This window comes from Hippichthys cyanospilos, chromosome 14 (assembly GCF_059441005.1).
Source record: "Hippichthys cyanospilos isolate Australia breed blue-spotted pipefish chromosome 14, RoL_Hcya_1.0, whole genome shotgun sequence".
Taxonomy (NCBI): Eukaryota; Metazoa; Chordata; class Actinopteri; order Syngnathiformes; family Syngnathidae; genus Hippichthys; species Hippichthys cyanospilos.
Window position 1 is genome coordinate 17897374 of NC_142382.1, and position 118915 is coordinate 18016288.

Here is a 118915-nt window from a genome sequence, read left to right on the forward strand (position 1 = left end):
ATAATACAGAAAATAAATGAGTAATATTGCATATTAAAGTAACTAGTTGACAATGGAAAAACGGCGTCGACTAATTTATATTAATTAGGTTGATGACGTCAACTATTCATGACAGCCATACTGTAAACCTATGTGTGTACGCTGCAGGGCGATCACCAACCTTTTTGAAACCGAGAGCTACTTTGGGACAGAGTACTACAAAGGACTACCAGTTTTTTCTGCTAAATAAATTAATGCTGGTTGAACAATATCAACAACAGTTTCACAAGTTTCATTATGAAACCATGAGCCAAAATTACATTTTTTAAAGTTTAAATAGTTGTGCCCTCTGTTGACCATTTCTGGAATTACATCAATAGTTGTCTGACTGAAAAAATGACTCATAAATATTTTAATATTTCCTTCAGCAAAACAAAAACACTTCACACAGTCAAATACGTTCATTTAATTTAAAGACTGATATTTAATTGAAGGTACATGAGAGCCACGTTGACACTTATCTCCAGGAGCAGTATTCTCTGACACGTATGAGCATGAACATAAACCCCAGACACACTGGATGTCGCTTAGTCCAGTCCTCTGTGCGTGTGTACTCCAGTCCGGCCTACATTTGGCTCAGAAAATGAGCCCGACCGTTATCTTCAACGCGACGGGTAAGGATCTCGCAGCCCGTGTCTGTGACCAGAAGGGTGTGCTCAAACTGAGCAGAGCGCTTCCCGTCCCTGGTAACCGCTGTCCAGCCGTCGGGCCAGGTCTCGTCTTGCCAGCCGCCTAACAAAAGGTTAAACAAATCACGAGTCTGGTATGGAATACACGTGTCCGCATGTCGACATTCGAAAAAGGTAAATGTAATGCTGGATGATCTGGCATTTGGCTTTTTAATCATATCGCATCGTTCCTAAAGTGGAAGAGTATAAAAGGCTAGGAAAATCTCATAGAAATTACATCACAAAAAGCACCCAGGGAGTAATTACAATGAGGTTGAATGAGGACTCGTTTTGGATATATTCAATGGAACAGTTCAAAGTCACAAGTATTTCTCTGAGTACAAGTTGACCTTGCTGACCCCCCCACCATTTTTTTTTTTACTTTAATTTGGGCAATTTTACAAAAATGGAAGAATAAGTCTATCCGAGACTTTAGCGGTTACATAGAGAAGGGTTGTGTCCACCCATTCAATCTCCAGGCATCCTTCGTTCTCGTCATTTGTTCCAACAGCCTTGTTACTCTTCCAGGGGTACTCTTCCAGGGGTAGTCGTCTTCTGACCCGTTCAACTTGTTTGAAATGGGAGGTCTTCAGAGATAATTTGCTGATCATCTTATTTGTGATGTTCTTTACCCAAGCGACTGCTGTTGTGAGATCAGAGCGTGGAACGTAGCCCTTTGCTGTTTCTCGCGCGCCAGGCAGTCTTTTCCTTTCCATAATGTGTCAAAGTCTGCCGAAAAAATGATCCACGCAGCCTCTTTGTTGTTAACAGAGGCAATTAGGTGGCGCTTGACCAAAATGGTCTGGTTTAATTTATGCAGTCAAAAGTCCACACCAACAAAATGGGGGTTGACATTGAGGGAAAAAAACTCTTTGACTTGTACTCTGAGGAATATGGTAGATTATTTAGAAAAACTGCCAACAGTTAATATGCAGTTGAGAATGGTTGGCATATATGTGTCATTCACATGATTAGCAGCCTGTTCAAGTTGCACCCTGCCTCTTGCCCCAACTGTCAGCTGAAAAAGCCTCCAGCCCTATGAGGATCAACGGTACAGAAAAAAGATAGATGAATGGTTCAAAATTATAGCGTACTGAAAACAGGACAGATGTGGACCAAATCTGATATTCAACACATTATGTATTCATTTTTTGTATGATCGCAAGAAATTACAGTTATGTTATTCTCACCTTCACATATCATGGGTTCAATGGTAAACACATGACCCGGCTTCATAACACCAACTGCTTTGTTTTCTGGGGAGGAAAATAAAAAAGAAGAAAAAAGAATGCAGAAATCAGATACACAAATGAAGGTGAATATGAAAACTGTATTGCCATTTTCTTAGTTGTCAAAACCACTTACTGGCATAATGTGGCACATTTGGAGCAGTGTGGAAAAGCCTGTGGATGCCGTGGCCGCAGTAGCTCCGCACCACAGAGAAGCCATTGGCCTGAGCGTGCTTCTGAATTATGTTACCGAGTTCTCTGTAGCGGACCCCGGGCTTCACTGCAAGAACAATGTTAGCAACAACAATAGTGACATCAGATTGGCTGTGTTATAACCCATCACATACGAGACATTTTTAAGTGCAGTCATATGAAAAAAAACACAATCAGCGGGAAGTTCCTTGCCCTGGATCAGTGCTTCTCTTTCGTGGTTAGGCTCATAAGGCGAATTCACCGTATGGCGGGCAATCCAAACCTATGTTAAATAGCTAATACGTTTACAACCCCAAGTAAAATCAAAATTGTACATACGTATTAAAAATGGGTACCAAAATAGTATAGTATATATAATATACATGTATACAATCAGAAAACATCATAAATAAAAAATATGGAAAGAATTTTATAACATTTACATTTACCTTTGAGTGGCGCCTGTTATACCCATATTCCCTAGTAAGGGTGGCTTCGTATTTCTTGTATATCTCTAGCTTCGTTTCCATATAAATCATCTTTTTCCTTTCTCTTTAACATTACTAGCAATCTTGGGACCCACGGCTAACCCTTTCAACTTTGAATTAAGCAGTAAAATGCACTATAAATACGGTTTTGTAACCACTCATATTGAAACAAAGCGTTACCATTCTGCCATTTTGAAACGAGTGAGGCCAACCAATAGCAGACCAGCATCTCCGTCATGTGACGGCAAATAAGTGCAATTACCTAAAAAAGCCTGCAGATGGAGGAAAAAACGAAAAAACTCTATACTATATTATATATATATATATATATATATATATATATATATATATATATATATATATATATATATATATATATATATATATACACACTATACTATATATATATATATATACACACACACATATATACATATATATATATGTTGATGATAGAGATATATATACATATATATGTAGAATATATATATATATATATATATATATATATATATATATATATATATATATATATATACGCACATTATATATGTATATATATATATACATATATACACATATATATATATACATATATATATTATATATACATATACATATACATATATATATATACATTTACAAATATATATATATATACACATATACATATACATATATATATATATACATATAAACATATATACATATATATATATATATATATATATATATATAAACATATACATATATACACAAACATACATATATACACAAACATATATGCACACACATATACACACACACACACACATATATATATATATATATATATATATATATATATATACACATATATACACACACATATATATATACACACATATATATATATACACACACACACACGTATATGTATATATATATATATATATATATATATATATATATATATATATATATATATATGCCATTGCAAAGGCGTACCGGCTGTTGGGGCAGATAAGGAACTTTCTTGAAAAGAGATGTGACGATTTTGATCCGCATGCTTTGAATCGTGTAGAAAATATGATTGGTTCCGTTGTCGAGAGACATACCGTGCAACCTCGTATTGACAGTTACTTTCTCCGCGCTGATGACATGCACTGATCATGTTTTATTATGATCATATATTCATTAACTATTGTTGAATAATAAGATACAGTATTTGTTCAATGTAAAATGTTTTTACATTAGTTTTACCGCATTAGATTTTAGTGTTTAAACAACTTAAGTTGTTTAATGTACATTTATTTACATATTTATTTTTAAAAAAACGTATATAAAATTATTTACATATTTATTAAAAAATTATTCACATATTTCATCAATGAATTCTGAACATTTTAGGAAAACCTCTATAAAGTGAATCTCTCTTCATAGTGAACTTCTCTCCTCGGACCCTTGAAGTTCACTATGTAGAGGTTCGACTTTATATATATATATATATATATACACACATACACATACACACACACACACACACACACACACACATTCTCCCAGGGCTGTTTTGTTTAAAAAAAAAAATATTTTGTTTTGTTGTTTTGACGGGAATATGCATTGCATGAAATAAAGCACTTCCCTGCAGCAAAATTAAAGCTTTCTTGAAAGTTCTTGAATCGAAGCCTTTTGTCAACAGTCCTACAATGTTGTTTTTAAAATGATTGTGCTGCACACCGATTCAAAAGCAATGTCTGATTCAAACGTTTGTCAGTACATTTATTATTACATTTGTTGATGTCCACGGTGTGGCTGCAGCAGATGGGTACCAAAAATTTGTCCAGGTTGTTTTTTGACACCCTGCAAGCACACATGCACACACACCTGCATTCAGTCACGTACATTCATGCAAGCATACAAATCGCTAGGGCAACAGCAAGATCCATCTTTCGCTCCATTCATCCATTTTCTTAGACTTAACCATATATTCTCACTCGGAAAGAAAAACATTCTATCCGTTGGCTAATAGTCATCAGAAAAAAAGAAAGCGAAAGATCCCATCTCTTACCAGAGTCAATAGCTTGCATAAGGCATTCATATGTAGTCTGAACAAGTTTCTTTGCTCCCTCATCCACCTCTCCAACATAAAAGGTCTCATTGAGGTCACCATGGAAACCATTGTGGTAGACTGTGATGTCCACTGTGAGAGAAGAGAGACCGTTAACAGTGATTGAACTGACACAAAATCTATTTTGTCATGTAGCAAAGAAGCAGAAGGACCAAGTGGTCGTTAGTGGGTACAACAGACACCTGTTTTCCACTCCGGTGAAGTTGGAATCAGGAGTGGGAGAAATTTTCGAGAACTAGAGGGCGTGCAAGAAGCACCACCGTGAGAAGTTAATGACATCATTTGTCTTGTGGGATCATGCTGATCACTTGAAGGTAAGTCCATCAGACAACGAGGGGAAGTGGGATACAAGACATTGGTTGAGTAAGAGAATTCAGAGAGAGGCTCAAATTGGACCCTTGCTGACATTTCAACATTCAATTAATGTCATTTGTCATATAGAGTGAACACAAATCAAAGTTAAGAAGAAATCATTTCGACAAAAAGGAGAGAAGGAAAATGTTCCCCCCAAAATGGATTGTGATCGTTTCTAGACACATAGAGCTGGATTTGGCACAGATGGCCTGTATAAGGCAAAGGAAAATAATTATATATTATTGCGAAATTGATCGCAGGAGATATGAAACTGAGAAATGTATAAAGGTGAGTACGAACTGATGCTGTGAATGTGCAAACGTCAATCTAGCATACCATTAAGAATATCGCCATCTTGTAGTGGTCTTCGGTCTGGGATTCCATGGCAGATGACTTCATTGACAGACGTGCAGCAGGATTTGGGGAAGTTGTAATAGTTTAGAGGAGAAGGGTAGCAGTTCCTTGCAGTGCAAGCCTGAGCAGAAACGTACGGTTAAAATTGGGAGGATGAAACCAACCATCTTTGCAGGTCAGGAATATCAACCTAGTTTTTAAAGGGCTACATTTTAGTGGTTTTCCTCACAGGTCATGATAGCCTCATTCCATCTATCCACTATACAGGGTTGGAATAGCAACAAAATATAATATACGTACTACATTAATAGTGGCTTGTTTGGACACTGTACATTCACTGACAATGGCCTTTATGGATTTTATCTAATAAATAGGATAAAAACCATACATTTTTGCCTTTTTAGTCTTTTGCACCTGGTATTTGGAGTTTGAACGTGAACGAGTTCAAGTCAGGTTCATTTTGTAAAACTAAATTATAATGAAAATAAAAATGCACTTTAAAGATACAAAGGATCAAATACTGTATTTCCCGCACTGGATTATAAGGCGCGCCCCGAATTCATGACATCTTAAAACTTTTTCTATATATAAGGCGCACTGGATAATAAACTTTTTCAATCACAATATTGTAATACTCAAAGTAATAACTCAAATAATAACACTAAACTCTCAATAGCATAATAATGTCAATATGACCAACCTTGTTCAACTGTAAACACAAAAGAAACAGGTAAAGCTTACTTTATCAGTTCATTCCCCATCTACAAATCCCAATCTCAATATTGATCCATATATAAGGCGCACCTGATAAGGCGCACCATCATCTAAAAAAAAAAAAAAAAAAGGCTTTTAGGTGCGCCTTATAGTGTGGAAAACACGGTAATTAAAACTAAGCCGTATTTTATCATGAATATACAAGGGTTCGCAGCAGTTCTAGCAGGGCCACTATAACATGACACATGGTGTGTCCCTGTTGAAAGAGCTTAATGTAGAATTCTGCTTTTGCTAACTTTATGTTGAAACATTTTTTTTCATTTCAGCAAGAGACTTGCAGCTACAGCACATGATCGGCTTTCCTGAGCCACAAAAAAAATGATGAGGGAGGCTGGACCTGGCTTGAGTTTGACATCTATCCTTGGGTAACCACAGTCATTGAATCACAGAAATCCCCAGCAATAATGTGACTGTAGCCTTTAAGCATTAAGCGGTGGTTGACATCAGAGAAATTGAATTGGCACACTGCCCGTCCCATTCTCAGGCACTCCAATACTAAATTCCAACATTTCAGAAGTCAAACTAAAAGTTCGAATGGAGTATGTATACTATACCAATGGAATCCAACCTTTTTTTCTTTCTTTCTAATTTTAGTCATGGACTGGTTGATACATTCTTACTCTTATTACCTACTTAACAGTACTGCTTTTGAATTGCCATTTCTTTAGCATTGGTAATTAAAAAAATAACTACAGTGAACAAAACAAGTTACTAAAATAGTGAATTTACAAAATAAAACAGGTGTTTTTGTTCATTTTAAACACCATCACTCAGCAACACAACAAATATACGGGAAAAAACACACAGTGACTTACAGTAACTGAAAATATAACCCCCTAGAATAATGAATACGCCTTAAGATTTAGGTTTACATAAGTGTTAACATAATTGTTACTTTCAGAGGTGCGTTATCGAATGATAAGTTTGATTTCTGCTTTGGTCAGATGATTGAAAGACTATTTGGTCACAGCTAAATTGCGTGTGTGTGGGTGTGTGTATACCAGATGCACTGCATGGTCAATTTCTTCTGTTGTAACACCAGGTTTCACCATTAAAGCTGCGATATCCAGGACTTCACGTGCCAGCTGCAATTGACAGTGCCAATGCATTATAAATGAAAAGGGATTCATGACCAAGGGCTGTCAGTATACAGGATGTAACACAAAGAAAGAGTTCATGTTACCTTGCATACCACTCTCATGCCTTCGATGTCCTCAGGAGGGAGGATCTTGATCTGTGATGTTCCCTTCAGAAACTGCTCAGATTCAGACATACCTGTGGAAAGACAAGAAATATCATTCGCATATTGATGAAGTTTTTTTGTCATATAAAAGATAAACAAACCTAACCCTAACCCCATGTCAAAAAACTAACCTAAAAAAAATTCAGTCAGAAAATCTGAATAATACTTAAGATTAAACAAAACAAAAAAAAAAAGGAGTTTCAGAAATATTGGCCAACTGAAAAGTATAAACATTAAAATATGTATATGTACAGCACACTAGACTTAGCTGAGGCTACTTTTGGCTGAATTACTGTAGCAACCAGTTTTCAAACGCCTTATTTTCGTAATACAGTAATCCCTCACTGTATCGTGGTTCATCTTTCACGGGTTCGCTGCTTCACGGATTTTTTACAGTGTGGATATTTTTTACAGCGCATTGTGCTCTGAAGCCTGATTGGTTCAGGGGCTTTACTGTTGTCTCGAAATAAAATATTGACGCTGTACTGTATTGGTTTTTCGCTTGTCAATTTATTACAAAAGGCAGGGGATCCAAAAGCTTGCTTTGGTCTCTCCTGTGTCTCTCCTCTAACTGCCGTGTGTGAACGTGCTCGTAAGCACATTGATTGACAGCTTGGGCTCTGGGAGCCGATCACGTGACTCGTAGGCGTGCCGAAAGCAAATGCGCACACTATGTTGACACAGACAGCAATGGAGAAACGCACAGCTTAGGAAATCTTGACTTTTACCTAGATTTCTTTTGCAATTGATTGAAATTTCAAGTGTATTGTTATGATATAAGAGGCTTCACTTTAATTCGATGTCCGGGCATGTTCGTTTATAAAAATCTTGCTCAGAAAAAGAAAGAGCTCACTTGCTACTCATAACAATGTGCGGGTTCAGGACGAAGAGGCATAGCTGGGACTGTCAAATACGTTAGTGACAATGTTTCCAACTTTGTATTACTATATTAAAATGATTGTTTTAAACAAATTTGGGGCTTTAAAACAGGGTTTGATTTTTGGTTTTATTCTATAGTTTAGCATTGCATTGTGAAATAAAATAAAAAAATAAAGCTGGCCACTTCACCAATTTCACTTTACGCGTGTTATTTTTGGAACGTAACCCCCACGATAAACGAGGGAATACTGTATTTCGTTTTTTTTCTATCAATCCGCTTCAGAGTGGCTTTTGTATCATGATTTTTGTCATATAATGTTTTACATATAAATAATTCCAAGCGCTTCAAAAAACATCACATTAAATGAGGGTCCAGAGGGTCCTCAACTTATGACATGAAGCCGTTCTTTAGAGGCAGTGTAACCCGAATTTCAGTGTAAGTCGGAACACCACACAAATAATAACTAAAAAATAATTAAATAAAATAATAGCTTAATCTATACATACTGTACTGTTAAGGATTGTCCTATTGTTCTGCCCATTTTTGTCGGATTAACTTTAACACAGTATTGGCCACTTGATTGCGACGTTGAAACTCTTTCTTTCCACCAGACAAGGATTGCCGTAAAGTGAGGGGCATGCAATGCAAAAAACTTAAAAGGTGCTGGAGGAGAAAACATTGGCTCTGCTATATCCCAGAAAAGAAGTGAAAATTTCAGCCGTGCTCTCCTTTCCGGTTGTAACCCTCCACCCCTCGCGCGTATCTATGAACAAGCTAAATGTTAACACCCGGCGACCAAAAGCTCACGGAATGAGCGTAGTTAAATGTTAATTTGTGTTTGGTGTGAACATAAGTCTAGCATAGTTTAAGTAGCGTTGCATAAATCTGTGCGTGGTGGATCCTGAAGCTTTGCCTCCAGCTGCAGTCCACTTTTTGTTCATCAATCGAGCATACCATTAGGAATATCGCCATCTTGTAGTGGTCTTCTGTCCATGCGTTGTTCCCTGAACAAGCATCACTGCATTTTTGAATTGGTTTTGTATCACAATCTTCCCCGGGGTGCAGTTGTCCTTATTGATTGTACCTTTTTTTCCCGACCATATCTATACCTTCCTTTCAACCTGTCGATTAATGTGCATGGACACAGAGCTCTGTGAACAGCCAGTCTCTTTTGCAATGACCTTTTGTGTCTTGCCCTCCTTGTGCAACTTGTCAATGATGGTCTTTTGGACAGCTGTTGGGTCAGCAGTCTTCCCCATGATTGTGTCACCTACAGAACTAGACTGAGAGCTCATTTAAAGGCCTTTGCAGGTGTTTTAAAATGTTTGACTGAAAGCGTGGCACCATGTGTCACCACCCTTTTCATAATTCAAATTTTCTGAGACAGTGAGTTTGTTTTCAGATATGATCATCTAAATTACATGAATTATATCACTTGAAATGTATGCGTTTATGTGGCATGATTGTATGCATTACACAGTTTCCCTTTTTGAATAGTTTACTAAAAGCAACCTTTTTATGATATGTTGATGCACACTTGTTGACCATGATTCTTTGTGCCACCGAGCCAATGGGAAAGCATTTGTAAGATAAACTGGCTGATTTAATAGTGCAACAGCTTTGCTTTATGTATTCTAATTGCTACTTTTCCGGCTGATTCATTAGTGCAACAGCTTTGCTTCATGTACTCTTAATTGTTACCTTTTCAGACACCACAGCGCCTCCTTATCTCATATGTGTGTGTGTGTGTGTTAACAACAATGTCAAGGTCAAGGCCTGAATCACAAGTTATCTGCAAGTTCTGCCACGGTGCACAATACCCATGTTGTGTGACGGTTGGAATGTGTGACCCCCCACACCTCAGTAACAGTTTTTAATAAAAAGACTGCAGTCCGAAAGCTCAGAGAGAAAGAGAGACTTTGCAACGAGGCTGACATGGTCACGCTCTCTTTCGAGCTCTCCCCACAGCAGTGGTAAAACTTAATCTCTGACTCCTGTGTTGTTATTTACACCTCTCCTTGGGTCATTTGTGGGGTATCGAGCCCACTTCAAACCCAACGCATTACAATAAAATGACTGATCAAGCCCATTCCAATCACTGATGTTACTATGTACAAAAATACAACATTTTGTGATACAACTTGCTTTAATTGAGTGTTTATAAGTTTTTCCTCCCACAACTTAATACTTATAGCAGTCTCTTATCGTGATATCTTATCATTCGGATGTTACAGCCCTACATAGTAGTGCCTCAGAGAATTCCTTCATAACAGTCACAGATTTTAAGTAAATTCAAGACACCCCCCCCCCCCCCCGCCCTTTCACCTGAGAAAAAAAAAAAAAAGACAATTTCCATTTGCCCCAGAGAGGTTTACACCTAACATGACTTGAGAGTTTTTGGATGTTTTCAAGATGCATATACAAAAGTTCCTGAGAGTGCACCCATGGGTCTGCTGCTATCTTCCGGTAAAATATGTCTCATTTGTACATGTGTATTTTTATTTTTTTTTTTAACTGTGGCTGACAGTGCTTAAGGGGCCACACATTATTAATTTTATGAAAGAGGCTAAAGGCTGGTAGATATTTTAAACTGGGCTTGATTTGGCCCCTGGACCTGATTCATGACATGCCTGCACTAGAGGATTGTAATTACGTTTCTAAAATATATTATGTAACAGTGGGCAAAAACAGAGCCCTCAAAAACAAGAAACGGCAACATGGATGGATGATGGAAATGCATTTACAGTCATATATTTAAAAAAAAAAAAACTATATATATATATATATATATTATATATATACACACACACTCACACACACATACGAGAGTAATCTGTTCCGCAGTTGGGCTCGTAAGGCAAATTCGCCACATGAAGGGAAATCCAAACCTATGTTAAATAGCTAATGCGTTTAGAACCTCAGGTAAAAACATCAAAATTATACATACATATAAAAAATTGGTATCAAAATAGTAAAGTGCTACGTATATATAATACACATGTATGCAATCAGAAAACATCATTTATAAAAAATATAGAAAGGATTTATTCACCTTTAAGTGGCGCTTGTTATGGTCATTTTCCCGAGCAAGGGTCGGCTCGATTCGTATTTCTTGATTATCTCCAGCTTCGTTTTCATATAACATTGCAGGGATTCAAGTTTGACGGCAACAAAAAATAAGAGCAATTACCTAAAAACGCCTGCAGACAGAGATAAAAACAACACAAAAAAAGCCAACCTCCTAGGGTCATGACTGTTGTTTTTGTCGCAAAGCAGGGAAAATACCGTAAAGAGGGCCGAAAAACTCGCAACATGAAAAAAAATGCAAGCCAGGGAAGCTGTAACCCGGGGGTCCACTCTGTATGTATGTATATATATTTATTTTTATTTTATTTTTTTAAATATATGACTGTAAATGCATATCCCTCATCTAACCCTTTTCAAGGATCATTTGATTGTTCCCTGTTACTTGCGTTGACATGGGGCTGCTCTAATTTTGGTGAGCTAAGTATAAAATGTTTGTTTTTTTACTTAATTTTCTATAAACAGGAAGTCAAAACAAAATACAAGTGTGTTAGTCAGCTCCTACTATTGCAAAACTGGAATCGTACTGCCAGAAATGCTGTACCAAGATTTCCAATGAGTCTTAAAAATTAAAGCAGGACGCAGTTCTAGTCCCGGTAGGATGCAAAAATAACTGTATACAGTAATCCCTCGCTGTATCGCGGTTCATCTTTCACGGGTTCGCTGCCTCACAGATTTCTTTTACAGTGTTTTATAGTGCATTGTGGTCTGAATCCTGATTGGCTCAGGGGCTTTACTGTTGTCTCAAAATGAAATGCTGACGCTGTACTGTATTGGTTTTTCACTTGTCAATTTATTACAAAAGGCAAGAGGATCCAAAAGCTTGTTTTCGTCTCTTCTGAGCCCGTGTGCCTCAGCTCAGCTCACACGTTACAAACGTGCTAGTAAGCCCATTGATTGACAGCTTGGTCTCTGTGGGCCAATTACGTGACTCCTAGGTGTGCCGAGAGAAAACGCACACGTCTGTGTGCCTACTGAGAGCAACAGAGAAATGCACTGCTTTGGAAATCTGACTTTTACCTAGATTTCTTTTGTAATAAATTGAAATTTCAAGCATATTGTTATGATATAAGAGGCTTCACTTTAAGTCGATGTCCGGGCATATCCGTTGATAAAGATCTTGCTCAGAAAAAGAAAGTGCTCAACAACTACTCCTAATAATGTGCGGGTTCAGGACGAAGAGGCATAGCTGGGACTGTGAAATACCTGAGTGACAGTTTCCAACTTTATATTACTATATTAAAATGATTGTTTTAAACAAATTTGGGGCTTTAAAACAAGTTTCAATTTTTGGTTTTATTCTAAAGTTTAGTATTGCATTGTAAAATAAAAATAAGAAATAAAGCTGGCTACTTAACGGATTTCACTTTGCGCGTTATTTTTAGAATGTAACCCCCGCGATAAACGAGGGATTACTGTAATTAAATTCCTTTTTAATTGGTTTATCATATAAATCATTTTGACAAGTGTGTGACTGTCATTCAACATGGTCCAAACAATAACTTGCTGACTGGATTAAAACAGGAGGGGCTGGCAGACAAAAGATGAAGAGTTAAGAGGGATATGTGGCTACCTTAACATATATAAAAACCCATTTTTAGAGTCATAAGCCTTTTTTGTCAAAACACACTAATTTTGTACATATATCCTTAACATATTGGCACACTTGGCAGAAGGTTTGCTTGAGCCCATACCAAACTTATGGAAAATCTGAGTGCCTTAAGTGGGAAAAACATTCACACAATTTTTTTTTTTTCATCAAATCATGTATTCCACTCTTTTTAGCACCCTTGATGTACGAGGAGTGTATGAAAAGTTTTAAGCACTACGTAAAACGTGTTGCAGGCCCAAAACAAAAGTTCTTCTATACCAGAATAAATATGCTTAAGCGCCATCGGAGCAAGTGTTAGGCCCTTGATGAAAATAAATGTTTATCCTTTTTAGTTTTTCTGAATCTTACAACTTTTCTTTCATCCCTTCATAAATATGATTTCAATCTTTAGCTCAAAATTCTACAGTACCAGTATTATAATAATGCAAATGTTTTTGTTGTGGGCTTGTCCTAGAGTTAAATTTGTATTTAGCACTCATGATTTATTTATGTCATTATGTTAATACAGTATTGTATTACTTGTATGTATTACTTTCCTTCTATTATTAGTAGGTCTCTTATGCATGAAACAAATAAAAAGGTAAAGCACTTCAAAGCCCTAAAGGGGCACTACATCTCAGACAACAGGACAAACAAAGTAAAGAGTATATAGAATCAGACTGAAAAGTATTACACGGCACTAAGTCAACATTGTGTTGACTTCATTCTTATATATTACAATGTTTAATGATTGAACAAGGTTTCATTAGCGCAAATGATCCTGAGGTCACTAATGTGTCTTATTTGGTCAAAGAAATGGGAGTCATCAAGCACTTATTGATCAATAATTTATCAAGTCAACAAGATGATTTCTGCATGAACATCAACAGTTGCTTGGCAACTGTGATTTTCGACTTCTCCGTTTTCCAGCCCTCCTTTCAACCCCAAGTGCCCACAGTATAAGGGCAATAATCAATTGAACCTTGCCAACACTTTAATGGAGCAGCTCAGGGAAAGATAAATATCCCTAAGATCATTTTAGTGGATGGATAAAATAAACATACATTTAATAACAGTGTAAAAATGACATTGCACCGGTTCAATATCATCACTATCGTCAAAACCGCTGCGATGCGTTGTGCCCTGAACAAGCATCACAGGAGAAGGAAAAGACATTGTAACCATGGCTACCTGACTAAGGATCTATGCAGGGAGATGACAGGAAAGTAAGAGTTGCCATGGTAACATGGAATGAATTGCCAAGAGAATTCTAACACAGGTTACAAATATTGGAGAAAGCTTATTATTACAGAAGAATCAAAATGGAAGCTGACGTAAAAGCTGTGGAAAATTGTTACTGTTGTACAATTACTTACTTACTAAATTACTGATTTGCAAATGAGTTCAAATAAGAAGTTCCCAAGCTTCAAGCGATTACAATGACACTTACGGATATCACATGAACAACTGGTGTCATCATGAACAGTTTGAAATTTTTATATAGTATGAAGTACAATGGTGCGATACAATGTAGATATACATTTGTGTTATATTAATGATGGTTGCGATGGCATGATTATTGTATATAAGGAAGAAAGCGAGAGATGTATGCAGTAGAAGCATTCTTCTGTAGCATCACATGTATGACATTTCTGAGATGGCTTTGTCCTTGCTGTTCAGTATATAAAGTCTAGAGAAGACTGGACAAAGGACAGGTGAAAATATTAAAATGTATTTTGTCACAAATGCGACAAAAATGATAACTTAACAATAAGAATACTGCTTAACGAAACCTTTCCACTCATTTTCTGCATGTGCATTTACATCATGTTTGAGACACATACAGTACAGTTCTTTTGTCATTTTACATTTTTGTATTATCTTTTTGCATTTGTTTGGTATGCAGTGCTATCGGAAAGAAGCAGGCGGAAGATGTCACTGCCTCAGTAGCACTAAATATTAACGATTTGTGAAAAGGCTATAGGCTACGAAATGCCCGCAACTCGAGTGAGGATATGTGGCTCAGGTGATGGATGGCTATATGAAAAAGGTATTTGAAATTGTTGGGTTATCACTAACTACATCACTATCAAGCCGTGTGCTGTGTCATTTTTTTGTGAATATATTTACCTCCAAAGCACAAGCTCTGCACAAAACTGCATTTCTAATTTTTGATGGTGAGTTTGATGATGGGAAAGACTTACTTTCTTTTGATTTCGAAACAGGTTTTCAAATGTAAAATAGTAATATTAAAAAAAAATGTCTACCAGTGTCCAAGAACAAATTGTGTTCAAATTCAGAGATAACACAATATGCTATTCATTAACGCTTTCACTCTCAATTCAGCTTTGAAAAACTTACATTCACTCCCATTCACATATATACACGGGGTACACCTTTTTTCCCCCTTTTTTTCTTTTCTTTTTTTTTGCACAAGTCATATCTGGGTACTGATGCATCTACCCTCCAAAGTGCAAGGCTTTTTTAAAGGTAAATAAACAGCCAGCAGGTGGCTGAAGTGCATTCGGTAAGACATCAGCAGAACTCTTGACAGCTACAGGAGTGGCAAGCAAGCTGTGATGAATTATGACAACAAAAAAACATAAAAGGAATGTTTCATAAAACAAATGTCCAAGAAGGAATAAAAGAAAAATGAAAATTACGATGAGAGATGAGTGGTGGAAAAAAAAGCGTAAAGCAAAAGTCACCCGAATCGCTCAGAGTTTGGTGGCTCTCACGTCATCTCTCTCAAGAGAAAGACATCGAGGATGATGAAAATGATGACAAAGATGAAACGTATCCTGATCCGGCCTTGTCCAATTATTGGTACAATCTAACAGCGCCACCGACAGCAGCCAAAGCCATCCCCAGACCCCCCACAACAAGGAAGTTAAGTGCTAGCTTGAACAAATGAAATGACCAATCATATACACCAAGGTTCAAAAGGTGATGTGTGCGGGACAGGGAATATTCCCACTGAAGCAACTCTAACAATATTTTGAGGTAATTCCTCATATTTCTATAAATTACAAGCTTATTCGATGGAGGAGGAAGACTCAGATGTGGATGGAAGTGGTGGCTGTAATTCAGTTCAACAGTTGTGTGTTATGTACGAATTATTTTGCAATCAAAAGCCCTTTTTCTAGTGTTGTTTGTAATTTTGTAAAAGGAAAGCAATCTTCAGATGTTTGATATGTCACAGACGCAAAAAATACTGTATTAGTGCTAGAGTCAAAACTGTTAAATGTATGTTTTTAGTAACACCCATTCTTCAACAGAAATGTGAATTCTGACAAAACGGCTATATTCTAATGCCGATTTCTTGAGAATGGAATAAGATAGAAACTTTTAACAAATCTTTTAACATTTAACAAATCTCCTGCCCAAACTTCTGACACAACCATCATGTTAAAACGGAGTTTGTGCGATGACTAAAAAGACGTGACTGGGTAAAATCTGATGTGGCCCTAATTTCTGGATAGTGAAGTATTATTAAATTTTGAATGTGAACTTTAATTGTGAAGTCGATCCAGCAGATATGCTAATCTCCTCAGTAGGTGTGGTTTGCATAGTTGATACATAATTTATACTGATTGTATCAGTAGATGTGGGTCAAGTACCGATTTGAAGGTACAGTGGACCCCCGTGTTACAACGTCCCTGACTTACATTATTTTTCATCTTGCGACTTGGAATACTGAGTTTTTTCATCCCCTCTTTTGTCATTTTCCTGGATTTGCGCCCAAAACAACTCATGACCCAAGGGGCTTGGCTGTATTTGTGTTGTTTATTTTCCATGTGCAGGCGGTTTTAGGTAATTACACTTAATTTCAATTGCCGTCCCTGCAACGCGTCACTACAATTCTGTTATTGGTCGGCATCTCCTCACACAGATAGATGGTGGTCTGCTATTGGTCGGCCTTACTCGTTTCAAAATGGCGTGACGGTAAAGCTTTGCTCGATTGTGAGTGGTTACAAAACCATATTTAGAGTGCATTTTACGGCACATTACCCTCTGACTAACTTTAGAGGGTTAATTTTTCACAGGACACAAAGACTGTCCATATAACCAAACCTGACAGTCACCTTTGGCCTTGGCCTAACATACACGATCTGGTGCTTTGCTTCCCCCTGTGGACCCGGGATTGGGGTCTTATTTTCTTTTCATACAGATCATTGCGTTGAGTTGACGCCCCAGATGAAAATTGACACTTAGGTATTCAAAGTGTCATGCTCTCATCCATGCCTGGGCATATGCTATCAAATCTTTTTCCTTTATCACAAGCTCATTTTTTAGAATGATGGACTGGCTCAGCAACAGTATTTCTGCTCAAGCTTGTGTTTAAAGAGAGTTGACTTTTGTCTGGACAAACTGTGTCACAAATTTTAAGCCTAGATTTTGATCAAATCCCCCTCTAAACGGCCAGGCTGATGTAGCGGTCTCTTGTGCCATAATAAAACTCACTAGGACAGCAGCCTCTCTTTGAGATTTGGCAAAGCCTGTTCAGATTTAAGACCTTGTTTTAATTCTTCCACCTTTCAGCCTTTGTCCATATTCTTGTCTTTGCCCACGTGTTTCGTTTTATGATGCCTTCTCTGAATAAAGTTTTTTTTTTTTGTACCGCCACACATTCTCCACATAGAGACACAAGTTTTCCAGCTACCTACGTAAACATGTACTCTGACTTTCACTTTGTTTGGAACCTTACGTGTGTCCATCTTTTATTTTGCCATTCTTGATGGGTATCTGAAAGTTGACTTTTAGCGAATTACCTATGATGGATATTGAAATGAAGTAGCCTCTTGCTCGGGTGCACCACAGTTGCATTGTGGGAAATGTATTGGTATATGTAAAACACCTGCGGCCGGCAAGCCACAGTAAGCCTGGGGGCAGTTTCTAATAATAAATCATTATCATCCCTGGGGCTATAGAAAACTGCCGCACAAATGTATTTCGATTGAAAAACACCAGGAATTAACGAAAAGTTGATTCACTCATTACAAAGCTTTGACCTAATTGGATACAGTGGAAGTTCAATTTAATGGACCCATAAGCAACAGGCCTAGGATTAAACAAACAAACAAAATGGCACAATCTACATATAGCCGGGGTTTTTGCATGGGCAATAAATGTTTCCGGTTTGCCATATTTCCTATATATATATTTTTTTTAATTAAAACCGAAGGTCTCAAAAACTCCAATCAAAGTGAAGCATTGCCACATTCTCAGAATTTATTTGTGTGTAGCAATCATCAACTAGAGATCTGTGTCATCACGCTACTGTGTTTCCTGCCAAAGATGCCAGTGACGTTAAGAGACGAAAATTCTTTCTGATTGGACAGAATTTGGTGAATCTACCACTGCCCAGCGGCTTGGCATGCTTGTGAATGACAAACATCACAATCCCGATTAGTGTAGCAGCATCCTTTTTTAAATAAACAGCTGTGTTGATGGATATTTTTCACATTTGAAGAGGGGAGAATTATCTGGCATTAAATATCCCTGGTTATGTATAGACAAGGCTTTATTATCCAGCCCACTCAAAACATCCACGCAATTTGCCAGAATGAGCTCAAACGGCGCGGTGGTGTCATCCAAAGACAAAAATTGGTCAATGTTTTGGATTTCACTGCTCTTCTTTCATACAGTAGATAAGGAAACTTTACAGTAGATAAGGGGCGTGTTTAGATTTTCACTCTGAAGCTAGCGCACTTCTCTGAGTGGTCTGTTTGCTGAGGTAGAGACTCCCTTGTTAATTTTATCAAAGCTTGTGTTTTCTTAACCAAATCAGTAGCCATGCTTGAACTGTTTGCAGATGTATTGCTGGATGCACTGACACACCATCTCTACAGTCCGTGCCAAATGGACATTCCGACACTGTTTTTGGTGGACACCGAATTTATGAACAATCTGAGTGAGGCCAAGCACTCTCAGGTCATATTTCTGAAAGTGCCTTTGAGCAATTTAAAGAGTGTGTCAATGGTGGCCATGTTGACAAAACAATGCATGACCAGACATGGAGGGCAATAGAGGCAGTGAGCTTTTCAAATGTAAAAGAGCACAGAATTAGGCACACCGTGTAAGAGTAGCATCTCCTATTGAACTACCGTAATCCCTAATTTTTCATGGTTAATTTTTCAAACCGCAAAGTGGTATCACACCACGGACATTGGTCACACTCCAAAAACATGCATGGCAGGAGACTTTGACACTCCAAATTGCCCTGAGGTGTGACTGAGTGTGTGAATGGTTGTTTGACTCTGTGTGCCCTGCAATTGACTGGCAACCAGTTCAGGGTGTCCCCTGCCTACTGCCCAAAGCCTGCTGGGGTAGGCACAAGCAAGCTTGTGAGCATAAACGGCTATAGAAAATGGATGGATGGATGGATGAACACAATCTATTTAAATTTCAAACAAAATGTTGAAGATTTGGTATTTTAAGAAATGTGCACCATGTTTAGTCCAAATAAATATATTAACATTTTTTTCCTTTGTTAATTTTTCTTAGTGCCCATCACTGGTAATCAATCTATTTTCAAAACACATTTTTGCGCTTCAAGGAATGTTCTAGGACAGTGGTCCCCAACCCCCGGTCCGCGGACCGGTGCCGTTCCGTGGATCAACTGGCACCGGGCCGCGTGGGCTGCACCTGAAATAATGTTTTGGAGATGATTTAATGGTACGCGCACACCGAACGCAAACGAGGTGAAAAAGCGGAGAGTTTTATATTGGAGTCAATGGAGTTCGCGTGACTGGGCGCGAATGCACGTTGTGCGACGCGATGGACGTGAATGGAGCGACGCGAATGGCCACGTGCGGTCACGAGAAGCGAAATTTCGCCTTTCGCATGATTTTTTTTTTTTTTTTTTTTTTTTACTTTTTCTGCGTTTTGACAGCCAATCAACTTCGGGAACATTCAACGGCTCACGCAGAGGGCAGGAATGAATCATGGCGGCCGCTTTGCGGTCACCGGGAGCAATCCAACACGGCCAGCTGAGCTTTCAATACAAAACAGAGCCAAGCAAGAGCACTCACCTGGCTTGTAGAAAAATGGAAGCGTTCCCTTCACTTAACAGCTGTTGAACCATAGTTACTGTGCTAAGCTAACGATAGCGCAGCATTGTTAGCACAATATTTAGCACGATCTCGGCCACTGCGAGATTGCGACATTGAAAACTTTTGGCGGCGCCTCTGGCCGCTATTGATATTACATACAATGCATACATAGTGAGAAGGATGATGTGGCTTTTAGAGCAGCCAGTAGCCCCCCCCCCCCCCCCCCCCCCACAATATAAATTATAAATGTAAGACGTTGACCGGTCCGTGGTGATCAAAAGCTTGGGGACCACTGTTCGAGGGGGCACACCATGATTTGAAATAATTTCAAAATACCTTTGAATGCTATCATCTGTATCTGTTAATATTATACACAAAGCAAGTTTGTTCAGCTACCTTGAGCATAAACTTGCGTTTTTGATCAAACATGGGCACTAACTGTCATCTCCCAGGAGTGGTCGACATTGGTTTATACACATAAATGTGTAATGTCCTCCTACATGCTTGCTTTGGTCTGTAGGGGTTAAGAAAAAAAGATATCTCCGTATCTTCTGTGCATGCCAAGAAAGATCGCCAACTATTATCAAAAAGCTTGTTGAGTCAACTCTGCAAGCAGCCAACAAGCCAATCATATTCTGCTCAATTTAAACACCCCCTTTGTTAGATGGAGCAAAAAATAAAGGCACTCAGTAAGAGAGAGCATGGCATTTACTCATAAAGGAAGTTAAAAAAAAAAAAAGGAAGCGCAAACAATGTGGCTTAACAAGACACACCCCACTAGTTTTAACATAAAAATATATATATTTGTTCACAGTAGTTAGTTCTCTACCCAGCATTTTTTAAGATACAGAATAGTAAAAAAAAATTAAATCATACTAGGTTATTTTAGGCAATGAAAACATGGACAACTGTTCCCCAAATGAGTCCAATAAATCAAGGTTTGACAATTTTAAATCAGGTTCCAATACTAAATTCAACCAGTGAAGTCAAACCCATAAAGCAGGATTTAGAAGAAACAATTCCCTCATTTTAAAGTGAAGGCTATATTGCATTCACAAGTGTGTTTAGTGACAATTACTAACAGTATTTATTTTATCATTATACAATATGTTTTCTACATTGAATATTAATATTTTCTAAATAGAAGCTTTTTACCTCTAGGATGGTCAGCATAGTCAGGTCTTTGGATTTCACAGGGTACAGGCCGCAAAGGTGTCTGAAGGGAAAATAGATTAGGCAAAAAACATGTTGGGCCAAATAAGTTCATTTCAATTATCCTCTGTTTTCTATATTTATGCTCCTACAAAGCAAAGAACAATCTTTTTCCCACTGAAGTTGGTCATATTTCTTTGGGCTCTCCTATTTTTTACACACAGGGCAACACAGCGAACTGACTTGACCAATAAAACCAATAAAAAGAATGAAGCACATGATTTACTTTTCAGAAAGTTGTAATCAATTAGCAGTCAAAATGTCAGTCATTTCAAACCAAATGTATTCCAATATTTTGCCAATCGGACCCAAAATGGGTCTCAATTGACAGCTACCACTGTACTATAAATATTAGGAATCAGGTGAGAAACTCAACGCACAATGATAACAATAGATTAGGGTGATTTAAAAGCAGAGGCTTTTGTCATTCAAACGTGGGAAACATTGTCATCTAAAGGCTTTTTAAGGTGGAATTGAAAGCTGAAATCTCGAGAGGGCGTCGTGAAGCCAACTTCAGCGTTGTCCAAGCGTTTTTTTTTTTTTTTTAACATACTCTTCATCTCCCCCCAGTGTGCATGCGCACCAGGAGTTGTTTACGGTATTTAGGTCAGGGTAGTCTTTTTCAGTTGAATCAGATGTTTGTACAGTCGAACTTTCATGAACAAAAGTTCGTCCGCCATGTTTTCCATGCAATAAAGTAATTTTGGAAGGTATAAGTTGCGTAAGATCTGTCAGTGCGGATGCCGCACGGTTGATAAAATGACGTCATTTGATGTGTGGAGCTGTGCGGGTCTCGCGGGGCGCGTCAAACATAAACCAACCCTTGCTGCCTCCTTTCTCGCCGCTGCTGCCGGATTTGCTCGCTTGCTATTTCTTAGGCTTGATGAAGTCTTATGCTTTGTTCACACCGAACACGAAGCGTAAAACCGGACAGTTTTGTATTATAGTCAAAGGAGTTCGCGCGTTGAGCAACTCGATGGATGCACATGGAGCGAAGCCAGACACCGCGCAACGCCAAGCGGCGCGTAATTTCGCCCGTCATGTGTAGTTAAAAAATTTAAACTTCTGTTGTGTCGAGTCGCGACAGTCAATCAACTTCGGCAACGTTCAAGTCTCACATGGGGCAGGATGAATTATGGCGGCTGGTTTGCGGTCACCGGGAGCTATCCAACACAGCCAGCTGAGCTTCCAATACAAAAACGGAGCCAAGCAAGCAACGGAGCCTGGCTTGAAGGTTGGCGGAAGGGAGAGCTTGGGACAACTGGTATGTGCAGTGTTAGCTTCCCTTTTTAACAGCCGTTTAACCGTAGTTACTGTGACAAGATAACGATAGTGCAGCATTGACAGCTCAGTATTTAGCACGGTATGGGCCACTTGATTGCGATGTTGAAACTTTTTTTTTTTTTTTGGCAGACCAGTATTGCCGCAAAGGAGAAAATATTGGCTTTGCTACATCCCAGAACATTTAAAGCTCACTCCGCTCTTCTCGCGCAACAAAAAGTTCCCATCTGCGACAAAACGCCTTGCATAGAGTATAGATGACACGCTTTGTCGCGTTCGGTGTGCATGTAGCATTAACCTTGCGTTTACCTCCTGGTGGTAGGATGATAAAGTGCTTGATTTGACATGTATAAGTAGCCGGCTTTTTAAATGTTAATATCTATCACATCTGTATTAACCATGGCAGCCAAAATCGTGATTGTGATTAAAATTCGCTTAATAGTGCAGCTCTCGGCAATTTAAATTTATTTTGTAGTGTCTTTCCCTTTTCATACTTTCAATGTGTCAAAGTCAGCCCCCCACCCCAAAAAAAGAACCGAGCTGCCTCGTTTCCGAACATAAAACGGGCAAGATGCGATTGAGTTATGCGATTTTAAGTCTTTCCCCTTATATGGGGGTTAAAACTTGGGGGGGCCGACTCAGTTGTACTTGTAAAAATACAGTAATTCACAAGTTTCCCTCTATTATATATGACCTAGCCCCTTCTAACAAAAGCAATACCTTTCCTTTCATAAACATGAATGAAACGTAATGAAAATGAACATATAAAAATTGGGGATGATAAAAATCCCACGAGAGTTTCCGAGATTAAGTCCTCAAGAAAGAGATGAGATTTTGGCCTTTTTTTTTTTTTATGTTTCAGTTTTTGTTTTTTGGAGCAGACTGCAAGAAAACACGGCAGCCTTTTTTTTTTTTGCTTCGTTTACAAACTGGATATTATGCCAATGTTTTACCATTCGTTTCTCCAACTGGAAAACAAAAATATCACAAGAGGTGATTAGAAATGAATAACTATTCTGTTTTACTCTTGTGGAGGTGCATCTATTGAGTATTTTGGATTTTTAAAAAAAAAATCTACTTTTTTTGTTTTGTGAAAAACATTTAAACAGAATTTCAAATACTGCACGACACATTCTGAGGCACAGCTTCAATGAATGGCCTATTTCCAAACTGTTTTCATATTTAGGGCACATCACAGCATAAGGCGCATAAAATAGAAGCTACAGTAGTGGCTGGGGTTGCGCTATGCATCCACTGGATGAATCTGCACTAGAGGGAGTGTCTACAAAACAACCAGATAAGTCAATCAAACTTAAGTAATCGAATATATACCAGCATTCTTACAAAGCCATTCACTCCCAAAATGAATAAACAGCTGTTTAATTTTTTTTGGAAAGTACCATCTGAAGAATGGGGAAAAAAAATACCCCGATTAAATTTATTAATCAAATTGAAAACAACAACCTTAAAATATATTGTTTTGTTCATTTGAAAACAGGTTCTAGATTTAATTTATAATATTGTGCTTTCTTTTACAAAACACAGAATTTTTGTGCTTTGTCACCCGATAAATTCTTTAAAAATTAGAGCATATTTAGCATATAACATTTCCAAACAGGCTGTTATAAAATTTTGATTTCAAAAAATACATTTATAACTGAAATACAGAAGTAAATATTGAGAAGTTTAGAAGACAATTTATCTTTTGTTCCTCAATAATAAAACCTTGTCCTTTCTTTTCAGAAAATTGAAGGCTTTTAGGTGTGCCCTATAGTGCAGAAAATACGGTAAATCGTTACCACTTAATTAAAAATGACCACATTTGACCATTTTCTGATTAACATTTTTTTAAATCAAACTGAGATTTTAGCTCTCTCTCTGTCCATATATAAAAGTCACACCCATAGAAGACATTGACTCAGACATTTGACTCAGCCTGCTATGTTCAAAAGTCATCAGTACCAACTGAAATCATGTCGGAATGTCTCCATCAAATTGTGCAGTTTTGACTGCATGTACTCGAGCGCTGCTAGCTAGCAGCTGCTTTATGATCATCACCATCCAACAAAATGTCAGCGTAATTTAGTGCCCTGATTTGGCAATTGAAAGTGATTTCAGAACAACTTTGTATTGCTTACATGGTGTTACTACACAGGCTCATTTCGGCGGGGAGGAACAGTTTTGAGCAGTAAAAAGTCAAGGCACTGTGGTTGAGACATGCTTTTCTGGGAAGAACTTCAAAATCGAAGCATTCCATTGAGTTTGCGTCCAAACATTATTTGGAATGGTTACGTTTATCTTGAAGTTTGGCATCATGTTTTACTGACATGCAGCACACTCTACTGTGTATTCCATTACACTTGAAATAGGGGAAGAAAAAAAAAAAAAATTGAAAAATACATCTCATACTGTGCAGGGAGGAGAAAACTCAAGATCTCGTCATACAAGATCTCACCCCAGCCCTATAAATCAAACACTGCATTTAAATTGTGGCTCAATGGATTTAGAAAAATAAAATCACTTAACAGGCCAGGAGAAAAATGATGGTACCCCGAGAAAACACTGAAAATAATCTTAGCAGAGCAGGGCTCTGGATCTCAGCACATTATTCTTGAGGTTATGTTTCCATTTGTACTGACAGTTGTGAAGCGTCTTTTTCCTTTTTGGTGACACCCTGAAGAAAAGCACTTTTGAAAAACACTCTTGAGTTTCCAAGCTGTCATTGTGAGGTGTACACAAAGTATATTCTGGAACGCATTCTTAGATAAGGAGACAGTGCTCTTTTGATGCAATTGTTTTACGCAGAAAGAATCTGGCCAAAATTTGCCAAAAACGTGCAGCCTTGTCCACACTCGCGAGAATACTGGTCGCAGTCTTGAACACTGCATAGGAATATTTCAGTATTTTCCATTTTTTCTCATAACGTGAAAGCAGTTGTATATCTTGTCTCATGACTAAATATTACATTTTTGGAATATGAATTAAGAAACGAAAACCCACCCAATTCAACCCATATCTCACAAGGCAGCCATTTTAGTATCCCAACAGTTTTCTTTACCATATTATTTGCTATGCGCCCAAACAAGCCCTAGCATAGCATTTTGACTAATATTGCGCTTGTGTTTTCTGAGTTTAGTCATGCGATATTCAAAAGCTGAGATGTGATTGCTCATTACCTGAGCAACTGTGATGTCATTTTCAGCGGACAGAAAGTAGCAAAATGGCCACCTCAGAAGATGGAGGAAAAAGGGTGAATTTTGATGCTTTATTCCTCGGAAACAATATTAGTCATGTTTTTAGGCTAGTGTGGTCACATAGAACATAATACTGTAAAATAAAACAGTTAGTGCCAACTTCCTCTCTAAACGATGACGAGTCATCATTATGTTACTACACCCTGCATAAACAGTAAAAATGGACCAGGTGAGGCAAAGACAAGAGTTAGCTCAGGTGATTAAGAAGAGAATCACAAAATAGCATGTTAAAGATAAAGGCGGCAAAAAACCATCTCCAATCAATTTGATGTTTCTGTGACTGCAGTAGCAGATACAACAGTACTCAGAAATGTAGGCTCAATGATAATATAGCCAACCTCCCTGGACATGGGAGCTAGAGAAAAATTGATAACAAATTGAAGAGACAGATGATACCTATACTAACAAACTATGCCAAAATACATGTTGACAAGACATACGTTCTGGAAGAATGTATGGGCAGAGGAGACAAAGTTTAAACTTTATGGCAAGACACAACAGCTCTATTTTCCATCTATCCATTAGCTACGGCTTTATTCGGGGCCGGGTCACGGGGGCAGCAGCCTGAGCAAGGAAGCCCAGACTTCCCTCTCCCTGGCCACTTTGTCCAGCTCCTCTGGGAGGATCCCCAGGTGTTCCCAGGTCAGCCGAGAGACATAATCTCTCCAGCATGTCCTGGGTAGTCCATGGGGAGCTCTATTTTCACAGACACAATAAATAAAGCATAGCAAAAAGAGCAAAAAGAGAACAGTGTCCCAAATGTGAAAGGAGGAGGAGCTGTGGTTATGTTCGGTGGCCACTTTTTGGCAAAGGGCATAATCAATTGACAAATAGAACCATAAAATCTGAAGTCTATCAACGTATTCAATAGATAAATGTGCTGGACAGCGTCAGAAGCTTCGTCTCAGTCGCAGGTGATGGGGTATTGCAAAAAGAGAATGACTCAAGGTCAACACACTTGAAATGCAAGAAACAAAAACAAAGGAACGTTCTAACGTCTATAAACAACAATCTAAATGTTATTGAACATCTTTGTAACTAGTTCGAAAAATTGTCTCGAACAAGTGCTTTTCAAACCTGAGACAACAATAAAATTGGTGGTTGTGTCAAAGGGTTATGCAACAAAATCTTAAGTTGAAAAGTACCATCATTTTGTCCAGGTCTGTTTCATGACTTTATTTTTTTATAATTCTGTTGACCCACAACTAAAAAGCAATGACTGTTATTTGTTAAGTCGTCTTTTTCATTATTGTTACTTTTCTTTTGTTAAAGAGAGGTGTACCAACAATTTTGTGGGCATGACCATGTCCTACAATTTTGCCCGCCTGTGTCATAGGAAAAAAAGAGCAAACCAACATTTTAACTGGGAGATGAGAAACTTGGAAATGTGCAACAAGTCAAACCAAACCTCCATGAAGGTACATTACCTATCGTACATTCCCCATATAGCAAAAAAAATTAAGTCCTTAATGAGACAACTCACCAGTGGGTAGTAAGGGCGAAGTTTCCCGGTGTAGCGGTAGCCAGGCCATGGTTCTGTGTTGATGTCTTTTTCCACACAATTCTTACATTCATTCTGGTTCTTGTCCTCCTCTAACAAAACAACACATGGTCTGTAAAAGACCTGGCAGCAGCATCATCTAAGAGTTGTTCATTACCTTCGTAAAACATGTGTCTAAAATCCAAAACTAATGCACTATTAAGCCAAGCTCAGGTCAAATGTCAATTTTTTTATCCCTTTAAGGGGAGCCTTGTGGTCTGATGATGGTAAACACGCTGCAATATGCTGATTTGTCAACAGAGCGAGAATGTAAAAGAAAGCACTCGGGAGAGATACATACTTGCTTTTTTGTGCAGCAACTTGTGAGATGCCCAGCTCCCTTTGAAACATTCCTAGAAATTACAAGAGAAAGTTAGAACTCCAAGAACAATCTCCTCACAGCTCCTTTGGCACATTGGCAAAAAAAGACTATATATTACTATACTGTATATTTCTATGCCAACAATCCCAAGCATCCATTTTATCTCTTTGCTTACACACCCAGCCTCACACAAGAATGGAATGCATTCATTGTCATTGTACAACTGGTATACAACTAATTTTGAAGCAGCTTGTTCAAATACTTTGTTTTTTTTGTATCAGAAGTAAGACAAGTTGCAATGTTTATGTTTAAGAAAATTGAAAGAAAAAAAAGTTTGCACTATCAATCACAAACATTGTTCTACTATTTCCCATTTGTTTGAAGAAGTATTTCATTCAAGGCAGACGTTTTGCACTTTAATTAAAAGACGGAGTTATGTATGTTAATTGTTTCGAATTTTCTGTGTCACATTTACCTATTTTCTTCTTCAAAAAAAAAATAGGGTGGGGTGGGGGACACCTGTGTAGGTCATTCAAAAAAAATCTCCACAAGTGTTTTGTAAATTGAATGACGAGCGGGTCAGTCATGTTGCTGTGCGGCAGGTATAAGAAGAAATGATCATTTGTAAAAAATGTCCATTGCTTGTCAGTCACACACACACACAAGATATGCAGCTACAAGCCACATATGTCATATTATAATCGGGGTTATAGGACAATTGCAGGACTTGCTCAACAGTGTTCATGTGCTGCAGTCACCTGGCAGTCTTGCAACGGTGCCCGCAGCGCTGTGAGCGACCCTTTCCTCTGCAAGCTGGGGCATACCGAGCGAGGTCATGTTGAGGCTCACTGAATGTTGAGCCGAACTGCCCGTTCATTTGGAAGGCCCTGCCAGCATCGCAAGCCCCGCATGCACGGGTGCACGCAAGCAAGCTGGGCAGGCAGCCGGGATGACAAAATGAGACTAAGATCCCACTCCTGCTTATTTTGGGGCTAGATATGCATGTATGGAGTTAGCATTTTCTTCCAATGCCGATGGATGAATGGAAACCCATAACTGATGTATTGTGAAACCCTAAATAGAAAACTCAATAGAAATATTACTGGCCCTACAATGCTCAATTATATCCTTGATGGAAAGCATTGCGGAAGACGTGAATTAGTTATTTCTGTACAGTACATCATTATGTGTAGCATGATGGCACCCACCATGGCTGCTGTCTTCTGTTCACTGGGGTTAACAGAGTAAAAATTTCAGTGTGGTTTTGTGCTATACATGTAACAATAATTCTCTATAATATATAATTATGTATGGCGAATGAGTCTAAGCTCTCAATGAGATAAAAAAAAAGCTTATCAAAGTAAATTATAAATGTCAGTCCATCCACCCATTTCCTATAGCCTCTTATCCACACTATGGTTACTGGCTTGCTGGTGCCTATTCCAGCTGTTTACGGACAGTAGGCAGGGGACAATCCGAATTAGTTACCACCCAATTGCAGGGCACACAAGGACGAACAACCATTCATGCATGCATGTTTTTGGAAAGTGGGAGGAAGCCGGAGTGACACGAGAGAACCAAGACGTACTCAAAGAGAACATGCAAACTCCACACGGGCAAGCTGGAATTGAACTTGGGACTCTGTGAACTGTGAGTCGGACATGCTAACCACTCTTCCACCATCTGCCCTTAATATGGTATTTAATTATATAAAACTCAGTCATTCATAATTACGTGGAAATGTGTTATTTGATCTTCCGTGTTTATAAAAGTTTTCACCAAAAAACAAAACAAACAAAAAAAACTAATTAACCTGCAGCTCAGTATCTGCAGCCCCACAGGAGAAATACGGGGACATCCTGTGATTCTAAAGAACTTTTAAATCACCAGTGGCGTTATTGTGTTTTTCCAGTTTAAGAAAATTATGAAAAAATAATGAAGGATAAGTCAAAGGCACTTTGTAAAATCTACGAAAAAAAAAAACTTGTGGTATGCGTCTCGTCACATCACTACTAATATATTGTATATAGTCACCATTGTGGCAGACATCAAAAATGCATAGAGTATAGTATTCTACATGCATTTAACTGTGACGAGTGGATTCGGATATCATACTCTGACAATAACAATGTACTGTATTACCTAAAACGTGCAAGTTTTGCCCACGATAATACTAAATGCAGGTTGAGTGTGAACATCGCGGTAAAGAGTAAGCGCCTCTAATATATATATATATATATATATATATATATATATATATATATATATATATATTATTATTATATTTCGAAAAATGCAGATTATTATTATTATTTTTTTTTTTTTCGGAGGCTCCTCACACATATTTGGAAGTACATAATAGTAAATTTCCCAAAGCCAATCACGATCATGAAAAAACACCCACTTCACCGCTCAAGAGTTAGCTGAATAGTTTGGCAGTCCTCTATTAAATGCTACATAATTAGCCGGTCTCGGATTGGACAGTAGTATTCGGTGTAGTTGTATTCATTGTAGACTATATTTACAAAATAGATGATTCTATAACATCTAATAACAATAACAAAAATGTTGGTTCGCAGCAAAAACATACTACAGCTTTCTATTTAGCATGATAGCTATGTAGCAGCCTCGTGATAATACAGGGCCCGTTAACTGAGCTAAGACGGCGGCCTTTTTTAACTTGGCGAGAGCAGAGCGAAGCTTTACCTGGGAACAGAAATACGAGCCTTGAATGCCGAGCTTGATACACGTGGGGCACTGAAGTTTAGCGTCTTTGCTGCAGCTTTCCGTCTCGCACTCCCTTCTCTCCTCCGTGTTCGCCATGCCTTGGTTTGCACTACTGCCGGCCCGGAGGGGTGGAGTCAGGCACCGGAGAAATGAAACAGCCAGCCAGAATTGTCCCATTGCGCATGTGCGGAGCGCTTGGTCACGCTGCTCGGTTTGCTCCAATCAGGTGAAACTTTCCTTACACAGATTTAAGATGGCGACTGCCGAGCCGGTGAGCACTTTTTAAAAAAAACAACAACTTCAAAACACTTCTAGTGGTACAGTTTAAACGTAAACCGTCCCATTTGTACGTCTAAGCAGTTGTCGTGAAATGTAGACGCATTGCTATTTCGGCTTTGCTTCAAGTTAGCGGCCTTTACTGCGACCTATGCTTAACGTCAAAAGCAGTATGGAGACTTCGCAACTTTTAAGCTGACGTCGAGGACTCGCTGTCCACTTAGCCTAAAACCTGTCAGACTAGCATGTCCTCACTTTGCTATTTATGTCAGAAAGCAAACAAATGACAAACGCTTATTCTAAACTTCAACACACTCTTGAATACGGCGTGTCGAATACTTTACATTGAACGCAATTGTTGCTCATTAGTAAGCGATTCACTTCAACGACCTCTTCGACGATTTCTATTTCAGTAACTCACGTTGTCTTAACGCGTTTAACACTTGTGCCGTATTTTGTCCAATCTTTTGCTCGCTACATCAAAAGCATTTCACATCAAATGGAAAGCGCTGACAGAAGACACTACTGAGCTGAAATCTTACCCAGTGACAACATGTCAACGTTCAACTTGTCACGACCACTTGGTTGTCAGTAGTAGGAGTGTGCCATCCTTTGGCTAAAATACTGAGAGTGATGTGGAAGAAAATGACCTAATAATGGTAAAAAACAAACAGACTTGAATTGCTTATGTTAAGTCAGGCAACACAGTGTCATTTTCTAATAACCCAACTTTTGATACCAAACTAATGTAAGCACTAAATGTATTAATTCGAATATATTTATCTTCATTCATCCTTATCAGGTGAATTTACATATAGAGCACGCTCTGATCGCATGGTTTTAATACTGTAATTCAAAGCAAAAACACAATTTACATTGAAAATGTCACACTTATAAAATAGCTTTCTGTCAGCCCTTCATTTTTTCCCCATTAATATGAATTAGTCATATCAAAACTCCCATGTGTTATAAAAGTATGCTCCTGCCTCATCACACAATACGATTACAACTACAATTGTGAAGTGCAAAGTTATACTCATATACCTGACCAACTGCCATGTAAATTTCTTTATTTGTTTATTTTTAGAAAACCAATCCAAGTCCATCCCTGCCAGAAGAGGATGGTGCTGAAGAGGCAAAAGAGACTGGTCAGGAAATAGTGAGCCCAGAAGCCTACATCAAACACCCGCTACAAAACAGGCAAGGCCCTATTGCTCATTTGAAAATTTGACTGACAATCACCATGTTTTCAATAAAGGCAAATTGATGAAAACACACATTAACACTGACATTTACAGTTTTCGCCATGTCTGGGTCACCTTTATTCAATCAAGTCACCCATTTTACGTATCATTGCTATCAGGTGGAAATTATGTTTAAATATTTGTAAATGTCGTATGTTATCGCCATATCATTTATCACACTAATTCATTAATAAAATGCAACATGTTAAATAAAAATTGTGATTTTTTTTTTTTTTTGCACCTGTAATATATTTTAAATAATAAAATATCAAGCTGGCAGATATATATATATATATATATATATATATATATATATATATATATATATATATATATATATATACACCGATATGTTGTGATACAAAGTGACGCAGTACGCATATTGCAAAACAACATTCAGTTTAATATATTGCATATCAGTTTTGAAAGGCCCTATTTTCATATTTCATTTTTTTAAATCAATCTGCTCTGGAGTAGCTTTCGTTTCATGATTTTTGTCATTATAAATCGTATTTTACATGTATATCCTTATAAGCGCTTCAAAAACACCACATTAAATGTTATACTATATTGTATTGTCATTTGTGTGAGGCAACATTCCAAAGCAAAAGCGGCAGCAGATGAGGGGGGGCAGCAGAATAAGCTTTATGATACGAACATAGCATTTCCTTCGTTTCTGCAATTCTAGTCATATCTCGTGCTTCCACACAGTGTTCAAGTCATCCGTAGTCAGCTCCTGTATGTGTTGAAGGGCAAAAATGGCAGAAAAAGAAGAGTACGAAGTGATGCGCAGTAAGCGGCACGTGTGGCAAAGTGCTACCTCTGTATTCCTGCCCCATCAGTGCCAAGTGGGGACATATTACCACAGTCAAGGGCATGCTTGAAATCAAAACTGTGGACATACAGTGATCCCCCCTACTTTGCTGTTAATGGAGGGTGTCAACCCCCCTGCGAAGTCTGAAACCCGCGAAGTAGGGTATCAGTTCCTAGATTTCTATTTACGCCCCAATATAGCCGCAGTAACTAAAAACAATCCTTTTTTTTGTATTTTTTGCGTATTTTATTTCCTTTCTCATATTATTTAACATTACATTAGTCTTATTAACATTATCAACATTATTGTATATTCACTAAATAACTAATATTACTTAGTTTGTTGAGAATTTGTTCTCAGGACTGGTTTCTGCATCAAGACTCCGGTGAGAGAGTACGCAAGTCATCACGTTGAACTTCACATTTATTTTGGCTCATGTATGGTGGATCATGTAGTATCCATTGAATATTAAATCAACAATCTTAAAGTCAGTAAACTAACATATAAACACTTGCCGAACTTTAATCTATGAATTTACTGTATTTTTAGCCGACATTAGCAGGTTAGCAACAACTAACAACAACTACTAACTATAAAGTGCAACCTCTACACAAACGAACACATAAACAGAATGCGTGCGTTATCAACATAAATGACAATAAACTATAAATATGTGCTTACGTTGTCATTCACTACGTCACCGTAACGAGCCGAATGACGCACAGAGAACGTAAAACGGAACGGAAATGCAAGGCGACCCGACTAATTAAAATCATGCATTTCAAAATAAGATAACAAACGTCATGAACTCTTAACGCTTGAAGAATTCTTAACATTGTTATTAACTAATCTTACTTCGTTATTTGATAAATACAGTACTGTATAATGTACTTTTTTGCTTTTTTCAATTTTTTCCAATTTTTGCACATTTTTTAAAATTATTTTTTAGTTTGAAATATTTTTAATTTTTCCTGGAAAAACCCGCGAAGTACTGAGACCACGATATCTGAGACCGCGAAGTAGGAGGGATCACTGTACTGCTCTTTTGAAACAGAATGTTTAATGTGTGCACATAGATGTCAATTTTGTGTGGCTTTTTAATAAATATGCAATGGATTTATTTATTTATTTTTACAAACATTGTCCAATATAACGCAATACTCCTTTGATGTATTGCAATATTTTGCAATACACTTTTAAGACACAATAACCAGCACTAATTCTGACTCTCACTCATTTGCTATGAAGTTCAATACCTTTCTTTGACTTTGGCACATCTCGTTTGAATTAGCATCTTCTTACACTCATGCAAATGTATTTTGCTATTCTCACCCCGACAGATGGTCTCTATGGTTCTTCAAGATTGACAAAAGTAAAACATGGCAGGCCAACCTTCGACTCATTTCAAAATTTGACACAGTTGAAGATTTTTGGGCGTGAGTTGCAATTACTTTTCTGTAAAAGAGAGGAAATTAAATCTACTAAAATGCCAATTCAAATTCAATCAGCTTTTTTTTAATATGACTGTCATGTCTTCCCAGTCTATACAACCATATCCAGTTGTCAAGCAATCTCATGTCAGGCTGTGATTACTCCCTTTTTAAGGTTTGTTTAATTCATTCATTTACTGTACATGCCTTGAATGATGTCATATGTATATGGCTGTTACTTTTAATATACATCACAGAATAGTTGAACCATAAAAATGTAATGATCAAATGTGGATCGTTATTTTGATCATCTCTCCAAGCCAAGTCTGTTGAGCAGTTAGATTATTTTAAAGATTTTCAGGGTTTTGCAAAACTAGTAATTAATACCCTCTTTTTGATTGTAAGCATAAACAATGTGAATTTGCTACAGGATGGCATTGAACCTATGTGGGAGGATGAAAGGAATAAGCGTGGAGGACGCTGGTTGATCACACTTAACAAGCAGCAGAGAAGATTAGACCTGGATCGCTTCTGGTTAGAAACTGTGAGTTTGCAGTATTGACTGATTTGTTGGTTTACATTGATCTGTACCACTACTGGCATTGATTTTTTTTTTTTTTTTTTTTAACTTTTAATGCACCTTAATGTTTGGCGACAGTTTAAGCTCTGAGTGAGCCAAAGGGGTCCCTGTCATAAAAGTGTTTGAGAAAATTTTTTGAGTAATTTTTATTTTTCCTTTTACATAGTGATATTCTGTTCAGTCTAACATGATTTATTATGCGATGTCTTACTTTACGACTGAAGGGTGGTTCAGTCACCTCTCTTCAACAAGCTGTTAATATCACGGAAGTTTAACTTTTTGGAAATTTTGTAACAATATTGATTGCTCTCCCCTAAACACCGCCAATGTGTTAATCCTATTTCATTGATGCATTTTTAAGCATTTCCCGCTTATTCTGCGCTCTCAGCAGCGGCCTCCACCCAAGGAGATAAACATGGCTGGTGAGAGGCCCGATGATGATGATGGTGATAGAAAGTGCCCATACTACCCGTGCAAGAGTAAATACATGCCGATCTTATCCATGTCTTTTAGATTTGTTCTGGTTCCAGTTGATGAGGAGAAATTTTGCTCCAAATTGGCAAAGTCAACGTTTAATTTCTGAGAACGTTTTACTGTAGAAAATGCTGAAGTGGTGAAAATGTGTTTGGGAGCACTATCAACATCGGTAATAAATATTCAACCACGGGTAGAACTGTTGCAATGAATACAGGTTTTTCAAGAGATTGATTTAATAGGAGCAAGTGTGGCCTCTTGATACTGTTTTCGCTCCTCCATTTTCTCTGCTGGAGTAGTATTTAGCGCTCCCCGTAAGCGGTTGTTAAAATGTTAAAATATCATATATTTTCGGGACATGTCCAGAGACAGTGAATATATAGGTAGAAGGACATGAAAGTAATTAAAGTGAAAGAAAAAGATGCAGGAGACAGGCTTCGATTGAGGCAGTTGATTTGCTGTGGCAACTCCTGAAGGGAAAAAGCCGAAAGTAGAAGATGAAAAAGATTAAATGAAAATGTTGTTCTTTACTCGGCCAATTTTGTGCTACAATCTCTTCTCCCCATCTGCGATGTAATACTGAAACTGGAAATAGGCATGGTTGCATAGGGGGTAACACATTGGGGATGTTTAGAGTGAGAAATGAACATTTTTCAAAGCTCCAAAAAGTTGAATTTCTATGATAGGGGCCCTTCAAATTGATAAATCCATCAATGTTCCAGATACCAAATCAGTGATTATTTCAAATTTGCTGATAGATGTATTTGTTTATTTATTGTCATTCATTATGCATTTTTATTTAGGGAGAGATGATAGCGCCTCCTCCCTTCATTCCACCAAAGTGATGAAATACTAATAATAAGATTTATTTATGCATTCATTTATTTACTTTCGCAAACTCAAATCTTTTCAGTCATTTCAAATGGAATTGTAAGACATAAAGTTTGTTTGTGGTTTGACATTAAAAGAAATATCTCAATAGTTCCACTTTCTGATGTAACCATTGCATTACACACTAATTATTCCTCTACTTCACTTTTTCAGCTTTTGTGCTTAGTTGGAGAGGCCTTTGATGACTACAGCGATGAAGTTTGTGGAGCTGTAGTCAACATTCGCACAAAAGGAGATAAAATTGCTATCTGGACATCAGACTATGAAAACCGTGATGCTGTAACACACATAGGGTGAGACATTTCCTATGAGTCATCTTAAATGCATGTATTTGTTTCTATACATTAGTAATAATACCACCTCCCATCCTCTTCACCCCCCCCCCCCCCTTCCCCCAACAGGAGAGTTTACAAGGAGCGCTTGGGGCTCCCCTTGAAGATGACTATTGGCTACCAATGTCACTTTGACACAGCAACCAAAAGTGGCTCCACCACCAAGAACAAATTTGTTGTTTGAGAAGCACCTATTGTGATCCTTTTTCAACTTCTTGTCATATTTCTTGTTGGTGCATATGTTTACTTTGCTGCAACGACTGCGGAATGCAATCCCAGACTACATGCCAAAAGTTTCCGAAGCCCGCCCAAGACTTAAAACCACATATAATGGTCCTTTTTAAAAAAAAAAAACCCCAAACATATTGTGATTAATTTCATTATTTTCCTTAATGTGACAATAAATATTCAACTTTCATATCTTAGATTCATTGCACACCAACTGAAATATTTTAGGTCAGTTATTGTTTTAATACCGATGATGTTAGCATACAGCTCATGAAAACCCCAAATTCCCATCTCCAAAAATTTGCATATCATGAAAACTCTTGACATCTACTCTAAACAAGCTATTAAGCTAATCATTTGATTTGACAAATGAACTCTAAACACCCGCAAATTGTTCCGAAGGTTTTTAAAAACTCACAGCCTGGTTCATTACTCAAAACCGCAATCATGGGTAAGACTACTGACCTGGTTGATGTCCAGTGGCCATCATAGACACCCTCAAATAAGTGGTTAAGACACAGAAAGAAATCTCTGAGCGCTTAAGATATTCCCTCAGTGGGACGTCTGTGGGAAGGAAAAAAATTGGCAGTAAATGCTCCACCACCAGAAGAGGTGACCGGACCCTTAGGAAGATTGTGGAGAAGGGTCGATTCTAGACCTTGAGGGTTCTGCGTAACCAGTAGACTGAGTCTGGAGTAGAAACATCCAAAGTCACTGTGCACAGGCGTGTGCGGGGAATGGGCCACAGATGCCACATTCCCCAAGTCAAGCCACTTTTGAACCAGAACCAGTGGCAAATTCTGCAAAAGTATTCCCGACAAAGTATTGTAACATAGCTGAACATAATTATTTGAAGGTTGACTTTTTTGTTGTTTTAAAAACACATTTTTTTATTAGTCAGATTAAATATGCAAATTTTTTTTTTAGATTTTTGTTTTTTCTTGACTTTTTTCCAAAATCATGAATATCAAAACAATAAAAGGTTTAAACTACTTCAGTTGTGTGTAATGAGCTTAAAATTTATAAAAGTTGAATGTTGATCAGTACTTTACAGAAAATAATAAACTATCACAATATGCAACATTTTTTGAGGACTAGTATATTTGGTTTGTGTCTTCCGTAACACTAACAGTTTGCTCACATGAATGTCAATATCCTAAAAGTAACCACATTATCACACTTATCTGAAAAATATTGACATGGGAGTTTAATGGCGACATTAGGTTGTAATTTGAAAGGAACTTGACATTTGGGCTTTATGAAACAAAAATCCAGATGAAATAATTAAGCAAAAATAGCTACTATTATGAACACTAAATTAGATACAAGTTCCTCTCCATGTCGTGTTATTGCTGGCCATGTAAACGTGTCCAAATAATGATATTACTCGAGGTTGCCATTTAGAGTGCTTTTTGATTTCTCTAAGTAGCAAGTATATCAATTTCTTTTACTATTTTTTTTAATTGCAGTCAATCCAGAAATGCAACAATGTATATTTTTCTGCCATTTTCTACAGCATGGGTGTTTGCTGTAATTGTGTAAGAAATTAAACCATTTAATTTATTCTAGTCTGCATATTGATCAATTAGTAAGACAGTTTTAAGCTTCTTCTTTTTTGCCCTGTCTTGCATGTAATCAATCATTTTAGTCTATCTATTTTATGACTGATATTCTTTTGAGTGTTAATATAAGTAAAATAGGAATTTTGCAATTGTTTGCAATTCAATTGTGTGTTTTTTTAGATGCACACATTCTTTGAACTTGAAATTCTTATACCCAGGATTTTTTTTTTTTTTTTAAACAAAGAGTTCGTGATTGTTTGTCTGACAGCTAAAATTGTCATAAAAGTCTCCAATCAGATTAACAGTACCAATTAGCTGGAGCTTTACCCCCCCCCCCCCCCCCCCCCCCCCCCCGACCGTAATTCCACAATCCTTTAAAATGTCACTGCAAATACAACTTGGAAAGAAAAGGTTACTTTTGAGAACATGGCTTCACATTTTAGTTCATTTCTTTGTCAGCTGCTTTAAAAATGTCATTTGAATAAGACAAATGTCATCAAAGAATACGGTACCATTCAAGCCAGCAGGCACGCTAAATACTGCAAGAACTTCCTTGATATGTTGAAGCGCGGAATGGCTGTCGGGAGTCTGATGAGGTCTTTGTTTAAGTGGCGTGATTGTGGTGGCAACCTTTAAAGGTCACTTGATCTCCGTATAGGATTTCCTTTAAGCAAATCCTCGCGATATGGACAGCAAACGAGTAAACACTGGGATGAATTATGAAACAAAGTGCAAATAACCAGATTTTTCATATGGCCTATTTTACAAATGAATTCATTGTTTACTTCACAAAAAATATGGATCCGCTACAAAAGTTTAAATATAATTTGACCAAAGACATTTTCAACCAATGTACATGTTCTAATGAGCATCATCATCGGTGTCTTCAAACCTGTAGTCAGTCAATCGCTGGTAGTCAGCATACATCTGTCACCATGATTAGTTCCCTGGTTAGCGCCAAACCATTTTTATCTGCAGAGGTGACCACTTCATCAGCACTGACCGACTGTCCGCCAGTCTGTCACTGATTAACTGACGAATCACAGGAATGCTAAAAAAAATGGCGACGTCTATAGTTGTAGGGCAAGCAGTTATAAATGAGAACCGACATCCACCATTCGAGTATCATGTAAAGCATAGTAATGCCTTCTAGTGGACATGATTGCCAAGTGCACTGCTGACACGCCTGCATTCCCTCAGATGTAGGTTAATAAAGATGATGGTGTGTTACAGCCTGGGGTTAAACCCATTAGTAGGCTTTGTTTTCGTGTTACACTTGCATTACTGTGTTGTATTTCAATTACGGTGTAACTGTACAACTATAGACATGGTGTTAAATAAGTGCAAGCACAAAAACTGAAAAAAAAATTAATATCAATGCAGTGTGTCATGAGTCCAGACAGAAGTTGACCAGCGCCCGACGAATGATGAACCAGAAAAAATATTGTCAAATGTCGCGCTCTATTGGTGGCAAATATTGGGCAAAAATACACCAACAAACGGAAGGACAGGCGATTAAAATTTCATCTGGCTTGAAAAAATGACGGACCAACAATGACAGAAAGGGGCGGCCTCTGATGAATGACAAATGTCGGACCAGCAAAAAAAAAAAAAAAAAAAGAAAGTTCCCCACCTCTGCTCATCTGTTCTACTAGGCTTCTTGTCCCATTTTACAGCATGAGCCATCGTCTGCTGATAGCTTCACAGCATCACAAGGATGAATCAGTGTATACACCCATGTATAACGTCATTTATTATTTATTTTTCCCATGGCGACCAATTACTAATAGCACACCATACCCGGTTTCAGACCATATTTCCATTTCATCAAGTTAAGTAAAGCTATCTATGTTGTAAGTACTGTACATGCAGTTTTTCAGGGGTACCTGAAAACTGTCTCAAAATTAAGAATCTTTAAAAGAATGGCATCCCCAAGCTTTCACTTTTTTTTGTCATAGCGGTGGCATCCGTTACTTGCAGTTGTTTTGTAGTCCCATTGTGTCTTTTTCCTAGTAATAACACAATTATTGTTAATTGACCAAGTTAATTGAACTTAATTTTGTAAAGTACTCTTATTTTAATCGAGTCAGATCCTTTTTCCAAGGAAAACCTTCGAGACAGCGACACAGTATGCGATTATCTTGGGGAATTTTAGTCAATCAATAAAAAGAAAAGCTATATTAAGGGAACTACAGCGAATGTACTGTGACAACCATGATGAGTGCCAAGGATGCAACATTATACCCTTGTGAGTACATGATCTGAGCCACTGCCACTGGAGGCGCTTGCTTCTTTATGAGTTAACTGTTCTCTAGTCAACTGATAAATTTCCCCAAGGTCTACTCCATGCTTTTTCTGCTTGCAGCAGTGTAAAGATCAATGGCAGGATTTGTTAGCCCAGATTACAGGAAAGGAGGCGATAGTCACAGACTGTTATCCAACCCTGTGGTCTTAATCAAGAATCTTGGAGTAGCGAGTCTAGGCACCTAAGTTTGCATGTATAAAGAAACCCGACACAGTGCCGTAGCATAACACAATAGTGCAGCGAAAAACAAAAACACCTACCAGAAGCTCTGCGCTTTCTGTTGATCAAAACTCCCTGTACTAACAGCAGAGGGCGTTTATTCTTGCTTGCTTGGTTTTTCTTCTGTGTTCTCTTTCTCTTGAGTGCTCGCCTTCTCTTGTGCTCACTTTTTTTGTGTGTGCTCTCTTGTAAGGTGTTTTTTTTGTCAGCGATTACCTTTTTTCTTTTTGCTTTGATTTTTTTGTTGGTGTGATTTGCACTTCAGGGCCACCGTAGTTATAAGCAGTATTGGGCAAGTTACTTCAAAACCGTAATGTATTTTTTTTATTTATTACTGTCACTTCAAAGTAATTAGTCACAATATTACTGTACTTTAAATGTAAGGCATTATACTACTATTGCATTACTTTAATATTACTCTCACCAACATAACTGGAAATATGGATTTGCCATTCTCATTACTCATTACACTCTTTACACATCCAGTGGAAGGTTGGCTTTAGTCCATAGGTCTCAAACTCCAGGCTTCGAGGGCCGCAAACCTGCATTTTTTTGGTGCTGCTCTCTAAAACACACTTGATTCAAATTATTAGCTCATCAGCGAGCTCTGCGGGAGCTTGAAAATGATCCTAATCATTTGAATCAGGTGCGTCTCAGAGAGCAGAATTGAAAACATGCAGGTTTGTGGCCCTTGAGGACTTGAGTTTGAGACCCATGCTTTAGCCTAAAAATAGTACAAATCATTTAATCTGTGGACAGTTCTTTAGGTGTCATGCACAAAGTGCTAACTATTCTTCTTCTTGTCTTTATCCCTGACGAACTGAAAGTAATTGGCAAAATGTCCATCTTGTGGACGTATTTTCCACATTCAAGCTGTCATCTGCTTCTGCCGCACTCATCCAGGAAGTAAACATTTTACCCCAGACTTTTTCCCTCCGATCTCGCAGTGTTTTAGGAAAATTTTGGGGGAAGAAAAACACTACTTTCAGGTTCAAAATGCATTGTAACACGTTGCGTTACTTCTCGTTTGTACTGAATAAAATTATTACAATTTTTTGTGGGCAATGCATCATACTACCACGTTAAAGCAAAAAGTACTGCATTGCAGCAATTACGTTACTTTTGTAATGCATTACCCCCAACACTGGTTAGATGTATGTGTAAATTTGGGGAAAAATAAAGAATAGGTAAATAAAATACATTAGTGTAAGAACATTAGTGTAGCTCAGACATGGGCAGAAGCACAATCATATAGCTTGTATACAGTGTACATTTTATTGCAATATTGTCCTCTACTTTTAACTAAAACTAACTGCTCCTGTGCTTGCACTGAAAACGTCACGACCAAATCTAAAAAACAAAAACTTTCCCTGAATACTGCAAAAACTAGGATAAATTTGAATTGATGACATGATGCTTTAAAAGCCAATATGGATTAAAATCAGTTCATAACATACGTAACATGTCATCAATCCACAGTGATGTGAACTCATTAACCGAGCATATTATGTACTTGGTGCCCTGGTAGGGTGATAAAACCTTCATCCAGTAGTGTCACCAGGCCCATTTTACTGTGGCAAGCGCCCCAGTATTAATATGCTGTATCCCAGTATCAGGCACCCACCCTCCGAGTGGAAAAGGGAAAAAATGCTGTGCCGTTGTTATATTCATTACTTTGCAACCTTTTCACAACGGACGGCTTAAATAATGCAGATATTAGATTTTAAATGAACTGTTAATTGCTGCCAATGAAATGTGTGAATACGCTGCTCTGGAGGGCTCATATGATGTTTGATGACGTCAGTGCCTTCCCAGCCATGAGCCTCCCCGCACATCACTGATCTCTAGGGCTTTATCCTATGTTAAGAGAGAATTTTCAACAACACCATCAGATATGCTATCCGGCTGAGTGCCTCTACTTCGTTTCTGTTTGATCATTTTTCCATTGTGACATTTGCTGACTGTTTGTTGCTTTGTTGACTGCTAATGGACATAGTGACATTTTATGTATAGTGGTGAAATTAACACAGTAATTAGTTTGGAATAGTACTGTATAGTGAGCCTTATTCCTGTCCTTGGTTCTCAACATTGTACCTCTGCTAGTCTGTCATACTACATGACTGGTTGTAAGGAGTATTTACATCCCAATGTCTTTTAGAAGACATGTTCAAGACTATATTTGTTTATTACTCCTACAGAATAAGAATCATCCAGAAAATGTAAATATTTATGTAAAACCTTTGTTGTGAAAACACCATGCGCTTTCCTGCAACTTTTCAAAGGGTGGTGATGCTAAGGGCAACATTTTCATGAAGAGGAACTAAAGCCATGTTTCCACTGGCGTTATCTAACTCCACAATACACTAATCGGCTCTACACCACTGACCATTGCATCGCCACCGTCACTTCAGGTGAGCCTATCCTCATCTTGGCAGCAGTGATAGGAGTAATGCATTACAAAAGTAGTGTCATTACTGTAATTACGCTATTACCGCGATACAGTAAAAAGTAACGCATTACAAAAGTAATATATTTACGGTAATGCAGTACTTTTCACTGTACCGCGGTATTATAATACACTGTATTACACGCAAAAAATAGTAACATTGTATTTGTTACAAATGAGAGTAAAAAAATGCATTACAATGTGTTTCTCGGCTGAAAAATTGCCAAAAACATCGCAAGTTCGGAGGAGAAAAGTCCGGGGCAAAATGTTTACTTGCTGATCCACTACAGCTTAGATGAAACGGCAGGTTTTAATTTGGACAATATGTACACAAGATGGACATGGACCATTACTTTCTTTATGTCAAAGACAAGAAAAATACAATTGTTAGGTGCACTTTGTGCGCAAGCTGTCCATTTTACGAAATTGGACCAGTAATTTGACAAACCATTTACTAACGTGGTTAGAGAAATGCAAACAGGTGGAGGATTGTGCTCTCTCGCTGAGGGATAAAACCTTCGACATCAAGAGGTTAGAAGGTTCTTTAGGAGATGTGCTGCCGCTTTCCACAGTGGATTTGACAGCATTTGGAAACCTTGTCAGCAAGATCCCTGTCGCGACTAGCAATAATGACAAAGCAAGCTAATGCTAATTTTCACTGTACGATAGCTGTTATTAATAGTCAATAAATAGGTTTGGTCAATGCGTATCAAGATGAAGCATACAAAACTCATGTTAGCCAGTACATTAAACACCTTATCAATAACGTAGGCTAGTTCCTAACGTTAGCCCGACCGTTCCAACTGATCTTGAATTTGAATATAAACATTGAATTTGTGGAATGTACTGTGTTTGCCTACAGCGTAAAATATGCATCACTATGCTGTGAAGCTAAGTTATAAAGGATTAAAATACAAAAAAAAAAAAAATTGTATCTTGTATTAAAAGGTTGATAATACCATGAAGAAGAAATGATTCGTAATGGTTTAGTCTAAAGCCAACCTTTCACTGGATGTGTAACGAGTGTAATGAGCAACATTTAGAACGGCAAATCCATATTTTCAGTTATGGTGGTGAAAGAAATATAAAATTAATGCAATAGTAGTGTAAAGCATTACATTTAAAATACAGTAATATTGTAATGTAGCTAATTACTTGAAATGACAGTAATAATAAATCATGCGTTACAGTTTTGAAGTAACTTCCGCAACACTAATTACTACCAGTAATGTGATGTTGACTGCGACCATAGTGTGCGTTCAATGCAGACAATAACTAAACAATGGAGAGTGTGGAAGGATTTTTGAATCTGGTGCTTGGTTTGTGGCTTTTTGGAATATTGCATCAGCCAGAAGACAATATTCACTTAGAGTCCATGGGTGTGAACGTGAAAGCTTTAGGTACTATTATGTAACCGGGCTACGTTTTTTTTTTTTTTTTAACCACAAAGCAGTAGGTACCTGAAGAAGCAATTATGGTAGAGCCCGGTAGAGTTCGGGTTTGAAACTTTTGTCGATTATTTTAGAAAAGAATAGGGTAGATGACGTCGGTGAAAACGACTTGATGAATGCAGCCTTTTGTGATGTTCTGTGTTACTTGCACTCACACTCACTCTCAATGGTTTCCTGCTTGTAACCTTTGCATCATTCATCTGTGACAAATGAGCTTCACAGATTCTATTTTTCTAAATTGTCTTATATGGTTTTATCCATATTATCCGTTGCTATTTATTACCACACATGTAATAACTTACCTGCTGTCGACGAACAAAGTTAAGTATTCACAGAGATGGCAAGTTGTGTGGCAACTTCAAAGGACTGTTGCCTATGCTACAGAGTGAGTACTGTAAACAGTATACGATAATTTGCTTTGAAATGAGGCCAGCTCTGAAGTCTCCATAGGTTTTAAATGTGTATGAATAATTGAAAGTGTAAATTGAAAGAAAAAAAAGACATAGAAGACTGTAACATGTTCTGAACAAAAAAGATTGAGTACATTCATAAATTATGTGCTCTCACCAACGTTATATAATCAATGATTAACAAAAAATACCTGAAGCAATAACTATTGTTTATCATGTCATTTATAACTGTTATTATGGTGAAAATGACCTTTGAGTAATTCTGTGTCGATTAAAAATGGGACAAAACAAAAACTTCCATAAAGATGAGGCATTTTCACCAAACCAGACTTATTATGTCTCTGAAAATCAAAATTGAGACATTGATATATTCCAATTTACTTATAATTTATTTGACTTCATAACAGCCCTCCGACGGAAACTAAAACTACAATGTGGCCCATGATTGAAAATGAGTTTGACACCTCTGGAGTCAATGATTACTCAAAGCAATACTTTTCCCTTTTTTATTCTCTCTGAGGTGGGGAGAATTTTATGTTCTTTGCATTGGATGTGTGTGTGTGTGTGTGTGTGTGTGTGTGTGTGTGTGTGTGTGTGTGTGAGTGAGGGGTAATATAGCAAATTAAATTAAAGTCAATGAAAACACATAATATATACTGTAACATTGTGTGTTATACCGTTTAGCTAAAATTCACCATGTATTGACTTTCTACCTTAAAATGCCTTGTGATGATGCTGTAAGTTGTTTTTGTGCAACAGGCTTGCATGGACAAGTTGATCTAGCCTCCAACTATTTACCACCCACCTCTGAGCCACTTGTCACTTATTCATCGTTGTCAGTAATTCTCACACAAGTGGATTGTGAAGGACTGAATAAAAGGACTGCAGTGTGATTTAAATCAATTGCCTTTGTTATTTGTTTATTTGCACCTCTGGGGAACATACAGTGAACAAATTACATGTGAAATGCACAATTTATATACAATATTCAAAACATAACCCAGAATAAAGAACAGATATTCATCAATGTTTTACTCCATGTCCAAGACAGTGTTATGGCAGCTGACTGAGGGCGGTAATCTGGGCATTTTACTTGCCAGTACAATTCCCTTAGCATCTTCATGAAAGTACAAAATTGTATGATCTGTTTATACTACCTAGGCATGTTTAGAATCACCAGCGAACTTTCTTTATGTATGGGAACAACTTCTTTTTGTTCTTTTTATGTCTTATATCCATTTGGTTACGCTCCTGCCAGTGTTGTAGTTTTAAGTTGGAGTTTTTAGTCAATTAGAATTCAGCTAACTTGTGTTGCCAGGCAGTATGAAATCTTCCTGCACCCAGCCAGGGGCTTGGGCATTTGCAGCAACAGTTGTGGAATTCTGCGCAAGCGCAGATGGATATGTGATATATACATAAAAGGATGAAACCTCTCCAAGTTTCGTTGTTCTACTTCTATGGGAACACCACTAAAAATTCCCTGTAATGCGTTTAATTACTCTAATTTGTAACGAGTAAAATATTACTATTTGTTTGTGTCTAATATATTATAATATATTGTGGCATCATGAGGGGATGTGTGGTGGAGGGCCGCTACTTCCCCTTCTATAAGCAAACGCCACATCCCAAAATGGCCGACAGGTCGAGGACTCCATTGCCCAGCATGCATCACAGCCTCAACAGGTGCAGCCGCTTAAGCCCTCGGATAAAAGCAGGTCTGGCTGATTGGGTAGAGGATGGGCAGCGGAGGAAGAGACACTTGAGACAGAAAAGAGCGCCACTGAAGCCAAAACCTGAGAGTAGTGAGAAAAGATTTTATTTGGACTTTGACCATTTTGAACTACTTTAATTTGAAATTTCTGAGCCAGTTTTGAATCCAGTGAACAGATTTTATTTCAAGTTTTTGCATTCTGATCATCAAATTTTCCTGCGTTTATTTGTACTTTGTGAGAAAAGTAGTTTTGAACTTGGAGAACCAATCTGATTTCTATTACTGCCTTTTGCCCACCTGTTTTTGAAATTGTTACTTTGAACTTTGTGAGGCTATATATATATATATATATATATATATATATATATATATATATATATATATATATATATATATATATATATATATATATATATATATATATATATGTGTGTAATTTGCTGATTTACTTTGGATGTTCTTTATCCAAGTGACAACTGTTATGAGATCAGAGCGTGGATGATTGCCCTTCGCTGTTCCACCTCCCACCTGCCATAACCCATGCCGAATTGTTCAAGCCCACATCCAAGGGCTGAAGGACACAAGTCCAGCCATATTTTCCTTTTAATAATGAGCCAAAGTCTGCCGGAAAAATGATCTGCGCAGCCTCGTTGTTGACAAGAAAGAGGCAATAAGGTGGTGCTTGAAGAAAAGGCATTTTTTTACGTATTGTGCGAACACTCTAAAACGGATTCATACTATATTGAATTAGAGATATATAAAAAGAGGTATCCAAAAATTTAAAAACTTGTAAATCCGAATTAATGTTATCCAAACACAGATTTATGGAAAAAAATGGGTCTGTTTTCAGTTATGTAGTTATAAATCGACCCCCTAATATGGGGGTTTAAAATGAGGAAAAAAAACTCGACTTGTACTCTGAGAAATACGGTATGTTGGCCTTTTGAACTAACCAGGAAGAAAAAAGCCCTGCATTCAACAAGCTCATTTGTGGTTGCTTGTCCATCCAACTCACATTCATCATAATAGATATCTTTGCACAAAGCTAACAAAAGGAGGGATTCTGTGGTTTAGCATCCAACTTCCTGTAGGGCAAGTGCACAACTTGAGTGAAGTTGGCCTTCTATGATTTCATTCTTAATCATCCTTAAGAATCTAACATTTATCTGATTCATTCTCCTGATTCATGTTATATATGTATGCATGATGATGATGATGTTCATGTTTTCTGCCTCAGAGACATCCATGATCAATGTGCTTTCCACCCTTTTTAACAATACAGTATAAACACTGTTTTTGATTCATTCTCTTTAAAAAAAAACAAAAAAACAATTCTGTTTGAAGACCGCACTCAAAAAGGAACAAACTTAACCACAGGATTTTTTTTTCCTATCAAAAATACAATTTAGTTGCAAAGAGGAGATACAAATGTGTGGCTAGTTGCCCACAAAGAACATAGTGAAACATACATACTTGTGAATTCAGAGTAAATGAATACGTTTTGCTTCAAGTAACAACATTACTGTCAGCCAGACTTAGCTGGGTATAGCAATGGAGACAGGACTGTCATTCTCAAATTAAGTTTAGTCTCCTCACCTGACATTTTGAGTTGGAAAATGTCATCTTCCTTGCGTTTAATGAATTGAGGCTCACTACAGAGGAATAATGTTTCCTGTTTATCAATGCAAAATGTCAAAATGGAAATCATTCATGTTCATGGCTTTGCCTTCATTGTTATTTGCAATTTGCCAAGAAATATTTAACATATTGGCAGAGGTCTAAAAATATACTGGCATGAAGAGAATTAATTATATCCTGCTCATCATCTTGAAGAGCAAAGACCAATTGTGTAGGATTTATAGATTCAGCTCCATTAACTTGCCAGCATCTCCATACTCTTAACTACCCATGTTTTTGTCTGTTTGATTGTTTTTTTTTTTTTTTTTTTTTGTCAAATTCATTAAGGACATGTAAAATGTCATTTTTCATACAAAATGAAACACAGTTCTTAGTGTAACTCTAAATATCAACCTGTCATTTTAGTAAGATAGAAAGGTTTTGAAAACATTTCACCAGATGTTATGCAACAGGTGAAAGAAGAGCTAATTGACCTTTTGCTAAGTTAGGGATTTCCAGTTATGCTCCATGAGGGCCAATACCCTGTATATTTTACATATGTCCATCCTCCAACACACCAGATCCAAATGATCAGTTTATCGACAAGTTCTAGTGGCCTGATAATAGTCCAGGTAGGTGCGTCGGAGTAGGGAAACTGTGCAGGTTCTCAAACCTTTTGGAGTCAGGGATCCCTTTTAGAAAGCAAATTTTCCAAGGAGCCCCACTGCAAATGTTTGCAGGAACAAAAAAAAAAAAAAAAAATCATTTAATCCAAACATGTGCCCTTTTTATTCAGCAACATATTCAATTAGACAACAAGTATAATTGTTATTTTTCAGCGAAACATAAGTTTAGAAAATAATAAATGCAAATTGCACTCCTTATAACAAACCAGGTCAATTTCTTCAAAAAGAAACAGTATTAGTTCTGCTGGCTTCATTTCCTAAGCACATGCAGACACAGAGCAATTTTGACAAATTTCAAAAATTCTACATTAAAACCCCCCCAAAAAACTGGTTGAATTGGTTGCTTTATTGAAGAGTCATTCATACTTTCACAATTTAATGTAAAATAAAATTAATGAACAAATATATATATATATATAATATATATATACTATATATATATATATATATATATATATATATATATATATATATATATATATAGTATATATATATATATATATATATTATAATTACCCTGAAAGCTCGTACAGCAAATGGCTGTGGTTATCTTGACACAAGGAATAACATTAGCTAACTTAGCATGACTTAAGACAAACGTATATGTCCTGCTGCGAGGAAATGATCTGATATCCATCTCGGAGTTACACGTTAAGTCATCAAAATAATTTACAAATAATTTGAAAAACTTCTTTTTGTGATGCTCATCTCCTGCCGATCACCCTTTCACCCCTCACTGAAGCTAAACATGAATAAATTACCATATTATGTAGTATTATGTAGTATTATGTAGTATGCGGCATGGGTGCTCTGAAGTGAATTTGTTTTTATTGGTGAATTTTTTTACCAGAGTAGCATATGCTCCAGCTACCATAGTAGTACACACGTGGACAAAATTGTTGGTACCCCTCAGTTAAAGAAGGAAAAACCCACAATTCTCACTGAAATCACTTGAAACTTACAAAAGTAACAATAAATAAAAAAATATTTAAAATTAAATAATCAGAATCAGCCATCACTTTTGAATTGCTGATTAACATAATTATTTAAAAAAAAAAAAACTAATGAAACAGGCCTGGACAAAAATGATGGTACCCATAACTTATTATTTTGTTGCACAACCTTTTGAGGCAATCAATGCAATTAAGCAATTTCTGTATTTGTCAATGAGCGTTCTGCAGCTGTCAACAGGTATTTTGGCCCACTCCTCATGAGCAAACTGCTCCAGTGATTTCAGTGAGAATTGTGGGTTTTTCCTTCTTTAACTGAGGGGTACCAACAATTTTGTCCACGTGTGTATATGGCCCAGTGAAATGTGTTTGGCGACAAGGCTGCTTGAAAAGGAAGTCAGAAAATCCTTCAAAATAAAACATTGGTTATCAAGTAAAATATGAAACGAACAGCATTCAGATGATTATATTTGTTACGGGGGCAGGGGTGAGGACCCAAGAGCATACACGGACAGGTAATTGAAATGACTGAACATTTATTGATCAGAAGGGACTGGTTGGAGAGGGAGCTGACGGGAGTTTGGCGTAGTGGTGGGAGGTTCAGAGTCAGGGGAGCTGGAGTTTGACAGGCAGCCGGGCGGGGAGAGTTGGACGCGATGGGGCTTGGGCAGGTTTGCTTAGAGCGGCAGGCTAGAGGGCAGTCAGATACAGGCAAGGTCGAGGCACCAGAGGTCAAGACAAGTCGGCAGGCTATTGGGTGGTTAGATTCGGGCAAGGTCAAGGAACTAAAGGTCAGGTCAATTCGGCAGGCTTTTGGGTGGTCAAGAATGGACAGGGTCAAAGGACAGACAGGAAGAAACGCTGGAAAGCTCAGCGTGGCGCATAGAGACCATCTGGCGGGCTGTGAAGGGGAGAGACCAGATTTTGAACTGGGTGGGTGAGTGATAGCAGGTGTTGGTGTTCAGGTCTGATTGGCAGGAGGGCTGAGCAGGTGTGAGGCTGGAAATGAGATGGCTGATCTGGAGAACTGTGACAATATTTTGAAGTTACTTCCAGAAGCATGGGCGTGACAACGATCATTGATCATTATCTTACGCAGCCAAGCTCATAGCGTGAGCAGTACAGTGGGCCCCCGGTTTACCAACTCCCTGTTTTACGAATTTTATAACTTATGAACGTAGACCGTGGTGTTACGCACCACTCTTATGCACAAACTTATGCACAAACATATGCACAAACATACGCATAAACATTTCGTCTTACAAACAATCCAACATGCAGGTCAGTGTGTCCGCACTATTTTTTTCGCTTTGCTGCATCAACACAGATTACTATACTCGCATGGATAATGCCGTAGGAAACGCCGATATGCTATTGGTCTTATAAGGTCACAGTCATGGTCTCAGTCACGGTCTCAGTCACGGAGATGTCGATATGCTATTGGTCAATTAAGGTAACAGTCACGGGCTCAGTCACGGAGATGCCAATATGCTATTGGCCGGCGTCACGTCAATCACAGAAATGCTGATATGCTATTGGCCAAACGCCTTCATCTAGCTTGATGGCACAGCTGGTCGGTGTGTTGTGAAGACTTTGCAAACTTTATCTGACATGGCTTCTAAAATTGCAAGTGGCGGTAAAGGAAGAAGTAAGAGGATGATGACAATAGAAACGAAGCAGGAGATAATACAAAAATACGAAGGAGGCGCACGCATAGTTAACCTTGCTAGAGAGTATGGCCGTAACCGCTCGGCAATCTTCTAAGGGCAAGACTTTCCTTGCCGGGGGACAGACCTCGGTCGACAACAAAATGGAGAGGCTTCTTCTATTATGGATTAAAGAGAAGGAAATCGCCGGTGATATGTTCTAGTTTGAGAAAAGTTCTTGTTCAAGAAAATAATTCAATAAATTCTGCGGGTTGGTCTCTGCTCCCCTCCGCCTCTACCCAGCTCAAGTCACGTCGCCACAAAGGTAAATGTCATTTTTCCTTTGTATATTTATGTTATTTAATTTAACTGTACAGTAGATTATGTTACTAAATTTTAATATATGTATAAAGTCGTGATGTTTTTACCTAAGGTTTTTGCACGCATTCACTAATTAACATAGGTTTGGACGGTCTGAACGACATAGGTCTGAACAGATTACGTTCATAACACGGGGGCCCACTGTATTTACTGAACAAAGCTGTGTTCTTTTTTCTTGGTTTACATTTTCCCGCGAGATCAAAACAAACAAGACGGACAAAGTCATTAAAATGTTCATAAGACGTCAAGTGTTGTTGAATAAAAGTAATTTTTGATGTAATTTTGATGTAAAAAAATGGTGCGTCCCAAGTTAATTTAAAAATATGCGTCCCCCCAGTCAAAAAATAGGCATCTGGGACGCAGAGACGCTAGCAAAATGAAACTTTTCACATTAGCGATTAGCATGCTTCGTAACCACTCATTTACTTTGGGTGGACAGGGAAGGTTTTTGTCACCATGAAGGGGAGGAGCCGCATGATGTAGCTTGTTTGCTGTTGCAGCGCATGGACTTAAACATAACATTATATAAAACATTATGAAGTCTGTGTTGCATTGCAGAATGGTAAAATCACATCTGGGAGTAAGGGCGATAGAGTGACAATGATGTGATACTTTATCATTTTTTAGCCGGTTCAGAGCTGTTTGTGTGACCTGTAGCATGCTGCTCATTGGTGAGCTTGGAGGATAATCTTTAAAAGTAAATGAAGCTTTGACAATCCCAAAATTTTATACAGTGGTGCTCAGCCCAAGGAGCAAAAGTGACAATTATGCTGCTGCTGCAAAATGAATGTATACCATAGACATTATTTAACTACGAAAATAGCAAAGGAAAGGATAGATCAACTCAAAAGCCAAAGCATATAACATCATGATAAATTCAAATTTGAGTTTGGGAATTTGATGATTAATTTAATTATTTTCAGTTGTTGTTGATAGAAGTAAGAAGAATTATGAGGTATTTTGAGATTTGAAATCTTCTACTGTTTTGCGAAATACTTAAAAAAACTACAATGCTAAAATGAAAACCTACAGAAAGGTGGTTCATATCTCAAATGATAAAAGACAAATCTAAATATACTGTGAAAGTAACTCCATAGTTACATTCTGTAAATGAAATATTCTTCTACGATCAATTCACTGACCTGATCAAGACTTTCTTAATGAGATAAAAAGTGAAGGCAGCAAAGCTTATAAAGAAAGGAGCTTGCACTTGAAAAAGCATCTCAAGAGAAGACATTAGACCACTGATTATAAGAAAAACACATTGTATTATAAATTATTAGTAGTAGCCTTGAGTTGTGTGTAAAATTTTGTATTATAAGCAGTAGATGGCAGTAAGAAACTTGATTGGCAGTGTACAATTTTTCAAAATAGCTGCTTCAAGATTTTTTTTTTTGCTGCTTTCATTTGAAGTTTACTAACCTTCACATGAAAACAAACAGATTGTGTATTTAATCTCAACTTTAGTATTTTTAAAATCAACTGGCATCCTAAAGAAGCTTGTTCCTCTCATATCCCCTGCTTAGTCCTCTCTACATCCAGTAATCAAATACCACTTATCATATTTGTGAAAAAAAATTGTTACCTGACATACGATGCAAAACCCATTCGATAAGTTAAGAAAACTCCCAACAATTTTATGGTGTTATGACTTTTTAATTAACTGGTATTCAAATGTGTATTAACTCATCACCAGACAATACAACATTATTCACACGCATACATTCTTTATCCTCTCCTAATGAAACTGACTTACTTACTAAGCAGTTGTGATCTTTGTCTTTGAGTACCATAAATCCCCAAATATAGGACACATTTTTTTCACAATAAAATGAAGGCCAAAAATATGGGTGTGTCTTAAAAACTCAAATACAGTATTAGACATTTTTTGGGATAACATTTGAGTAAGATTGCATCTATCACCCACATAACATGAGTTATGATGTACAGATGCACATTTCTATTCCTGACATATTCTTTTTTATGATAATTTGGGTACTGGGACGAGCTAGACTTGAGGCAATCACTTGGCTGCGTTAGTTGCTTGCGTTTGCATAGGTTAAAGCTAGCAGACTGAACCAGCGGCCGAGTCCATCCTGGTTCACACACAGGCATACAACGGTCCCTCTACTTATGAAGGCCTATTGTTTTAAAATATTTAGGTTACAAACTACCTCTGTGGAAAAAATATTGTGCCTAGTTACTAAAGAAAATTCAGGATATGAAAGGGGACACTATTGGCGTACTACAATAATGAGACACCAGCTTGCTCGAACAAGACTGTATTGTAATGCATAATTATAACCTGCAATGTCTTTGTTTTTCACCCATTTTTATAATTTATTAATATCTGTGGTCTTGCACTTTTCATGTTTACATGCTTCATCCACACTTTCCACCAACAGTTCACACTATAGAACAAACATAAAATTGACATTAGCTATGGCGAACATTGTACATATTCACATATAAACACTGATGTAAAATAACACTGTGGGCTGCCTCGTGTGTCTTGAGCTGTGGGTCAAGAAGGAGATCCCGGGTACAAATACCCGAAATTAGTTTCCTCCGCAGGGCATTCAGGCTCTCCTTAAAGATAAAATGAGAAGCTCTATCATTCGGGAGGGGCTCAGTGCCGAGCCGCAGCTCCTCTGCATTGATAAGAGCCAAATGAGGTGGTTTGGGCATCTGGTTAGTATGCCTTCCTGTTGAGGTGATGTCCCACGCAGAGAAGACCTCCCGGACACCTTCCTGGTGAGGTGTTCTGGGCATGTCTTACCGGGAGAAGGCATCCGGGATGACCTAGGACATGCTGGAGAGACAATATCCCTTGGCCTAGGGACGCCTGGGGTCCTCCTCCTTGAAGCAGGACGAAGTGGCCAGGGGAAGGGAAGTCTGGGCATCCCTGCTGAAACTGCACCCCCCCGATCCAACCGCAGATAAAGGAAACGAATGAATGGATGTTTAGTGTTGTTTAGTTTCATTGTATCCACAAGTACTTTTCAACCTGGTACCTTGTGTTAGCCAATCAGCTCCCTTTTTCTTCCAACTCACAAATGACCGCAACCCTCTACAAAAAACAAAACAAAACAAAAAATTGAATGTGGCGCTCAAAAGGTTTATATACAATAATACCCTCGTTTTCGCGGTTAATGGGGACTGGAACACCCCTGCGATAAGTGAAATAACGCCGTGTCACTCTCTCCCAACAGAATTTTTATGCATGTTCATGTGGGCACCTGAATTATTTTTGAATGTAAAAAGTATTTTTACTTCACATATTTAAGACAATTATTACAGCAGTCTACATATTTACTGAAATCTTAAATTTTTAAACCTTACATGATAACTGTACATTTATGCCTTCCTGTTCCCATCCCTTTGGCTGTAGTTTCACAGAGAGCCACTGTTATACAAGCGGCACCCAGAAGTCTAATTAGAGTGCAGCCTGTAGCAGGCCAAACATGACAATTTATTTATTTATTTAGGGAAGAAAGTCTGTGATGCACTGTGGGCGCAATAGGGGAGTCGCAAAGTAGTGAGGGATCAGTGAAGCATATTGCTGTCCAACACTGTAAAACCGAATTAGGTAACTTCTTTTCAGTGCTACATATAGTTGTGGGATCATCATCGTAGCTCAACATTGCCGGACAGCTTTTTTTTTTTTTGCCCCACAATGCCCATTGTTGGACATAATATGCAATTCCATACGAAAAAGTACAACAATGACATATCTGACATGAAATGTGACAGCTCTTAGCTTTTAACCAGTGGTGGACCGTCAGGGCCAGCAAGGCCCTCTCTCTTCGCCTAATTTAACCTGAGATTATCATAACTACAATAAACTATAATAATTATAATAACTTTAATAATAATCAATTACATTTTAAATGTATTTTTACTAAAAATATATATTTTATATATACACTTACTCTCCATATTCTGTTCTTTTCGTGTCATGTTATATCCATATGGTTACACTCCTCCTAAGTGCTGCAGTTTTAGTGTAGAATTTTTAGCCAGTTAGAATTCAGCTAACATATGTCGCCAGGAGACGGGAGGCGCTGAGCATTCGCTTGAACAATATGAAGGCTTCTGCGCAGTGTGCAATGACATATTGTGTACGGGCCCATATTTTTGTTAGCTGCAATAGCCAGTCGACCCATAAAACGCCTTCAAGAACCCTTGCGTAGAATGTGTCGTAACTGGAATCTCACTGCAGGAAGGCGGTACCATATTCATCCACCATGTTTAATGGTGAAAGTACTGTAGTTAAATAAAGCTACTTAAGAAAAATGAAATGTTGCTCCACAGAGGAAAAAAAGAAGAATGGATTTTGTACTTAAATAACTACGATACAGACGTTTTGGGTGTGTTAAAATGTTTTTGTCATTTTATGTCATTCATATTCATGGTCATGGTTGGTATAGTCTGGTTGTTGTGAGTTTGTGAGGTTCTCGTTAGTTTGATTCGGTCCACCTGTCTGGTGATACAGGTCTTGCCTCATTTCCTTGTGAAATCTTCCTTTTTTGAGACACATAATTCTCAGTTTTCCTGCATTTTTGGGGTCCCCTTCCTTCCTCCTCCCAACTCACCATGCCCACACATGACACATATTAATTTGCCATTTGTAATTTAGCGTTCAATCTTGTTAAACTCGCCTGCTCTTCGTGGACTTCCTAGAACTTTGTGGAAGAATAATTTGACATTATTATTACTTATTCTAAGTTTTGGCACGTAGAACGATAAGTTCTGTTGTTTGAATTGCTGATACATTTTTATTGATGTTTAAATGCTCTGAAAAAATAGCGTGCGTAGCCCAGAAATGCATACGAGGGGTCCAGTCACTGAAGCCCCCAGTGTGAAATGCACGGACCGCCACTGCTTTACCCATGCAAAAGTGGAAATATAATTGCAATTTCAAAATTAGAACTGTCAGAGGCATTTCCTTTACTGATTTCACAACAAACCCGAGTGCCAGAATACTGGAACAGCAGCCCTAAGCAGCCCATCAACCATCCTGGCCTACCAGGAGTTGCCCTGGTGCTCCAGATTGGCCAGTCTGGACATGACGTAAGCTGTCCTAAATTCATCAATGAAGTTTCATTTGAATTCAGTCTTTTACTCTGAAGGTACAAACACATCAGTCTTCTTGATGCTGGTGGCTTGATAGCTCTCTCGCTCTCTCTCGCTCTCTTTCTTTGCTCTGTGACTCTTTCTCGCCAGTGTCATCCAGCACTGTGCAGATACCACGCCGAATGTAGAACAGCCTCCAGGAGGAATGAGCTGCCTGGCAACTGATGAGAAGACCACATAAGAGAAATAAGTCAAAGAAAATCATTTTGTGAAAATACTTCATATCTACAGAAGTGTGAGCAGACACACTCAGACATTCTCAGACTCTGCAAGTGGGTGTCAGTTCGAGGGTGTGTGCATGTGCCACGGACTTGTAGTCTGCGATGTAAAGGTGGATTTTGCCATGCGGAAGAGCAGGTAATAAGGTAAGACTCGTGACACTCTTTAAATTGTTTTTAATTCTATTAATGCTTTTTTAGGATTTGTTTTAATATTCAAGCCAGGATAAAGCCCAGCATGATTCTCTTATCAACTGTTAACTCGTAGGATAAAGGTATTGGCATTTGGTTTCACCAGCAATACTAATAGATGTAGAATTTCTCTGGCCAAATGGTGTTAGAAATATTTCACAATACAATACATTTATTTTTTTAAATAGCCTCTCATGGGTTCTGTTCTGCTGAAAGAAGACATTATGCTCTACCTCAGTTTGGATGATGATGTTGGGAGGGGAACGGGGTACACTCAACTGTGGGATTTTTTGTGTCTGATGACACTTCTTTTTTAGGCATCTCTGGATTAAAAGGCAATCAATCAATCAATTGATATGAAATAGGGAGAAGAAGGTGTAACGTGGGTGAATGGATGAGATAGATGTGAGGGGAGTCTCCAATGATTGTTGCAGCTAATGACGTGACGGCAGTGAGAATACTCCACAAGGTGGTCCCAGATGCTTGGTCAGGATGACACATATGAAGTTGGCACTGCGGTGTGAGTCAAAGTAGCCCTGTGCTATTATTGTGGCCCCCCTGAGTGCAGCAGGATCTAAAAGCTCTGCTTTTATTTTTTTTAAACATACCTCAATGCTGACTTAAAGTAGGAGAAATAGGAATGAATTATAAATAAGTTACGTCCCAGCTGAGGGACTCAGCTAGTGTCCCCTGTCTCACTTCCAGAGCTTCAATTGGAAGCGGTTTGGTGCTGTAATTGTGTGCAAATTAAGTCGAATTGCTCTCCTCTTTAGAAGGCACAGCAAAGCATATGAGAGAAATAAAATGGAGGTTCCAAACTAATAGTGGATTATTGATGAATTAGCTGTCATAACTGAGTGCAAACATTAAATGCAGGTTTAGCTACTTTTTCCCCCTGGTGCAAGGACTTTGTGTTACGTCAGGGCTTTGACAAGCTTGCTGTCTCAAAACGAGAGAGATGCTAATGGAGGGGAGAGAGGATGCAGGCATTACCGCTGCAAGATAGAGAAAAGGGAGTGCATCTGTAAGAGCTTGTGTGAGGCGTTTCCATGGCAACCTGACAGGGGTGTGTTTGGTCTCCGGAGATGGTGCGAAACCAGCGGGAAGAGAAAGGGTGAGATGGGAGGAGAAGAGAAAACTCTCCCTTGTTAAGGGGGATGGGAAAGAGATGATGGAGGGAAGAAGGGCAGGTAGGAGCTTTTCCCTCATCCTATTGTTTGTTTTCTCATCTCCCCGCTGTGCTTGCCTCGCTGATTTTTCTCAACCTTCACACGCATCCTTTTTTTTTTTTCACCATCCCCAGCAACTTGTAGGGCTTGCCGTTGTTATATTTCTATCACGAGAGGCTTTTGCCACTAATCACCAGATGTGCGTTATAACTCATCAAGCCCCTATCATCTATTGCGTCATTTGCATGTGTATAATTCAACCTGTACCCACAAAACACTTTATGACTCATTCTAATGAACTAACGTCCGTGCCAAAAAGCTTCACCCAAAGCTGCTGTTGTTCTCTTGGCACTTTTTAAAAAAATTCTCAAATGGTGTCAATCTTAGAAAAAAAAAAGAAAGGAAATCATTGAAATTGTTTACTATAAGGGGTTTCTCCCATGATTCATTATTTATTCATTTTCCAAGGATTACAGTAATTGAACAATACATCATATGCTATATCATAAAAAACTATATATATATATATATATATATATATATATATATATATATATATATATATATATATATATATATATATATATATATATATAACTTTTAGGTGTGCCTTATAATTCATGAAAAACGGTAATTGTTTTTACAATTGTATTGTGACTTCAAACTGTTTAATTTGTTTATTTTTTCAGTCTGCCTTAAAACAATAGTTCTCTCAAATACTCTGAAAATACTTGTTAAGCGCATGCCAAAACCCTTTGACCACATAATAAATTCCCTAATTCCATCCATCTATATTTTTATGTGCATCTTATCTTCTGCAGACTCACATAGATGAGTTTGTTCCCAGCTGAATGTACACTGGAGTCAATCATAGGGTTTACTGCATAATACAACACTATGTGGGAATTGATCCCAGGTCTGCTGCATTGACATCAGCTATTTGACCCACTACACTATCAGTCGCCTATACATTAATATTGAGAAAACAGTTTGTTGGTCACATTGTATAATTCTTATTTTAAAATACTTTTGACTTACACAATACTTTTGACTTACTCAACCAAGGTTTATGAACCGAATGTATGAACACAGAAGTTAAAGGTAAAAAGACCGAATAAGTGTAATAAATTGTATAGCAAAAACATTTAAATTTGTGGAGAATTGTTTGTGTGTAACAGCAGTTATGTACATTCATATTGGGATATCTGAACACCAGTAAAATGTGAGTCAAACAAATATGAATTTAACATCAGAACAAAACACTAGACACATTTGATTCCGTACCACTTTGTTTTGGAAGGATGAGGCAAATCAACAATAACAATAGAGAATGTAGTGTAATACACGTGGGCTGCCAGTAATTGTCCAGACATGTTAGGACCTGATTGATGAGACTAACTGGAATCAATACACAGCAGACAATATTGAGCACAATGCAAAGACAGGAAAAACATGATAGAGTGCACCAAAATGTCTCTGATAAACAAAATATCAGCAGACAATCAAAAGTCTAGACTGGTGTGCTTCTGCAGCATTTCTTTCGTTTGTATCTGAAAATTGACAAATCTGTTGGCAACCATGCTGAAATAATAATACTAATAATAAAAAAAAAAAGAATAAATAAATTTAAATTTGAATACCGACTTATACTCAGAAATGATGGAATACAATTCAAATAAAGCTAGAGTACATCACGAGGGCATCTTACGTGGAGCCAAGAGAGCTGGCTGTGTAATAAAGTGGAGGGAAAAGGGTTGAATTGGGTTGGCTTACTAGGAGATTTTTAAAGGTTTTCTGGGAGTGTTCTCAAAATAGACCCCAAAAGAGGGTTGGCCAGAATGCTGCGGTATTTAGCAACAACAACGAAAAAAATAAAAGAATAGCAGAATCTCTTCTCACAAAATCTCTGGTTTCACAATTGAGAAATACACAATGGACCACTGCTATTTGCAGAGCATAGGTTCTCCTTAATAAACAAAACTATCCTAAAAGTGATTTTAATTACCCTTTAATTCTTTGAAGCATCACTATTACGCAAACTATGGTCCCAGAAAATTTTTAAGGGACAGTGTGTAACATTTAGACAGTTGTTCATTATACAAGAACAAATTCAATATTTTCCAAAACTTTCAAAGGAATGTGATCTTAATGACCAACAGTAGGTTTTAAATGTAATCATAGGTCTAGTTATTTTTAAATAATATTACATGGGGGGTGGCACTTCTCCTGAGGTGGCCATATTTGTTATAGCTACGAACAATGGTAAATGCAACACCTGCAGCACCTCCTGCTGTCTGTAATGAAAAACGGTCAAAATCTTACACACTATCCTTTTAATGTTGTCATCCCCTTACGAACCCCTTCAAACATTGCTATACGCCTAAAAATATATGCCTTAATGCTACATAATGATGTTTAATTTGTCTGTGTGAATGCCGGTATTTTACACTACTCAACCAGTGCATCAAATGAACAGAAATAGTGTAAGGGATGTATAAAAAGAGAGGACTTAAAGAATAAAGTAAAATGCAATTCATCGTCCAAATCTAAACCTTGGGGGGGGGGGGGGTTCAATTGGGAAAGGAGAATTACAGAGGCCATACTGATATGGGTGACAAAGTGCATGAAACAACAACAAAAGAAAGTTTAAGCTCTGACTTGTGAATGACTTTAGTTTGATCCCAAATTAACCACTGGAATAAAATTGTCTTGTGGAAATTCAAATTGGCCGGTAACTTTAGAGCATCACCAGCCATATTGGTTGGAGTTAAAAAAAAACAAAAAAAAACAAAACCAAAAAAAAAGTCAATTTGAAAGCCTAAGTGTTATCAGGTGTTTTATTTATCTATTTATATATTTTTGTGTACTCTAGCCTGAATAAATTGATATATGTGGTCTATTACTCTGCAAAGCTAGTTTTGACATGATGTCCAGCTGTCACACTGTGAGCGGGGAATTAAGAGATTCAATTACTGCTCCGTTTACCGACGTTGTCTACTCTACTAATATGAGTTCCCAGTGAGAAATCTAGGTAGCTCTACTCAACTCTACTCATTCCTTGTGGTACCAAATGTTTTTGCCCAAAAGGCAGCTTGATTAAAAAATAAGATGTAAATACTTTGGAGGCCATTGATTGATCTGAGACAGATTTGAATGTCTGGCGGCGCAAAGTGCCCAGGGAAAACAGCCAACCCTAACGGCGACCAACAAAGAGAGGAAAAACAACGGCTTCCGTAGCCTTCCTTTGATGGATTTAAAGTGAGTATCGTCTTCTGCTTGATACAATAATCCAAAACTGCCACAAACCAGGCACCAGGTACAATAATTCTTTTGCACTCTCCATTGTTTTTTTTACTGTTTGCAGTGCACGCTCACTGTAACATGACGTCACTGGCAGGGTGAGGAGGGGCTGCTGGGTAGTGGCGGTGGGCCTGGACACGTTTTGTTCTTTGGTGTAGAGCCCATTGAAGCAGAGTAGAGCAGGTTAGATACCGTCGGTGAAAACATGGCTTATTTGCACCCCCCAAAAAAATGAAATGGTCAATTTAATCCAGGTAAAGCAAGCTCGAGGACTGACAACAAGCTAAAACAAAGCAAGATAAAAGCACATACAAATACTGGAAATATTGGATCTGATTGTGACATGTCATGTGTGACCTCGCGATTGGACCGTGTACCTTGCCATACATACTGCATTTGTTTTGTATGTCTGCAATGTATTTGGCATACCTTTAACGTTACATGATGTGATGTTGTGACTGACTTTTTGACCGATCGATTCACTTAACTTTCCTTCCGAGTTGTCGTTGTCTTCCTTAGTACAGATATTTGTATATGTTCAGCTCTTACTCCATTGAGCACATTATGAATAGAGTTAGCAACACGATGTTTATTTGTTATTGGAGATGATTTTTTTATTTTGACATTGAATACGTGGCTAGTCTGTGGGGCACTTTTGCCGGAGTGTGATTAGCATTGCAGATGTAAGTTTCTGTAGGCAGCGGTTTCAACAAACTCAAGGCTCTTCCATCCCTAGTGCTTGATTAAAATTCATCAGTGATGCGTGGGAATTTCACAGCTCAATAATGTGCCTACAATTCAAGTCACTATTTATTGTCCAGGTATATTGCACTTCCTCATGCCTCAGCTCTCCTTCCTTCTTTTTCACTCATACAAGGGCTTAAACCACACGAGAAGTTTGATGTTAAATTCCAGAAAAACAAGCTCTTTTTGGATTTAATGCTGCACTCATAATCATAATAAACTTGTTATCTCTGTATTACTGTCATAATCAGTTTTTTACTGCCTATGATTGCTATAAAAAACCCAAATCCATTTATTCATCCATTTTTTTTTTTTTATAGCCGCTTATCCTCGCAAGGGTCGCAGGCTTTGGGAAAGTAGGCAGGGGACACCCTGGATTTTTTACCAGCCAATCGCAGGGCACATCGAGACAAACAACCATTCACGCACCCAATCACACTTGAGGACAATTTAGTGTGTCCAATACACCTGCCATGCATGTTTTTGGAGTGTGGAAGGGAGGCCGGAGCACCCCGGGCTCGGGGAGAACATGCAAACTCCACACAGGAAGACGAGAGTGAGCTGGAATTGAGCTCAGGACTCTGAACTGTGAGGCAGACATACTAATCACTCTTCCACCCTGCCACCTGTTGGTATATACCAAAGAGTGAAAATGCATTACTTACATCATACTGCCATTAACCCATTCACTGTCACTGATCACTACAGACATCAAATATAAATTTGTACTTAGTTGAATGAGTTAATTACCATGAATACAATAACGCTTATTACTTTTACAAGACAATTGTATTATACGGAGCAGTTTATTCAAATCCATAAAATAATTCCAGTCATAATCACCCAACTCAAGTGTCACAAACGCCAATCAATGTGTCTTTAAAACTCTCAATACTCCCACAAGTATAAACAATAATTGATTACCAATCAAGCGGAATTATATCTGTGAGTGGATACAACAGTCGGGATCTGATCGTTAACGAAAGCCGCAGTCCAGTCCACTGTAACTTCAATAATGAAATCAATGTACTATATTGCAACCCTAGTGAGGATAAGCAGTACAGAGAATGGATTACACTTGCAACATACACACACACATACACACACACCCACACGCACACGCGCCACATAGTTTTCACATGTCATGTAACAGGCGAGACTCTCAAAGCTAGTTACGAAATGACGTCAGCTTTAACAGTAATTCTGTTTAATTTGCTATGTCACACTTAACGAGAGCCTATTGGTGATGTTTTGTGCGTCCAAACTGAACTTGGATTTTCCTCATGTCCTACCACTTGACAAACCAGCGATAATAATCTTCAATGACTGCTATTTATGTTGCCAATCTAAAACAATAGTTTTATTTCCTTCCTTGAGCCATTTCAGAGAATTCCTTGCTTTGTTCGGCGGTCTCAGCACTGCCTCTGCCTAAGCAGATAAAAATGGCTTGCGAGAGTCATGACACTCGTATCGCCTCTATGCCGCCCCCGCACTATGCGTACAACTTAAACACGTTCTCATGTCATCCGAGCAGCCTTGCCTATTTTTACTTCCGGTTTTACATTGGGGTTGGGGAGAAGTGATTTTGCGCCAAATCATCCAAGAGAAAAACAACGTTTTAGTTATTGGTTAAACATTTTATTGTAGAACATGAGAATGCAGCGAAAATGTGTGTTTGAGTGCACACAGCCAGACAACCAATTGTGAGTGTAATCATCAATGTTGGGAGTAATGCATTACCAAAGTAATGTACTTATTGTAATGCATTACTTTCTGCTGTAATGGGGTAGTGTAACGCATTAGACACACAGGAAATATATATTTTTTACTCAGTACATTTTTAACCTGAAAGTGGTGGGTTTTTTTTCCAAAATTCGCCAAAGACACCGCAAGATCGAAGGAGAAAAGTCCCGGGGTAAATGTTTACTTGGTTATTAGTATCTACTACAGCAGCAGCGGCAGCAGCAGCCCATTACTTTCCATTACTTTCAGTTCGTCAAAGATAAAGACAAGAAGAATATCATAGTTAGGTGCACTTTGCGCGCGACACCTAAAGAGCTGTTCAGTTCGCCAAATAGCACCAGTAATTTGCTAAACCATTTAGAGTGGAGCCCTAGAAACGAGAAGAAACCACACAGAGGATTGAGAGTGGGAATAAAACAAAGCAGGCAAAATCATTCGTTCTTTCGCTGAGAGATGCCACTTTGACCTCAAGAGGTTAGGAAACTCGTGGCAGAATATGTCATACATAGAAGATATGCTGCCGCTTTCCACAGTGGAGCATTTCAAAACGAGCAGCAATGACAAGTTAAGCTAATGCTAATTTTCACTGTATAATTGCTATAGTCTATAAATAGTTGTGGTCAATGTGTGTCAAGATGAAGCATACAAAATCTCATGTAAGTCAATCAATAAGTTAGTAAGTTAAACAATAATAATGATGTTGCCTACCTGCTAACATTTGCGCCACCAAAACTGAATTTGAATATTAATATTCAAACTGTGGAAAGGAGTAACAGTTTTTTTTTCTGAAGCATAAACATCGTATAACTATGCTGTGAAGCACACATAATAATAAAGGGATTAAAACACATAAAAGATTCCGTATCTTGTCTTTGACGGATTACAATACAATACAGATGAAATGATTTGTAGTGTTTTAGGGTTAAGCCAACCTTCCACTGAATGTTTAATGAGTGTAATGAGCTTCATTTAGAATTGGAAATCCATATTTCTAGTTATGGTGGTGAAAGTAATATAGAAGTAATGCAATAGTAGTGTAATGCATTACATTTCAAATTCAGTAATATTGTAATATAAGAAATTACTTTGAAATGGCATTAATTAGTAATAAATAATGCAATAGAGCTTTGAAGTAAGTTGCCCAACACTGATAATCATTTCACAGAGGACTGTATGGGGAACCTTTGTAGATGCAAATGTGAATTTCCTATAAAATTTCAAAAGAAATCTGGCGCAATTCCCACAATTGCACCCGATGGAGAGGCCATAGCTGAAGGTACACATTAACTTCGTACTATAGAAATGAATCATGTGCATTGGATGAATTTATATTATGCTGTGTAAAAACTGCTTTAACTGCATTTTTCTTGTGCTACTAACTTTTTACATTTCACAATTTGCAGTACTGTGTACTTACTTTTGGGTTTCTTGATGATGTAAAATCACACTTGTTGATATTGTGACTAATTTGTTTTTTAATTACTTTTGAATTTTGAGCATTAAGTCTTGTCAAAATTCCTATGCTTAACCTTTTGTCCTTTCAAATTGGAAATCATCACACTTGTTATTTACTGGCACATGTGTCTTGTGCTGTCCTATGGGGAATGCACATTTTTTTAGTGCATTCTTTTTTGGAGTGACACATTTCACTGACTCCTTTTCTTTTTAGCAGCAAACTTGTAACAGTCCATTTTTGTGCAATTCAGGCTCCTGCACTTGGCAAAGTGTCAACAATATGCTACTGTAGCTGCTCCAAAAACCAAAAGACAAAAACTGCACTTGCAGCAGTGAACTTTGAGTGACCTAGCCGACTGAACTTGAATTTGAATATTAATATTGAAATTGTGAAATGCACTAACAGTTTTTGCCTACTGCATCAACAATGGATCACGATACTGTGAAGCTAAGTAATAAAGGGATTCAAATACAAAAAAGAAGATTTTGCATCTTGTCTTTAAAGATTTACAATACAATACAGATTCAATGATATGTACTGGTTTTATGCATAAGCCAACCTTTCAGTGGATGTGTAATGAGCGTAATGAACTACATTCAGAATGGCAAATCCATATGTCCAATTATGGTGGTGAGAGTAATATAAAAGTAATGCTTTACATTTCAAATGCAGTAATATTGTAATCTGACTAATTACATTGAAATGACAGTAATAAGTAATAAATAATGCATTTCGAAGTAACTTTCCCAACACTGTCCGCAGCACAGCCTTATTTACAGTCAGCACATACACAGTGAATGTCTTAGTGCGAAAATGTCAAAAGTCCGGCCCGGGGGCCAAATGCGGCCCCTGGTCAATTTCCATCCAGCCCGCAGCCTCCGTCATAAAATCAATAACGTCTGGCCCGCATGGAGAATTAATACTTTGGGCAGCAGCGCTGTTACCTGCGTGTGCTAAATGCTGCCATCTATAGGCTCAACTAGGAACAGCAAATTAGTATATGAGTAATTGACTGTATGAGCCCCTAATTTTCTAACATGGCGACAATCAACAAAAGGAGCAAGTTAAGCTGCAGTGTGACACAATGAGCTGCGGTCAGCACCAGCAGCTTTATATCACCAACTTTCTTTGACAGTTGGATAAGGACAAGTTTCCGACAGATTCGATTATTTGGTAAGATAATGATAAGCTTATTCCATACCATTTAAAAATCCAATCAACATTTATAGTTACTAATTTCATATTTTAAATTGTTCATTTCTGTTATTGTGTTAAAAATTCTATAAATATCTGTAAATTTGCACCTAAGAGTACAATTACTTCTGTTCAACTGTTACAAAAAAGTTAATTGAAGCGTTAAAAAAAGTGAAGTTAAATGAATATTCAATTTCAATATTTAATGTCAATTAATTTTTGATATGCATGTTTCAAATTAGAGTTTGGACACCCCTGGCTTAGTGCAATGTCAAAAAAACTTAATAATCCAGGAGCCACAAATACACAGCAAAAACTGGAGAATTAGGATTTCAGAGCTAAATTTGTGGGAGTATGTTTTAACTCCTAAAGTGTAAAGCGAACATTTTCAGAGTTTAGTGTTGTCCAGAGTATGTGTTGTTTCAGAGTTGATCACCTGGAAATAAGATAAACGCAGTAGTGTTAGATAATCTCTGCCTTGCACTTGCATGTCTTCATTTTCACAAGACTTTCGAGCTGGACAAAACCATCATTACCTTGGACCGTTGGTGGATGACCGAACGCTTGAATTTTGGGGCGTACTATTTAATCTGAAAGCTGTCATGTCTCTACCATACAGTTCTGTTTTTTTCTCTGCTGTCGCAGTAGCCGTGACCGTCATTAATGAGGGGGCGGAACCACCGGCCACTCAGTTGACTTCCATTTGTCGTCATGGGCTTTTTAAGTCCAGCCGCAACAGCAAACCACTTGCCGAAACATGGGCAGCTGTCAATGATGGGCTCATTTGAGTTTTGTCCAGCTCTGCAAATGTTCTCTTCATGAGGTATTGACAATAAGATGGCTTTAAATTGATGGTCATCAATACAAATTTGGACATGTTGTTCGCAGAGAAATGACATCCTACAGTTTTGTCAAATCACGTATAAACTAATTTATAATGACATGCACATGTGACCAGCTAACTCAGTGGTTATGGACAAGCATAATGCAAGGTACTGGGGCTCAAACTCTTTCAAGCCTATTAGGAGTCAGCTTTAAAGTGTGAGAAGAGTTACTCGTCTACTCCTAGTGTTAATTTATTTCTTCTCTACCAGTGTGAAATATTGAACTATTTTAAAAGTGTTGATTCAACTCCGTAAAGTGTGGAGCTGTATAAACTCTGAAAAAGTGTTCAAATCATGTATGGGAGTCATTTCAGCACTGGGCGTTTTGCTGTGTAGGCACATTTGACGGGGGGGGGGGGGGATTTGAAACATTTTTTCATATACAAAAATAACAGATAAAGAAATAATCTGTTTCAGATTCCAAACTGTCACCATCATAAGGTTTTTTTTTTTTTTAAATTTTGATCAGCACTTTTTAAAGACCTTTTTAATGTCCTAGAGTGACATTTACTGCGATAATCACAATTCAACTCACTTTACCTCTGCTTTATTTTTCAATTATGTTAATGGTTTTGCATGGAGTTTGGGAGGCCCAAATGCAGAGTGGCAGGGAGACATGGTGTGAGTTCACTCCAAAAAAAGAAACAAAGCAAAACACTTTGGAATATTAATAGACCTAACACAACTCCCAGAAACAAGTGACCTATTATTGTTAATATTATTATTTATAATTAATTCAGTCATATTAATTAGCTTGGACAAATATTCTATGAAGTATAAACATATAATATTTCTGATATGGGAATATTCCAGGGATAGAAAATTGTGCATCCCATCTACCCGTTCACAATACAATAAATGCTGTTTTGGGTGCTATGTTAAGCATCATATTTTGCATTTAAATGAAAGATGATAATAGGTCTTAATAGTCATTATACATGCACAAGTACAATGCAACAAAATCCTCTTAACATTCTTGAACAGTCCAAGAAGCATATAGATGTGATGGAAAGGCCTGTCAGTACTCACTAAAAAAATCATCACATGTTCTATTTTGAAGCATTTTCAAGGTGATTTTCTAATTGCCTGTTTGTTGTGGCTCCTTATGAGTCATTGTGCCATTTCTATGGTTACAAAATTGTTTATTTTGTTCATGACATTTCTTTTTTTCTTTTTAAACAAATTGTTTTTGTTTAAGCTTAAAAATATTGTTACGATCCCGATTGCCAAGGATGTTGCTAAACACAAATTTTAAATCTAAGATTTTGTTTAAAACATCATCCAATTTTGAAATATGATATGCTTCCTCCATTGGAGGGAGTTGGGTCTGGATTTCACAGATGAGCGTTTGTCTGACCTTTTTATTAAAAGACTGATAAGAGATTATGTTACCCCTGATTACAGCTTTAAATTCTTTAAATTCTTCCCACAGAGTGGAATCAGATACATCACCATTGTCATTCAAGTTAAAACGATCTTTAATTTTGTTTGAAATGTGTTCATTTCCTCATCATTTCTCATCCAACTTCATAGTTCACACTTGGCGTCATTCCAACAAAACTAAAAGGTAGCGCATTACATATTTTAATGTTGTCTCAGAAAATGATGACTCTGCTGGGAATCATTGAGACCGGTGCAATTAGGGGATTAGGAAGGGTCCCACCAATTTCCTTTGTTCTCACCCTAATTAAACAAGACTAGCAATACACTAAAGAATAAAGTGCAAAGCTGCACCAGGCAAGCAAGTGTTAGTTTCACTAATAATGAACAGTTTACAAAGGATATAAACACCATGATTGCAATAATTACATACTGGAAAAAAGGTGGAACAAATAACCTTTACTTGGTGTCCTAAAAGAAAAACAAATGGGCCAAATGGAGACTCATAAACCTTTTTTCTTGGTTCAATCAATTCTGACTCCATCAATAATTGTAAAGCAAACGTGACAAGAGCCACGACCAACCACGACTGAGAAATACTGGAGCACTAATTGGTCAAAAAGGGAACACTGCTGATTCGTGACTTAGAAAAATGCAAATACTGTATATGATTCACCTGTGTGCGTGCAACGTTCATCTCTCGAATGCAACTTGCGCAAGATGGACAAAAAAGGTCCCTTCTGGCATTCCCATCTGGAAATCTAAAAAATCTGCAGAATTGGGTTTCTTTGATGAATCTCACAACCCTAAAATGATACCTAAATGCGCTGAAATGCTGCTGGAAGGGTTGAATGCTCTTATGCGTAAAACATTCAAAAGTAATGACTATCATGTTTATGGGATTCCCTCCACTGGCAGAACGATGATTGGGAGCTTGGAATGTCTCTCAGTTCTCGGGCCTGAGGTTTCAATCTTAGTCATCTGCTTCTCTTGCTGCCTCTCACTAGCATTCGCTCCTCATAAAGAACACCAAAGTGAAGGCGATATATAGGAAGAAATGCATGGACATAAATAGAATGGCAGGCTTGCTTCAAAAACTGGCGCATTTTCATTTTTTGTGCCAGGCCAAGTCTCGTTTTGCATGTTTGGGTATTTGTCAGACTATGCTGCACCTTGCTGGCTATTCAAGTGGCTCTAGGGAGTTTTCTTTCAGACACCCATAGCGCATCTGACAATTTTGTGGCAAAAAGTAGACTAGACTAGACTAAACTGTTTGAAACCATTCATCCATATGTAGGAGCTCAAGCTACATAAAAGCGCCTTGAATGATTGTACAGATCAATTTGTTGAAATAATTATGATTACCATTATAGTATTGTTTTAAAAGCACACTCCTGAAAAACGAGTGTGCGCGTGTGTGTGTGTGCGTGTGTGTGTGTGTGTGTGTGTGTGTGTGTGTGTCTGTGTTAGGGGGCTGTCACATACATATGAATGATCAAGTCTTGTTTGTTCACTCCCACAATAGTGCAAATGTCCATTTATAATTGGGCCCATCCATGATAATATCAAAATTAAATTAAAACTCCACCCTTGCAGATTTACACTAGAATTTTGATAGGCATAAAGCACATTGATGTTGTGATGTAGAAGTAAAAATAAAACAAAAATTGCAAAAATAGTCAATCATGTGCAGTATTGGAATGGGAGGAATGGAATTGAATTGATTCTTTATATAAATGAGATTCATACGATCCGGACTGCCTTTAAAAATAAAATGTAATGCAGTAAAATGACTTCTCCCTGTACAGTATGTACAGCATGCACATTTGGTATGCTGTTATTAATCCTCACAGAGCCATTTGCTAAATATGAGACTTATTGCAGTGTGTATTGTAACCCCTTTGAAGACAATTTAAATTATACATTGAATATACAGTAAACCCCCTTCAATAAGTGAAAAACCGCAAAGTAGCACCCCCGTTTCTCCCCTCCGAGTTCTCATGCATAGTTATGTGGGTACCTGATTTTTTTTTAAGTGTGAAAAGTATTTATACTTTACATATGTGAGACAAATACTACCGCAGCACTCATAGTTACTTAAATCTTAAATTATTTAACCCTATACAATAACTGTACCGTTATGCCTTCTGGTTTCCATGTCTTGGCTGTACGTAGCCGGGGTCACTGTGAGCCGCAGTTGCCCTAGGAGTAGGCACTAGGATGTCTAGAGTCAAGCAAGTAGCTGACCAAACATGATTAAAAAGCAGAGTTTACGCTTGAAATTCCATTTTATTACAGACGATAAGGGGATATGAAAGCTTTCTTTCCTCCTTGTGATCTTTTAGCCACTCGTGTGTGATTGACTCAGAGAACTTCCTCCAATGACAAAAAATATAAAAGGTGTACTGCTCTCAACTGACTGGCCAGGCAATCTGTCAATTAGCTCTAGAGTCAGGCAACCAATGAGAATGGATTTCAACTTCTGAGCAGAGGTGGGTTACAATTCCCTCATTGGTCAACTGTCACGCAGGGAGGCAACCATGTGTCTTGGAGGAGAGTCTGTATAATGTAGGAGTGCCCCTTGACAGATTATTATTGACAGATCGCCTGGTGAGTCAATTGAGAGCAGTACTATTTTTTTTTTTGTCAATGTGGAGGGAATTTTCTGAGTTAATCACACACGGGCGGCTGAAAGAGATCGCAAGGAGGAAAGAAAGCTTTGGGATCATCTTACATTTTGTAATAAATTGGAATTTCAAGTGTAAACTGCTTTTTTGAACATGTTTGGTCAGCTCCTTGCTTGACTGTAGTTAGATGGCCGAGCGACTACTCGTAAGACAATTGAGGCTCACCGTGATCCTGACGATGTAGAGCCAAAACAACAAAATAAATAATAATATGACAGTTACTGTATATGGTTTAATGAATGAAGAGTAAAAATGTAACACCAATATCTCTCTCTCTCTCTCTCTCTCTCTCTCTCACTCTATATATATATATATATATATATATATATATATATATATATACAAACACACACACACACAGTCCCTGATTTACGTTGTGTGTACTGCAGTAATTCAACGTTATTTTCATGTTGCGATCTGGAATACTGAGTTTTCTCATCCCCTCTTTATGACATTTTCCCGGATTTGCAACAAAAATAACTGTCATGACCCTTGAGGGTTGGTTGTATTTGTGTTGTTTTGCCTCCGTATACTGGCGTTTTTAGGTAATTGCACTTATTTACTATTGCCATCTAACTGCTTCCATGCAACGCGTGACTTCAATGCTGGTCTGCTATTGGTCGGCCTCACTTATTTCAAAATGGCGTCACAGTAAAGCTTTGTTCGTTTGGGAGTGGTTATAAAACCGTGTTTATAGCGCATTTTACTGCTTAATTCAAAGTTGAAAGGGTTAGCCATGGGTCCCAACATTGCTAGTGATATTAAAAAGAGAAGTAATAAGATGATTTATGTGGAAACCATGCTGGAGATAACCCTTATTAGATATTTAACATAGGTTATACAACAAATTCGCCTTACGACCCAAACCGCGGAACGGATTAATGTCGTAACATGCCACATACATACATACATATACTGTATATGTATATGTATATATATATATATATATATATATATATGTATATATATATATATATATATATATATATATATTTTTTTTTTTTTTTTTTTCCCATGGAAATAAAATGTATTGAGGGCGGGATAGGAAAGGGGCAAAGTAGTGAGGGATCACTGTATTTAATTAACCTTTGCTCAGCCACTATTTTTGATCATTCTACATAAATGTTATTATTGTCAGTGAGCTACGACATTCCATAAGAATAAACATTGTACACACTGGACATTGTGAGTCAGCTGCAGAGGGGAAAAAAAAAAAAAGAATTACAGGAACAGATTGAGAATCACAACTCAACCTTGGTGATTGCATCAAAACAAACCCATCAGCTGATGGCTTGTTAAGTCTGTGATTTTTGCAAATTTGAACATTCAGGAGGGCTGGAGTGATGAACACAAATGAAGCTATAGAGTAAGTGCACATATAAACAAGTTGTATGTTCTGGTCGGTAGGAAGGAAGGGAGCTGTGTTGATTTCATCGGCCCCCAAGCTGCATTCTTAATGCATTCGCACCCGTCTACATTGTAAAGCATTTGAAAGAACATGAATCCCATTTAAAGCAGCAGTCTGGCCTTAGTGTATCCTGTTGTGGAGCCAGTGGCCTCTCAGCTGTCCTATTGTGCCGACACGCACTCCCTGTGAGAGAGCACACTGTTTGCCTTGCGGCAACACATCTGCTTGATGACCACGGACGGCCTTGCTGCTTGTTAGGAATGAACGCATTAGTCTCTCGTTGGGCGGGCTAAGGGAGTTTGCAGCCGATGGCCACTGATTCCTTAATACTCATGCATTTCTGCATCCTGTGTAGGATTTGAAACCTAGGTCATCGAATGTTGGCTAGATGTTGGAGTTGGTAAGATGTCGGTCAGCTGGCCACGTCCTTTTTTGCTGAGTGAAATACAACTCAACTGACTTGTTTATCTGCTATATTTGTGCATCTTGGTTGCATCCTGGTTTCATAAACCAAAAGTTAAAAGTAATGTTTAGAATTAAGTGTTAAGAAATATTTTTATTTTATAGGGATGTGTTTCCATTGCAAGGCAGTCACTCTTTCAAGTAACCAATGGGTGCAGAACAAAATTATGTTCTTTCTTTAGCTCTTGGCTAGGAATTGCAAGATAGAAGTTTTTTAATTCCCTAATTAAAGACGTTTTATTGTAGTCAATTCAACCTCAGCAATACTTTGTTTTTCTTGTAGTGTATGTGAGGGATGACATTTAGATACATTTAAATGGAAACTGCCTTCTATACTTGTTAGCCAGGCAGTTATAAATGAGAACCGACATTCAACATTTGAGTAGTGTGTAAAGCAGGGGTCCCAAACGTGGTGCCCGCGGGCACCAGGTAGCCCCAATAAGATCACATGAGTAGCCAGCAGGCCTGTTCTGCAAATAACTTACAAGAGATAGAACATCAATTTTACAAACAATTATACATGTATTACATTTACATTACATATTAAACTTGATTTACATATTTACTACAGCTGTTACTTAATTATTGTGAAAACTCATTAACATGGTCAGTGTCTTCACATAAACTAGTAGCCCTTTGTATTACTCAGTACCAAAGACATAGCTCTCAGTTTCAAAAGGTTTGGTGACCCCTGATGTAAAGCATGATACTGCCTCCAGTGGACATAATTTCTAATTTCACTCTCATCCCACCTGCTGTCACTCAGATTCGGGTTAATCAGCATGATGGGTTGTTATAGCTTAGATTTAAAGCCCTTAATTGACTTTCTTTTCATGTTACACTTATATTAGTATTATGTGTTCCAAGTGCAGTATAACAGTAGAGTTAAGTGCTAACTTTGTGTAAATACAAATACAGAATAAAGAAATTTTGAGTGCAGGTTGGCTATATGGTTGGCTGAAGTTGTTTGGGAGGGGGGGTTCATGAAGGAAGTTGGCAGCTGTGAGGGGGGTGGCAGAAGTTGCTCATGGACCGGCCATCGTCTGAGCAACTTTAAATGTTAACATGCCTATTTGGGCATGTGGGTGAAAAAGTGGTATAAAAATGAGGCTGTTCTTACCAATCTGGGTATTGGTTTTGTTAAACTCATTAATGTGTGTGAAGAAATACATCTGGACAACACTTGGAAAAAAAAAACCACAGGTTGATACTACTTGGTGGTTAGAGCTGAACAAATTCATACCTTCATGCCTGTAGACAGTTATTTCTCTGTTGAATATTTCCATTGCACTTCTTGAAGGCAAAGGATGTTGGTTTGAATATCTTCGGTTGCTGAACATTTTTCCCCTTTTAGACATATTTGGCCTCAAACAACAACCCAGTCACTCCCAACCACTAATGAAGGCCGGAAATCCAAAAATCATCAGAGGCCGATCAACACTGTTCTGATCAAAATACAAGACAGAAATGACTTAATAACACCCCCCCCCCCAATATAGTTTTCATATTTCTGTTCCATAAATACGTACAAATGTACGTACAGACTTTGCACATGTTAGAATTGAGTGTAATTAGTTGGTATGTGCATGACACGATGTCACATATTCACAAAGATTCAAAAGTTTTATCGTCAAATGCATAGTAATACCAACAATTAAACACTTATTCTGTTCACTTCCCCAAGCATTCCATAATCGAGGAAATAATAAGGTAGGCAATAAAATAAAAACAGCAATAGAACAATAAGGGCAGTAATAATGAACCACTAATAAATGAATAGACTTACAGCTGTATCCATTTGTGGATGATAGCTATGCATGTGACATGTGCAAGTATTGGACAGCAGTGTGGCCCTCTGGTCCTATGAAAAAATGTTTAAAATGATTATGATTAGTATTCGTCCAGTGATTTTATTTGTATATTATTCAGAAGGCTCGGTGGAAGAACAATTAGCATGTCTGCCTCACAGTTCAGGAAACCGAGTTCAAATCCATCTTGCTCTGGCTTTTCTGTGTGGAGTTTGCATGTTCTCCCCAAGCCCACGTGGATTCTCTCCTTCCACACTCCCAAAACATGCATGGTAGATGAATTTGAAATGCTAAATTGTTATTTATTTATTAATTTTTATTTATTCATTATTTAATTTATTTTGCCCAAGAACCATGGTTTGGAGCTATGCTGACCCACTTGTCCCTTTTGCTAAATCATTAGTGCTCTATGTTCTTATTTTGTGTTGTGGTTACTAGCCATAGGGCGACTGAAAACCTTCAAAGGTAATCTTGACAATGGCATTTTTTAATGATACGTTTGTGAACAAAGATGTTTGAAGAGAGCAACAAATTTGATTTTACATGGGTAGATGATGGATGAATATCATTTTGTGAGCGTGTGTGTGTATGTGCTTGCACATGTGCGTGCACATACAAAGCCAAAAATGTCCCTTTGTATCTAAATAACTGATGGAATGCTCACTGCTGCATATATCAGGACAGCACAGTACTCCGGGCAAGAATCAACAAGAAACGGGCCAAGACATCTGGCCTTTAGTTAAGTGACCAAAGGTTCAATAAGCAGAACTTTATAAGATTACGTAAGCAGTGACTGATTTTTATTTTATTTTTTTAACTCTCATGCAGAAACATCCCAATAGAAAACTTCACAAGAATGGCTTTTCATTAAAAAGTTTCATTCATTATGCAAGTGTGCTGACAAGAGAAATAATTCTCTGTATGAGAAAATCAGGGGAAAGAACAACAAAGGGACCATTTCCATTCATATTTTCATTAAACTCTGATTGCATTAAATTTCAGTATTGCAAGTCATGTTAATTTTTGGTGATCTTTGGAGATCTTTCTGGACTTTCTTCAATGAGAGGTATATGGCGATGAGTTACACCAATTCACAGTACACATACACGCTGCCATGTATTAATATCTATCTTTTTGCATTGTATCTAAAATTGTGCATCCGTCATCCAGGGTCGAAAACAAAAGGAATAAATCAAATGATTGTAAATGTCAAAAAAACTTGCAAATTAATGTGTTCTTAACGACCAACAGTATGTTTTAAATATAATTGTAGGACTAGTGATCATTAAGTTATATTACATGGGGGGTGGCACTCCTCCAGAGGCTGCCATGTTCGTTATAGCTTCAGTAGTAAATGCAGCACCCCCTGCTGTCCAAAATGAAAAACAGTCTAAAATCTTACACAGTGTCCCTTTAACCCTGATAGAACTGTTACTCCATCAACCAGTCTATTTTTGTTTAGGACGGTGTGCAGTGTGGCTTTAGTTACTATGGCAACTGTTTAGAAGTCTTCTTTTCCTCACAGCACCAACAGATACATTGTAAATTACTGTCAAAATCTTATTGTTTATGGGAGAAGCAATTATACGAGGTGTTCCTCGAGCTTAAAACCTTACAATCACTTTATCCATACATTATATTAAGTTGTGAGGGTAACTATGAGAACAAATTGTGCTTGCTGAAATTGGCCCATTTGAGAAGACAAGTCCTGTCTCATGCAAGTAAGCCAGCTCTCATCCCGCCCTACATTCTACTGGTCCAATGAAGGGTAAGGATTTTGTTACCATGGTGACTAGGAGTGGGGCAAGGGGTGGTGGCTCTTACAGCCCCGAATCTAAAAATGTGGCTGAAAACTGCAAAGCACACACAAGCTCACACAAAGACAGTGTGGGTACTATTTTCACTTATGGAAGCCACCAAATTACACTTTGTATGTTTGCAGCATTATATAAATCACAATATACAAATATGATGCTTGCAACATCCGTTGTCAATGATTTCATCTTGATTTTCGTGGTGGTGCGAGCCTTGCGTAGCGCGATTGTGAATTTAGCTCTGCGCTACGCTGTACCAAGGGCATTTTCTTTAACCGGCCCCAGGCGCAATGATGGCTGAATGTAGAAAAAAAATTAACCCTGCTGAAACCACGTCTATTTTACATATTGGCGTAGTTAGTGTAATACAGATTTGCTGAATTTGAAGTGCAGGCACATTCTTAGCTCTGCAGATATGTATTGTGTATATGATTGTAGATCATACAGTGACAGTCAAATGTTTGGAATTTCCGTTTTCTTGTTCTTTAGAAATTTCCTGAATTGTAGATGAACACTTACCGTATTTTTATTTACAAGTTGTTGTTTTTTTTTCCTAAGTTTCAACACCCATGTTAAGGGGTTGATTTTTAATTGCACAGCTCAAAACCAAACCAATTTTCTCCACATCCATCTGTGTTTGAAGAACACTTAGTCGATTACAAAAATTACAGTGATCCTCACTACTTCGCTCCTCCCCTATCGCACCCTTGGAGCATCACATATTTTTTCCATAAGAAAATGAATGAATAAAAATAAAAAATGTGCTATATTGCGAAGGTTCTCTGCATGCCAGACAGACGAGTTAAATATAAATGCGCTTGCCACAGGCACTCGTCGGACATTGAATTACTGCAGTACACAAATTTACTTCAATCTTAAATTCTTAAATCGTTTTCAGTAACTATACTATAATAGATACAACTCCCGGGCAGGAATAGATTACAACTCCTGCCCTCATTGGTTGATGGTCGCGCCGAGAGCCAATCACGTGTTTTGTTGGGGTCTTCCCCATGAAACTCACGCACGCTGTTAGGTAGATGCGAAGGAAAGAGCAGAGAAGAGAGAAGAGCAGCAAAGAGCAGCGCTGCACTGCAGCGTTGTAAATCTCTTACCTCGATTTATTTTGTAATAAATTGGAATTTCAAGTGTAAAACTCTGATTGTTAGTATGTTTGGTCAGCTCCAGCTTCCTCTCTAATTAGACTTCTGGGCGCTGCTGATATAATCACGGCTCTATGTGAGACTACAGCGAATGGGATGAGAATGGGAAGGGATAACAGTACAGTTACTGTATAGGGTTAGGTGAATAAGTGTACTGCAGTAATATATGTCTTAAATAAATTATAATTACTTTTCAGTTTTAAAGAATTAAAGTACCCACATACACATGCATGAAAATTCCTTTGGCAGGGTGACGTTACTTCACGGTTCTTCACTTATCTGACGTGGGGAAGTTATGGTCCCAATTAACCACAAAAAACGATAAGATTATACAATGCTAATCCACGTTTGTTTTGAGCTGCGGCATACAGCATTTGGAACATCGCATTTAACGTAAAAAGCTGAATTCTAAAAGCTGGGTGGCGTAACTTGAAACAAACGCACATTAACCTTGTATGAGCTCATCCGCTTGCCATACACAGCATCAGTGTACAGCGGAGTCTCACAGTCTCGTTCTCACAATTGGGTGGGGGGAACGCTGGCTCTTTCTTGTTGGACCTGACAAAGGAGGGAGGAGGCAAAGAAGAAGCAGCTTGTGCATTCATTGTCAGTCAAGTATCGTAGTTGAGTGATATACGTTGTAGAAATGCCTCTAAAAGTAATTTTATCATTGTCACGACACACACCATGATGTGTTTTAATTAGACAGCTATGATATATGTAACCACTAAACTTAGGGATGGACTTATGCTCGGGTTTTTTCGTGAAATTCACCCAAATTGCAGTAAAAACTGGGTCAACTCATACTTGAAAATATGGATGTTTTATCATTTAAATTCCTAAAAGTGGGCACCTTCTGTACATGATAACTTTTTTGCAATTCTCTAGTCTAGTCAGCTGTGTCCATGCTCACAACAGTGCAAAGTGCCCATTTCTAACTGCACCAATCTAAATGGGCAACTGATTTACTGTAGTCCTGTAGTACAGGAGTTTGATGTGCACAAAGTTCGTTAATAAGAAATCGTAATCAGATCTCTAGTGGGTGAATGTTGAGGTGGCCAGGAGGATTCGAAATCATTTCTGTGGTGGGCATTGGAAACCAACTTCCACCTTGACCATATGTGCCCTTGTGTGGCACCCATAGAAGTTGGATACATTTGAAAAGTATCAGTAATATATAATATAGCGCTCTGAGTGATTACTATTAAAAAAAAAAAAAAAAAGATTCAAGTGGTCAGCGTACATGATGGATTACTTATTAAGGCCACTGGTAAACTGACAATACTCAAAGCACTATAAATGTCTGTTTACTTAGTAATTGTGAATGATTAGTGCTTAAACCATAAACATAAAAGTCATGAATTTTTTAAACAAATTTTACAGCTTCAAATGGGTAAAAAATAAATAAATAAATCAATAAAACATCTGGAAATCATCTTGTGAAACATTCTATATAGGATCTAGGTTTCTTACATATGAGGTACTTACAGAAATAATTTGGTATATTATTGCAGTGAAACGTAAGATGAACATTAGAACAAGTCACCATAAGTGGCTGTAATGTTTACTGCTATTTATCTGTTTTAATGGACGCTTATAAGAGAGGAATCGAGCATGGTGCTTTTCTGTTGCCGGAATGTGTTGAAGTGCACTCAACATCCTCCCAGAGTTAGGGAAGAGTGTCATATTTGGAGTATAATGTGCAGTGCCACTTGTTACTCCTGAATTATAATCATGTCATGTTAACCCCCATTTCATTTCCAACATGGTGTTTTGATTCATAGAATCCCAAAGGATTTCAAATGCACGTTTGCACACAAAATGAGGGTGATGGGGAATAAAATGGATTCCACTAGCCTAAAGCGCATAGCAAGCTTACTCCACTCTCCTTCCATCCCATCGCGCGATAAAAAGTCACTTCACAAAAGTGATCATCGTGACCCTGCAACAAAACGCCTCCCGTGAAGCATAGCGACATGCATTGTCGCGTTCGGTATGCACATAGCATTATGCTGCATTCACACTAAATGCGATCGAGGCATAAAAGCGGACAGTTTTGCATTGTGGTCAATAGAGTTCGCGCGATGGCTAGTCGGGCGACGTGATGGACGCGTATGGAGCGCCGCGAGATGCCGTGCCACGCCACGCCAAGCCGCGCGGCACGTAATTTCACCTGTCACGTGAAGTTAAAAATTTTTAACTTCTCTCGCGTTATTTGTAAAAGCGACCCCACAAAACGCATCGTTTACGCTCTACGCGAGGCGGTTTTTCGCTTAATAATAAAAATATTATGTGATAATAGAAATAATAGAAAATAAAAAGAAAGAAATAACAAAAAACAGTCTAAATAAACAGGAAAATGAATAGTAAAAAAACAATAAGAAAAAAAATGTGGGATATTTAAATAGGAAATTAAAAAAAAGACAAGAATTCAAGTCCCATGCATTTAACTACCGTATTTAATAAAATGACTATTACAACAACTGAATACTAAATGAACAAAATAAAGGTTTTTCTATGCTGACAGTTAGTATTTTACCAATAGTTCTATTCTCCTTCAAGATATTAACATTATGAGTCTCCTCCTGACTTTTAATTTCTTCAAGTTCGGCGGGCAGGATTAAAAAGTCTAACAGGCCACATATGGCACCCAGGCCATGATTTGTCTATGCTGATATAGACCGAACGTATTTCTTTTCTGCATTTAAAAAGGTGAGAGGAGCTGCTTTCATTGGATTTAAAACAAGTTGGCTGCATTCCATTCCAATGGTGGGAAGGGTGTTTATATGCTGCAGCATTGCCCAATGCATTTTTGCTTGGCTGTGTTTTCCTGTTAAATTCTGTAATTACTGTTACATTTTGTTTGTGGACTGACACTAATAAAATATAAATAGCTACACATAAAAAAGAAAAATACAGTTTAGATGGTTAGCTGCTTGTTGGGAATTTTGATGAGTTAATGCAAAGAACACAATGGTGTTTTCAGTAGATTTCAGCGACATATTGTAGTGATCTGGACCTTTTATGTAAGCTGAATTATGTGTATATAAATGAAGAGAATCTTTGTGGGATTTAGAACCATTTGGAGGATTTCATTTTGCCATGAATTTGTGAATTTCCCTACGGGGATGAATAAAGTATCTATCTATCTATCTATCTATCTATCTATCATGAGATAGTCTGACTTTGGTGTCCAGCAGCATGTTAAAAGGCAGTTAATATCCAATAAACGTACTCTGGTCTCTTTTAGTCTCTCACTTTTACACAGCTACCTACTCACACATACACACACAATAGCATGGACACACAAACACACTCTAATTTGATGCTGTTATATTAACACTCAATCAGTCAGTCATTCATTCATATATTCTGGCATAAGCAAATCACAGAAGTACTTCTGTCTTCGTCGCATTGAGCCTTGAGCATCTGTTTCAATGCAATTTACACTGTATACTGCAGTGTGAGTGCAATAGACCATTTGCACCCAAGAATGTCAGAAGAAGTTTAGTAATTACTGAAATGACTATTTAAGAGTTTAATAATGTGGTTGAAATAAAATATTCAAAAAAAGGCAAGGAGCAGTTACGTCTGCCAAGTTAACAAAGTATGAATCCTTAACCACATGTAAAATAATTTATAAATGACAATATTATAAGAGAACTTCTCTTGTAACTTGGCACTTGAACACAAACCTTAGTCAATGCTGGAACAAAAACTGGCTTGGTAGCAGGCTACTTCCTTGTGCATGCCATAGTGCCTTCGACAGCACAAATACTGTAGATGCACTTCTATCCAAATCTTAATAAAAATACATTTTAGTTTGTCCTTTAAAAGACATTTGATTCTTTTTTTAATCACGCTTATTATTGTATGTGTAGTGCTACTAGCATTATATTTTATTTGATTTAACTTGGTAACTTTGGAAAAAGGTCTACGCCTTTTGTGTTATACTCAGAGAGCTGACGCAGGAGCTCGTGAAGACAGGTGGGAATTGGAACTAGTTCTTTATCTGTGCACAGGGAAGTGTGAAATAGCTGGTTTGCACTTGGAGGTGCAAGGGGTAGAAGACAGGCAGACAGATTGTCTGTTCAGGGCATAGACAGGCAGGTGGTGTCTCTTTTCGGGAGCAGCTGGCGTTAGGGTAATTGAGGACAGGCAGCTGATACGCAGGCAGGCAAGACTGAAAGGCAGGCGGGCAAGTAGTCGGGGACTGGCAGAACAGGTATGAATGCGAGAGGGCTTGGCATATAGAGAAACACAATCTGGTGAATACCGACAGGAAGAGGTTTTATGCAGAGCAGGTAATTGTTCGCACCTGGTGGTGATTAGACTGCTTAAGAGGGATGTGTACCTGGTGGTGAATGGACAGATTGATTGGAATGTGGTCAAACAGGTTTGTGAGAGAGAATGAGTTGACTGGATTGGCACACTGAGATTTTTTGAGTGTATTTCATCCAACTAATGAAACATCCATCCATTTTCCATAGTCGCTTATCCTCACCAGAGTCGCTGGCTCACTGGTGCTTATTCCACCCGTCTTCGGGCAGTAGGCGGAGACATCCTGGACTGACCAGCCAATCGCAAGGCACACAGAGACAAACAGCCATTCACCCTCTCTGTCACAGCTAAGGGGTATTTGGAGTGGATATTTTTGGTAAGTGGAAGTGCTCAGAAAAGACCCACGCAAGCATGAGGAGAACATGCAATCTCCACATAGGAAGGCTGGGGCAAGCTGGAATTGAACTCAGGAATTGTGAACATGCTATCTCACAAAAGCCAGTATTTTACAAAATTAGAACATTTCATGTGACCAACAAAAAAGGATGTTAGACAGAGATACGTAGGCCTTTTGAATAGCGCATTAAACTAGTATTAATGACATTGAGTTGAACAGCCTTGGGCAATGATCAGGTGGTGTTGTAGCCTAAGTTGCTTCTATATGGTGTTCAGATCATCTGCATTTCAGTATTTATGTTCCATCTCTCTTCTCTTGACAATGCCCTACTAATTAAAAATACTGTTTTTTTTTAATTAAAAAAACAACATTTCCTAGGACAAGCTGCCCTTCATTTGTCCCAACCAAAGTTGTTTCATGCCAACACATAGTGGACTTGAGCTTGAAGTTTGACAGTGAATTTCTAAGAAATTGGCTTACTCTTATGCCAATGTCACCTTAATTCCCACAATGACATGAATGTTTGGAACAGGAGTAAATGCGCCAAAGTGACAATGGAGATTGCTAATCCGTCAAAATGATTTGGTGATGGGTGAAAAGTGTTAATCCCTGCTGTGTTATTCAGTGCCAGGAAAGTCTGCCTAATCCCTTGCTGAGGGTCTAATGTTCAAGAGAATGCAAATTAAAAGTTCGCTCCTGTAGACTATTAGCATATCTGATATTGCTGATATGTTTTGCATTGTACCATGTATTGATTAAAAAAATTACAACTCATTCATCCATCCATTTTCTAGAGCTGCTTATCCTCACAAAAGTCGCAGGTTTGTTGGTGCCTACCCCAGATGTCTTCGGGCAGTCGGAGGGGGAAGTGGGTTTCAACTCGGATCCTTGAACTGTAAGGTGGACGTGCTGCTCCACCAAGCCGCCCACTACCTATTCAGTGGTGTCGAAATTAAGTCCAAGCAGTAATTTGTCTCCGCCCCTTGATGGTTTACCAGTGCAGAGTATATTCTGCCTTTTGCCTCAAGTCTGTTGGGATAGGTTCATAAACCTGAAGAGGATGGATGGATACTCATGCTGTTGCTCATGTTCTAAAGACAGAATAGGATGAACACAGTTTTGATTCAGCAAACAAAGCAACTTCATTTACACAGTGCATTTATTCAAGATACAAGACAAAACATCATTGTGCCTATGTAACCAATATGTTAAATATAAAGAAATCTGGAATCTTTCAGTAAAAGCTCAAAAGAGCTGAGCACTTGGCGAAGGGTGTCTTTTAATTGGGTAAGATTCTGTATTGTGGAGATTCTCAAGATGTGCTGTAAGGTGGTCAACACTGCAATAACGCCGATGTGTTGTTTTGTTTATATTCATCCCTGAACAGCTGGTCAAACAGATATTTGCTGTGTTGGTAAATGTTTAGATGCACTAATCACCCACATGGCTTTGGGCTAGAGACCAGAACCGAATGTGTGGGCATCTTTGTTAGTTGATGAGTAAATAAAGAGTTCAAATTGTGTTACATGGGTCTGTTAAAATCTCTTTCCCTCTGAGGATGAACGTTGGCAAGTTTTGGTATAAGTAGTGGCTATTTTGATCTTATCAGGTTTCGTTCAATGTTGCAATTTTTCTTGCAAGACATCGCAAGACATTCTGGAACAGCCCTAATTGTTTTTTTTTACTTTTGTTTTTTGTTGTAAAGGAATTTTGAACATACAGTAGTTAAAATTGATAAACAAGACTTTTTCACAATGTCTTAAGAACTATTGCGACCTTGAAAAAACCCTGACGAATCACTGACATGAACACACATACCCTACCTTCAGTAACACGGTCCCGTGATGTGGCTCATGGGTTAAAAAAACACACGTGTACACACGCACAAACACACACACACACATTCTTTGGGGAGGATTTAAAAGCATTAACAACAGCTAATTCCCTTGTTGTGCAACATAACAATGCTGCTTCACCATGTTTTCTTTGAACTCGGGGGTCCACTCACTGAACCAGGTTTGCAGATCGCACAGTCCTACTGGGGTTATATTAAGTTAATTTTATAATTATATAATTATTGAATAATTGTATAAAGATTATCCCGTCTTTGTTTCTACAACATGTAAATTGGAGGAATGGATATTTTGGGATGTGTCGCTATGTTACTGTCCGCGTTTCTCGTGAATAAAAGGCCCTTGTCTTCCTTCCAGTTTATTGTTTATTAAATGTTTTAGGTTGCCTGAACCTGACAATATTAATTTGTCGAAAAGCCCTCGTCTTCTCCATCCTGCTCGTCATTTGCGCAAACATCCTCATTACTCTTCCATGGGTAATCGTCTTCGGACCCGTCCAATCTGTTTGAAATTGGAGTCTTCATAGATGATTTGTTGATCATCTTACTGGGGATGTTCTTTACCTAAGTGACAACTGTTGTGAGATCAGAGCGTGGAACGGAGCCCTTTGCTATTTCTCCCCCCACCTACTGGCATCCATTATGGCTTGTTCAAGCATACATCCATGGGCTGAAGGAGGCAAGTCAATCTGTCTATTCCTTTTCATAATGCGTCGAGTAAGTCCGCCGAAAAAAAGATCCACGCAGCCTCGCTGTTGACAACAAAGCGACAATTAGGCGGTGCTTGACGAAAGTGCATTTTGTGACGTTTTGTGCAAACGCTTTAAAACGAATGCATACGATACATGTATATATAATAATTTTAAGCCTTTTAAATGGTATTACTTATTATATACTCTAATTAATGTTATTCAAACTGTCGAATAAATTGGTCTGTTTTGAGTTATGCGGTTATAAGTCGACCCTTTATAGTCTGCATTCTCGTTAGTTTGATTTGGTCTACTTGTCTGGTGATACTTTGTCCAGTTTTGCTCACGGTTCGATCTTGCCTCATTTCCTTGTTAAATAATTCCCTTTTTGAGTCACATATTTCTCAGTTTTCCTGCATTTTTTGGGTCTCCTTCCTTCTCCCAACGCACCATGCCCAGACGTGACACTTATATTATACAAATTGCCATTTGTAATAACGTACGATCTTGTTAAAACGTACCTGCTCTTCGTGGACTCCATAAAACTTCGTGGACAAATAATTTGAAATTGTTACTGATTGTTTTGGCATGTAGAATGATACGTTTTAATTGCTGGTGCGGGTTAGTAATAACACACATATATACATACATATATATATATATATATATATATATATATATATATATATATATATATATATATATATATATATATATATATATATATATACATACATAGTTGAAGCATGGTCAAAGCTAATACGCATGCTTTACTAACCTTTTCTGTTGTAAAAACAGCATTATTTCAACTCTTCTCTTGTATCTGCTCAAGAACTGCCTGATGTATTTAAAATCAAAAACAGACTTAAATCAATACTCTTGATCAATAGGGGCACTGCATAATTACAACATGGACCTTACTTGGTCAGTACAAATGATTCTCTTGGGTTTTGTGCCAAACAGAAAAGCATACAGAAGACTGAGCTTCTGTTTTATTTTGACATTCTTTGAAAATCACCAAATGCAATTTCTCATTTGGTGCTGTGGCTTGGCATTGTGCTGAGGTGTTTAATGCAACTGAATTGAGAATCATCACATGTTATCGTAAAAGCAAACTGTGCTATAAAGTGGTGTATGCCAGCTCTTTTAGCCTTTTAATATGCTTGTTAAATTTTTACACAAGCTTCGACACTAATCTCTTCACTCAGCTAAGGGTGCAACAAACCATTAAGATTTGGAACTAGACTCATTATGCACATCTGAAACCCACTTTAAGTGCATGACAAACAAATGTAATCTAATTTTATTTCTGAAATAAGTCTTTGAAAGTGTGCTTGCGGTGAACATTTGCCATGAAAAATGGATGAGATGTAGCTTCTCAGAGTAAAACTAGACAGGAACCTAATATGGTGAGTGTCCTTCAAGTAACACCCTGATTGAGGTACCAATGAGAAAAAGAGAAAAAGAGAGAAAAAAAGATTGGCCTCTCTGCAACCCTTTTTTTCAAGTTGGGCAGGGAAACACAACTCCATTCAGCACATTGTGCAATTTATTTTTTGATTTTTAAGGAAATTTAAAATGCCATTGAAATGAAGGTATGACATTTTTCCAAGCAATCATTTCACACAATATGCAGGATATGTCAGTGCCCTTGGATGAGATGAGATATGACATGACACAGATAAATGAACATTAATAGTATAGTGTACTCATTGCCATTAGGTCTGAGTTAGCTATTAGCACATTTGGCAATAATTTCTTGTTAAAATGTAGAAAATAACCAATGACTGGGTAATACAAAAAATATATATTTTTAGCTGTTTATATAATTAGTTTTACATCAATAACAGATTACCTTTAACAGATAGACTGGTGATTCAGTTTCCCCAAGAAGGCCACTTTTAAAAAGAGCAGAGTGAAGCATAACACTCTGCTGATACAGATGAGGAAGCCCTTTATTTTTCCGACATCTTCATGTCAAATTTCATTTTATTATGTCTCAGATGTGGAATGTGTCTTGATTGAACATGACAAGGCCAGGGAGGAGTGCAGGATGGCTAGAAATGAATGGCTTTTGACAGGGTACAGCTGTGTGAACATATACAGTACTCTGTGTCTGTTATATATATATATATATATATATATATATATATATATATATATATATATATATATATATATATATATATATATATATATATATACATATATATGTATATATATATATATATATATATATATATATATATATACACACACACACACACACCACAGTGTACCCTCACTTTTTGCAGTTAATGGCGATTTCAAAACCACCACAGAAATTGAAATTCGAAAAGTAGGACTCCCCTCCTGCAGATATTAGATGTGTATAAATAAAATGTGTGAAATATGTTAAGTGAAACCCTCCGTACCATTCTTTCTCCTCCTCAGTGATCTCCTAACTGTAGTATGGAGGTTTAACAGTCCATGTATACATATATAGGGGTGCACATAACAGGTTTCACAGGCAGGCATGCACGACAGAAATCACTGATGCATAACATCACATGCTTCACTTCACCCATTTGCGTACTTTCCTACTTTCATCCATGACAACGAAGCCTGAGCTGAACTAATCTGAGAAATGGCTTCACGATGTGCCGTCACTTGAAGCACACCTAAATATGTTGCAAGATTTATTTAGGTGCATTTGATAGAGGGTTGAAAATTTTCAGTCATCCATAATTTGACACATATAAAAAACGCACATGAATATAGCGCATGTTATTGCTAACAAGTCAAGCAAGTCAAGAAGGAAAGTACAGGTAGCACCAGTAAATAACATAAACTGACAGTTGATAACTCTGGGAATGAATTGTAAGCTTGAAGGGAAAGTTGTTTGGGGGATGATACCAAAGAACCGTTTTGGCCCTGTCTCACTTAAAATATCACTTCTTCAAATTGTAAAGCGTTCAAATTTTGGATGAAGTGCTTACCTGCTATTGGACTTTACTTTCCAGTGGTTTTTCAACGCTGACTTCCACACACACTTTCTTGAACACATTTTTCAAATTTATGTAGCCTCATCAATTTTTGAGCTACCACGAGGTGTTATATATAATTTTAAAGGAAATTAAATATATAATTAGAACATATCTTTAATAATCATTATCTACCATGGTTTTGAAGATCTCTGATGTGTATGTATAGTTTGATATGCAGCATATGTCTCTATAACGTATTATTAATTTTCAAGACGAAAACAGGCTTGTTTTGAATTATGTGCGAACATGACATTATCTTGATACAACATAAACATATTGCTCATGGTATTCATGCACTCAGCTTGGAGTTCTGTGTACAGGAAATGCAATAATGGTGGTGCAAAAAATGATTAAATATTTTTTCTAAACTTAGAGACTGTGAGATAATGCCTTATTCTGTGTCTAAAGCACATTAAGTAGTCACATGACGGCAGACTTTGCTGTTGATGGCTCAATAAGGAACCCTTCTGGGGAGCCAAGGCCAGTGGTGCAGAAAGGAGATGTTTAATTGGTGCACTTTGGATGTGCATTCCCTCATTAATCCAAATAGCATCCTGAAACAAACACTGACATTCTGCTCTCTGCATTGTGCTCATTTATTATTTTAGTTTTTTATTATATTATTATTATTGGTACTTAATGCAAAATTTAGCATTAAACTGACACTGGTGTTTGTTACGAGTAACATCTTACAAAGAATAAAAAATGATCCTGTTCCTACGTATAATCTGTTGTTAATTCTGTGCATCTAAGCAAAAGTAAACTTGAATTCTCATCAAATTCCTTCTTAAAAATGAAACTTGCACTGTGCATCATCACAATGAATGAACCTTTAACAACATACCATTCCAAGTCAAATTATACACACACGCCATAGCGTTGCTCCCATTGCAGTTCTAATCACCTGCATATGAACTTGCTGCAATATCTCCATTATTCATGCTGCTATTATATATACTGTAGAAATGAGAAAAGCAGCAAAGTCAGACAAAAGTTTAACATTTGAAGGGAAAACAAATCCGAGTTTCATGTTAACGACTCTTGTAATATTGAATTGTAACATGTTCACAAGCAAACAAGTGGAACAAGCAAATGAAATATCAATGAGATGGTGGTCAGAGGCAGTCAACTTCGATGTATGCCAAGACTTATAATAATGGCATCTTTCCAAGGAGCTTAGGTGAAATATAATTACAAGCATGCAAATTAATTCAAAGCCCTGTGTTAGGAGGGCTGTGGGGAGAGGAGAGATTTATATCTGAGATTATTATGCACAGTTACCACAATAATGCTGGGGCTTGTAAAGATGTGTGCAGTACCAGGCATGAGTTTAAGATGTAAACTTGAGGGGTGTGCAGCACTCAGTTACCCATATAGCCACTTGCAGTTAGTATACAGTATTCAGTACTAGAAATGTTAACATTAGGCTAAGAAAATATCAGTTGAAACCACAATTTCTGCTTGAATCTGTACCAAAGATGAACTAGTGTGATATTGTACTTTACCCTCTCCAGGAAGAAGCATTGCAAATTCGCAACAATGAAATGAGAATCCCCTAAAACCTGGTCAGGGACCCTTTTTGAAAGCAAATTTTCCAAGGACCCCCATTGCAAATATTTGTGCAAAAAAAAAAAAAACAATTAATAACATTCTTAAATTCAAAATTTTAGTAAGTGCCCTTTTTATTCACCAAAAAGTTCAATTTGACAGCAAATATATTTGGTACTTTTCAGCTGTACTGAAGTTAAGAAAATGAAAATTGCCAATTGCACACCTCCTTATAACAAACTGAGTCGATTTCCAATTACAGTGTACACCCGTGTTACAACGCCCCCGATTTATGTCATTTTCATATTGCGACGTGGAATACTGAGTTTTTTCATCCCCTCTTTAATGACATTTTCCCAGTTATGCAACCAAAACAACTGTCATAACCCTAGGGGCTTGGTTGTATTTGTGCATTTTTGCCTCCATCTGCTGGCAATTTAGGTAATTGCACTTATTTACTATTGCCATCTAGCTGCTTCCATGCAACGCATGAAACAATGCTGGTATGCAAATGGTCGGCGTCTCCTCACGGAGATGGTGGTCTGCTATTGGTCGCCATCTCCTCACGGAGATGAGGGTCTGCTATTGGTCGGCCTTACATGTTTAAAATGGCGGAACGGTGAAGCTTTGTTCGATTGTGAGTGGTTACAAAACCGTATTTATAGTGAATTTTACTGATTAATTCAAAGTTGAAAGGGTTAGCCATGGGTCCCAAGATTGCTAGTGATGTAAAAGAGAGAAGTAAGAAGATGATTTATATCGAAACGATGCTGGAGATAACCCTTATTAGGGAATATGGGCATAACAAGCATCACTCAAGGGTAAAGAAATCCTTTCTATATTTTTTATTTATGATGTTTCCTGATTTTATACATGAATACTATATATACATAGCACTTACCTATTTTGGTACCAATTTTTAATATGCATGTATAATTTTGATGTTTTTACCTGGGGTTCTAAATGCATTAGCTATTTAACATAGATTTGGATTGCCTGTAATACAACAAATTTGCCTTTACGACCCCAACCACGGAACGGATTAATGTCGTAACACGCGGACCACTGTATTTAGTCAAAACAGCAATATAAAACAAAATCCCGCTTTAGTTTTGTAGGCTTTATCACCTCATTTTGCAAACAATTGTAGACGCAAAACGCAATTTCTAAATTATTATTAAACTGGTTGTGTGTGTGTATAATATATATATATATATATATATATATATATATATATATATATATATATATATATATATATATATATATATATATATATATTTACACACACTAATAACCCTAAATATTTCACGGACCCCCTGCAGTCAGGCCATGGACCCCACTTTATGAACCACTGCCCTTACTATTTAATATTTCATTTTAAGATTATCACTTCTCGTCATCTGGATTTTTTGTTCCTGACCGAGATGCGGATCCATGCTGGATATTCATCGCCCTTCTCAGAGCTTCTTCCTCCAGGCTGCTCTTTCTTCAGCGCCCTTGGGACAACCGGAATTGGCGGGGGACTAGCTACGTTCTTCAGGTCGGATCTCCTGTGCCGTCTGACCCAGCCAGCTACATGCTATTATAGTTTCAAACTCCAATTGTTCGTTGTGGACCTGTCATCCCCCGTGCGCTAGGCGATTGTTTACCGCCCACCAAAATGGAATAAGGATTTCATTGCTGAGTTCTCAGACTTCCTGTCCGGCATTATAGTGAGTTTTGACCATATTATCGTCACTGGCGACTTTAATATTCATGTGTGCTGCGAAGCTAAACGGCTGGCCCATGACTTTTTGAATCTTATTGACTCATTTAATCTGGTCCAGTCGGTGACTGATCCGACACACGTAAAAGGGCACATTGTGGCGAGGCGAAGAAACCACACGTTGCTGTGCTAGTGGAGATCTTTACTCTTCGCATGCCATCACAAAACTGATACAACAAAGTCCAAAACAGCAAAGACAAAGCCAACAGGTTCAAAGCATCAAAGGATCATAGCGACATGCCTACTGGGTGAGAGACATGGTCCTAGTGTCCGCCACAACATCTTGGATCTTTTTTTTTTTTTTATTGTTGGGGCTTTCTGTACCTGCTGTTAATATTTGCAAAATATCCTGCCTGTCGTACTGGTCTTCTTTGCGGTCTGGGTTCCTTGCTTGAGAACTACAGCTCATACAACATCAAGGCGAGTGCGTTTTATTAACTCTTCGACTGCCTCCAATTTCTCCGACATTTTTAACGGCTCCTTTATTTACACACTGGACAGCCAGTGTAATCTTAGTGCTGACAATCTTATTGATGCTTTTAATTTTTATTGTACTGAGATTTTGGACGTTGTAGCGCCACTCGGTAAAGCACCCAAAAGTTCTGATTGTACCTTGGCTAAATGACACTACTTGTGCACTCAGGCGCGCGTGTAGACACGCTGAGCAGCGGTGGAAGGACGGTCCCCACGTCTCCTTGGACATCCTCCGCGGATGCTTAGCGTTCGGCAAAATTTGCCAAAGCACAATATATACGTAATCTTGTAAAAACAAACTGCCATAAACCACAGTTTCTTTTCAATATGCTTAATTCCGTCAATATCCCCGCAGTGCTTCACCTATCGAGTATTCAACTGCTCTCTGCGAGATATTTCAAACATTTTTTGTGGATCTCTGCTCTTAGGCCAGTCATATACTTTGTCCACATCCTTGACCTAGCTCCTCCATTGCACCACGTCACCCTTGACTCTTTTGAGCCTACATCACTTGCTGCCCTTGTAGATTTGATCACACACTTACGATCTACAAATTGCCCCTTGGACTTGATCCCTTCCACATTACTTAAAGATGTACTCGCCTTACAACCGGTTGTGTCCCGGCTGTCTTTAAACACACCGTGGTGTGGCCACTGATAAAAAAGCATAGCCTTGATCCCGCTATTCTCTCCAACTAAAGGCCTATCTCCCAGCTTCCCTTTTTAATCTAAGGTTTGAGAGCAGGTTGTGCATAACCAGTTACAGGACTTTTTAATTGAACATGGCATCCATGAAAAATTTCAGTCTGGCTTCAGAAATAGCCATAGCACTGAGACTGCCCTTCTTAGAGTTTTAAACGACCTTTTATTAATCGTTGACTTTGGCAGTTCTGCTGTTCTTGTCCTTCTTAACTTAACAGCTGCTTTTGACACCATGGATCATGCCATCCTGCAAGCAAGGCTTGAAAACCAGGTTGGCATTACAGGTACTGCTTTTAAATGGTTTAAATCTTACCTAACAGGCAGATCCTTTTCAGTCAACCTAGGGGCTTTCTCCTCCTCTCCAGCTCCTCTTACCAGCGGTGGTCCTCAAGGTTCTATTCACGGCCCCGTTCTTTTCCTCCTGTACATTTTAACACTCGGTTCTATTTTCTCCAAACACAACATTACCTTCCACTGTTTTTCAGATGACGTATCTGCCTTTTAGCACCTCCACCCAGGGCTTGATGCAGTCCGATTTGACTGCCTGAGTGACCTCAAAGCCTGAATGAAGGCCAATTTTCTCAACCTCAATGACAGTAAAACTGAAGTCACATCACATCACATCATATTCGGTCACATCACTAACATCCCTTTTAAAAACTTACCTCTTCTCACTTGCTTTTAGTACACCTTGAAAGTTGACATACCTGAAGTGCTGTGTTATCTTTGTCTTAGTCGGTTAGTATGTTTTATGTGTTTTTGTTTTGTTTTGTTTTGTTTTGTTTGTTTGTTTTTTCTTTTTCAGGTTTCTATTTTGCACTTTTATTTTTACAGTACAGCACTTTGGTTGACTATGGTCTTTTTAAATGTGCTTTAAAAATAAAACTGACTTGACGTGAGGTTTTTTTGTTTACTTTTTTTTACTCAGAAGTAAAAGAGTACTTACATTTTTACTCGGAAGTAAAAAAAAAGTACTAAAACATAATTTGAGTCAGAGTAGGTTAAAGATTTTCAAAATAATCACTAACACTGCATAAATTCATACTTTTAATGTGACTTTGATATTTACCCTTATAAATTAAATCAGTCCGTTGAATCAGAGAACAGAGTGCCACTCGCTTAAGCATTCCATTAGCACTGATTTCAGTGTCTGGTATTTGGTTATACCAAACACACTGGGAGATGTGCTACATGCACATTTCATCGGAATAAATCTGATTGTAAATTTTCTCTGGTAAGGTATTATTGCTGACTGCTACTCAAAGACTGGTCTGCATCATGCAGTCAAAACTATTAAGAACAAAATTAAACCATCCAGATAACATTTGTCTCCAAAATGATCAAATACCCTAAATTGTGGAAGCAAACAGTAAAGATTGGTCATGAGTCTCACTCACTACAGTGGAAGTGAAATTAAGTCATTTAATCTTAACAGTTTGAGAGAGAGCATAAATCTTGCAAAAAAAGAAGCTTCAAATGTTTGTTGCCACTTCAAGTTGAAGTTTATTTTTGATCCGATTTATAAGTTGTGTTTTTAAAACAACTGCATAACAGACTTAATGACTGCTAGCTTAGTTCTAACAGATACTGTAATGGCAAATGCCACACATGGACAAATAAAGTTTGTGGCGGTGGTGTAACACTTTAAGCAATGATTTTTTTTTTTCAAAAAAAACAGTAAGAATGCAACAATGTCAAAATCTTACTGACTATATCCATTGTATTAATCTAGTTAAGTTACTCAATTTATATCAATATTCAGAACCTCCAGTAGACAAGCAAAACAATTATTCTCATTTTATTTAAAGATTGTCAATACCTGTTACGTCTCCCCCTGCTGGGGCTCTATCTTATAACAGGACGAGCTTGTCTGAGTGAGGGGCGAAACCACTGGCTCCGCACCTGTTTTCAATATCATCACCTATTCAGCCGGAGCAGGGCGGCGACGTCGGATTATTCACTGAACTTCCGTCATGTCAGCATTTCAGTTTCCCGACTTTTTACATATCCTATCTATTTGCAATTTTCCTAGCTTCTTTCTCTCAGTTGCTACTTTGTCATGTATTTCCCGCGCTACCTTTGTTGTTACTTTTCCATCCCCTAAGTCTCTTTTTGTCGAGTGTTTTGCTTTGTTACTTTTATCCGGCACGACTTTTGACGTCGCCGGCCTGTGGGTTCCGCCCCTTTAATGGTTTATTTTGTAAGTTCTGGATTTGCGTTGACACTTTTGTCAATGCCGCTTTTCGTTCTACCTTTGTGTTCAGTGTCTGTTTGGTCCATACACTCCTGTTATTACCGGTGTTGCAAAGCGTCGCAATGGTTTCCTACTTCAAGTTTCTGTTTCTGTTACTAAAATCATATTAAAGTATATTCCATTGTATTTTTTTGGGGGGGAGAGGCTGGAACAAATTAATAGTAGGCCTATATCCATTTTACCGGTGGAAGAATTTTTGTGACAAGAAAGTTTATATAAACCTTGTAAATGCTCAGGCCATACACACAAGGATTTTTCAAATGTTAAAACATTTTGTTTATTTGTTACAAACCTCACAAATAAAGATGGAAAATCTGGGATCGAGCAGTATTAAGTGAAAACCTTACGCTTCAGATGGGCTACAGAAATTCTATTGTGCAATGAGCGCACCATATTTAAGAGGATGAAAGGTTTGATTGAGCATGAGAAATGTTGGCTGTGAGCACTCTCAGTGGCGTGGTCCTCGTCTTTGCAATTTGCAAAATTACCATTATACTTTAAATATGAAAATAGCCTAAATCACACTTTGCAGGGATGCTTTTTTTTTGCATAGAAGACAGTCTTTTTTTAAACACCATTTCAAACTATCCTTAATAAAAGAAGTCCGTTTAAAAAACAAAAACAAAAAAACAAATATGGCAGCATATTGGAGTCATGGTTAACATGCCTGCTTGACAGTCAATACTGTTCTGGGCTCAAATTTTGAACCAGACCCTTCCTGCGTGGATAATAACACTTGCAGATCACATGCTAAATGTCAGTAAAATCAACATTATTAATTCATAGACACATTTGTGCCTTGTGAGATCAATATTGTATCAGAGAGTAGCAGTTAAAAATTAATTGGCTTAGTCCGGTAAAATTCTCCTTAGTCAAGACTCATGCTGCTAATGTCAAAAGCTCTGGACTCTGAATCGTTGATAATGAACAGGCCTTTGATAATGGCACATTGGCCTAGAGATTGGAATCAACACACTCACTGAAACCTTTTTTTTTCATCTTTGTTTTATTCCAGTTTTTCACATTTTCTCGGCTTAAGGCACATGAAAAATCACATTGAGTCAAGCAAACAAAGATCGTATCTACCTGTTGATATATGTATTGAGATTAAATTAAAAGTTTGATACTTCTTTTGACATTTTAAGAACATACAATGTTTGAAATGAGACAAAATGAATAATAATAATTTGCTTGATTCCTTGTCGCTCCATTTATTTCTCCTTATTCTATGCTTGTCTTGTTTTTCTCCATTTCACTTTTCCACTCAGTGTCTCATGAATCACCCTCCAGCTCCTTTTCAACTGTCACATTCTAAGCAGTTTCACTGTGACTCTGATCCAATTCGGAAACAAATCCATTAAAAACCACAAAAAAAAAAAAAAAAAAACTAAACCCTTGGAGTGCCCTTCTAAAAGACCACCTCACCATAACGGTTTACCTAAAATTCTGAGATATTGTTTGCGTTTCGTTTTTCTAATGCCATGCTTGGCTCAAAGTGTTTGAAAAAATACAAAATACTAAAATCTAGATAATTAACATACCTGAGCGACCCACTAAAACAGAAAACAGGTAGTAGTTTAATAGACTAATGCAGGCTAACAATACAAGCTACAGAATTTGAATTTGTATAAAGCGGAACGAAAGAGTGAAAAAAATCTTTAAGCAGAGGAACGTCTAAAGAACTAAATTTAGTAAGGTTGAATTTACATTACAGGGTTTCAAGCGTGTAATGCGTGGTTATGTGAGTACATGGTGGAAGACAGTGCGGACACAAAATGCAGGGAGGCAGACGAGTGGGATGTGCTAAAAAACAGTAGTGAGCCATCAGAACCAACAAGTCTCCAACTACTCTCCATATTCTGTTCTCTTCGTGTCATATTATATCCATTTGGTTACGCTCCTTCCAGTGTTGTAGTTTTATGTTACAGTTTTTATCCAATCAGAATTTAGCCAACTTATGTCTCCAGGCAGTATGAAACCTGTCTGAGGCTGTCACAATCAATAGTTGCGGGCATCTCTGCACTGTGAATGAACGGGTACATGAAGTTAATAGACAGTTGCAATAGCCATTCAGCTCAATCAGATCACAAGGTGGCGAGAATAAGGCCAGCTCGAGAGCATCACGTTGAACTCAGCATGGGAGGCAGTGCTATGCAGGTCAAGCAAGCTTGGCCGTTTGTCTGTGACAATCCCTGTGCTTCTGTAGCGCAGCCATTTTCTGCCTTTTTTAAAGCAAATTAAAAAATACGATGGAAAAGGATTTCTTGTTGGAACTGAAAGGCTTAAACAAAGTGTGCAAGCAAGTCATTGAAGTCTTCTTGAGGAAAGAAAGAAGAACGGATTTTGTCTTGAATTAAGTGTTTTGGGAGACAGTCGTTTAGGTGAGTGTAAGCATTTTACTTATGTTTTTTTTTTAATATGTTTTCCTTGTCTTATTTTGTTCATATTCAAGTAATGGTAAATAAATAAAATGATGTTCTATTCATTTTAAACTGTGATTTGTAATTTAGCGTAAAAGCTTGCCTATTCTTGGTGGACTGAATAAAACTTTATGGACAAATAATTTTAAATATCCTTTTATTTTTAAGTTTTGACAGTATCATGCATATTGATAAGTTTTAATTGCTGATATGGGTTTGTTGATGTTTAAAAGCTCCGGAAAATAGCTTGTGTTGTACACTGATTAAAGTGATGCCCACTAATGCGTAAGTATACATCTGTATATGATTTCTCTGTGTGTCATAAATGATGGTATTCTGAGGGGTATTTATTCAAGTCGGACATCAATGAAGGCACAAATGTGAAATGCGCAAACCGCCACTGCTCAAAAATAATGATTCAATATTAAGATGACCAGGAAAAATAAGGTCAAAAATGACCAATGAGTGACTGAGGGCAACATTAGCAACAACAACAACGTAAACATAATCAACAATGACCCGACAAGAACTGAAGGGAAACAGAAAACTAAATACACTCATAATTGACAAGAAAACAAGGGACACCTAAGCAAGACACAGGTGGAGCAACGAGCTGATAGGCTGACACAAGGGAGACAAATTAACAAGGACAGGTGGACGCAGTCACACTAAATAAGACACTGACACAAGATGAACAGAAACATGAACTAAGAACACAAACAGAAGAAACAAAATTCTACCAAACAACAACTCAAAACCCAACAAAAGCCCCAAAAGCAAAGAATAGAAAACCCCGATATCAACAAAAACTCAATAAATACTAAAGAGAAAACAACCAGTAGTTTGGGCCAAGGACAGTCATGGGCAGGCACTGCTGGACAGCCAAATAGAGCAAAGATGTGCAGGGTTTCGACATATGCTCTCTGTATTTAGTAGGCTTCATAAAAAAAAAAAAAAAAAATACTCTGCATTGCCACCAATCAAAGAAAAGAACATAACGGGCCATGACTGTTCAAGTCCATAGCAATAAGTGTAATGGTAGCAGAGGTACAGACTGTTACCAGTGAGGTAATTATTATGGTTTCGTTTCCAAATGGCACCATTCAAATCTAGATAGATAGCCTTTATTATCATTAGATAGCCTTTATTATCATTACATCTGCACAAGTACAAGGTATGAAATTTTGACTTAACGACCTCGAACCGTCCAAGAAACGTAAAATACAATTGACTGACAGAGGGCGTGGCTTAAGTCTGGAAAATAATCCCTGCACATGCGTCAACAATAGACACGACAACATATCTCACACGACATGTAGATGACTGTAGAGAAGCGGTGGGAGAAGTGGGGGCCACGACATGGCCCTGCCGGGAGCAGCCAAGTGCGTGCTTCCTCAAGCGGCAGTCATGTCACGTGGGTTGAATTCGGGAATGACAAAAGTGTTGAATTATGACAGTTGATATGGTGTCTGTGTATGTGTAAGAGTGTCCTTCAGCTGATACAGTATGTGTGTGTCATGATTTATTTATTTATTTTTTAAGTGCAAAGACTCAGATACCCGCTGATTTGAATTATGCCTCTTTCAAATATTGATAAAACTAAAACGTAACATGAGTGCAACATAAACGGGACATAATGCATATACTCTGACAATGCAATGTGGATGTGGTTGAGGTACTCTAGTCATGATGTCCAAACTACACAAGGAGGTGGCGAAAGTACTCATACAATACTTAAGTGGAAATATAAGTACAATACATTAATATACATGCAAAAAAATAAAATCCTGGTATAAATGGAAGTACTGAAAAAAGTTAACTGCAAACTGTATTTCTTCTTCAATAGCTATTTTGATAACATGGCACACATGATATAGTTTCAATACATTAATATACATGCAAAAAAATAAAATCCTGGTATAAATGGAAGTACTGAAAAAAGTTAACTGCAAACTGTATTTCTTCTTCAATAGCTATTTTGATAACATGGCACACATGATATAGTTTCCTTTGAAAAAATGTTTGTTATGAGAAGGTTGCCATGAGAAGGGTGCTATCTCAAACTTTGCCTGGGAAGCACAGCTTGTTGTCTCATTTCACTTGTTGTCTACAAAATATCTTTCCGAATGCCTTGACACACAGAATGCTTCGCCACACATAACCCTAAACCTACAAATACACTGGGTTTCGACCATGTTTTTTTTCTTTCTTTCTTGTGCGTGAACCTTCATGTAATTAGAGACTTCTGAATCAAATAAAAATTGAGAGTTCGGAAAGGCTGCTTTAGAGCACATTATAATTGTCCTTGTGCAGTCCTTCTCTGTTCTCCTCATGCATAAGCTGAAAAAGAATGCACTTTTTAACATAGTATGTTGGTATGATGATCTGAAATATCCAAGTGTGAGAACAGGAGAAAACAGAAACCGGACAAATTTCTATTCCTTTCACGGCATTGTAGATTATTTGGGAACTCATCTTTGTTTCATCAGTGAAAAGATGCAGACCTAGGTAGATTTAATATATTTACTGCATATAACGTCTGTAGCAGAACTGGAAAAACCAATTTGGTTGGCTGTTTTGTCAAGGATTAAACAGGCTTTTTCATCATCCTTCACTCACGGACTGCATTTGTTCCCATGTTATTATTATTTTTCTTTCATTTTATTTGGTCTCACACCATTTCACCTAGCAGAGCAGTGATCCTGACGCCCATCTCTTCGACAAATCACCTGATCGTTTGCTCAGTCCAGCACCAGACAACTGGCTTGTAATTATTAAACAGGAAGCCTGGGAGGATCATTCGTGGCCAGCTAAAGGCAGACTGATGAATACACAGGGACAGGAGCAAACTTGTGGATGGATAATAAGGTAGACTGACAGAGATGGTTACTGGAGCACAAAATAGATGGGCAAAAAGACAGGTGGACAAATAGCAAGGCAGTCAGAATGACAGCGTAGAAACACCAACTGTGCTCGGCCAAAAGCAGGCAGCATGAATGAATGAGATTTTGTTCAATGTGTATGTTCTGTCAAATCCATATGAATAAAACAACACTCCCCTTAGTCTATTTTTTCTGGGTTTCATTAATTTGATTGGCAGACTACGTCGGACAGATGAGGGTAATGGCTTGCGGTTGCTGTGGCAACAGCCTTCTCTTTGTTACATGCTGCATTCCTAGCATCTTATGCTCCGATCGATAAATACCCCACCCTGCTGAGACTGTTGAGGGAACTGATGTTTTGCCGTGCCAGGAGTGTGAAAAGGGAGGGTGTTAGGTTAGGGGGGGGGGAAGGGCTCACAAAGCCACTGGAAAAGATGGCGCTACACCAAGACACAAGCAGCTGAGCTGTTGGAGTGGTGGGGTCAGGGAAAGCTTGATGGTTTCTGTCTCATCAAAGCTTTGTTTTTAATGTCACTCACATCACAATCAAAGTGTGCTTTGTGTCTGTAGGGGAGATCATATGCTAACCTTGCCGGGATTCCATTTTGCAGTGATTGACATAGCTCTTTGAAGGCACATTTCACATCTCTGTGGTATTTTTTTTCCACAGCGCATTAAAATACCCAGCACTCACGGACCAAGCCTACATTTTACACACCTAATTGGCAAATATAGCCTTGAGCGGAATGCAGATACTAGTTGTAATGAGGCAATTATTGTCAGATTCTCTGTCCTCACATCTGTCAATTGAACAACCTGTGGCTGCCAGGACATATCATTTTGTCAAGGTCGATGTAGAGAGGAATATTTCCCATGCTTTTCTTTAAAGTCTATATCCTTGCCCTCATTACCCTGTCATGGTGTCATAGCGCAACAAAGATGTCAGAAGGATTCGTTAAAATATATAACCAATTGATGTAATTATCGGAACTCCCCAAGTATAAGACACGCCCTTAATTTGGGGGTCAAATGTTGGTATTTTATATGTTACCATGTATAAGACGTACCAACACTTTGGCAACAATGTAAAAACTATAGCAAAAAAGAATGAATCTCATCTTTGTCATTGTGAGCGATCAGTGAACACCTCGCCACTGTAACGGTGAATGTGCTCAAAGGTGTTTTTCCTTTTCCTCATGATGCGGTTCGAGTTCATTTACCATAAATACTTGAAGTTGAGCAGCATCCGTGTTTCACCAAGTTTATAATTGTGTGTGTAAATGCCTAAAGACCGCAAATAGCAAACGAGTCGAATGGCATATATTTCTGGTGCACTCTTAATTGAATCAGCTGGAGACATCAAACCTTTTTCCTTTTCGTTATAATAACATTCTTGTGTGTGAACAAGGATGGACTCGGACGTTGATTCTGTTTGCCTGCTTCTTTATTTGAAAATAATGTCCAACGACCTCAGCTAACTTGAGCTGTTGTTACCTGCAACTGGCATATGATGCTAACAGTCAACTGACGACCCCCTCATTATGGTTAATTATTTTGAGTAAGAATACGGCTGATAAAAAATGCACATCTGTGGGTCAAAATTTGGCATTTGTGGCTGAGGAGTCAATCGTCTTCAAATGGTGTCCAAAAAAAAATAAAAAATTTGAGTTTTTTTTTCTAGGACGAACCCACACTTTTGGCCTTCATTTTGGGAAAAAAAAAGTGTGTCACATTTGGGGAATTACAGTAATCTCTACTCTCTCTACAGTACTCTCTACCCAAGTTTTGTTTTAAGTAAAGATACATTGTGTGATTGTAGCAGATCAAGATTCACAACAAAATTTACTTCAATCATTTATTTATTTTTTATTTTTACCAAATGCAGTTGAAGCCAATTTGCTTCTGCTGTATTTGAGACTAGTCTCATTTCAACCCATAATTTCAACCATCAGGCAGAATGGTGCTGTTTTCTTTTGTCAAACAACTAATAATTAGAAAATAACATTAAAATAAAATAACATTCACCTGTCCATCACAGACTCAAACCCAGGGTGTTCTCGAGTTCCTACATTGGCGTCTTGTTTGGTGGTTTGTCTTATTGATTTGCATTTATGCTAAACGTGATCTCCTTCAGAGTAGTAAGCAAGCTCTTAGCAACTTGGTCAAAATTGCTGACACATTTTTAAAGGTAAATGTTCCATTCATCATTCATTCATTTTGACATGCTACTCCATTTTTACATTTTCCTTCTGCTTCTGAACTTGCCCTTCCATCCACAACAGGAGTCCAAAAGGTTATGTTTAACATAATGCCCACTTCAGGGTGTTATTTACCTTAGTTTGCCCATCCACAACAATTGAAGCAAATGCTTTTTTTTAAAAAAATTTTTTAGCAGACATTTGTGCAAGTAACACTTGCTAACTACAGTATAACTTAGTATAACATAAAGACTATCACTTACGTTTATTCAAGATTTATTCATTTTTCAAGCATTTCTTTAAACAAACAAAAAATAATAGCTTGTCTAGATTGTCAGAGTGGAATGAGACGTTGGTTGCATCAAACATTTTAATACACTTTCAGTGCTACCATAGAAATTTACTTCCTGAATATTTTTTTTAATTTTTAGATGTTTTCATTTGTGGGAAACATTAAAATGGGACTTTGTATTATTATTATTAATAATAATAATAATAATAATAATAATAATAATAATAATAATAATAATAATAATATATTAATGTATTGTTATTAATATTATAATAATTATTTGTTATTTGCAATTATCAGTGACATTTCAACAATGCACAGTTCACACAAACACATGAGCACACATTTTAAATACTGTATAGGCAAAACATTTATGTGTTAATAACCATATTCATATGAAGACATTTTAAAGGATCAAAATAAAAATAAATGATGCAATATCTCAACCCATAACCGAACTTCAACAAGGTAGTATGTTGGACATGGTGCCACTTCACAGTGTTAAGCAATTTTGCATGGCTCTATGCTGCGTAATTACAACATTTCAGCAAGCACGGCCCTCCACTCTCCAGATTTTCCACACCATGTACCTGCTGAAATTTCGAAACCATGCGGATGTTGCCACAAAGAGAAACATGGCAGATGGCCATAAGCTATCACTGGTAAAGATTCATAAGTACCGTAAATTTCAGACTATTAACTGCCACTTTTTTCTCACGCTTTGAACCCTGCGCCTTATAGACTGATATATAGACTATATACACTGTGGCTTATCTGCAGTTTTTTTTACTGGCTACCAGGGAACAATCTCCCAGTAGACAAAGGGAGACAGAAGAAGACACAATCAAAGTATTGATTTTGAGTTTATAACTGCTTTTTTACAAACCACCAAGGAGCACTATCTATTAGTAAACACTAGCAGGCACGTTGATGATGTGTTGGTGCAGTATTCTAATACAAATGTGTTGGTGTAATGTTGAAACTATGTTACTGCTACACTTGTTTCTAAATTGCAGGCTTGTTCAGTCTGTGTTGAAGGCATGGTAATGCTGTAACCAAGCAGTTTGAGAAAAAGAAAATAAAAACATTTTAACCCTTTCACTCCTGTTGGGACAATGCATCCTACAGCTTTTGGAAAAATGGCAGTGGGTATAGAAATGGTACAAATAAGATGAAATGGCATCTCAGCGGTTCACTACACACCTATCTACAGATTCTAGTGGCTACTAGCAACTTTTCCATACACTACAAGTCAGTGCTGGGCCCACCGTCAACAAGGTAGCTTGCGGTGTACAATTTCTTGTGAATTAATCATCTACTGTAGTACTGCGGGAATACATAGATATGTGCTATATATGTGTGTTACTATAGATTACACTGATTACTATGCATTGAAGATGTCCGGTGATCATTTTCACTTCTCTGGCACGTTATTTGTACAAGTATCATGCTCAATGAGAAATACAGTACCAGTGGTATTTCTTGGCGGGAGAATGAATCCCAGTGTTTTATATACAGTATATATATATATATATATATATATATATATATATATATATATATATATATATATATATATATATATATATATATATATATATATATATATATAAAAAACAGAGAGAGAGAGAGAGAGAGAGAGAGAGAGAGAGAGAGAGAGAGAGAGAGAGGATGTACCTATTTATACATGCAATTGTTCGTGTTCGGTAACAAAGTAATTTCAGCTTATATGACAGTTTTTTTGTACAAGTATCAAATATCTGATGTTATAACCTGTTTTCAGTCTGGTGCGGCCTGTATATGAGAAAGCTAAATTTTCTGTTTAATATTTGTTGGCACGGCATATACTTTGGTGTGGCTTATAGTCCAGAAAATACTGTACATACATTTGTATGATTTAGCTTGTAAAGACCACCGCAATGTTGTGAACAACTCTTGGAAAGAAAATGCTGACACAGTTGGGAGGAAAAGGTAGGCAATTAAAACGAGTCGGAACAACTGACAGTACAAAAGTTACATAAAAGCAAGAAATGGCACCAGAGGGAGGAGCGGTGCTCTAGGAGGTACTAAGAATGAAGTTTTTCTTCATTTCAACACAATAAAAGTCCATCCTTTTTGTTTGAAACTACGAGTATTTTCATGTTGGAAACTAGGGGTGCTCAAAATATCAACAAGCCAACCGCCAAGGTTGTGTTGCTTGGTCACATGGCATCACACATGGGAAAAAACCCTTCGTCGACAACAAAAATAACATAAGTCGTGACTTGTCTATGCCGGCGCTTGACTGATATTTTGGGCTGAAAGTCAATGAGTCTGAATTCTTCTGATCTTTACATCATGCACATATGCAAATAAGGGGTCTTATTTAATTGGACAGTTTTGGGTCATCTCAAACTAACAAGCTATTCAGCGATCAATTTACCACTATTTTTTGTATCTCAGTACTTTTCTGTGAATAAAAATGTTATATTTCACACGGCAGTCTTCAAAAGTGAGCGTCGTTGTACCAGGTGTGTCACGTCAAAGTTGAGAACAAGAAGTCATTCCAAAGAGAAGTTGTAAAACCAAAATGGGTCATAATGGATTGTCTGGAGACTTTCAAAATAGGTGGATGTAGTTGGACAAATCTACTGATATGAGTGACAGAGCCCAGAATGAATGTATTCCTTGTGCATAGCTGGTCAAAGCATTCACTCGCTCCACAGTTTACATGCTCGTACCTCCTACCAGAGTTTCCATCAAGGAGTGAGGAGATTGACAAAGGAAGCAAGGAGATTGACAAAGGAAGTAAGGAGAGAGGCAGTAGAATTATTTTGGGGAATTGAGACGATCTCTCTTCAACGTCGTCTTTTGACAGAGATATTTGGTAATGACGATGAGAAGCATGAACACATAAAGACACGCCACAGCAGTCAAACTTTCTAACAGATTATGTAACATTAAAATAAAGTGATGGATCGGGCTAATGTTTGCAGTTCCGAAAAATGAATCACAGACCGGCACACATTTGTAAAATGCACAGCTCTGGAAATCAGTACAACACAACAAGGCTAAGAAGGTAACTGAAGGAAACACAATTTATAAAAATAAAACATACATACACAAATATATGAGTAAATATATGCATGTTTGCCCATGAATTTCATTTTTCAGGCAAGTATAAATATTTTTTCAACAGTTTATGGGAGAACACCTGTAAACACAAATACATATGTAGGCTTTCTTGCAATGAGGCCATTTTTGCTCAAAGCTTAGACTTATAAAGCGAAATGTCAGAAAAGCAAACATTTGCTGCCATTTCACAGCTGATTATCTGAGCCCTGATCAAATATTCCATTTGAACGACCATCAAACTGCAAAAGCAAGATGTACTACACATGCACTTGCTGGCACAAACTATCACCGCCCAGGCTTTTAGCCTCATCAGATTGTAATGAGGGTCATTTCTCGCCACTGGGCTGAAATACTCTCCACCCTTTAAAGACGTCTCCAGTTAGCCTGCAACCTTTTGTGCTCTGCATTGATGAACGTTCACATATTTCTGCAGATGGAGTTTCTCTTGTTGGGCTTGCCCTGCTTTAACTCTAATTCTATTCTTCCGAGCAAGCCAAGAAAAATGACAGTTCATTAGAGAGATGGAGAACTTTGAGGTTCTTTAATGTACTAAAAGGGAGAGGGTAAATAGAAGAAAAGTCTGAGTTTAAATTGTTTCTTTTCATACATTGTCTTACAGGGCCAGATCGTGATGGTGTTCTGGATGTATAACGAACTGAGCAATGACAGTGGGCAACGTGGGTAAAAGAGTCATGCAGCGCCCAGCCCCACACAACCACATCCTCCTGGGTGGAGCCGTGCTGCTACTCCTGGCCAGATTGGCCCTGACTTGTCCAGCCCGATGTGAGTGTTCTGCCCAGAGCAAGTCAGTGAGCTGCCACCGCAAGCGTCTGAGTACTATCCCAGAAGGCATCCCCATCGAAACTCGAGTCCTGGATCTCAGCAAAAACAAGCTACGTGTAATCACACCAGATAACTTCTCTTCGTTCCATCTTTTGGAAGACTTGGATCTGAGTGACAACCTCATCAGCGTGGTGGAAATTGGATCATTTCGTTCTCAGCTTGCTCTCCGCTCGCTGAACTTCCGCAGTAACGTCATCCAGCTGGTTCCTGCAGGCGTGCTGTCTGGCCTGACTAACCTCACTCGGCTTGACCTCAACCACAACAGACTTGTGGTACTACTGGACCATGCTTTCCAAGATCTGCGCAAGTTGGAATCCCTCGAGGTGGGTGACAACGAACTTGTGTTTATCTCTCAGAGGGCCTTCATGGGACTAACTGGACTCCGAAGTCTGAGCCTGGAACGTTCTAATCTGAGCGCAGTCCCTACTGATGCTTTGGCACATCTACACAACCTGGTCGAACTACGAATGCGTCATTTGAGCATTGGTTTTCTTAAGCCTTTCTCTTTTAAGAAGCTATTCCATCTCCGCCAACTAGAGATCGATTTTTGGCCGTGGTTGGACACACTACCCCCTCTGTCACTGCATGGCCTCAACCTCACAACATTGTTTGTAACTAACACTAATCTATCTGCCTTTCCTGGTGCAGCATTGCGCCACCTGCCCTACCTCACTCACCTCAACTTGTCATTTTCCCGAATTCAACATATCCATCAAGGAGAGCTCGGGCACTTCCCGCATCTGATGGAACTCCGTCTCCAAGGGGCCCAGCTTGTTTCAATTGAGCCCTTTGCATTTATCGGCCTCATATCTTTGCAACTACTGGATGTGTCACAAAATCGCCTAGACTCTCTGGAGAGGGCAGTTTTTGCATCACCAGACAGCCTCCAGAGGCTTTGTCTGGGTGGAAACCCATTGGTGTGCGACTGCAGATTGCTTTGGTTGCTGAATAGCTACAAACCCCCCTCCCTTCATATTCTTGATATTCAGCCAGAGTGCAGCGCCCCCGAGTACCTCCTAGGAAAAGCACTACGGGAGCTCAAGGAACCGCTGGTCTCTCGGTACATGACCTGCACCAAGCCTCGAATTGGACCCAACATAACACAGCTACTGATGACTGACGAGGGTCAGCCCGCCCGTTTGAGCTGCATAGCGGAGGGAGCGCCGAGGCCTTCTGTGGTCTGGATTACACCTCACAGACGCTACATCACAGCCAAGAGCAGTGGCAGGGTGGAGGTTCAACCAGATGGCACCCTGGAGATCAAGGCTGCAGAGCTGCATGACAGTGGGGTGTACTTGTGTATTGCCAGTAACCCTGCTGGCAATGCAAGCTTGTCGGCTTCTTTAGCTGTGAAGAGCCTGGGCATTAGGGACAGCTTTCACAATACCAACAGGAGCTCAAATCATTTGACAAACTCAAACAGCACTTGGGGGAATGGGACTGTGTTGTACAACATGACAGTCCCTATTGACATTAAGACTATCATTATTTCCACAGCCATGGGCTGCCTGTCCTTTTTAGGTGTGGTCGTCTTCTGTTTCCTACTCCTGTTTGCCTGGAGCAGAGGAAAAGGACGTCATAAGAGCAACTTTGATATTGAATACGTCCCTCGCAAAACCAACGGGGCCTCAGCTGATGTGACAGAAACAAGTGGCCCTCGACGAGTCAATATGAAAATGATATAAACGTGACGAGGACTGATGCGCACAAGACGAACAACAGTGCAGACATATCAGCTTAAAAAGTTGTTTCTATGACACAGTGGAATTGTGACAAATGATTTACTAATATAGTGGCTGTCAATGAAGGTGATCTTGTGATCATGTGAAAATCAAAGTGAAACCATGAACGTGTTTATATGAAATAATGTCCTTACATTGAATATAATGCTATAACCAACATATCAATATGGAAGTAATCTCGTGTTGCACTTGGCATGTGTATCAGTGGTGATGTGATGAGTAAAGATGTTGTCGAATATCCGTGACATCAAAGTAAAGGACAGAGCCACTGAGGGGGGTACTCACAGCGCAGAGAACGTGATCATCGCTGCAATATGTCAGGATTAAATTATAACCATTTTAGCTGCAGTGTGAAAGGTGTGTGTTGTAATCATGTGTGCTGTGCGTGCATCGGTGTACGCATGTTGCATTTGTGTCTTTGTGCATGTGCACGCATTGCCTTTCTTATCTGACAGAAATGTTATGAAAATGGGGCCCAGGCCTTGGTTCTAATTGGGTCATTGTCACTGTTGCGCAAAACAGGATCATACATGTTTTATACGGGAAAAATGCTGCATCCATTTAGAAAAAGTGGCCCTCATGCAATGAGTCTAACATAGGGGGAATTTACTTAACTCAGGAGAATATTATGCTGTAATTTATTATGAGGTGTGAGCTTCGTCTTACCCATAGCCCGTAAAATTTACTTTCCAGCAAGACAAGACACTCCTCCTTAGAAGAAACACTGGTCAAAGATGTTATCAGATGAGAAAAGCTCCCAGCAACAGAAATGGCACGTTAAAGCTGCTTCATAACGTAGTAAATCACAGCCAGCTTTTGTGGCCAGAAAAGAAAAAAAAAGGAAAAAAATCCCTTGATATGATATAAAAGACTCTGTGGCCAGACACAATGACAAAGATTTACTAGGTTGTGCCCTCTTTTGGACAAGACAAAGTTAAGCCTCACAGAGTTATGGCTTAAATTTCCCCTCATATTTCTTTGATCGCACCTCTCGACAATTCCTTCCTGAGGCTCTGGTTATTTTGTGGGTGTCAGTTTCAAAATCGTAGTGGTATCTTGTAATGTTATGTTTCTTTGTTTGAAAATATCCGCAACGTTTGGTGTGGGCAATATTGGCATAACACTTAAGGGCAAGTCTTTGTATTACAGGGATGTTTGTGTTTATTTGTGTAATTCTGTTGTGATAAAACATTCAAAAGTTGTATAATTGTTTTCATATGATAAATTTATGGGTATATTTTCAAGAGAAAATAAATATCAAACATACCCCCCATTGGAATTGCATTTTAAATCCGGCTGAAGAAGCTCTAATAGTGACTGCATAGCTTTGTGTTTGGTTTTAAATATTTACTATTCGCTTGATTGGCTTTCTATCAGTGACTGAGTGGTTAGTAGATCCGCCTCACAGTTCAGCGTCCTGAGTTCTATTCCAGCTTGTTCTGGCCTTCCTGTGTTTTTGCATGTTCCCTCCGAGCCATTCCAAAAACATGCATGATAGGTGTATTGGACACTGTAAATCACAGGTGTCAAACTCAAGGCCTGGGGGCAGATACAGCTCGTCACATCATTTTATGTGGCCCTCAAAAGCAAATGCTTTCTATCAATTATTCAAGTTACACATCTCACACAGATCCACCTTTGTGTTGTTTTTCAACACTGCTTGCAGTCAGTGATGACATTTCCATGATCCCTTGCTAATCTCATTTCTAAAATTGTAACTTGACATGTATAGTACTGTATTTTCCACACTAGGTGCACCTAAAAGCCTTCTATTTTCTCAAAGGCTGACAGTGCGCCTTATAATCCAGTGCACCTTGTACAGTGCAGAAACCGCATGTTTTCATTTTGGGAGGACAAAATTATAAAATAACTTAATTTCTACGTAAATTCTTCTATTTTTACATTGCTTTTCAGTCATAAAAGTTTTTGTAAACGTAAGCACGATTTTATTCAAAAAATAAATAACTTTTTAACCCCTGGGGGAATTTTTGACCCAACTTGGGCTTTTTGATGTTTTTGATGTGTAATATCAAAGGAAAATAATATAAAAACTATCTCTACATGGCTAAAACATTGTATAGATTGTCAAAACATGATGACGTTCAAAATGCCATGCTGCTGTCCCTTCTAAATGCTTTTCAAATGAGAAAGGTGTCAAATTTAGCACGTCAGGCTCATTTACTGCCATTCAAAATTGGAAATATTGTCTATTTCGGACATATTGAAAACTCAATGTTTTATCATGCACGCCCCCCGATTTTAGCATTAATCCTTTCAATGGCTATTCATGAATGGGCCGCAATAGATTTTTTTCTGTTGACACACCAAAACCCCTAGGTGGCTCTAGCGGTCAACTTATGATATTTGCAAGACTTTCAATGACTTTGATGGTTGGCTTAGCTTAGAGGGCACACCCGATCACCTTCTCCGCTGATCGGATCACCCGCTGCAACTTGGCCTTGTCCCTAACTGTAGCTGCACGGAACCAGGTGAGGATGGAGAAGGTGAGGATGGACTTAATTATGGCCGTGTAAAACCGGGTCATCATGGTCTTTGGCAGCTTAAACGTCCTTAGCTGCCTCCGAATGTATATCCTATGTTGGCCTTTCTTTGTGAGAATTTCAATATGCAGCTTCCACTTCAGGTACCGGCAGATAGTTGTGCCCAGCAAACAGCTAGACTCTACCATGGCCACTGAGGCGCCTCCCAGATGGATTGGAAGGGGGGGACTTGCCTTTCACCTGAAATCCACCACCATCTCCACTGTTTTAAAAGTGTTAAGATCAAAGTTGTTACAGCTGCACCACCTCAACAGCCAGCCAATCTCGCTTCTGTAGGCAGACTCATCCTCCCCAAATATAAGGTCCACCAGGGTGATGTCATCCGCAAACCTGGTGCTCCAGTAGGTGTGGGAGGATGGTGTTTCCCCCGCTGCGACCTGTCTGTGATTCGTTTGCAGGTGGAGTCCAGCACCTGCAGCAGGGACAGCTCCAGTATGGGCGGGAGGATGGTGTTGAAGATCACAAAGAGAGTCCTGGCGTAGGTGCCTGCAGTGTCCAGATATTTCAGGATAAAGTGCAGTCTGTGGATGTATTGACTCTGAAAACAAACTGCAGGGTGTCCAGCAGGAGGTCAGTTATGGACCTCAGGTGGGCCAGGACCAAGCACTCAAAGAGCACAGATGTCAAGGCGACAGATCTGTAGGCATTAAGACTTGTGACCTTAGCCTTCTTAGGGATGGGGATGATGGTCGATGCTTTGAAGCATGCGGGGACCTGACACAGCTTCAGAGAGGAGTTTAAGATGTGGGTAAACATCAGGGGCAGCTGGTAAGCTCAATACCTCAAGGTGGCAGAGATGATGGAGCCTGGTCCAGCTGCCTTCCGGGGGTCTTGGCATTGGAAGATTCACCTCTCTCTTTGAGAAAGAGGGTAGGGGGAACCTTCCTTTATCAAATCTACAGTAAAATTTGTTGAGGTCATTTTGCAAGGGGGAGGTTGTCAGGCGACCTTGCTTTGTAGCTGGTAATTTTCTTGAGGTTTCTCCAGACAGTTCCAGCTCGTGGCTGTATACCAAAACCTCAGCCACTACTGTAACTTCTATTCTATACACCTTATAATGCAAGTTGAAATAAGCCCGTCGTTGAAGGTGCACTTTATAATGTGGAAAATACGATAAATTATAGTTGAAATCTTGCAAGTTTTGTTGCAGTAACTTCTTCAATAAATTAACAAACTCTTTTTCTTTACTCCTGATTTCAAAACTACTCCGTCATCAATTTGACCATCAATTAAATCAAGTCCATTTTTTTAAACATGGACGAAACATGAGGGAAGTTGTAATTACTAAAAGGCCCGCGACAAAACTGAGTTTGACACCCCTGTTCTGATTTGTCCGAATGTGTCTTTGGGTGTGTGAATGGTTGTTTGTCCCTATTTGCTCTGCCATTGGCTAGCAACCAGTTCACGGTGTCCCCTGCCTACTGCCCATGAACAGCTGGGATCGTGAGGAGTAGCAGCTATAGAAAATGGATGGATGGATGGATGCTTTCTATCAATTATTCAAGTTACACATCTCACACTGATCCACCTTTGTGTTGTTTTTCAACACTGCTTGCAGTCAGTGATGTCTTTCTCTGAAAGCATCATTTCCACACATTTAATGTCACTGGCAAAGGGAGAGTTGTTTGTGTTGGAGTTTGAAAGCTTGCAGGGAATACAAAGGCTTCTGCTGTGAAACATGAAGATACAGTCAAAGTTCCTACATCTGGCTTTGATTCATATTTTCATCCCAAGTTCCATTTTATTACTACAATTTCCTTTTCTCATTTTGATACTACATCTAGTTTATTATTTTTGTTTGATGGACCCAATTCTCCAGAGTAATGTACAGGATAACCAATAAAAAAAGATTTAAAGATTACAGTATCCAAAGGCAAACACATCTTTTTCAGGATGGTGATTTATGTCTGATTTGTATAAATGTACAGTATTTTTTAAGCCGGTGGCCTGACTGGCATGTCATCCATGAACGACATCTTTGGTGTGATTAGCAGTCGCCTCTTTGCCTCCTCTGCAGTAAACCACCAGACCGACAGTGAGAAGGCAAACTTTGAAATAAACCTTAGTTTAGCAAATATTATTTGCAGACAAATGCCTTGGTATGCTTTTCACTGCTTTTCACTGCTATTCACTGCACCACCAAGCCGCCCTCGGTGGCGCAGTGAATAGCATGTCCGCCTCACAGTTCAAAGGTCCTGGTTCAAATCCACCTGGCTCCGGCCTTCCTGTGTGGAGTTTGCATGTTCTCCCCGAGCCCGCGCGGGTTCTCTCCGGGCACTCCGGCTTCCAAATAAAACATGCATGGCAGGTGAATTGGACATACTAAATTATCCTTAGGTGTGATTGGGTGCGTGAATGGTTGTTCGTCTCTGTGTGCCCTGCTACTGGCTGGCAACCATTCAGGGTGTCCCCCGCCTACTGCGCGAAGCCAGCTGAAATGGGCGCCAGCAAGCCTGCGACCCTTGTGGGAATAAACGGCTCTAGAAAATGGATGGATGGATGTTCGTGTCGCACGGCTTCGTGTCGAGCTGATTGACCCGTCTTACTACTGCAACTGTTAGTCCTGACTCCCGATACAAACAGCAGTATAACATTCTAAAATCACGTTCAATCACAATTTCAGGGCTCTAGCAAACACCTTCATTATGCTAGTATTGACATTTGGCACCTTTACCAGTGTTGACCAATGACTCATGCTCTGTTATAGCTCCGTTTAGCATAAATTAGCATCTAGCTAGAATCGCTCGAGTGCTCCATATGAGCTAGATAGATGTAATGACTGCAAACTTTGATGCTCACAACATGGTACAGTTGCTGTTCCTACTGATCACATTTTCACAAAGCGTCCAAATCAAATGTGTTTTTTTCAGCTGGTAAACTAGTTTCATAGACCAAAATCAATGGGGAGAGATATGGAGAAGAAGCAAAGCAGTGTGTTACTAAGCACACTGTGACTTTGAGGAACCAAAATGTATGTGCTATTTGGTCTTCAATGTTTATCATTATTTTTCACCAGTCAAAGAAAAAAAGAAATTAAAATTTTCTTTGAATCTTCTGGAGGATAAGAGAATGCCAAAAATATTCATTAGCTGCATCCTTACTTCCACGATTGACGGGCAACAGGTACTTGGCCAGCTCAGAAATACTGTTACAACTATTTGTTTATGAATTGAAACCTGTTATAAATCTATTTAAGAAAATAATTTGATTGTATTTCTACTGAAGACATTTAATAACTCCCAAACGTGTACCCTAACTTTAAGAGTTAAAAACTTTAAATTATGCAAAAAGGTGATACAGGAGTTTAACCACGACTGTGCAGGTGTCCACTGTACATTGTTGTGCATGAATTTGCTTTTTTTTTTTTTTTATGCCACTGCAAGACTAGTCAACCAAGTTTGGTGCCATGCTGTGCCTGGCAAGGTATTCTGACGCACATTGTTTGTCATGCCCCATTACATCTGCTTGTCTTCATTCCCCTCCTATCCAGAGCATGCCTCCACTTTTAAAGTTTCTTCATCTGCTCCCTCCTTTCACTTCAGATCACAATATCATCCGTTAATATCATAATCAGAGGGGATTCCCGCCAAACATCATCAGTCAAATTACATTTTTCTATTGTAAAGAAAAAAGAGCTGAGAGAGGATCCCTGATGGTGTCTCACCTCCACTTGGCATCTTTGTCACACCTACAGCCCAACTCACCACTGTTCTGTTCCCTTCATACAGCTTCCACACAATTCTTTATTTTAGGCACTGTACCCAAACTACAAACTGTATTTCTCAGTGTACAAGTCGATTCTTTCTCCTTTATTTTTAATATTGTAATATTATAATATAATATTTAATATCAATTTATACACGCATAACTCAAAATCAGACCAATTTTCTCCACATATCTGTGTTTGAATAACATTAATTAAAATGTGAAATAAGTAATATCAAGTAATTTAATGTAGTATGCTACCATTTTAGTGTATTTGCACTTTCAAATACACTTTCGTCAAGCGCCACCTTACTGCCTCTTTGTTGTCAACAATGAGGCTGTGGATCATTTGTCTTGATTTTGACTCATTATGAAAAGGAATATTTGGCTTGACTTGTTATATATACAAGTTCAAGACAAAAATGTGAGAGAAGTGGCATGGCACGCGTGGATTTCAGCAGGTTGCGTTAGAAACACAGCAAAGACTAACCCACCCACGCTCTGATCTCGCCACAGACGTCACTTGGGTGAAGAAGGCTTCAGCAAGGCATTTTTGGAGACCTCCATTTCAAACAAATTAGGCAGGTCCCAAGGTGACAACCTGTGGAATAATAATGTTGTGCTAAGGGAAATGACGAGCAGGAAGGAGAGGACGTCCAGGATTGAAATGGGAGGAGCTATGTGGCGTATCAAATAGTGCTGATGACTTATAGGGCTTTTCGACATTTTTTAATTCAAATACAGCTGTGCCAAAAAATAAAATAAAGCATTGAAACTTCAAATGGTTTTATTGTTGCAACATTAGTTTCAGCATATGCGTCTACATGACCAAGTACATTGCCTTGCACTCTACTTGTTTCTGCCTCCCCATACCCCCCCAAATATATATATATATATATATATATATATATATATATATATATATATATATATATATCAGTGAATGTGGGGGCAGCAACAGTAGTTTTATACAAACTAAAGTAGCAGAGGGTTGGCAGTTCAAAACACCATTTTTGTCATTTTTGAAAGATGCCTTATAAACACATAATGCAGTTGAAGACCTCAGATGAAACTCAGCATACCTGCATCATCTTTCACTTTTGGACCAACTGCTCAAACGGGTGAGGGGTGGGGGGAGTTCAACGGCTGCATCCTTCATCACCTGACAAGTCAGATGAAAGAAAATGCAGATTTGGCACTGTGCTCCAACAGATTGTTTCATTTTTAGGCAGCGCTTGATGTTATCATCCTGATGGGGAAAGGAGTTCTGGTGTCCCAAAGCTCACAGGGAATATCCAGGCCATTGCCACGGCATGATGAAGACAAGATCAAAGTCCCTCAAATCCTCTTTTATTATTTTCAGTGTAGAATGCTTTTTACTGATGTGATGATACAAACAGGCAATTATTATTATTAATATAGGCACGGAATACCGTAAGTTGTTTGTAGAGTTTCCGATCCACCTTTTCATAAGGAGAGGGTTTTCTGCTTTTACTCATACTGATAAAATTACAACCATTATTTTGGTGTCATTTTTTGGTCTCAACATTACAAAATAAAAAGACGCTTTAGCTTTGCTGGCTTCATTGCCTCATTATCAAGCAATTGTAGACACAAAACGCATTTTGACAAATTTCAGAATTTTTTCGTTTTACAAAAATATTAAACTGGTTGAATTGATTGCTTTATTGAAAAGCCATGAATATTTTCACAATTTAATATGAAAAAAATAATGACAACTGCGTTACAGTGCCATTCATAGAGCAAACTGGATTTTTCAAAGTTCAACTTGAAAATTTCACAAGGCCTCCGAGGCTTGCTATCCATACATGGCCTCATTCAGCCACTTAACAAGCGCATGTTGCCCCACACAGCGGAGATTGTTGGGGAGAACCCAAAATTTGCTGCATTTAAGCTAGATGAGCGGCTGTCCGCACCACATAACTCCTCGTCAGAGATAGGAAAGGTACGGGCATTAGGTACTAGAGTAAAAGCAGTAGTACTTCTATCAACAACAATGATATTCATAAAAGCAACAGTACACATTCAAAGAATTACTCAAGTTAAAAAAACAAAAATAAGAACAACTCTAAAATGTACTTCACAAGTAAAAGTAAAACGTATTTCAACCAGATGTTTTATGTGAAGGTTATTACATTTTTAAGCACCAGCTTCACCAAACACAGCCATAAAGCATACCTGGAATTGGTTTAATCTATGTGATGAATCACTCATGTAGAGTCGGACAATTAAAAGTTTTTATCAATCATCTGCTGGCCGACTCGAACAACACACACACATTGTTTTTGTAGTATGGTTGCTATTCCATTTGACAAAAACAGTGTTAACCCATTTTTGGAAGTGGTGACGCAGCAGCTGACTACAAAAAAAAAGTGGCTTTGCCACTAGCTTGTTTACACCTGTTGAGTATATTTGTTAATGTTACTTGCAAAGTCATGTTAAATTATATAGTTGGCATTGAGCAAGTGTGCATGCCTGCGTGCACGAGAAGCATTATAAGTACTGAGCATGCACAAAATAAAAAGGCAGTGAGTGGATCTCACAGCGAAAAACGGTCTTTTGCTTTTCTTGAGAAAATGCTATTAGCTAAAGAATACTAGCTAACCACTTTGCCGACTTTGACACAGAAACTGCTGCAGAGATGTCCAGTGTAACAGGGTGTGGGCCCAGTCAAGCAGAGAAAAAGCGGTTGAGACTTTTATTCGACTTTTATTCCTCTCGCACAATGGAAATGTTATTGGAGATCCCAGTGATTGATGTGGAGGACGAAAGAAGCTCTGGCTGAAGACAAACAAATGAACGGTGAGGCATATGCAGAGCGTGTGCAATGGCTGGTAATAAGAGACTCCAAATTTAATTGGCAAAAAGCAATGGAAATTCTCTGCAAACACTATGCCAGAAAATACTATTAATATTTTGAACTTTCCTTGCTTCACAAAGCCAGCAACGAAACCACAACTGATTACATTGTGGTGGAGTTTTTGCGATGAAGTCTCACGCAACTGTCAGAATGAACTGAGTGAGGTTGGCGATTGCTTTGGCAACTTTATAGTAATAGCCATAGTAGAGATTTGTGAAAAGTTAAAATGGTGCTGCCTGCCCTCCCGACACTGCTTACTACATACCGCGCACAAAGACGCTGCAAATGAGTTCAAAATAAAAGTAATGCTGCAACACCAACAGAGACGAATAGATTTAAAGCCTAAAAAGGGCCCCAAAACAATATAACAGAGGGATAAAAATCAGTGACAGGCTAACAGATGAGACGATCCTGCAAATACACACATCTTTAAATTGTATACATACCCATTAGTCTGTACTCAGCTGAGGTTAATCAATACC

General features: G+C 38.2%; 3 protein-coding genes across 5 annotated transcripts; 2 read left to right on the forward strand and 1 right to left on the reverse strand.

Annotated features, from left to right (window-relative positions):
* Window positions 1–425: 425 nt before the first annotated feature.
* metap1 (methionyl aminopeptidase 1) lies at window positions 426–30586 on the reverse strand. Its single transcript, XM_088432888.1, has 11 exons — window positions 30377–30586; window positions 27650–27701; window positions 27292–27401; window positions 21217–21277; window positions 7392–7483; window positions 7210–7293; window positions 5417–5555; window positions 4667–4798; window positions 2073–2216; window positions 1898–1963; window positions 426–771 (listed from the first exon to the last, which is right to left on the reverse strand). The coding sequence occupies exons 1-11, from the start codon at window positions 30572–30574 to the stop codon at window positions 605–607; spliced, it is 1245 nt and encodes a 414-aa protein (XP_088289014.1). The 5' UTR covers window positions 30575–30586; the 3' UTR covers window positions 426–604.
* eif4eb (eukaryotic translation initiation factor 4eb) lies at window positions 30582–38392 on the forward strand. Its single transcript, XM_088432891.1, has 7 exons — window positions 30582–30668; window positions 31761–31873; window positions 34072–34167; window positions 34273–34336; window positions 34592–34705; window positions 36260–36399; window positions 36508–38392. The coding sequence occupies exons 1-7, from the start codon at window positions 30651–30653 to the stop codon at window positions 36620–36622; spliced, it is 660 nt and encodes a 219-aa protein (XP_088289017.1). The 5' UTR covers window positions 30582–30650; the 3' UTR covers window positions 36623–38392.
* An 18882-nt stretch (window positions 38393–57274) lies between these two features.
* On the forward strand, window positions 57275–110559 carry lingo2b (leucine rich repeat and Ig domain containing 2b). 3 transcript variants are annotated; one of them, XM_088433831.1, is made up of 2 exons: window positions 57275–57551; window positions 107321–110559. In XM_088433831.1, exon 2 carries the CDS (start codon window positions 107364–107366, stop codon window positions 109227–109229), a length of 1866 nt encoding a protein of 621 aa, XP_088289957.1. In that variant the 5' UTR covers window positions 57275–57551; window positions 107321–107363; the 3' UTR covers window positions 109230–110559. The 3 variants fall into 3 exon arrangements, with proteins under 3 accessions (XP_088289957.1, XP_088289958.1, XP_088289959.1); XM_088433832.1 differs by lacking the exon at window positions 57275–57551 and adding an exon at window positions 58288–58786; XM_088433833.1 differs by lacking the exon at window positions 57275–57551 and adding an exon at window positions 67104–67181.
* The last annotated feature ends 8356 nt before the right edge of the window (window positions 110560–118915 follow it).

Coding starts and splice junctions, on each gene's coding strand:
- metap1 (XM_088432888.1), bottom strand. CDS start 30,574: ATGGGACAATTCTGGCTGGCTGTTTCATTTCTCCGGTGCCTGACTCCA. Junction 21,278..27,291: donor TTCGCCCTTACTACCCACTG/GTGAGTTGTCTC, acceptor TTTTCCCTTCAG/ACACCTTTGCGGCCTGTACC. Junction 7,484..21,216: donor CTATGCTGACCATCCTAGAG/GTAAAAAGCTTC, acceptor GTCTTTCCACAG/GTATGTCTGAATCTGAGCAG.
- eif4eb (XM_088432891.1), top strand. Junction 34,337..34,591: donor GTGATTACTCCCTTTTTAAG/GTTTGTTTAATT, acceptor AATTTGCTACAG/GATGGCATTGAACCTATGTG. Junction 34,706..36,259: donor ATCGCTTCTGGTTAGAAACT/GTGAGTTTGCAG, acceptor TCACTTTTTCAG/CTTTTGTGCTTAGTTGGAGA.
- lingo2b (XM_088433831.1), top strand. CDS start 107,364: ATGACAGTGGGCAACGTGGGTAAAAGAGTCATGCAGCGCCCAGCCCCA.